Source organism: Ceratotherium simum, chromosome 28 (assembly GCF_057802395.1).
Source record: "Ceratotherium simum simum isolate JZ-2026a chromosome 28, ASM5780239v1, whole genome shotgun sequence".
In the NCBI taxonomy this organism is placed as follows: domain Eukaryota; kingdom Metazoa; phylum Chordata; class Mammalia; order Perissodactyla; family Rhinocerotidae; genus Ceratotherium; species Ceratotherium simum.
In genome coordinates this window covers 34,579,572-34,701,467 of record NC_141927.1, presented here as the reverse complement: position 1 = coordinate 34,701,467, position 121,896 = coordinate 34,579,572, and the positions used below count along the sequence as shown (strand labels likewise).

Here is a 121,896-nt window from a genome sequence, read left to right as displayed (position 1 = left end):
CCTCTTTTATCAAAAACTCTGTCTCTCCTTGACCACATTATCTATAGATGACCCTGAAAAGAATTGTCCTCCTGCCCTCTGAAGTCCCAGGCCACTACCCACCCCCAACACGCTCCTCGCCTTTAGCTGCAATACTTAAGCAAGCAGCTTAGACAGAGGGACGAGTTGCTCATTTCTGAGTTTCTCCCATGTATACATGTTATTAAACTTGGTATTATTTTCTCCTGCTAACCTGTCTTGTTAATTATTTGGCCAGCCATAAGAACCTTAAGGAAAAGGGCAGAGGGAGATTCTCTCTCTTCCCCTGACAGTTTTGGCGTAGTCGCCAGGAGCCATGTTGGCTGGCAAGTTGCCTTCTCTGGCTGGAAGACCTGCCTTCTCCCTGGACTACTGCAGATGATGAGATAAGGGAACGCCTGACGAAAGCCGGCAAAAGGTAAGACTTCTTACCACGTCAGCCTCCCGGAATCTCTATCTGCGGGGTCCGGCGGAAGGAAGTGGTGAGAATTTTTTCTCTTTCTAAATTTAGATTGGCAGGAGAAAATATTTGGGAAACTAGTTTCTTGTACTTTTAGTGACTCTTGGTTTAAATTTGGTAGAGTGCTCTTGGTTTTGATCTTGATCATTTTCCCTCCCAGATAGTCTCTGTCTTGTTCTGTGTCCTGAGAAAACTTGGCTTTGTGACCAGTGAGAATATTCTCCTTGGTCTCCACCATACGGAAGGTGCATTTACCGGGGTGCCCCTTGGTGGCCAGTTGAGAAGACTGGGGTTCCGAACTGTCTCTTTGTCCGGCTGTGCCAAGCTCTCAGGGGAGTTTGTCATAAAGGGACCAGTCCATAAGGGCTTTTGTCGTCTTAACCTTCATTGCTTGTTAGTGCTGGAAAAATCCCATTCCAGTATCGCCTGCCCGGTGTCACAGATTAGCGGGTCTGTGACTGGAGGCGTCCCACACTATTGTGGGAGACCGGAGACACCGTTTTCACTACACCATCCTTACCGCCTGTGCAACGAAGGTCTTTACTTTCTCTGAATATCTTTGGGAGTGAATTCTGTGGATCATGGGGGCTACATCATCTGCGCCCTCACCAGGGACGCCTCTTGCGTCCATGGTAAAGATTTATTCTAAGCGTGGAAAGTTACCTCCGGGTCTTTCCTTAAAAAGGCTTATTGGATCGAGTCACTATTGGAATAAATATACAAATGAAGATCCTACACGTCAATGGCCCGACGACAGATCCTTTGAATTGGGAAAACTTCTAAATTGGGGGGAAAAAAAATATATTTGAGAGCTCTCACACAATTGTTTAATTGGTACCTAAAAAAAGGCCAGAAAAAGGAAGGGAAAATTTTAAATAGCCTTAAGACCTTGACTCAGGTTACAATTGAATTGAGAACATGTAAAAGTGTAAGTGTTGATAACATTATAAAGGTTAGAATGTTTGAGCTAATTTTATATAAAGAGGTTACATCAACTTTGCCTGAGTATGTTTTAAAATGTCTGACTGGGAATGCTTCCCTTGTCCAAAATTAGAAGACCAACACCTATTGATAAAAATCTTAATGATAACTATGTTTAAAGGTATAAGAGGGCCGGCCCTGTGGCTTGGTGGTTAAGTGCGCTCGCTGCTATGCTGGCGGCCCGGGTTCGGATCCCGGGTGCGCATCGAGGCACCACTTCTCCGTTCATCCTGAGGCCGAGTCCCACATACAGCAACTAGAAGGATGTGCAGCTATGACACACAACTATCCACTGGGGCTTTGGGGGGAAAAAATAAAATAAATAAAATCTTTAAAAAAAAAATAAAGGTATAAGAGGTGATGAAATTTACATGAAATTTTGTAGAAAAAAACTGATGTTATTTCTATTACAGAACTGGTTAACAAAAATAGTAATTTAAATGATGGCTAATTTTATCTGAAGTCTTATGAAGTCTTGTAGGCAATCTAAATAATTATTGGGAATAAGTAACTAAATAGTTGTGAAAAAGATGAATGTTGGATGAACTTTACACAATAATTATGTGTTATGGTGGTTACAGCTTCCAAACTCTTTTTGGTGACTTAAAACTTTAGAGTTTTGCTAAATTTTATGATAAAAATTCACTGAGTATCATCATTTCCAAATAAGATATTAGACATTGATTGCTAAATGTACGTTTGTCTACTTTTGGCTTTTCATTACAGGAAACCTAAAAGGTGTTTTGGGTCTATTGATAAACACGTGTTTTATTAAAAGCTTGTACTATAAAGTAATATATTTCTAGAAGTTATGAAGTGTTTATAAATTTTCCAAGCCACAAGATACTAATGTAAAAGAAAGTTTATAATTGTTTACTTAGTTTTTACTTACAAATTAAGGTTTCTAAAGGTTAAAATTTCTAATTAGTATATGTGATCGAAGCTACTAAAAATTAAGAAAAATATGTCTGTGTACAAGGAAAGTAAGATGTATAAAGGTACAAAGAATGGAAATGTTTTGTTTGGTTGATTAAGAAAGATAAATTTGTCCTCAAGTACTAGGAGGGAAAAGAAAGACATGGGACAAATTCTGAATGTAAAAAGAAAGCTATAGAAGGTTTGTGGAAGAGGAATTCTGGAAAAGGAGTTTTTGCATGGTCAAGTTCGCTAAGATTGAAATGAATTTAATTAAGTAAATGAGTTTTAATAGCAGAAGTAAGCTGGTGCAAAATTAAAATTTCTCTTAAAAGGATAATTTGCTTAAACTTGATAAAGAGGTTACAAAAGATTTTTCTTTACCTTTGGGTAAGTCTACCTCAAAGACAAAAAAAAAAAAAAACTGTTAAAATAATTTCCTGTGTTCAAAAGACTGAGGTCTCTCTTAAGGCTTTTTGGACTGTTAATGCTCTGTTTGCTTTGACTTTTTATATTTTTGACAAGCTCCCCAAAATTCATATCTTAAATAAAGTCTTTTTTTTTACTTTTTTTCTTTGAGAATTTTCAAAGGGCCCTGAAACTTCTCAAAGAAATTTGCTCTCTTCCTATAAGGAGGAAGATACTAAACTCATTAGGCTTATTCAGTACGTTAAATTACATGGAAAGCATTGTCAGACAAGTTATGATAAGCCTGCTTAGGTGGTATTATGTGGGCAAACGTTATTGACATAGGTGTTTTAAAATTGTATAACATTACTGAAATTCTGATCTGTCCTGGTTATCAGTCATAATTCTGGTTATTATTATTTTAAAATGTTGTATGTCACAAAATTAACCAAATTTCTCTGTCAATTGCCATTTTGAGGTCTTGTTGTTTACAGACTTATTTCTTTGCTCTAATGCTTTTGCAAAATATGTTTCAACTTCAAGAAAAATTCATGGAAAGGACTCTGACAATTACACTGGAGTACAGGCTTCTGATAAACTTGCTGATCATAAAACTGAACTGGGTAAGAAATTACAGAAATCTGATGGAGAAACTGATGACTTCATGAAGCCACTAACAAAAAGATTGGGATCAAAAATGGATTACACAGGACTGAATGAACTGATAAGGATGATTATAATTTTTATGATTTTTCATTTGAAGTATTGCTGAATTTTTAATGTTTTGTTTTTTCAGATTTTTTTTTTTTTTCTTGTGAGGAGATCAGCCCTGTGCTAACATCCGCCAATCCTCCTCTTTTTTTTGCTGAGGAAGATTGGCCCTGGGCTAACATCTGTGCCCATCTTCCTCCACTTTATATGGGACGCCGCCACAGCATGGCTTGCCAAGCAGTGCGTCGGGGCACACCCGGGATCCGAACCGGCGAACCCCGGGCCGCCGTAGTGGAGTGCGCCCACTTAACCACTTGCACCACCGGGCCGGCCCCCTTTTTTTTCAGATTTAAGGAAAACTTTTTCTCTTTTCTCCTGAGCTAGCTATGACTTATAGCAATTTGGTAAATGATACTTTTGTAAGTAAAATTGAAATATTTATCTTTTTCTCTCTACCTGACCCCTCCAGGATTTGGAAACTCTTAATAAGTGAGTATTGTTGTTTTCATGGCAATATAGGTATTTGCATAAGTTCAGTAAGAATCTGTTCTCCTTATAACAGGACACAATTGGAAACACTGGTTATATTACCAAGGTTGTGACTGGAACATCATATTTGCGATATAACCATACAGCTTTTGAGGAATGAAGATTGGACTTTATGGAATAAAGCCACGTGGAAATATTGGCCTGGTACCTTATGTTCCAAGCAGCACTTACCAGGATAAGTAAAGAATGTCACTTATCTGGTACCTTCGAGGTACAAGGAACCTCAAAATATTTTGGGGGAACCTCAGAAGAGAGGAATTCACCCAAATCTGTAGGTATTACAGGCGAAGTCTGATGACAAAATCCTTGGCTTGGCTTTCCTGGCCTTGAGAGGCCTTTGAAGTTCAATGTGAGATTCCTTATAAAAAGTTCCAGCAAAGCAGATTTAAAAGAGCCTATGTGATCAACGGCTATTCTTGCTGTACTTATGTAAATAATTGGGCCCACTCTATTGGAACTAGACTTATTTTGCAAACTAGTTAGTTTTAATTTGGCTATCTTAATAAAAATGAGGGTGATTTTAGAGAGAAAAATTATATTTCAGTAAAAACTATAGTATACATTTGCGGATATTAGATCCTAGTTTTGTTAATTGTCTTTTGAGGTTTTTGTTTTATATCTGTTGACTGGACTGGATCCTGATTTCTTCTAGTCTCCTGAAATATCTGGCTACAGAGATCCAAACTAACGTTTTTGATTTTTTCCATCATTTTCATTTGGAATCACTGAAAACTGAACCTGCCCTTTTTCCTGAAGCCTTACAAAGTGAAGCCGATGGACTTGATATAAACTTAAGAGATTACCCGATGACATCATCAGAGACATTTTAACCGCAAAAGATACTTTGACGCTGACATCTAAAAATCTTCTTAACTGGCTGTCCTCTAAACTCAGAAACTGCTTTACAACTTGCTCCAACCATTAACCTTGTTTTTCTTTTGTTTACATAGAAATGCTTCTATTAAATACTTGATTACTTGCTTCCACAATATAGGCGTAACCTTGAGAGCCCACCTGCATCACCACCTTCCAAAAGGAACTTAATTGAACTGATCTATTATCAGGTCTAAGAAATGTGTTCAGTGAGATGAAACAATCTACCAACTCAGCTTCTGGACTATGAAACTTCTTTAAGTTTCAAAAAGACTGTGAAACTTTTAGTTTCAAAGGCGGGACTGTGGGAGATCAAGATTTGGCCACCCTGAAATATATCTCTTTACCTTGATTGTTTTCTCTGAGGGACATTTGACCTCCCCCACTAACTGCCTAAAGAATTTGACATGGTGGCTCCTTCCTGGAACAGATCTTCTATCATGATGGCTGTAAAGATAATGTAGGATAGAGGTTACAACAGGAAAGGCACCAAGCCTCTTTTATCAAAAACTCTGTCTCTCCCTGACCACATTATCTATAGATGACCCTGAAAAGAATTGTCCTCCTGCCCTCTGAAGTCCCAGGCCACTACCCACCCCCAACATGCTCCTCGCCTTTAGCTGCAATACTTAAGCAAGCAGCTTAGACAGAGGGACGAGTTGCTCATTTCTGAGTTTCTCCCATGTATACATGTTATTAAACTTGGTATTATTTTCTCCTGCTAACCTGTCTTGTTAATTATTTGGCCAGCCATAAGAACCTTAAGGAAAAAGGCAGAGGGAGATTCTCTCTCTTCCCCCGACATAACCATCCCCTGCCCCTGCCCCTTTGTATTTAACTTCTCCCTCCTTCTGCAGCCCCAGGCAATCACTCCTCTGTTTTCTGTCCCTATAGTTTATGTTGGCAACTAAAGCAAATTTTTCTTAAAATAGTGTACAGGTCAAATAAAATATCCGGAAGTTAAATTCAGCCCACTTGCCTTCAGTTTGCTCTTCTGGTTTAGGTTATTATGAAAGACAGAAAGCTCTAACTGTGTTCCCTGCCAAAATCCCTGGGCAAAGAGACCTAAAGTCTGGCTGACCTGCTGGAAATGGAGAGTGAAGGGCAAACTAGGGAACCATATATAATTTAATAGTTGAGTCATCTTTCATCACCCTGAAATTCGTGCAGTGACCACTACATGCCAGGTATGAGAGGCAACCATTGGCCCTGTTCTTCAGAGACAAACATGAGATTTTAAAAGGTTAAGCTGTATAACCAAGAGCACAGACTAGACTGCCTGATTTTGCATCCTGGTTTCTTAATAGCTTTCTGAACTTAGTCAAGCTGCTTACCCAGTGCCTCAAGTTCCTCATCTATAAGATAGGGATAATAATAGTACCAACTCCTCGGGTGGTTGATATAAGGATTAAACGAGTTAATACGTGTAAAGAGCTGGCACAGACGGAGTGCTCCGTGTCAGCTTTGATAATCTGCTGAATCCCCAACACTGTGCCAGACTCTTGGGAGAGATTCCATACCCTCAATGAATTTTTACTTACCGCCTCCTTTGTACAAAGAAGAAGGATACTTGTGAAATAATGGTGCCAACTCAGATTAAGGCATGAAGTGCTGGATTACATAAAATGCACTGCGAAGGGAGGTAATCCATAATTACCTCAAGCCCAACGAGTCAAACTTGCCTTAACGTTCTGCTGCCATCTCACAGTGGCCCCTTTGGAGGAGAACACTCCACCCTTTCCATATTAAATAAGCATATACCCTATAAGCAGTCCAGGGTTTGCTCTCATCTCCAGGCTGGCCACCCTTGAGAGATGGAAGAAAGTCTATACTTATTGAGAATCTACAAAGTACCAGGCTTTATGCTTTCCAATTTATTAAACATTTATTCAGTATCTATTAATTCTCCAGCACTGCGCTAAGTGCTGGGGATTCAAAAACTTGGAAAGGATCCAAGTCCTTATGGCATTTACAGGTCGTTATGGAGCCTACTGACACGTGAAAAAGGGAGAGCTGCATGTGTGGGGCAGGGGTATATGGGAAATCTCTGTACCTTCCTCTCAATTTTGCTGTGAACCTAAAACTGCTCTAAGAAAATAAAGTCTTAAAAAGATGTGTATGGGGGCTGGCCCCGTGGCGTAGTGGTTAGATGCGCGCGCTCCACTGCAGCAGCCTGGGGTTCAGATCCCGGGCGCGCACTGACACACCGCTTGTCAGGCCATGCTGTGGCGGCGTCCCATATAAAGTGGAGGAAGATGGGCACGGATGTTAGCCCAGGGCCAGTCTTCCTTAGCAAAAAGAGGAGGATTGGCAGATGTTAGCTCAGGGCTGACCTTCCTCACACACACACACACACACACAAAAAGAAGATGTGTATGTGTGTGTGTGGGGAAGGCAATAGTCTTATTGATACTACAATAAACATTTATCTAGAGGGCCCAAAGGAAAAAGTATTGAATCTTAATTAAAGAGTAGAGTGACTCACTGTTCGCAGATGACATGAGTCTACATATAGAAAAGCCTAAAGAATCCACCAGAAAACTATTAGAAATAATCAACAACTACAGCAAAGTTGTAGGGTACAAAATCAACTTACAAAAATCAGTTGTTTCTATACACTAATAATGAACTAGCAGAAAGAGAAGTCAAGAGTACAATCCCTAACAACATTGTACAACCAAAATTTCACAATGTTATAAATTATTAAGACAACAATAAAATAAATAAATAATAATAATTCACCACAGGGGGGAAAATACAATCCCATTTACAACCACAACAAAAAGAATAAAATATCTAGAAATAAATTTAACCAAGGAAGTGAAAGACCTATACACTGAAAACTATAAGACACTATTGAAAGAAATCAAAGAAGACATAAAGAAATGGAAAGCTATTCCATGCTCATGGATTGGAAGAATAAACACAGTTAAAATGTCCATATTCCCTAAAGCAATCTACAGATTCAATGCAATCCCAATCGGAATTCCAATGACATTCTTCATGGAAATAGAACAAAGAATCCTAAAATTTATATGGAACAACAGAAGACCCTGAAAAGCCACAACAATCCTGAGAAAAAGGAATAAAGCTGGAGGCATCACAATCCCTATCTTCAAAATATACTATAAAGCTATAGTAATCAAAACAGCATGATACTGGCACAAAAACAGACACATAGATCAATGGAACAGAATTGAAAGCCCAGAAATAAAATCACACATCTACAGATAGCTAATCTTCGGCAAAGGAGCCAAGAACATACAATGGAGAAAGGAAAGTCTCTTCCATAAATGGTGTTGGGAAAACTGGACAGCCACATGCAAAAGAATGAAAGTAGACCATTATCTTACACCATAGACAAAAATTAACTCAAAATGATTAAAGACTTGAATGTAAGACCTGAAACCATAAAACTCCTAGAAGAAAATATAGGCAGTACACTCTTTGACATCTTTTTGAATACCATATCTACTCAGGCAAGGGAAACAAAAGAAAAAATAGACAAATAGGACTACATCAGACTAAAAAGCTTCTGCAAGGCAAAGGAAACCATGAACAAAACGAAAACTGGGAGAAAATATTTGCAAATCATATATTCGACAAAGGGTTAATTTCCAAAATACATAAAGAACTCATACAATTCAACAACAACAAAAAAACCCGATCAAAAAATGGGCAGACGGGCCGGCCCCGTGGCTTAGCCGTTAAGTGCACGCGCTCCGCTGCTGGCGGCCCGGGTTCGGATCCTGGGCACACACTGATGCACCGCCTGTCCGGCCATGCTGAGGCCGCGTCCCACATACTGCAACTAGAAGGATGTGCAGCTATGACATACAACTATCTACTGGGGCTTTGGGGGAAAAAATAAAATTAAAAATAAATTAAAAAATGGGCAGAGGATGTGAACAGAGATTTTTCCAAAGAAGACATACAGATGGCCAACAGGCACATGAAAAGATGTTCAACATTACTAAGGTGATGAGACATCACCTTACACCTGTCAGAATGGCTATAATTAACAATACAAAAAATAACAAATGTTGGAGAGGATGTGGAGAAAAGGGAACCCTCATACACTGCTGGTGGGAATGCAAACTGGTGCAGCCACTGTGGAAAACAGTATGGAGATTTCTCAAAAAAATTAAAAATAGAAATACCATATAATTCAGCTATCCAACTACTGGGTATTTATCCAAAAAACATGAAGCTACAATACAAAGAGATTTATGCACCCCTATGTTCATTGCAGCATTATTCACGATAGCCAAAACGTGGAAGCAACCCAAGTTCCCATCAATGGATGAACGGATAAAGATGTGGTTTATATATACAATGGAATACTACTCAGCCATAAAAAAAGACAAAATCGTCCCATTTTGGACCTTATTATGTTAAGCAAAATAAGTGAGACAGAGAAAGACAAATACTGCATGATCTCACTCATATGTGAAAGATAAACACAGGGATAAAGAGAACAGATTAATGGTTACCAGAGAGGAAGGGGTGGGGGCGAAAGGGGTAAAGGGGCACATATGTATGGTGATGGATAAAAACTAGACAATTGGCAGTGAACACAATGCAGTCTATACAGAAACTGATAAATAATAATGTACACCTGAAATTACACAGTGTTATAAACCAATATGACCTCAATAAAATAATTGGAAAAAAAAAAGAGAAGAAAACAGGCTGTTGGGATTTTGATCGGGATTGCATTGGATCTGTAGATCACTTTGGGTAGTGTTGCAATCTTAACAACATTAAATCTTCCAATCCATGAAAAAAACTAAAAAATAAAAAAAACAGTGAGTGAGGTGGGGCCCAAAGGGAAGGCTTGGAGGGGAGATAATACTGGGAGCTGCCCTGAATGTAGAGAAGGTGCGCATGGGGCAGACTGTAGGCAGGCACCTCAGGTGTGTGCTGAGCATTGCTGGAGAAGAAAGCCAGGGTGAGAATTTGGAGGGTCCAGAGAATGGGCTAAGAAGTGTGGACTTCATCTTGTGGGCTCTTGATGTATTGTTACCTCATTTAAGCCTTATAACCACCCTGAGAGGATTACAAAAAGAAAAAGAAAATGTATCCCTATTTTACAGATCAGGAAGTTCAGACTGAGGAAGTGAGTGGCTCACAATCCTAAAGTAAGTGGTGGAACCAGGACTGGAAGTCTGAACACAAACCCTGTGCTTTCTCCACTCCAGTTCACAGTGTCCTGACACTACCAGTCCAGTAAACCAAAAGGTAAGTGGTGTTGCCCAGTGCTCACGTCCTCTGAGCCGGGGCCCAGGCAAGCTCAAGGTCCCCCTCCTCAACTCTCAGTCTCGGCCTCCTAGGAACCTGCAGAGGAATCTTCCCATGCCCACCCTTCATACTCTGACTTCTGCGTCTCTTTCCAGCCTTCATTTCCCACCACACCCTACAAACATTCCATGGCTGAACAACCCTCAGATCCTTTCTTCATGCTGTTGGCCATTTGCTCTACCTGAAACACCCACACCCTGTTCTCTCAAACCTGGCTAACTCCTGATGTACTTTCCACACTCACTCAGCTCAAACGTCACTTCCTCCCAGAAGCTTTCTATAACACTCCTCCTTCCCGCTGTGTAATTAGGTCTTCCATCCTCTGTACTTCCAAAACTCCTCATCTACTCTACAATTCTCCATACTGGGTCATATGGTTCATTTTTCCTCATAATTGTAGAGCTATACAGTGGTCACTCAATAAAGGACTGTTGAATGAATGAGTGGAGACCTCTTTTCTGCTCTAAAGCCCTGCTCCTTCCCCTGGCCCTGGGGCCCTCCTCTCCAGCACTCTGCACTGCCTGAGCCAGATCTCTGGTTATCTTCCTTCCTGGCCTGCTGACTCCATCTGGTCTCCACTCTTGGGGGCTCTGCCCTCATCAAAAAGTAAAGCCAGGGCCGGCTCTGTGGCTCAGCGGTTAAGTGCGCGCGCTCCGCTGCTGGCGGCCCGGGTTCGGATCCTGGGCGCGCACCGACGCACCGCTTCTCCAGCCATGCTGAGGCCGCGTCCCACGTACAGCAACTAGAAGGCTGTGCAACTATGACATACAACTATCTACTGGGGCTTTGGGGGAAAAATAAATAAATAAAATCTTTGAAAAAAAAAAAAAGCAAAGCCAGATACAGATGACTTCTAGAACCAGAGGACATTCCCACACCACTCTCCCCACCTTACTGCTCAGAGGGACAGTGAGAGTTAACTAGTCTTTCAGCCTGGAAAGGATGAAGAGAGAAAGAGAGCCTTGGCCCTGGGGGAGGTCACTAGCACCCCCTCCCTGAGTCAATGGCAGCCTCTGACATCAGCAACAGCTGTATGCCCCAGTCCTCCCCACACCACCACCTCCCCCTCACAATGGCCATAATTCTGCACCGGATGGCAACAGCAGGACCTTGAACATTATCTGCATGTCCTGTCCCACAATAACCCCCTCCCCATCACCTCCACTGAGGCACACATGTGCATGAGGGTGCACGTGTACCAAGTAGGGATGGGAGCTGGCCTCCAGCCTTCCCAGCACGCCCTCTGCACCTTCTCTTTTTTCTTGTGTGAGGAAGATCAGCCCTGAGCTAATATCTGATGCCAATCATCCTCTTTTTTTTTCTGAGGAAGACTGGCCCTGAGCTAACATCCATGCCCATCTTCTTCCACTTTATATGGGACACCGCCACAGCATGGCTCGACAAGCAGTGCGTTGGTGCGCGCCCGGGATCCGACCCGGTGAACCCTGGGCCACTGCAGTGGAGCGCACGCACTTACCCACTTGCACCACCGGGCTGGCCCCTGCACCTTCTCTTTCTATGTCTGTGAAAAGCAAAGGGCCCCCGGCATAGGCTGGAGCCTTCACCTTCCATGCTGTCTTCCCTAGGACTCTGCAGGGCTGGAAAGAAAGCCTACAGGCAGGTTTCCTAAGTCAAAGGACATACCTGCGCCCCCAGCAGCTTCCTCAGTTTGTCACCAATAGAGGAGCAAGAGCCTGCTCTGTGCCCTGCCCGGAGCTGAGTGCTGGGGTGCAGGGTGAGAGGGGAAGTGGACATGACATCTGCCTCAGGGAGAAACAGTCCCACAGAAGAAACAAGCAAACATACAAACTGATGACACAAATCAGGACGAGATGGGCCCTTCTAGTGGTACCGACATAAAGGTGTGAGTCAGAGGAACAAGCCATTCCAAAAGGTTGGGGTGCTCAATGGAGGCTTCAAGCAGAGGAGGGGGCCTCAGCTGGCCTCAAGGAATGGGCTGGGGGCCTCTAGGCAGCCACTGCTGAGAGAGGAGCCCAAGACAAGGGCCTCTCTGGGTTGCTGGACCCTTCCCACTGCTTCACCAGGGGTTGAAATGGGGGGTGTGGTACTCACCCTGTCCTATATGGGCTCCAGGCCCCCCACCTGGCTCTGAGCAGGTCCTGTCCCTTTCATCCTTTCTGGAGTGAGGGAGACAATGAGAGCCAGTGGGGACCTGCTACTGCTCCCCACTTGGTAGGCCTTCCCCTGCCTCCATGCAGTGTTGACAGGACACAGAACTCTCTCACACAGGAGACAGGCCCTGGGCCAGGGACAAATTTAGTGTGATTCTCTCTACCTCCAATAGTCTTGCCCAGTGAATCTGGCTTAAAAGCAACCTCAAGGTCAACCTTAAAGGGAAAAGATTTTGTCAGAGACCAGCATGCAGGCTGGAGGGGATCTCCCTCACTGGATCTGGGTGATAGTGTGGGAACTGCAGACCAGACTCAGCCGCCTCATCAGTCCCTGTTTAGAACACAGGGCGCCCAAAGTACAAAGACTGGAGTGAGCACCCCAATACCCTGTCTTTTCAACCTTCCAGCTCATGCCAAGCCCTGTAGTGCATCCTGCCCAGCTGAGGTTACTCAGGGAAATTGTGAGGAAGGGTGTGGGACGCAGCCAGGCCCAGGGCCCCTTTATGTCTCTGACCAGTTCTACCCTCTGCTTAAAGATCTTTCAGGACTCAGCCCTGAGGGATCACCTTTGCTCCAGCACAAACCCCTAAGAAGGGAACTGACTCCGAATAGGGCTTTGGTAAAGGCTGTTTATATAAATGGATGAGTAAAAAACTGAACAGAACAACTGAACACCAACCGTCTGGGGGCTGCAGAAGGAACCGTGTAAAGATGGACTGAAGGTCAGAGGACTTGTGTTGTTGTCTCAGCCCAGCCACTGACCAGCTGTTTGACCTTGAACCGGTCATCTCCACTCTGGACTTCAGGCTCCTCATCCAGGGGCTGGAGGGGCTCCACCAGCTCTGACTCGCTAAGTTCTCTTAGCAGACACCCTGGGCACTCCCAGGGCACTGCTTCTCAAAGCATAGTGTGCAGTTCACAGAACACCTGCACGGCAATCACCTGGGAATTTTTTTTAATGCAGGTTTCAGAGCCTCAATTCTAGACCTGGTAAACCTGGAGTTTCTTTTTTTTTTTTTTATTTTGGTGAGGAAGATCAGCCCTGAGCTAATATCTATGCCAATCCTCCTCCTTTTGCTGAGGAAGACCGGCCCTAGGCTAACATCCATGCCTATCTTCCTCCACTTTATATGGGATGCCGCCACAACACGGCTTGACAAGCGGTGCATCGGTGCATGCCCGGGATCCGAACCCGGGCCACCAGCAGCGGAGTGCGCGTACTTAACCACTACGCCATGGGGCCGGCCCCAAACCTGGAGTTTCTAAGGATCGGGGCTAGAAATCTGCATTTTAGGCATTACTCACGTGGTATTTGAGAACCACTGTCGGATGGTGCCTGCTTTCTTCTAAACTGCCTTGACCTCAGCTGCTGCTTTCTCTCCTTTCCATCTTCCCATGTCTGGCACCAACCTCCCCCCTCCCCTGCCACGTTTCCCACAAATGGCCAAAGCTGCAGTGAGGCAATCCCTCTATCCTTGACCCCTTCCTTTGTACAGTGAGTGATGGCTCTTTTATCTCTTGATGATGAAGCACAGCCTTCAGCTGGGGCATTTAAGACGCAGAACACACGGTTGCAGCCACAGCTGCAGGAGCCAGAGGCAGACCTTGACAGGCTCAGGAAGTCTGGAAGAAGCCACCCTCAAGAGCAGAGGCGGCAACAGCAACAGCAGCAGCACCACTCCATCTGCCCCCGCTGCCAGGAAACAATGCTCCTCGCGACGTTTAAGCTGTGTGCTGGCAGCTCCTACAGACATGTGCGCAACATGAAGGGTGAGTTCCCCGGGAAAGGGGGGTTCCGGGTGGTGGCCAGAAGCTCTCAGGCAATGAGGCTTAGTGGGGCAAGTACTGGACTGGGGGGCAGGCCACTTAGGTTCTCATCTCAGTTGTGCCTCTTACTGGGTGAGTCTGTGCAAGTGTCTTCCCTTCAGAACCTCAATTTTCCCACCTGAAGAATTGGGCTGGATACTAAAAAGTCTATGTCCCTTCTAGATTCTGTAATTTCTGGTCTCCTCTCCAGGGCTCCAATCTTTCTTAAACTATTCCTGACTCCCTTCCTCTAGGATTGGTACCAACGGTACTAGGAAAGTCCTAGCCAGTGGTAGAGGTAGGAGTAAGCCTTGACTCCAATAAGCAGTGTTGGCAAGCCTGAGACAGGGGCAGGGAAGAGAAGGGGAGAAGAAAAACAAAGGGGAGCCAGACAGCAGAAGAGCAAGGTAGTGAGAGAGTGGACGGAGCAGGGGGTCTTGTTATCACTGTAGAGTCAGGAGGTGGAAACATTACTGAAGGCCACTTTGGTAGAGCTGATCAGGACCCAAGGTCATTTGAGTCAGTTCCCTGTTGTCATTGAAGGATTCACAAACCAACCTAACCAAGTCCTTTCCAATTACAGTAGGTTGAATTAGCCCCGGCAGTGCGGCTGTTCTCACTAGATCAACAAGACTCACCTAGCTCAGACTCCGGGGGCACACTGAGCAGTTCCTCATGCAAAGGACCCTAGCTGCTGGCAGCTACACAGACCTCAGGGGATGGGTGTTTTTAATTCTCCTGTAGCAGGATTATTCTCGTTGTTTGAACAAACCTCTCCATTTCAAGAAGGAAACTTCAGCAGGCTCTGGTGCAGCCCCTGCCTCCAGGCAGGACCAGGCCTGGCCAGCCCAGATGAAAGGCAGATTCTGGCCCTGGAGGCACGTGGTGCATTGTAATGAGCACTGGACTGGGAGTTGACCTGGCTCTAGTTCAGGTCCCTACTAGGAATCTGTGTGTTCCTGAGTAAGCAGTTTCCTCATCTGTGACAAGATAAAGGGGTGGAATGGGCCATCTCTAAAGGGCTTTCTTGGCTCCTAAGCAAGTTTCCTCCCCTCCCGTCAGGGCTGAGGCACCAAGCTGTGCTGGCCATTGGCCAGGAGCTGAACCGGATGGCACTGGGGGGCCCGACCCCAAGTGGGTGGATCAACCAGGTTCGGCGTCAGAGCTCTCTGCTTGGTAAGTGCTGAGGCTTCTGGGCTTCTGCCAGTGGCAGGAGGCTCCCGGGGTGCAAACGCTGTGCATGTGGCTCAAGTTCCCTCCCCCACCCCACCCCACCCTGGCCTTTCTCACTCACTTTGAGGATGGGAATGGAGTCCCTCAAGGCGAGATCCCCTCCCTGTCACCTGCAGCTGTTGTGTCTAACTTGACCTGCAGGCTGGACCCTATGGCTTTGGTCTTGGCTCTTCAGAGGAAAGAGCAGATGCAGAGATCAAAAGGATAAAAGCTGGTGGGAGGCTTGGGGACCAGAAGGAAGCTGGGTCTCTCCTTGGCTGTGTATCCAGGTTCTCGGCTAGAAGACACTCTCTACAGCGACCAGGAGCTGGCCTATATCCAGCAGGGAGAGGAGGCCATGCAGAAGGCTCTGGGCATCCTCAGCAACCAGGAGGGCTGGAAGAAGGAGAACCAGCAGGTAAGGGTGAGTGTAGAGGAACTGCCATTCCTCACCGTTCCACTGCCATCCTCAAGGCCAGCTGTGGTCTCAGAATTCCTGCCTTGTGCAGTACTCACCCGGCAGCAAGTAGTTTTAACTCAAGAATTCTCCTTTCCCAAGAATATATTGTCAGATACTGCCCCCATCAAAGACATCTTGGAAACTCGCGTTTGAGAAACCTCCAAGCATTGTACACCTATTCAGCAGAAGCCATGCAATGGGGATTCCGCCTGCATTAGAGGCCTCATCACCCTGGGTCAGAAGTCCCAGTGTCAAGGTGCAGTGTCTGTGCTGTTCAGCCCACCTTATGGCTGATTTGCAGGGGTGATCCAGGCTCACCTGCAACAGGGCTGGACTAGAATACAGATGGCCCAAGGCCTTCTGGGGCTCTCTACTCCTGAGCACTGCACCTTCACTGGGAACCAGTAACAAGGCACATGTTAAAGGCCAGTGGCTCTATTGAGACTTTGGTGGCTTAATCTTCACCAAAAGCTTACATGCTGCCCATTGCCCAAAGTTTAGGTAAAACTTCTCCAAGTTCTCAGTTAACAGACTACTGGTTTGGGAGTCGAGAAATGTGGGGTCTAGGCCCAGCAATGCTCTTAGCTAAGGGTCTCTGGGCAAATCACTGACCTTCTCTGGTCCTACATCCTTCTTGTGTAAAACGAGGTATTGGACTAAAGAAGTCTTTTAAGATCCCATCCAACATTCTATGGATGTAATTAACTGCTTGTAGACCAGACTTTTCCCACTCCCAGGTTTGTCTCTCTCAGGATCTTTGAGCTTCTGAAGTCAAGTAAGTGCCTTTTCAGTTGGACCTACCCACACCCATCAACATTTACTCCCAAGAAAAGAGGGTCCAGGGAGCACACAGGTTACCTCTCAAGTCTTCACAGATGTCTGAGGCTTGTGACAGGAAAGATTACCTACTCCAAGTTTTTTTGTGTGTGTGAGGGAGATCAGCCCTGAGCTAACATCTGCCAATCCTCCTCTTTTGCTGAGGAAGACTGGCCCTGGGCTAACATCCGGCCGATCTTCCTCCACTTTATGTGGCTCGCCGCCACAGCATGGCCTGACATGCGGTGCGTCGGTGCGCGCCTGGGATCCGAACCCGGGCCCCCAGCAGCAGAGCACGTGCACATAACTGCTACACCACGGGGCCGGCCCCCTACCTACTCCATCTTAATCAGAAATAGTTCCAGGCTTCCTTATGCTTAGCTTAGAGTTCCTTTTGCTGTTCCCCTTCCTGCCTTGCCTGGCATTGTCTACATGCCCTAGGCCAGGAATATTTTTCTCTAACCTTTATCCTGGAGCTCCTTGCTCTCCCTGATAGGCAAATGGGGACAAAGTGCTGAGTAAAGTGGTTCCAGACGTGGGCAAGGTATTCCGGTTGGAGGTGGTGGTGGACCAGCCTGTGGAGAGGCTTTATGAAGAGCTTGTGGAACACATGGAGGCCATGGGAGAGTGGAACCCAAATGTCAAGGAGATCAAGGTGAGGCGAGTCCAGGTGTGGGTGGCAGGGACCCAAGGGCCCAGCCTGAAAAGGCGGGCCAAAGATGGGGCTGCAAGCCGTGGGTGGTGCCTTAGCCCCAACACTGGCTGAGCAGTGATTCTGGTTCCCTGTGGCCTGGTAGGTCCTGCAGAAGATTGGAAAGGATACAGTCATCACCCATGAGTTGGCTGCAGAATCAGCAGGAAACCTTGTGGGGCCCCGTGACTTTGTGAGTGTGCGCTGTGCCAAGCGCCGAGGCTCCACCTGTGTGTTGGCTGGCATGGCCACACATTTCGGGGAGATGCCTGAGCAGAAAGGTGTCATCAGGTAATACTGGCAGCAGGCTCAAGAGCTCCCTTTCCTAACACAGGCCTTTGGGCATGCACCCACCAAGTGTGTGATGAATCCCCAGCTCCAAGAAACCAATCCTTGGTCCCTACCCTCAGCTTCCTTCTACCAAGGAAGATTCTCATTTTCCATAGCAGGGGAGGGAGACAAGATTGGCCCTACTTATACTGGCCCAGTTTGTCCTGACCCTCCCAGAAAGTTTAAGAACCTTAATAATTTTCTAAAACAAGAGGTAGGGCTGAGGTTTAGCTGGTATGCTCAGGTACGACTCTACTGTTGATTAAAATATAATCCATACCACTTAGAACATAGCTGCTACCTGAGTTTCCCAGGGGCCCTAGCCACTACCTTGGACCCTTTCCCCACTCTCCCAGTCATCCAGCAACTAAAAGGCACCACAGGAAGCCTCCAGGTTCCAGCTCCAGCTCCATCCAGCATTTGTTCTAATGAGCTGGTAACCACACTAACTGTTAAATATCACCCTTGGCAAAGGATACTTCTCTGATGAGATTTGGAAAAGACAAGGTACTTGAGAAACGTGGCCAGTATAACTAGTCAGCATAAAAGAGAACTCTCAATTGTCCTCCTGACCCGACTACTTCTCTTAATTTGCCAGAGCCGAGCAGGGTCCCACTTGTATGGTGCTCCGTCCCCTGGATGGAAGTCCCTCAAAGACCAAACTCACTTGGCTGCTCAGCATTGACCTCAAGGTGAGGGGCATGGGAGGTAGCTCAGTGGGTAGGCAGTGGTGAGAAAAAGAGGCTCCTACCCCTCCCACATTATCCCACACAGAACAAGAAAAATCCTCTTCCATTTTGAGAGAATCAGACTGTTGGAGAGGAAAGAGACTTAAGTTAATGGTCTAATTGCTATTCCATCACCTCAAAAGACTGCAAATGGCTCCCTCTTACCTCTCATATCAAATTTCAACTCTGTAGTTATCGTTTTAGAAAGGAAACTTAGGCCCAAAAAGATAGGGTAACTAGCTCAGGGTCACACAGCTGGGAAGAGATGGCTGAAATTTGTCTTGACAACAGGGCAGTAATGCAGCCCTTGACCCTGGTCAACTGCAAGGTTGCACCTATAAACAGAGCCAGAAGACCAAGCCCTAGGCAGCCCGTAGTGTTTGTGATAGGGTACAGAGGTGTCTAGAGTGGAACATCACCCACAAGATGGCCAAATTCTTCTATCTTCTACTCTAGGGATGGCTGCCAAAGACTATCATCAACCAGGTCCTATCACAGACCCAGGTGGATTTTGCCAACCATCTGCGAAAGCGCCTGGAGTCCAGCCCTGCTCCTGAAGCCAGGTGTTAAAGACCAGCTTGCTGCTCCCAACTCTTCCTAGCTGCACTGGCTTGCAAGCTCATCAGGAAAATCCCTCCTAGAAGCCTGCAAGTCTGTTTAAGATCTTTATCTGAGGACAGTGCGATGAAGTGGTAGTGTATTTAGAGTATGATACTAGGACTCAGACTGGTAACATTTTAGTACCAAGAAAATGTGGACAAGGCTCTTAAAGAGAAAGAGCCTTCCAGCTTCTTCACTGATTAGCTGTGAAATGAAGGTTAAGGGTCCCAAAATATTTGTAAAACTTTTTCTGGGCCTAACGTCTACCTAAAAACATCTTAAAAATGCTACTAACTGATATAGGGTGCAGAGGGTGCGAAATACAAAGACTGGAACCTCACGCTTTATGGGCTCAAGAGCTCCATTCCCTGCAGGCAGTGTGTGTGGACATTCAGGGTCTTACAGAGGGGCTCCAGCAACCCTCTGCTCCTCCACCAAGTAGGAAGAGAACTGCACCAGAGAGTAAGCAACCCCCACAGTAGGTACCTGCCAGAAACTTAGTCCAGGTTTTCTTGACAAAAAAATACAAAACTAATTATTAGACTGGTTCCCCTACTTCTTCCATGAGCAACAGTCAGAATAAAGAATCATAATTAACACAAAAACTTCAGTCTGTACCTCTTTCAAAATTCTACTCCTAGGAAAAAAAAATCTATTCTAGTAAATTGCAACTTCATACTAAAGGAGTCCTGGGCAAAGATTTTAATTAGTTAAATAAACTAAATCCCCTAGCTCATTAAAAGGAAAAACTATTGAGGACTTATGTCATTCAATTATTTGGAATCTGTTACCAGAATCTTTCATAAAAATTTAATTTCCATGATAAGCACAAGCCTAAATCAGTTCTTGAGTTCTCTATAACTGTTAGCTGATTAATGGGCATTGAAAAATGAAGATTATGACTGAGGACTTTTATTTACCTAATTAAAAGGACAGTCCCAAATATGAGAGAATGAACGGTATTACTAAGATAAAATTAAACAAAAACAAATTTTATTATTTTCCCATTCGTGATTGTTTAGACCTAAAAATGGAACTGAGTCTTTAGTTCAGAGTTACTGCATCAGCTTTCAGCGTGGCTCGGGCTGCCAATTTCTCTGCTTTAACAGGTCAGCATTTTACTATTTTGAGAGGAGATGGCTAGAAGGGGTAATACAGTGTTAGCAAATTCCCTTTCCAAGATACAGAGAAATTTTGCTTAAAAATATAAATTGGGATGGGATTATTTTGCTAAAATGTATAACTAGGATGAAAAACCAACATTACCACTTGAAGCTTTTCCATTCTAGTTCTAATAGCATTGATGATTTATATCATTTGGAAACAGAGCTCTAGCTTATTTATTAAATTAGCAGTAGTGGGAATGCTCATATTTATTGAAGTATTGAAATTTTACAACTGATAGAGGTATTTATTATCATTATTTATTCTGATTGTTTCTTAGTCTATTTTTGGCATAGAAGAAACTGGTTATCTATCCAGGAGCTTCATAGTGAGAGAAGATAGCTGTAGTAGTATTTCTAGAACAGAATTATCATCCACTCCCAGCTAAGAGAAATGGTTACTTGTTTAAAGACGTATAAAGCAATATATACTCTGGTTTCTTTTTTTTTTTTTAATTTTATTTATTTATTTTTCCCCCCAAAGCCCCAGTAGATAGTTGTATGTCATAGCTGCACATCCTTCTAGTTGTGTATGTGGGACACGGCCTCAGCATGGCCAGAGAAGTGGTGCGTTGGTGTGCGCCGGGGATCTGAACCCGGGCCGCCGGCAGCGGAGCGCGAGCACTTAACCGCTAAGCCACGGGGCCGGCCCGATATACTCTGGTTTCAAAAGAGAACAGGCTGATAGCAAAGAAATGGGTTTTCAAAACACACTATGGTTTTGAGCTCGATTATAATTTGCCTTCTTCAAACTACACAACTGTCTTTGAGGTGACTGGGGAGATGTTGTCCCACTTATTTAATTTCACATTGGAACAAAATAAGTTGCCAGTGATGATCTGCCTAAAGAAACCATTTTATACAGGACTGTATGAAGAGTGGGTATTCTTTGAGCCCTTCAAATGAACCTTCTCAAAATACACACACACTTCGAATATGAAGTATAAAGAGGCAAAATCATTATTTCTGTAACTTCTGATTTATGAAAGCCAAATGTACAAAAACCTAATTTTATCATTCAAATGAAGAGTGGGTGTACAACTTACATATGTGGTAATTTATATTACAAAGAATTTACCTCCAGCTTCCTCTAAATAACACCACCCTCATTTTCTTAGAGTTCTTCAAACTCTGATGATCCAAAAGCTTTATAACCAAGTCTGCCCTTTAAGACCAGAAACGAATGAATAGGCGTCCAGGGGTGACAGGTAGAGACTTCAGCCTACGATCATACTGATTCTGTTAGATTTCCTGTTAAGAGATGTGGAATGGCCAAAACAAAGAACCTGGGTGATTCATTAAGAGACAAATATATTAGTCAAAGCTACTGTGTTAAGATACCAATAGTCACTTTAAATTTGGGAAATTTCTTAAACACACATAATATATGGTGATTCTTGGCAACATTTAACCTACCTCGAGGTGAACCACTCTACCTATTAACCTAGGCAGAAAGTTATATGCAGGGAAGTCTCTGGGGCGATCCTGGGAGGGCGGCATAGCCACTGATGTATTAAAAAGGGAGATACGGAAGCCACAAAGAGATCTCAAGGGAAGGCTCATTATCACATCCCAGTTTTGAGTATTCTGAAAACTGCCCTTTAATCATCAGCTATTACAAAGGAAGATAAGCAAGGCAGGAAAACAACCTGCACATATCAACATACATATTCAAAGGAAAAGCAGGAGGGAGACTCTTAAACTCCTGTTCACCTCCTTGAGAGTCCGATCTTCACAGGATAATGAGGGTGGTTGAGTTGGCTGGAGACAATGGAAGCAATAGGAGAGGGGTTGAGATATGAGTCAGAACTCTGTCTCTTTCCTCCAATGCTGGCTCCCTGTCCTCAGATTGCCCACATTTCTGACACTGTCACCAAGAAAGGTGACACCAACTGCAACCTGAAAGGGAAGCAAAGTGCCACACACACTTGAAGACAAGTTTTATTTGGGAAGAGTTTCTAATTGTTAAAGCTGCAAGGAAATTCCTTTCAAATTAGAACAGTTCTAGAGACCTAGTAGTTTCAGAGATCCCAGTGTTCAAAAGTATATTTCAAAATTAATAACAAAAACAAATCCACACCAAAGGAAAAAGCTTTTAGACTGGTTTGGAATGTACAGCCATTGATTTCAGTTGTTCTCAGAAACAGGCCCACCACTTTCTTAGAAATCAGGTGGGATGGACTCAACGCTCAAAGAAGGAAATGTCTTTAAATAAGTTAGCTACTTGGACAAGATTGTTTCACTCCTTAGAAAGTACAGTAAGGTAACAAGTCCCAGTTGGTGGGGTACGTGGTAAAGCACCAGTTTCACAAAGAGCTTATGGGATCCTAGGGTCAGCAGTTGTTGGCATATGGCACACAAAATAAAAGCAGTCACCAGGAGTGGGGAGAGTGTGGAAGGGCAGGGAGTCTGTTCCAGTCCCACCCAGCCTTTCAACTTGCTAACAGCAGAGGCTGTGTTCTACAGTATCTTCGGGAGAACATTTGCAACAGTTAAAAAACCACACCAATCCCCTCACCCCAGGATTATTCCCCAGAAAGTCCACATATGCAAAGAAAGAGGGACCTGGTCAGGGTTCCCATGGGGGACTCCGCCTCCCATCCACTTCTGTTTCCACATGATATAAGACATCAGCCAGAGTATGTTCTACCACAGCACCCCAGCCCATGTCACTCATCTGTGGGAGAAACAAGAAACAGAAATGAATGATTAGAATAACTACAGCGAGAAGTAACAAATATACTGAGGATGCATGGGGGACATTTGGAATGTTACTCACAGGGCGATAAGTGAGATCCTTTGGAGGATACTTGAAGCACGGTCCAAAGTTAATGGAAACCTGGGATAAATTCAATTCAAGCGCACATGAAAAAACAGAAGAAAATAGTAAAAAAGTTAATGTGACATGGGAAATTTTTCTCTTTAAATGTAGCTGTGATATTCAGGATATAACTGGAACAAATGATATATACTAATATTGTTAAAAGTCAACACTCTAATGTCCATCAAGAATTAGACAAATAAAATAGACTTGTGTTGATTTCTGTTTATAACCTAAAGGTTTCCTTATTTTACTTTGATGGTGGCTACTGACAGACGAAAAATACATGGAAACTTTTTTTTTTAATAAGTTAAAAAAAAAAATCTAACAGGCTGTAATGTAGTCCCCTTCATGCTGGATCATATTTTTTTAAAAAACCAGTATATAAGCAACAGTTACTAAGTAATGATGGTAGGTTATCATGACATATAACACCAAACTGATTTATGCAAGTATACACTTCATATCCTTTACACTGAATAATAACATTTACCACACAGTACGTTCAAAGGAGAAGTGTGGGGCACACTAATTGCACAATCTTTATCTATCAGAGCAAATACTTCCCACAACACCCAACTGTTTTTGGAACAAACAGTAACAGTAGGAACACATTCCTGTCTCACTCTAAGGCTCTTCAGATTTCTTTCTAGAACTCAGTTGATGCCCTTTTGTCATAACCATTCACCTGTTTCCCTCAAGTTCTGTTCACAGGATGAAGAGATGATACATACCGTGCAGCTCTTGTACAGTGAGATGGCTGGAAAGTAAACCCCCTCAAAAATATCTTTGTAAGCCACACCTTGATTGACACCATTTTTATAAAATATTATCTGAAACAAAAACCATGGTTTTACTTCAGAATTTAAAAGCAGAACAAACTACAAAAGAACTCACTTGGAGAAGGCTTTGGAAGTGCTACCACCATGCTGGTAGTAATGTATTCCAAGAATAGCATATAGCTTGTGTAATAACAACATCTTACATTTATATAACACTTTAGATTAAGAGCATCTTTACATGCACTATTCTAGCTGGTCTTCAGGTTTATTTGCTTTCTGAATTCCTATGCTACTTATACCAAACAGTTCTACTTTCTATTATCATTATATTGTATTTATAAAAAGTAATCTGGTCTTCCACTGATTCCTTGGAACTATAACCTTCTAAGCTTATTTATTTATTTGTCCTCTTCCCTTGCATCATGTTACTTCTGCATTTCTACTTTGAAAATCTCTTAGGATCTTCTGTCAAAATCTCTGAATCCTCACTTTCTTTGTCCTTTCTCTTGCAACTATCCTGAATATTCTCTCTTAACCACTATATATGGACTTTAGAAAAGGCTCCTTCTTTTGAAGTAACTTTCTCTGCCTCTTCTTCCTAGCAGAGGCTATATTTTTGGCTGTATCATCCATCCTTTCTGGCTGTATCATCCTCAGATCTATTAACTGTTACCTTTACTATTTTCTTCCTAAAAACAACTGGAACCCTAGTTTAGTTCTCCTACATTCGCTTCTATTACTGTCCCAGGTGGATTCACAGCATTTTTATGGAAAAATGTTTCCAGCTCAGAACTTTTCTCCATACCATCCCCTTCTATTTTTTGGCCCTTGTGGCTGGTCCAAATGTGCCAGTTCTTCTTTGTGCTATGTCCAACAATCCTGGAAAAGGGAGGTAAGGAAATTTCTAGAGGACACTGAATGAGCCATTATAGCTCCTGCTGCCTTCAGGTCACATAGCAAGGTCCCCTCCTCTCCTATTTCAGTGTTGCTCTCTCTGTACTTGATATCTCCTCTAATAAAGAATAAATATCTCTGACTTGCTTCCTCAATTGCTTGTAGATTTCCTTATTAGGCCCCAGTTTTTACCATTTTCTCTATAGAGTGTTCCTGAAAGAACCCTGGTCCTCTCTCTTGGTACCACAGAAAGACCTCAAACACAGAAGGCAGGAGAGGGAGCTTACTCTGCTGCCGGCTAGCTAAAAATCTCTTCATTCCCCTTTGGGCTTCATTCTTCTCACTTTTGTAATTAGGGGGTTGGTCCCAATCTTCAAGTTCTTCTAGTTCTGACATTTTTATGACCATGACTCACCTCACTATGGGGAGTCTGCTTTAGGCTCTTCTCTGCTTTATCCACAAAGTCTTTTTCCTCAAAATACAAATAACTCTTGAACTTTATCAAAGCCTTGAAAACCGAGAGAGAGAAAGAAAGGAAAAAAAAACATTGAAGCATCAGCTACATCATCATGGAAAAAAAAGACAGATTCACACAAATAGCACTGAGTCCTTGTGTTTTGCAACAGAAATTTAAAATCTTTACAGTTGGCTTTATTAGATTTTGAATAACTATGTGCTTCTTAAAAAGTACCAGATGGTACATGTTTATTAAACATTTTCAAAAGAGGCCTTTACTAAGACTATTTGTGAGGAAACACATACATATAAATACATATACACTCTCAACACAACAAAAACCCACAGAGGTGGGTAAACTTAATTCATAGATTTTTTTCCCTCAATAATCTCAGTGAAAGAAATGAAAAGTTTACTGAGCCTAAAATTCCCTATTCTATAAAAACATTTTGAGGGCCACTTCCTTCCCTCCTAGTCCTCTACCTGTTTCTCCTACAGGTGATCTCTGGGTCACCCCTTTCCTGATAGTTCCCAAGAGTCTGTTTAACCTTCCACTCCCAGATAAATATATGACATTAATTTTTTAAAATTTGAATTTCTTAGCACATACATATATTAAGCATGGTAAAAAAAAAAATCAAACGCTAGAGAAGAACATAAAGAGTATTTCTTCTCTCCTCTCACCATCTCTCTCAACACTCAGTTTCCCTTTGCAATCACTGTTCTGCGTCCTGGTACCCTTTTAGAAAGTCTAGGCATATATTAAATCTTCAAAATTGAAGAACACACACACAAAGAAAAAAACACAAACCAGACAAAAACACAAAGAAAGAAGCAGAAAAGGCATACAAATGATAGCACATTATACATTCTGTTTTACATCTTGAGCTTTTCACTCAACATTATACATTGGAGATCATTTTATATCAGCATATATGGAGCTTTTGAACAGATTCATAGTATTCTGCTGTATGAACATATTATTCCCAAATTGCTTATTCAAATTAAAAACAAATTTTTATAATACAAATGAAAAAGTAAATAATTTTAAAGACTCCTATAGTATCTTTTGACATAAGTGCAGACCTCTGTTTTTGGTAAAACCAGGCACTAATGTGGTGTACACTTAAGGGTTCTAGACGGCAGGAAGAGCAACGAGAGTCCACAGTGTGATGCAGCCAATAAGATGGGATCTTAGGCTGCTTTTTATCAGAACAGACTTGGAGGATCTACACTACCCAATGTAAAGACATACTCTAGAGCTACAATAATCGAGACAGTGTGGGACCGGCACAAGGGTCAACAAAGAAATCAGTGGAATAGAGAGCCCAGAAACAAACCTCTACTCACACAGTCATTTGATTTTCACAAAAGGCACCAAAGAAATGAGGAAAGTTTTCAAAAAATGGTGCTAGAATATTGGATATCTGTGTGGGGAAAAAAAAATTAACCTTGACCCCTACTTCACACCATACACAAAAATTAATTCAAGTGAATCAGGGACCTAAATATAAAAGCTAAAATGATAAGATTTTCAAAGGAAAACATGGGAGAATATCTTGATGATTTGGAGGTAGGCAAAGATTTATTAACCCATAAAAAGCACTATAACTGTCAAAGAAAAATTTTATAGCATTCATAAAAATTAAAAACTTCAGTTCATCAGAAGACACCATTAAGAAAATGAATAGATAAGTCACAGACTAGGAGAAAAATATTTTTTAAAAAGCCATTTCTAACAAAGGACTTTAATCCAGAATATATAAAGAACTATAACTCAATAAAAAGATAACCTAATTTTTTAAAAAGGCAAAATATTTGAACAGAAACTTCACAAAAGAAGATAGGTGAAGGGCCAATAAGCACATGAAAAACTGCTCAGTACCATCAGTTATCAAAGAAATGCTAATCTGAACCATAATGAGATACTACTACACCCCCACCAAAATGGCTAAAATTAAGTTGACAGACAGCAACAAATGTTGACAAGAACGTGGAGTAACTAAAATTCTCACATTGTTGGTGGGAATGGAAGAGTCTGGCAATTTCTTTTCTTTCCTTTTTTTTTTTTTTTGCTGAGGGAGATTTGCCCTGAGCTAATATCTGCTGCCAATCTTCCTCTTTTTGTATGTGAGCCGCTGACACAGCAAAGCCATTGACAGACGAGTGGTGTAGGTCCGTGCCCAGGAACCGAACCCAGGCCACCACAGTGGAACATGTCAAATTTAACCACTAGACTACCAGGGCTGGCCCTGACAGTTTCTTATAAAACTAAATATATAACTACTCTATGATCCAGTAATTCCATTTCTAGGTACTGACCCAAAAGAAATGAAAATATGTTTACAAAAAGATTTGTAGAGGAATGTTCATAGCAACTTTATTGCTTTATCCCAGACTTGAAACAGCGTGTCTATCAATAGGAAAATGGATAGTTATATGTCAATTATATGTCAATAAAGCTGGAAACAAAATGAAAATGGATAAACACACTGTGGTATATTCATACAATGGAATACTACTCTGCAGTAAAAAGGAATGAACTACAGGTATGTGCAACAACGTGGATGGATCTCAAAAGCATTACGCCAAACGATAAAAGCCAGATACGAAAAACTACATGTTGCATGCTTCCACCTATATTAGTCCAAGAACAAGCAAAACTAATGGAATAGAATTGTGATGGGGGGGCGGAATTCAAAACAGTGGTAGCCTCTATGGAGGTGTGAGTTGGGATTGACTGAGAAACAGTATGAGGGAACTTCCTGGGTAATAAGATTCTACATCTCAACAGTGGTTTGGATCAAACTCAAAACTCAGTGAATATACACTTAAAATCTGTAAATTTCATTTTATGTAAATTTTATATCAAAAGAAAAAATTGACAAAGGTTGAACTCCAGCTAATGATATGTATCCTGAAGTACTTGGGGGGTGGTGCGGGGGGGAGTGTACTGATGGCTGCAGTATTCTCTGAAGTGCATTAAAAAAAGATGAATGAATGGATGGGTGGGTGGAGGAATGAATGGATAACATGTTAATGGTAGAATCTAACTGATGGGCATCTGGACACTTTAAAATTCTTTCAACTTTGTTATCTCTGAAAATTTTTTCATAATGAAATGTTGGAAAAAACATGAATGGTGGTCAGCATCACAAGAGAAGACACAGGCCACAGGTGCAGGCACTGGCTGCCACAAGTCTCCAAACCCAGGACTTGCTTGGGAGGACAAACTCACCTTATCTTTGTAAGTATCGGGTAGTGACTTGGCTGTCTCTGTATCTTCAGGAAGATTGATATAAAATCCCAGGACGTCTCCCTGTCCATAGCCAGAAGAGTAGTGTTTGCCAATGGACTGGTGGAACTTGGTTCCCTTTTTGCTCCGCCAAGAATAGCTAAATTTATCATAACCTAAGGGAGCTTGAAGGTTACCTGTCCCAATAGAAAAATACACAGGAAATCAGAGGACTGCAAGCCAACTCTGGTTTGCAAAGGAAAAGATTCTACTCCTTTTTATTTGTATTTTTTTGGTTAATTTTGTAAAATTGTTAACAATTTCTCACAAGCAAAGAATTATAAAAATATTCCTAGGAATTGCAAACCACCTAAATCCTCAGGAGTTGAATTTTATGCCCACAATCCGATGAGCCCCAAAGTCATGAAGCTTAGCCAGATGCTCTATGCCTCTCCACCCACTGCAAAGTCCATGTTACAGCTCCAGCTTACCTAACGGCTGGGACCAACCCAGTCTGGCAGCAGTGTCCGGCGGCATCTCATCCACTGTGATTTCGAAGTACCAGGCACCTTTCCGTACCCCATGAGAAGCCCGAACCATGGAGTAGCCCTTCTCTCCAACCACGGTCAGCCGGTCATCAGAGATCTTTAACTGGGGAGCTGTGGTGATGGAGATTAAAACAAAGGCCTGCAACTTATCTGAGGTACTTGGAGACAACTGTCACAAAACCATGAGTCTCTTACACTCCAATAAAACAAAATAAAAAACAGAAAGATCAGGTCAGGAATTTAGTTCAGGAGTTTAAAAATCTCAACATAAGATACAGATGAAGAAGGAGAAAGAAAAAGGAAGAAAGCTATTAGGTAATCTAATTTTTATTAAATGTGATTATATTTAAGATGATAGGTTAAAATTAATTATACTGTTTATTCCCTAAAATACAATGAAACAATTGTAATGTGTTCGGGTTCCAGTATGAATAAACCATCCATTAAAAGACTTTTATTTTGAAGGAATTTCAGACTTTCAAAAATAGTCGAGTCCTCATACGCCCATCACTCAGCTTTCCGAAATGTTAACACCATTCATACCCATAATATAATCAGCAAAACCAGAAAATTAACATTGATACAATACTATTAACTAATCTATACATCATCTTCAAATTAAGCCAAATATCCAAATAATATCCTTTTTCTGTTCCAGGATCTAATCCAAGATCCCACATTTCATTTAGTTGTCATGTCTCCTTAGTCTCTTCCAATCTGGGACAGTTCCTCAAGTCTTTCATGACCTTGACATTTTGAAGAGTACTGGTCACTTCAGCTTATAGAATGTCTCTTAATGAGGTTTGTCTGATGTTTCCTCCTGGTTAAGTCTAGGTTATGCTTTTCTGTCAGGAACACCACTGAAGTAATGCTGTGCCTCTCAGTGTATCATATGACGTGACATCAAAATGATAACATGAAACTTGGATCACTTGTTTAGGGTGGTGCCGTCATTATAAAATTACTCCTTCATTATAAAATTACTATTTTCCCTTTGTAATTACTAAGTATTTTGTGGGGAGATAAAAAGGCTGGGCTGGCCTGGTGGCTTTGTGGTTAAGTTTGCGCACTCCGCTTCAGCAGCCCGGGGTTTGCAGGTTTGGATCCTGGGCACGGCCCTATGCACCACTTATCAAGCCATGCTGTGGCAGGCATCCCACATACAAAGTAGAGGAAGATGGGCACGGATGTTAGGCCATGGTCAATCTTCCTCAGCAAAAAGAGGATCAGCAATAGATGTTAGCTCAGGGCTAATCTTCCTCACCAAAAAACAGATATTTGAGACAATCAAGGAAATCTGATTATGGACTGAAATGAGATGATAGTAAGGAATTACCTATTTTGTTAAGTGTGATAAGAGCATTGTGGTTATAAAATAAAATAGCCACACTTTTTAGAAATACTTATTTTTTAGACTATATAGGGTGAGATTTACTTCTTGAAAATTCAGAAAAAAAAGAGAGACAAAGAAATAAAGGAACAGGTAAAGCAAACATGGCACAATCTTGATAATTGTTAAATCTGGGTAAAAAGTATATGCAGATTTATTGTATTCACCGCTCTACCTTTGTGTACTTTACTACAAGGCCATCATGTAAGATAAGGGGACAATCTGAACAAACTGGAACGCCTACTGTGACTTGGAAGTGAAGAAAAATGTGATGAAAGGGAGAATATTGCTAGGCTGTGTAGGTTGATTTTATCAATGTAGAAACATCTCCGATCCAACTGAAGACTTAACTGAGGAAAAAGCATCTGAGACAGTGTTTGTAACACTTTAGAAGTTGTCTGAATTCTACTGGAAGAAGCACAAAATTTAGATTAATTGGCTTTTACAAACGCATAAAGATATATGAACCCCTATGTTCACTACAGCATTATTCACAATAGCCAAGACTTGGAAACAACCTAAGTGCCCATCAACGGATGAATGGAAAAAGAAGATGTGGTATATATACACAATGGAATACTACTCAGCTATAAAAAAAGATAAAATCTTGCCATTTGTGACAACATAGATGGACCTTGAGGGTATTATGCTAAATGAAACAAGTCAGGTGCAGAGAGTCAAATACTGTATGATCTCACTCATAAGTAGAAGATAAAAGAAGAACAAACAAACACATAGATACACAGATTAGACTGGAGGTTACCAGAGGGGCAGCGGGGAGGGAGGAGAGTGAAAGAGGTGACTGGGTACATGTGTACGGTGATGGACAGTAATTAGTCTTTGGGCAGCGAATATGATGTAGTCTACACAAAAATCGAAATATAATGATGTACACCTGAAATTTACATAAATGTTATAAACCAATGTTACCTTAATAAAAACTAGCTTTTATAAAGGTCTTTAGATTTACAAAGTTCTTTCATAGGTAGATAGGTAGACAGACAGACAAACTCACTTCACCCTCACAACCACCATGTCCACTGTGCAGATGGAGAAGCAGATCATGTAGCTGTCGAGATCACACTGCACATCGAGATCACACTGCCACATTCAGTGGGAGAGGCTGACTGAAACTTTGGCCCTACACTCTTTCTGTTACACCACAATGGCTCTTGTGTTAGGCAGATACAAAGATCACCTCCTTAAAGTAAACGCATGTTGTTTAACAGAACTTTCTTAGGGATTTGGCAAATTTTACCTTCTCAAATACAAATACTTCTTTTACCCCTTCCTGAGCAATTCAGTCCTAAAGTCATTAGGTTGGGCTGAGCAAGTGTCCATGATAAAAATGGGATATTAAAGAGTTTACCTCCCCGCAAAATAGTTATTAATTAAAACAAGGGAAAAAGATGTAACTTTACAGTGGATAAACCTGGCAGATACCACCTTAGCCAAATGATCAAAGTGAACATCACCAGTAATGGGACCAGTTAAGATCATGTACCACCCGATAGGATACAATATGAAGAATACAGTATCATTTCTGTGATATTCCTGTCAAAGATGCATAACTTAAATCCAGTCATGAAGAACCAGACAAACCCAAACTGAGGAATGGTCTATAATATAACTGGCCTCTAATTTTCAAAAGTGTCAAGGTCATCAGAATCTAGTAAAGATGCTGAAACTGTTCCAGATTGAAGAAAACTTAAGAGACATGACAACTAAACGCAGCAAGTGATTCTCAACTGGATCCTTTGCTGTAAAGGACATTACTGGATCAACTGGAGAAATGTGAATAGGATCCAAGGATCGGATGGTAGTAGTTAGATGTTAATTTCTTGATTTTGATGGTTGTATACTGGTTCTATAAGAATGTGAAAGTTTAAAAACTATCCACTAATTCTTTGATATTCTTCCTTTCAAGAAGTGGAGCCTAATTTTCCTCCACTTGAGTGTGGGCTGAACTTAGTAACTCACTCTAACAAAGTTGTAGCAACTGTGTAACTTGAAAGGTAGGTCATAAACGGTACTCAAACTCTTTATTGCTCTCTCTTAGATCACTTGCTCTGGGAGAAATTAGCTCCATAGATGTGGACAAATAGCAGTCTTTGGCGAGGCCCACATAGTGGGATCCGATGGCTCACTCACTTGGAAACAGACCCTCCAGCCCCTGTCAAGTCTTCAGAGACAGTAGCCCCAGCTAAGAGCTTGATTGCAATCTCATGAGTTTTCCTGAGCCAGACCACACAGCTAAGCTGCTCCCAGATTCTCAACCCCCAGAAACTGTGGGAGATAATAAACATTTGTAGTTGTAGACTGCTAAGTTTTACGGTAATTCGTTATGCAGCACTAGATAACTAACACAAGGAGAACGTCCTTGTTTGTAAGAAATACACAATTTATTTTTTTATTTTTTGTGAGGAGATCAGCCCTGTGCTAACATCTGCCAATCCTCATCTTTTTTTTTTTTTTTTTTTTTTTTTTTTGCTGAGGAAGACTGGCCCTGGGCTAACATCCGTGCCCATCTTCCTCCACTTTATATGGGACGCCACCACAGCATGGCTTGCCAAGCAGTGCGTCAGTGCGTGCCCGGGATCTGAACCAGCGAACCCTGGGCCGCCGCAGTGGGCACTTAACCGCTTGCGCCACCGGGCCGGCCTCAGAAATACACAATTTAAAGTTCTCATAGGGGAGAAGGCACCATGGCAACTCACTCGCAAATGGTTCAGAAAAAAAAAGTTTTATACTGTTCTTACAACTTTTTTGTAAGTCTGAGAATAATTCAAAATAAGTTTGAATGATACACTATAGATTTATCGTTAATTTCTATAAGGTTCAGCATAAAGAGCAGGCAGCCACTGCTATCCTATATATTAAGTGCTAACAAGTTACTGTTAAGGGCCAGTGTTCTCACTTTTTTTTCCCCTCCAGAATTACGGCTACTATGTGTAGTGGAACAACAGTGACAAGTCTCACTTCTTAAACCCTGAAGTCACTTATTTGGCCCTTCCCTACTATCAAAGTATGCTTGTCACTAATAGGAGTCAAACAAATCCAGGTACAATGGACATTGCACCATGGGATTACAGTACTTCGCTTCCAAATAATGAGCATCAATACAAGTGTTAGAGTTTTTAGCATTAAACCAAGAAATAATGGGCTTCCAAATGTAATACACATATGGACCAGTTTAGATCCAATTCAAAGAAACAACTGAAAGAGGCATATTTTAAGGAACCTTGGAAATGTGAATATAGACTGAGTATCAGATAATCGAGCAATTATTATTCACCTTAGGTATGATAACGGCATAGGGGTTATGTTTTTAAAAATCCTTGTTAGAGATAAATATTGAGGTATTTATGGGTGAAATAATATGCAATCTGGAATTTGCATTAATACTCCAGAAAAACAACAACAAAAATTCATGAGGTACACTTGTCTAAAAGTAGTTTATTTAAATCCCCTTTCACATTCTAAAGGATAATGAATGCTATCTTGTTAATAATTGAATAAATTATGTCATTAAAAGAACTACTATTCATCAAAAAGACTTTTGCATGACCAAAAAAAAAGTCATAAACAAAGTCAAAAGACAACTGAGAAACTGGGAGAAAATATTCACAACATATACCACAGACAAGGGGCTAATATCTCTAATATATAAAGGGACAAGGGACCAAAATCCTGACAGAAAAACGGGAAATAAAAACACACAAACAGGGCCGGTTCCGTGGCTTAGCGGTTAAGTGCGCGCGCTCTGCTGCTGGCGGCCCGGGTTCGGATCCCGGGCGCGTACCGACACACCGCTTCTCCGGCCATGCTGAGGCTGCGTCCCACATACAGCAACTAGAAGGATGTGCAGCTATGACATACAACTATCTACTGGGGTTTTGGGGGAAAAAAATAAATAAAAAGTTAAAAAAAAAAAAAAAACACACAGATAATTCACAGGAACCCAAAATGGCATGCAAACACTAACAAATGAACCTAACTGTATTATAAATGAAAAACATAACCAGACTGAAGGAGGTAGGAAAGAAAAGAACTAATCTGAGTTAACAGGATCCTGCCAGACTAAAGACAAAAACAACTATACATAAATGCTGTCGTCTAGTTAGTGAATGATCCTCACAGGGGTTGGCAATTCTGAACTACTTTATGTGCACATTAGAAATGAAAAATAAGAAAATACATGGTAGATAATTATAGTCAGGTTTCTCATTGTTGGAGAAAAAAGTTACAAATAAGGAAAGGTGTGGTGTCTGATTGGAATCCAAGGTATCAGTGTAAACTCAGTATAGCCATGTACATATGTGTCAGTTAGTATACATACATACATCTCCTACCTTTGTCCAATGATGGAGTCTAGAAGCCACACCCAGTAACAGTAATAGTGACCATACCTAACACTTAGATCTTAATTTCTAAACACCATTTTCCAATCAAAGGAAGCAGGCTCCACAGAGAAGTAGCTGGTATTTGGCCTGGGGCATGGAAAATACAAGATGAGCCTGGAACATCTTGTGATGCCAGAAAATAAGGAAGTACTAAAAAAAAAAAAAAATGGGGCTTATCGAAAGAACACAGGAACCAACCTGAAGAAGCTAATGGCCTAATGGCCAAAGCTGGAATAATTTGAGCAACAAAACAAATTATACCCTACAGAATAAATATCTATGAGTCCACCCTGATATAAATAATCAATTAAACAATAAATGGAGAAGGGAAAGAAAGAAAAGAAATCATCAGGCAAACATTGCATCAATAATTGCTGCAGACAAGATCCACTGATGGATGCTAAAATTAGTGAACAAAACTTTACAGAGAAATAGGATATCTGCATAGCCTCGAAGTATCCTTCTCCAAGACATTTATTAACTACAAACGAAATACAGTAAGAAAGCCAGCAGAAACTACCTTGGCCAAATGATTGTGGTTAACATAACCAGTAATAAGACATACTGACATCATGAACCCCATGAGATGATGCAATGAGAAGGGCTCATTTCTGTGGTGTTCTTATAAAAAATGCATAACCTCAGTCTAATCATGAGGAAAAAGTCAGACAAACCCTGAGGAATATTCAACACAATAACTGATTAATACCCTTAAAAAGTGTCATGGTTATGAAAGACAAGCGATGACTGAAGAAGTGTTAAAAACTACAAGACTAAGAAGAAATAACTAAATGCAACGTGAGCTCCTAAAAAAGAGGCATTAGTGGAAAAACTGGTGAAATTTAAATAAAGCCTTCAATTTTATTAATAGCATTTATCAATATTAATTTCCTGGTTTGATAATTGTACTATGGTTGTGTAAGATGTTACCATTAGGAGAAGCTTGATGAGAGAGATATGGAAACTATTATTTTCGCAACTTTACCGGTCAATTTAAATTAGTTCAAAATAGAAAGTTTTAAAGAACCATATATATAAAAATGGCTAGAGCTTATAGGAAGAGACAAAGAAGGAAATTATTTCTTGCACATTCTGACCGACTCTAGTTAGACATGGGGGATGGGGGAGTGGCAAGAGTGATAATAGACTGACATATATATCTAATTCTAGATTGGACAAAGCTGATGACAGTAGTTCAAAGTAACACCGGGTCCAACATGAACATTAACACCATACATACCTCGATCATGTAAGGCTAACAAAACCCGTTCATACAAGCAGGCTCTGTAGAGGTCTCCAGGAATAGGCTTTCCTGCCCAGCAGTCAAGTTCAAGCTTCTCAGGATCAGGGGCATGGGGATCAGGCTCAGCGAGAATATACCGATAGCCATCTTTATTAAACGGGTGTTCCAACGGGTAGCCATGTGGGGGAAGGCGCTGAGCAGAAAACAAAGGGTCACTGCAGAAAGGAAAAGATAAAATCAAGAAACTAAAACCCCTCTAGCTCAACTGCCTTCAATTCTGTAAGAAAGGCCTCTGATTTATTAGATTTTGGCTGGAACACAGTCAGGTTCACAACTGCTTTTCATTACTCTAATAGGTCACCCTGCCCTCTGCAGGCAAAAAAGGATAAATTACTTTAGTCTGTAGCGATTTCTATGAAACAGAGCCAGTACATCATTGGGAAGAAGGGAGAAGAGGAACAAGGATGATTTCCTTTAGTATATTTATTATTATAACACATGAACAGAAACTCAGGGATATGAGCACTTACTGTCTGTTGCCCGTCTAAATAAGAAATGCCCTGGATATCATCACCTCAGTATTGAACAAAGGGAAGGGAAGAGGTCCGAGAGGGGAGAGGTGGAAAGTTTAAGTACAAGACTTAATGCTCAGTGTTGGTTTCACTCCCTCTCCCCCATCTATCCTCTCTCAAGATGCCTTCAGAGAACTTTACTCCCCAGGTGAATCCCCACAGGGTGCTGCCCCAGGGCTGTGTTATGTAGTAACAAGTTTGTAAAACAGGACACCTAGCCAGAGATTATTTTACCCCTCAAAGCACTCAAGATTTGAGAAAAATGAACAGGCTTTATAACCTCTGACACCTGAGCTACTGAAGAGTAGGGCTCTTTTCCCTCTGAGACTTTGCCAGCACCAAAGAAACCTCTAACAGTGGTAAGTGGGGGTGGGTGTTCTGCCCACCTCCGGGCCTTCTTGGTGGTCCCTGTGGTCCCTCCATCCTGCTGTTTGCGCTTAGCTCCTCTTCCTTTTCCACTGCTTCCTGCTGCAATTCCCCCTTTGAAGAGAAGGCAGATCACTTTCAATGAGCTATGATGGAAGCACCATGTGGATACTGAAATTCCATAGGGACTAACACTCCCAAAGTGCATTTGTGTAACACCACAGGAGGATTTCCTTCCTGAAAGCATATTGGATTTCACCCCGGTTCTGAATGAGTCTGTTGAGTGTCTCACAGCCCAGAACACTGGGTTCTGGCAGTAAGCTCAAATGAACCTCACCCTGATTTCTATGTTACATTTTCAAACTTCCTTTCTCAATGAACTGCAATCAGTACACTTTCTGAGGATGTGACACAAATGCATTTTCATTCATTCAGATTCCAAACATCCACAGCTACAAACAATTGCATGGATAAAGATTTTTTTCCACCCAAATCAATACACACCCATCAAGAGAGAATATCCTCACTATGAGTAGATGTTCATTTGCTTGAACGACACATGATATATTCCATAAACATAGTAAAGGCACAATATCTGCTAAAGCACTGAACTTGAATATCCAACAAGACAACAGTACATCAAACATGGAAAACAAAAACAGAAGTACTGAAAAGGTGTTTCTCTCCAGTGCTGTTAGGTATCCACTGTGGTTGTGCATGACACAAGTAGGAAAGAAGTCTTTAAATTTAGTAGGCAATTTTTGCAACAATGATCAAGATCATGCCAACGCATAAAATTCAGGTTAGACTAACCTGGCTTGTGAAATTAACAGCAAATATCAATAGACAGTTTATATATGTTACACACAAAAAAATTTAGTTACATGCTAAGGCCACAAGGAATACAACCTTGTGTATTTCTGATATAAGTACTTTGAAATTTTTGTCCAGTTCTGTCATTGCTCTCAATTAGTTTTTTTGTCTTCCAGAAAATGTCCCTGAACTGCAGGAAAACACCTTTATGTAAACAACTGCATAGAGTATTGTATCTTAATTTGGGGCAAGCCTGAAAATTATCAGCAGTTCTGCTGCAATAAAAAGGATCAAGACGTTGAGGGCAGGTCACATTCCACATAGACAGGACCAGATTTATACAGGACTTCCTTTTATGAGCACATCAGGTGTTATTCCTATTTCTCATAAAAGGTTTAACGTTTAACTGTTACAATATCAATACCTCTAGTTTGAGTTACTTAATCAAAAAACTATTAAGTTTTTATTGTCATTTATATTTTAATCATTTTAAGAGAGACGTTTTAGATCCACCTTGAGTAAAACAAGGAATACTAAGGGGACTCCTGGTCCTGTTAGGCAGAATATGACAACGTACAAGCTTTGAATTACTAACATTAAACTGGAACTACTGTTTCATAATAAGTGCTACTGCCACCATTTTCACAGTGCTTTAAAATTTTAATTTAGTTTCAGCTTCTACCACAACTCAGCAAAAAGCATTTTCCAAACCACAAAATACTTAAGTCTGAGAGGCTGAAAGAAGACAGAGGAGGCATTCACCTCCAAAAGAGGCTCCACCTGTAAGAACAGAAGTGGCACCATGTATTTGTCAAATTTTAACAATTAAAAGGGGAAAAAATGGTGTAAAAAGATAAACAATACACTTGGCTATTTCCAACCCATCTCAGAATATTAATAACAGTGTATCATATTTGAAAATCATTTCAAACAGGAAATGATTACATATTTAAGATGCTATGACTCCAAAAGACAAGTTAATGATGCCATGTGTTAGATGAATAGCTAGCTACCTCCCAGCTACCCCAACTCTCATTAGTTTACCATTAGTAGTGAAGGGCATTCCCACTATTAGAAGGGTTACCAATAGAAAAACATGCTACAGCGGGTGATCAATACAGAAATGCTGTCATGTGAATAAGCTGAAGTTTCAGGGCAAGAAAAATTAGAAGATGAGTACAGGAAGTTTGTTAAATAACAGCTGAATTAAGGGAAACAAGTGGAAAGCAAGTGAATTCTAAATTAAGTTTTAGTTATGAGGATATATATAGGCAGTCTAATATAAACACAGTAAATCTGACCTTAAAGTTGTACTTTCTTTTACACTAAATTTGTTTCACTTAAGACCAAACTGTGGTGTAAAGTGACAAAAAAGTTTTCCTCCACTAACATCTATCAAATCCTTGGCTAGCTCCTAAAAATGGAGTTTTGGACTTTAAAGCATCTTAGTAAATATCCAGTTAAGAGTCAACCCAAAGAATGCCCAATTCTAGGCACACTTGGATTCAACAGCTTACAAATATTTCATCAATGAGACACTGAAACACTTACCATTTAGATTCCCACTGGTAGACACAACACTGCTTTGTTTTTGATTGTCATAAGCAGGACCAATGTTACTAAGATCCTAAAAGGAAAAATACTCAATTATAAAGAGAGGCTATATAATCAAACCAATCTGGCAATGCTCAAAAAAACCAGGATAAACGGGAATTGAAACCGGCAATCCTAAAGAGTCTGAAACTTGCAAGGGTCCCAAACGTGGATGCTTCAGGGATTAGCAAGTAACGTGTGTGAGGCAGGCCAAGTATAAGGATCAAAGTGGTTTAAGAATGACGATGAATGACAATCAACCAGTGGTGGGGGTGATGGACGGGCCAATGGCAAACTGGAGTACCCAAGCTCCATTTCCTCAGCTTCCTGTGGGAATTCAGGTCACGTACTCAGATGTTCTCATTTTACAAGACATAAATCTGAATTTCCATGTGAAATCTTGAATTTTCAATGATGGCAAATCAAACATTTTAAGGTACAGCTGAAAGATCTGACCTCCTGAGATGCCAAATGTGACTCTGCCATTGAACAAAGAGGGGAAATTTTCTTTTTTTTTTTTTTTTTTTTTTTTTTATTTATTTTATTTTTTCCCCCCAAAGCCCCAGTAGATAGTTGTATGTCATAGCTGCACATCCTTCTAGTTGCTGTATGTGGGACTCGGCCTCAGGATGGACGGAGAAGTGGTGCCTCGATGCGCACCCGGGATCCGAACCCGGGCCACCAGCATCGCAGCGCGCGCACTTAACCACCAAGCCACAGGGCCGGCCCAGAGGGGAAATTTTCTTATTCCTGTTATGCTAGATGCACAACACAAACTCTTCTTCAAAACAAATTTTTCTTTGCAATAACAAATATTTTTAATAGCAGAATTTGAGATGGAAAGAAAATCAGAAACAACTTGGAATGGCATATTTGTGTTACAAGGGAGGAAACTAAAGCTAAAAAAGATAAAAATGATACGCGTAAAGTTATAATATTTTGGGGAAGAGCGAGAACTAAAACAAGTCTCCTGGTTTAAGGTGAGTGTTCTTTCTTTCTATATGTAGCAAATAACCGTTTACTGGGAGCTCACCATGTTATGGGCATGTAATGGCCGTATGTTACATGGAGCAAACACACAAATGTAAACAAAATCTGATTCTCTGTCCCCAAGTGGCTTAAAATGAAAGGAGAATATAAAGCATATTAATGTACCTGATCCAGAAGTCCAAATTTGGGGTAATCTTCTTCTGGGTCCTTACTCCCTGGATCAGGGTGTTCCTTTACCAAGAATACATCTCTTTCTTTACTCTAAAAGGAAACAGTATTTTAGTATTACTGGAAATTTTATACTTAAAAGAAGTACTGAATGGATGATCAATCACCAACTCTTAATTCCTAGGTGTAATCTCCAAAAAGACAGTATTGTTTTTTCCCTTTGATTAGAATATTAATACATGACCATCAAAAAATCCAAACAGGGAAACTTAAGAAAGAGAGAGCCAAAGTCCTCCTAACCCTCCACCTCCCAGAGATAAGCACTGTGAACAACTTGCTGTTGACTTTTCCCCAGGTGCTCTCTTTAATTCTAAGGACAACAATGTTTAGAACAGTGTTATTTGGTTTTTTTTTCAAATCAAATTAAAAAAATCGTCTCCAATTTCAATACAAAATTATACTTGCAAAAGTGCAGTGGACAAAGGTTTCAGTGTCATATATAAAACTACTACAGATGATGTTCACTTAAGACACAAGGTGCAACTTACTAATTTTGAGCGTGAAAACTGTTAAAATTCACAATTAGCTACATTTCACTCTCCAAGATTTAATACTAAGTTTTTCTCATTTTCTTAGTCATCACATTATTTCAGTGAGACTAAACAGAATTTAATTCTTACACAGAATGCTGGTTTTCTAAATGTCAAGTCTAATCAATTTTAGTTTACTTACCATCGTTTTAACAATGTTATTTGGCCAAGTCATTTTTCCAGGTCTCTGTCTGGTCGTCATGCACTCCCAGTGTTTATCAATAAAGGGTATGATATCCTAATTTTTCAAACGAAATATATTAAGGCTTTTATAGTTGCTTTCAAAGTTATGCTCACAAAAAGGGAAAGAAAACTGCAGCATTTTCAAAGACCTTGTCAGAATCAAGAGAAAATCCATGTTTAGTCTTTTAATGACTGAATACGTAATTGCATGCAAACAACACATTGCAGGGAATTTCAAACAAGTATATAAAAAATCTTAGCCACAAACGGCTTACAATCCAGCTGCAGGAAAAAGATCTGCCCCATTCTTTTTTTTTTTTAATAATTTTATTTATTTTTTTTTTTTCCCCCAAAGCCCCAGCAGATAGTTGTATGTCATAGCTGCACATCCTTCTAGTTGCTGTATGTGGGACATGGCCTCAGCATGGCTGGAGAAGTGGTGCGTCGGTGCGCGCCCGGGATCCGAACCCGGGCCGCCAGCAGCAGAGTGCGCGCACTTAACCGCTAAGCCACGGGGCCACCTGTTCTCTTAGTTGCATCTGGAAGATGACCCCCAAGTTATTCTCTCTCCTGAGCTCCTGTTTGTACCTGCTGGAGACATCGCCATCTGGACATCCCACAAGCACTTCAGATCTCTTATGACTAAAGCTGAACTCTGTATCTCACCTCACAAATCTGCTCTGTAGACTTCTATTCTTGCTCTTAATACTTAGAATCACCCATCACCCAGAATCATAAGCTAGACACCATGGAGTCATCCCTTGATTCTTCTTGTACAACCTCCACATCTATATGATCACCAAATGAATTTTAAAGTTTAATAAATTTCTCACCAATCAGGCCTCCAATTCTAATTCTCTAATTAGAATTCCTCTAATTCTCACCAATTACGGTCCTCGTCAGTTCTTGCTTGCATGACTAAAACAATGTCTGAGCGTGACCTGGCATCAACTTTCCCCATTCTAGACCATTCTTGCACAGTTCACCAGAGTTAGTTCTATGAAAACCAAATCTTTACTAAAAGGAACCAGGGTTGACTCAGAGAAAGTTCAAGGGCAGCCTGGAATATTTTGTTGTTCCAGAAAGTAAGGAAGAGTTGAAAAACTGATAGGGACATATCAGAAAGTTTCAGGAGTCAGCCTGGACGGGGCTACACTGGTCAAATCTCAGCATCAGAAATCCAATAATGGACTATAAAAATCCACAAATCCACAGTGATACTTAAAAAAAAAAGGAAGAAAGGATGGCGGGAAGGGAAAACTCTACAGAAAATTGCAACCAATGAATGTATTCTGTTTTACAACGACCACTCTATTAACCGATGCAGGCTAGGATAATCAGTGGTTGCTAACACCACTGCTTGAAAGGATTACGAGAACAAGACATTCACACAATCTCAATGTATTGTGCCACATATTACATAATAATTACAAAGAAGAAAGGTCTTTTTTTTTTTTTTTTTTTTTTTTTTTTTTTTAAAGATTTTATTTATTTATTTTTTCCCCCCAAAGCCCCGAGTGAAAGTTGTGGGTCACAGCTGCACATCCTTCTAGTTGCTGTATGTGGGACGCGGCCTCAGCATGGCCGGAGAAGCAGCGCGTCGGTGCGAGCCCGGGATCCGAACCCGGGTCGCCAGCAGTGGAGCGCGCTCACTTAACCACCAAGCCACGGGGCCGGCCCAGAAAGGTCTCTTTACAATGGAGAAATCTGGTAGATACCTCTCCTTTACCCAGTCAAATTTAGGATCACTAACAACAAAACAAACCAATATCTTATGCCTCCTGATGTGATACATGCAAAAATACACATCACCTACATAATAGTCTGGCCAAAAATGTTTAACCTGAACCTAATGAGGAGGAAACAATCAGATAAATGCAAATCAAAGAGCATCATGCCAAACACATGTCTAGGCTCTTCGAAAATATTTTTTTCCTTCAAAATTTTAAATGTCATAGCAGACCAAAAAAAAACAAAGTAAAATAAGTAAAAGAACTGTTCAAGATTAGAGACAAAAGACACACTACACGTAAATGTAATGTGTGATCCTTGACTGGATTCTAGATGGAGGAAAAAGCTATGAAGGATATTAAGACAATGATATTGAGAACATGTATATATATATATATATATATATATATATACACACACACACACACACACACACACTATATGTAAAAAACATAAACTGTATATATTAAATAGTTGTATCACATCAACATTAAATTTTTTGAGTATGATCATCATATTGTGGTTATGGGAGAATATTGGGTAAAGTACAATATCTGCAATTTAGTCTCTCATAGCTTAGGGGGAAAATATAGATATGGGGAGATAAAGCAAAATACTAACAAGTGGTAAATCTAGGTAAAGAATAAATAGATGTTCATTGTACTATTTGAATTTTTCTGTATGTTTGGAAAATTCAAAATAATAATTTGGGAAAAAAATAAACTAAGAGAAAAGAAACAATTCTAATCACAGCACACCTCTATTTAAAGCACTTTATTTTTTGCTGAGGAAGATTAGCCCTGAGCTAACACCTGTTGCCAATCTTTCTCATTTTTTTTTTTGCTTGAGGAAGATTAGCCCTGAGCTAACACCTGTGCCAATTTTCCTCTACTTTATATGTGGGTCGCCACCACAGCGTGGCTGACAAGTAGTGTAGGTCTGGGCCTGGGATCTGAACCTGCCAACCTGGGCTGCAAAAGCAGAATGTGCCAAACTTAACCACTACACCACAGGGCCAGCCCCGAAAGTACTTTTAATGCAGGAAGAAAAGCAGGAAAGGGGATCCTCTGCTGACTCCTCCAGCTTACAAGATTAAGTCCTAACCTCTCTGTTTAGTAGAAAAGGCCCTTGCCAGTCTGACCCTGACTAAATCGATCTCACTACACATCCTCTACCAGTGTCTTTCAAACTGTAGCTCACAATCAATTAGAAGGTTATAAAATCAATTTTGTAGATCAAAACTAGCCTTGACTAGAACAGAAAATATCAGAGTGCAGAGGGAAAAGATCAGAGGGTAAGCAGTGTTTAGTGAAACTTTTGTTTTAAATGAAAATGGGTAGATATGAATATATATACTAGGCCACAATATAAATTCCATCATTTTAAAATTTACTTAATTTTCATACTTCTTACCATGAAATCACAGTAGGAAAGACTCATGGATGGCCCAGTCATCTAATTTTGAGTCCTGACTTTAGTCACGTAGTTTTCCAGTTTAATAATAAAGGATAATTCTTTTTTTTATTTTATTTATTTATTTTTAATTTTTCCCCCAAAGCCCCAGTGGATAGTTGTATGTCATAGCTGCACATCCTTCTAGTTGCTGTATGTGGGACGCGGCCTCAGCATGGCCAGAGAAGCGGTGCGTCACTGCACGCCCGGGATCCGAACCCGGGCCGCCAGCAGCAGAGCCCGCGCACTTCACCGCTAAGCCACGGGGCCGGCCCAAGGATAATTCTTTTTAATAAAAGGCATGTATAAACTGACGCCTTTACCCCCGACAAAATCTACGATAGGCATCTATAAAAACTGCTAAACCAGGCTGAGACGGTTCACCTCAAGATCTGATTATTAACTGTGAGATGGACAGTTGTTTGCTTCCATAAAGCCAACTAAAGCTATTTAAGGATTCATCCTACTAATAGCCAACTGACACAATGTGCATACACTAGGAAGTTAGTAAATTATATGAAAAAAAGAACAAAGTGACCACTGAACCTACAGTCATATACTCCTAAAAATTGGGGGGAAAGTACTTATTGTTAAAGAAAGGATTTAGAAGTTCCACCTGATTCTTTGGCATAACTGTATTAACATTAATTCCATCTCTACCTTATCTTTGGAGAACATGGTTTTTGGATGTTCATCCTGTGTTCGGGACTGCCACGTTAGGTTGGCCAAAGCACTAAGGCACATTTCCTTCAAGTCTATCAAAAACAAAGAGGAAAAAAAAAAGTTATCTATAGTATTATATCCCTATTATCAAAACAATAGTCAACTAGATAGTCCACAAATTAACAACTACAGCAGCGAAAAGTAGAGTCATCATTTGATCTGAAATGGACAATAGCAATTACTGAGAGCTAAAGCCCAACGTAACTTCTACCAGCTACCAGATCCTGACTCTGCTAAGCCCAAGTTCCTTTTCCTTTTCAGCTAACCAGAGTACGATCCTTCTGCAGTACTCCAGAGTTTGTTCTTACTTGCTTGCTTCCGGAGGAAATAGGTATTCCCACTATGATGGCACACATTACAGTGAAAACTGTAGTTGGTCATGAAAGGTAGGCAGGATCTGTAGAAGAGCCAAATTATACACATTAGTGAACTGCTGAACACATACTTCTTTATGAGAAGTAAATCTACAGGGACTTTGCCCCTCTGTGAAAGTTAGATAATCATGTTAATATATTAATATACTCTTAAAACTTAAAAAGGTCACCAAAACCAAAACTGGGCTCATACCTTTATAAATAGCTGGATTTTCCTGTCACAAATATTTAATAAGACCTTGTCCACTACAGTGGATAATTCAGCATCTGGCATCTTGTCCAGGCTAGATTAGTGCAGTTGTTGAGCACCTAAAAAGAGCATGCCAGGCCATACTCTTTATGGAAGAGCATGGAAGAAGACACAGCAGTCTCTTTCAATATCTTTATATTTAAATATTTGTATTTGAATTATATTTAAATATCTTTAAATATGTCTTTAAAGTGCCGATAACATTGTTGGAAAGGGCAGAGAGAAGGTATGAAAAAATTAATTTAAAATATAAATAATTATTCAAGAAGACAACACAAGTCACAAAACATTACTTGCCTCATTACCAAATGAATCCTACAGACGATAATTAGTCTGTAAGAGTTAAAGGATCCAAGTAGTAACTTCAGATTTAAGAGTTGGGAAAGATTTTTCGAGGATGTAAATTATGAACTGGATTTGCAAAGATGAGTTGGTTTTCTTTTCCACAAGAGAACTATGTGTAGAGGTGAGAAAGCTCAACTAGGGGGCAGAGGGGCAAAGTGGTGTAAACAAGTTTGCCTAGGAGAGAAGATTTGTCAGGCATATGGTAAAAAATAAGGCTTGAAAGGCAGGAAGTACAAGAAGGCCTTACATGCCAGATGGAATTGGATTTTTTCTGTGGGTAACAGGAACTCCTTGAAGGAAAAGAGACATGGTTAAAATGATAAGTTTAGCGACAAGATGGGGCTGAAGGGGGGAAGAGATTAGAAAAAGCGATGTATATAAGAGCCTTTTGTAACAGTTCCCACAGAACGTAAAAAAAGCCACACCTAGATTGATATTAATACAACGGAAAGGAGAAGAAGTGCATAAGAAGAAAAAAAACTGGTAAAGCTTGGTGACTGATTAGATGGGAGGGTGGTAGGAAGTGAAAGGAGTTCTAATCTCTAAGACTGCTTGTACCATGAAGAGGAAATCTCCTAAGAGGTGAGTTCCAGGCAAGAAAAGACTTGTCCGTTTGAAGGCAGAGAGGAAGAAGCCAGTGGAGGGAGAGACTAAATATGGCAGGGACCAAGGACATAACTGAGGAACTGAGGCATTAGAGAAGGGAAGTGTGGTGGTGAGTGTACTGGATGACTGGAAAAGTATAAGGAGCACTTAGTTTTGAAAAGAAGTAAGTGACAGAAAAATAAAAGACCAGTTTAAGTTGGAAGAGAAGAAATCAAAATAAAGGCAGGTTTATTTTGGACTCTGCTGGAACTAGCTAAAGGTATCCTCAAAGAGAAGGTTCCTAAGTATGTGTCTATGGCCACCACTCAAGAAATTAAGGAACATTCTGGTGAATGTTAAGACTGAGTTTCCTTACCTTAACTTCTCTCTAGAACCCCTTCTGTTAAACAGCCTGTTGTGGTAAACTTACTTATAGGAGGCAAAGCCTCATACCAGAGATAGGTAAGTATATAGTTATTATTTCATTCAAACGCAGTTGGGTGTTTAAAGCAGCCTTTTTCATACCCTGCTAGCTCACTTCCTCTATCTCAGATGTAACAGAAAATCTGTCCCATCTAGCTGGGCTTTAGGTGTAACTTCTCAAATTCAGGTACAAACTGCTCTCTACCAAAACTCTGGACTGTGGTTTGATTCTTCCCTGGACTGCTCCAAGTTATCTCTCTGGGAAATTTCCCTTCCTAGGCCCTGTCCATCGAAACAAATTCTCCTTGGCCAAAGTGGCCCAGGATATTAAGTCTTTTCTAAGTGACCAGCTTTGCTTAGCTTATTTTCCCTACAGATCTTTCTACCAAGATCAATTCTTTCTTCCTGATCCTTCAGTATTTTTCTTTCTTTTTTAAACATTCTATCCTTGGTCACCAGTCACGTTAATTGGAACATTAGCATTTCTAAAACCCACTTTATCTTTTTAACTAGAAAGCATACAACAAATTATACTGGAAGGTATTTCTTCATAACCCCACCCAAGGGGGATTAATTTCAGAATTAATAATGCAGCATTATTTTGAGATAGTCTTATCTAAATTTATTTGTATATTATGGACCATAAAGAACACCACAGAGAGACAGCAGTAGTTATTCCCACAGACAGTGAGTCAGTAACACTCACTTGCTAGCTGTTGACCGACTCCCTAAAATAAGGAAAGAAGTCTTTCATTCTCAATCAATCATAAAATGATTTTAATTCACTAGAAGAGGTAAAGAATTGGAAATAGGTTTTGCTGAGGAGAGAACTCAGGATACCTAAAGGGAGTGAGTTAGAAGCCAAAAGGAAAAAAAGGATAGCTCAAGCATAAAGAGGCACTAGCCATTTCAAATTTTAAACAACACACTTTGTCCACCATATACACCAACACTTTCCCCAAAACCCACAACACCCAATACAAGATTTAAATGATACTGTCTTAAATTTGTTTATACAATGCTTTGTAACTGCACGTTTTTGTCTCCCAACCAGGTTGTAAGCTCAAAAACAGGGATAATACCTATCATTGTACCTATTAGGGCTGTGCTCTCAGTAGGTAGAAAACACGCGCAGGCTATTAAAACAATTTCTGACTCAACATCCTACTACTCACTGAATACAGGTTGAGAGACATAGGAAATACTATGCATTTATATTTGTGTATAAACTATCCAACTGTTGAACAGGTTGAAATCTATTTTACAGAGTGATTCTTACAAAGACTATAAAAAATACTCACGAGGTATCTATGCCAAAGGTGTCTGCTGTGAACCATTTTGTACATATCCCACACTGCAGCTCTACCTCTCCCAACTGTCGGCCGTTCTCTTCATCCACAGAGCCCGTCTGAGTGTCCATCACCTCTGAAGTATCCCCAGCACCTTCCTGTGAGCATGGAGCAGTTAGAGAATCAAGTCAGTTGTTGGCAGTGCCCTTGAATAGATTCCAACTACCAGCAACCCTGTGTACAACAGAGTGGAACCCTGCCCGGTCTTTTTGCACCATCCTCTGACCTTCCAGCACTATATCAGACAATGCTCTGCTGCTATTCACAGAGTTTTCAGTAAGTTGACCTGACTGTGTTTCTGACTCGCTTAAAAAACAAACTCTATTGTGCCTTGCAAATGTCCAAAAAGAAATACTTACTAGTGTATCTTTTCCATTAGAGGATTCTGTCTCCAAACCACCACTTACATCAACGGAGTTTGCATCCCTGTAAGATAATGAAAGCACTCAAGTCAGAATTTTCAAGAGACAAATCTCAAAACGCTTATTCCCAAAAATGATGATCAAAGTACAGCTGAACTTCACACTCCTACGGCTTTTTCAGCCAAGCCTGTTCTCCGCCTGGATGCCCGGGGTCAGGAAGAATGTGGCCAAGTCAGACGCAGGCCCATGGGGCAGAGGGAAGGCTGGCTAATCAGCCCTTATAGATAAGTCTATCTGGGATGGAACTGGTGCTGGGGGAGGTTCGCAGAGACGCAGCTCTCCCACTCTGTTTTCATATGAGCCGTTACTTCTCTCAGTCTGAATATGCAAAGTGGTTTCTTCTCCGAGATATTTGAGGAGTGTCTGCAACAAGAGCGAGCTACCAGTCCCCTACCGGGGTGCAAGGGCCGGAGATAGGACAAGAACCTTGGCGCTCACAGACCGGGAAAGGTGCGGAAAGGGGCGTGACCTGAGACACAGTTCAGAGACGACGGGCCAAGCGGCGGGCGGGGCTAAAGTCCCGGAGCGGGCAGGGCGGGCCGTTGGCCTCAGGGCCCAGGTTCGGAAGGGGCGGGCAGAAGGGCTCCGGAGCCGCAGGATTGCAAGGGGGGTGGCCCTCCCTCCCCGTGTTCTCCTCAGGCCGCAGGACGTCCTACCCGCTTTCGGCCTCTCCGCAACCGGGCTCTGCTGCTGGAGCAGCAGATGTTCCCTCTCCGGCCGGAGCGGCTGCTACCGCTACCACCGGCTTCGGCTCTCCTTCCTCCGCCGCTGTTGCATTTGCGGCCGCCGCGGGGCTGGGTCCTGTACCCACTCCGGGTCCGGGTCCGGTTCCCGCCGCCGCCATCACTGCCGCCTCCCAGACTTCTCGCGAGAATACTATCTCCGTCTCGCGCGAGTTGCTGACTTGCTCTGTAACCTTCAAATAGTAAAGGCCCTGTGGTGGGTCCACCGCCGCCTGAGGAAGGCACGCTCCAGGCCCACTTTAAGGGCGGGCCGGCAGGCAGGCAGAAGCGGGCGGGGCCTCGGGGGTTAGATTGCCACAGGCAAAGCAAGGTGAAGGCGAAGGCGAAGGCGACTTGGTTATTAGTTGGATTTCCCCAGGACTCACTTCATTCCATGGGTGGATGCTGCGCATTTTCGTGGCCAAATCATCGTGCAGAGCAGGCGCCTTGAGAGCGGCGGCTGTCTACGGGCTTTGGACGCTGTGATGTGCTTTGCAAACGTTTGGCTCTGTTAAGTGTGGGAAACGCCTTCCAGAAAGACGAGCACTCCCTGCCCCATCCCAGAAGTAGTAGTTTGTTATACTGCCCTAGTGATCTGCCACTTCGAGCACGTGTCTAAGTGGCCCCTAGAGATGGGGGCCTCGACTGTCTGAATGCGGAGCCTCAGCTATGCAGGCAAGAGCCGGGGAAGGGATGAGGATGGAGTATCCAGGCAGAAGAGGTAAGAAGCAAGGTGGGTTCTAGAAGCTGCAAGCCGCTTACTGTTGTGAGAGGAGGAAAATGAAGCCCCAGAGTTAGGAAGCCAGGTGCTGGGCTTAATTTAGTCAAGTTTGGTCCTTAGAGAAAGTAGCAGGTATGGACTAAAGGTAAGAACTAGAAGAATCAAGGGCAATGTTGGTAGGTGAAATCATTGGAGTGAGTGGAATCTTTCAGAGCCATGGTCTTCAAACTCAAGAATACAAATCCTTAGAACTATTCCGGCCAGAACAGTTTTCAGGAACTCAGTGTTTACATTCTAATTCCTAAAAAGTTGCCTAAAGATACACCTTTTCTCCTACTTTACAAAAGAAAGGCATACCCCTTTGCAATCCTGAATCTAAACTTACTATGATGGGGCCGGCCCCGTGGCTTAGCGGTTAAGTGTGCGTGCTCCGCTGCTGGTGACCTGGGTTCGGATCCCGGGCGCACACTGAGGCACCGCTTCTCTGGCCATGCTGAGGCCGCGTCCCGCATACAGCAACTAGAAGGATGTGCAGCTATGACATACAACTATCTACTGGGGCTTTGAGGGGGAAATAAATAAATAAATAAAATCTTTAAACTTACTATGATGTATTGCCCCAGGGTGTATAAACCTCTGGGACACCAGACACTAGAACAGTTGGAAATATGATTTCCCAATTGGTTCCCAATTGTTTTCAACAAAATTGAAGGAGGATCTAATTGAGTTACCAGCTGATAGATTACTTAGAAAATTGTTGGTGCTAAATGCTAAGAGGTTTAAGAAGAAACAGGATATTTGCACAGACTAAATATCTCCTCTAAAATAATTATTAGTCATAGTGGCGGTTTTAACATATGACCACAAGATCTTTGATACTCCTTCCTCCAGGAGGTAAAGCTTGAATCCTCCCTCCCCTCGTGTGTGTGTGTGTGGGGGGGTGCGGGGTGGGGTTGGGGGGAGCCCCGGGGGTGGGGCTGGACTTAGTGACTTGCTTCTAAACAACAGAATGTGGGAAAAGAACAATAATTTTTACAGTGGAGAAACTGGCAGACACCACCATAACCAAGTGGTCAAGGTTAACATCACCAATAATGTCATGTTGATATCATTTATCCCGATATGATGCAATAAGAAGGCTACTTCATCTCTGTGGAATTCTTTCCAAAAATCCGTAACCCCAGTCTAATCAAGAGAAAACATCAGCCAAATCTAAACTGAGACATTCTAGAAAATATGCTTCAAAACTGTCCACATCATGAAAAACAAGGAAAGACTGAGAAACTCATAGATTAGAGGACACCAAGGGGACATGACAACTAAATGCAGTGTGGTATCCTGGAACAGAAAATGGACATTAGTGGGAAAACTGAAATCTGTAAAGTCTGTAGTTAAAATAATAGTATTACAGCAATGTTAATTTCTTAGTTTTGATCAATGTACTATGCTTTAAGATGTTAACATTAGGGGAAGATGGGTTAAGGGTGTATGGGGGAACTCTTTGAACTATCTTTGTGACTCTTCTGTAAATCTAAAATTAATTTAAAGTTTAAAAAAATAATTGTTGATGGTAGATCATGTGATTTGGCATGGAATTTTGAAGGAGTTCAAAGAATTGAGTTCAAGTGATTCAATAAATCCTAGATGGGAATCTGCTTATTTATGTAAACAGATTGTCAGTTCTTAAACCTATAAAAATGAGAAATAGGAATAGAATTGATGCTAAACTTGTCTCATTCTAGCAATAGTGATATTCATTCATGGACACATGGATTAATTGAAAAAATAAATTCTCAGTCTCATTAAGAGTTGCATCTCCAATAAAATTTTAATTTTTTATGTTTATCAAAATGAATAATATATTTATTTGATCAGTTGTGTGTTAATAATTGATAATGCAATCAAGAAGAAATATTTTAACACTAGAGCCTTATGGTCACAGGAAGTTTTAAGAAAATTTCAACTTTTATATGTATTTCTACTGCAGAGAAGTATTATAGACTTTCTAGTGTAAAAATAGATATATACACAAGTCTATTGCCTATGTATTGTGTATATATGTATATATATTACATTTTATGTTATGAGGGAAGAGGAATGGAATTCTGAGTTTAAAGAGAAAACGAGGGCCGGCCCCGTGGCTTGGCGGTTAAGTGCGCGCGCTCTGCTGCTTGGCGGCCCGGGTTCAGATCCTGGGCGCACACAGACACGCCGCTTCTCCGGCCATGCTGAGGCCGCGTCCCACATGCAGCAACTAGAAATATGTGCAGCTATGACATACAACTATCTACTGGGGCTTTGGGGGTAAAAAATAAATAAATAAATATAAATTAAAAGAGAAAATGAGATAATATAAAATTTCCAACTATGAAAGAAAGCTTGTTCATGTATTTTTTGAATGGATGATGGCAGATACCAAATCACTACAGTGGAAATCTTTTTTTTAGTTTTATTTAACAATGTTACTGTTTACAATCCACTGGAAATCCTCTGCAGCTAATTAAACTTACAGTGATAAACTTATGCAAACAAAATTTTGAAGACCACTAATTTAGAACGATGTCTTTCAAGTGTTTTGACCACAACTCACATAAGAAATACATTTTGCAATGTGACTCAGTATACACATTATTTACAATTGAAATAAAAGATTCATGAAACAATCTGCACTTTATTATATATTATATATTTTATATCACATATATGTTATATATATTTTATTTATTTTCTTTCTTTCTTTCTTTATTTATTTATTTATTTTATTTTTTTCCCCCAAAGCCCCAGTAGATAGTTGTATGTCATAGCTGCACATCCTTATATATATATTTTAAATGCCAGCAGTGACACACTAAATGGATTTGAGGACCTCAGCAATTTGAAAAACACTGATGTAGCATTTTTTTCAAAGGGTAGTGATCTGGGAATTGAACCTTGGGCAGCACCTACATTTTATTTATTTTTGTTTTGTTTCGTTTTTTGTTTGTTTTGCTGAGGAAGATTGGCCCTGAGCTAACATCTGTGCCAATCTTCCTCTATTTTTTGTGTTGCTGACACAGCGTGGCCACTGATGAGTGCTGTAGATCTGTGCCCAGGATCCGAACCCGAAAACCCGGGCTGCCAAAGCAGAGCGTGACAAACCCAACCACTCTGCCACAGGCTTGCCCGCACCTACAATTTAAATGAAAGTCGTGAATGATTTCAGTAGAGTCGGAGAGTGGTGGAAGCAGAATCCACACTGCAATGGATTGAGAAGTGAGTGGAGGGATGGAAGTAGAAATAGCTGTGTAGACAAATCTTTTCAGTTTTTTCCTGAGGCATTTTTTTTCTATCAAGAAATGTGGACATTTGCTAAATTTGCTTGTTTGTTGCATGATCCTCTGCATTGTGTCGGTGTGTTTGAAATAATGCCTAAACAAACGTTTGGCCCTGAAGAAGGGAGAACAATTGGATGGTTAACTGGAAGGGAATATAGGTTGGGGAATAGGCTGATAAAACAGTTTTTTCATCAGTAGGGAGCCAGAGGCTGAAAATACAAGAGAGATGGTGGTTGATGGAGCAGCTTTCTAAAGAAAGTGAGTCAACTGGCAGAGATAGAGAAGTTAGACTTGATGCCAAGGAGGGAATCCAGTCATCTCCTGAGACTGAGAGAAAGAAGGATGGAATAAGGATGTCCTTGGTAATTATTAAGGGGAACAGGAGACCAAGGGAAGGTATTGGTGGCTGGCACTGAAGCCTGGCTGACCTCTGAGACTGCACATCTGTTGTGGCTCCAATTGTATCTTCCGTGCTTCCCTCCAACAGCACTAAGCTACATGAGTTGAATAGTGAAGGTGAATGGAAACTTGCATCTGAGTTTTCAGGTTTGCCCGGCAGGTAAAAGGAAGAGCCAGGATAAAAGGCAGTCAAAGATAACAGTGAGAAAGCAGTTCAGAGGATTAACCATGGCCCCTGAGAAGGCAGAGGGACAGGAAAAACTGGAGGAATTCAGCGCCCAGAAGTCTGGATGAGAAGGCAGGAACTAGAATGGTGAGGGGTTGAGGTAAAAGAAGAGAATATTTGAGTTTTAAGATTTTAGGAGAATTCCCTGCCTCTTCCCCATAGCCAGCTCACCTGAGGGTAAAAGTGGGTGAGGCTAAGATGGAACCTGATCTAATTCCTGGGATTGGAAAGCAAAGCATCCACCAAACTGAGCGCTTTCTCAAGGTTGATTGAAATCACTAACAGAGCACCGGGTTGGAAGTTTAGGATGGACAAACAGGAGAAACACAGTTTTAGAAGCTCTCTGCCCCCAGCTGGGGGGTAAATTACTTACCTCTGATCCTCAAATACAGTATTCAAAATGCTCACAAATACCCTTCCTGAGTGGTGGGATTATAAAGACTGCTTCTTATTCTTTTCTCTGTGTTTTCCAAGTGCACATGCGTTGCTCAAATCAGAGGTAAATAAAGGCTTTAAAAAAAAGAAAGTGTTTTTTGTCTCCTGCCTCACTTTTCTCCACCGTGTCTCAGAATTGTCCCTTCTCAGTTCTGCTGCCTCCCACCAGCCTGTTTGAAGTTTTATCACCTCACTAGGATTACCACAATTGAATCTTCCCATTCCAGGTTTTCCTACTCCCGTCCATCCTGGCCAGTCCTTCCCCACCTCTGCATCACTTCATCTTTCCTGAGGAAGCTACTTACTGCGTTTCAGAGAAAACTCAGACTCAGTTCAGTGTCCAAGAGCACCCAGCAAATGATCTCCCAGTCCTGTTGGAACTCACCGTTCTCAGCATACCCCACCCCATCCTAAGCTCTCTAGGTTTGGTCCTACTTCCCTGCTTTTGCTCTGCTTTTCCCCATCTGGATTGCCCCTTGCTCCTTCTTCTCATATCCATGTGCATTACATCAAGACCCAAGTCAAAGTTATTTCCTTCAGAAACCTTGCTTCACACAGTTTTTATGATTCACTAGCCAGCCCTGGTGGTCTAGTGGTTAAGATTCCATGCTCTCACCACTGCGGCCAGGGTTCATTTCCTGGTCGGGGAACCACACCACCCATCTGTATGGTTGACATACTGGGATGGCTGTGTGTTGCTATGATGCTGAAAGCTATGCCACCAGTATTTCAAATATCAGCAGGGTCACCCATGGTGGACAGGTTTCAGTGGGTCTTACAGACTAGGAAGAAGGACCTGGCCACCCACTTCCAAACAAATTGGCCATGAAAACCCTATGAATAACAGTGGAGTATTGTCTGATGTAGCCTGAAATTCTTGCATTTCTGACAAGCTCCCAGGAGACGCCTCAGATGCTAGTCTGAGGATGCACTTTGAGTAGCAGGGAGTAGAGTATTTCTACTATTTTTGTGTGTGTGTATGAGGACGATCAGCTCTGAGCTAACATCCATGCCAATCCTCCTCTTTTTGCTGAGGAAGACTGGCCCTGGGCTAACATCTGTGTCCATCTTCCTCTACTTTATATGTGATGCTGCCACAGCATGGATGGCCTGACAAGCGGTGCATCGGTGCATGCCCGGGATCTGAACCCGGGCCGCCAGCAGCGGAGCTCTCACACTTAACTGCTACACCACGGGGCCGGCCCCAGAGTATTTCTAATTCTATTTCACCTCCACACTAGCTGCTCTGATGTGCTCTCTTTCAACAGGGCTTTGTGTAATGCTCACAATAACTAACCCTGCTTAGCTAATAGCTAATGTAGCAGAATAATTCTGAAATAATAATGAATTTCTCCTCTTTCTTTTTCCCTCTTTAGTCTTCTTCCCACACTTCTCCCTCTCCCTTCGCACATAGTGCTTAACCCTGGCTATACATTAGAATCACCTGGGGAGCTTTACAAACAAACAAAAAAGACAATGCCCCTTGGCCAACACAACCAGACTCTGTAAAGGAGGGATCCAGGTAGTGATAGCTTCAAAAAAGCTCCCCATGTGGTGTAATGTGCAGCCAGGGTTGCACTGTGTTTCATTACCTCAAGGAGAGAGAGGGCAGAGTGACAAAGAAATAGTCTATTATCTCTGTTCGTCAGAGGAACAGAAAGAACTCTTAACATAGCTAAAATATTTGGGATAAATGCTTTTACTCCCATGCCAAGAGATTACCCAGGAGATGAGAAAGGGATGGGCCATGACTGTGTAGGAAATCTGGATAGACTGGGACTTAGCCTGGCAGAGATTTCGGTGCCCTGGTGTGGCACAGATGAGGGGGATGACTCCAGTTTCCTCTAACCTGGCCCAGAAGTAGCAGAAGGAAGACCCACGTGGCTCCATAGCTGAATCCTGAGTGGGGCAAGGGAAGGCTCAGTGGATGCCTAAGTGGATGGGTACCATTAAGGACCAGCTGTCCCTACCCTGACACCTGAATCCCTGTCCCCAAAGACTTAGACACAAACTCCTGTGAAGAGAGAGGAGCCTCAAATTAAGCTTAGATATACTGCCCTCAATAAAACAAAGTTCAAGAGAACTTTATGTTGGATTATAAAAAGAAATGTAAAAAGAATAAAAAGATAAATTATGTCGGATTTTAAAAAGATAACTATATTTTTTGTCAACTTGAGTCGTGGACCAAGATTTGCATCCATTATACTGGCAAAGATTAAAGTGTTAGCCCTTCGGAAATCTTGTATTTGTACTTTAAACAGAGGATTCTTGACTACAGGAGGCCTTTGGTACCCAAGGGAGAGAACTTGTATAGAAACAAGCATGTCCCAGGGCTGGCCTAGTGGCACAGCAGTGCGGCAGCCCGGGGTTTGCAGGTTCGGATCCCCTGCGCGCACCAACGCACCGCTTGTCAAGCCATGCTGTGGCGGCGTCCTATATAAAGTAGAGGAAGATGGCACAGATGTTAGCTCAGGGCCAGTCTTCCTCAGCAAAAAGAGGAGGATTGGCATCGGATGTTAGCTCAGGGCTGATCTTCCTAAAAAAAAAGAAACAAGCATGTCCCATCCCTGTACCAGCCCAAAGGCTTCTGGGCCCTTTCCTCAAAAAGAGCAGTGGGTCAGATGCCCAGGGCCCCTCCTAGGGCCCACAACTCCTCCCACCCCCACACCCCCATGGTTTTTATCATCTATAAAGCAAAAAAAAAAAAAAAAAACCACTTTGTCTTTGTTGTAACTGTCAAAAAGATGAAGATAATTGTGGTGGTTCATCTCAATGAAGCATTCATTTAGTCTCTGCCTGGGCTCCTGGTCCTTAATCTCTAGTGCTTATAAATTGAGTTGACTAAACACTCTAATTACTTCCAGTAACCACATATCTAAACTAAACACATTAAAAAAGAGTTCTATTTTTCCTTTTATTAGAAAAAGGGAAGCTCCATGTGGGTGGGGATTTTGTCTGTTTTGTCGTAGCCCAGACACCTAGAACAGTACCCAGCACAGAGAAAGCGCTCAAGAAATACTTGTTGAGGGGGCTGGCCTGGTGGCGCAAGCGGTTAAGCGCACGGGACCTGCTGTGGTGGCCCGGGGTTCGCCGGTTCGGATCCCAGGCGCGCACCGACGTCCCGCTTGGCAAGCCATGCTGTGGCAGCATCCCATATAAAGTGGAGGAAGATGGGCGTGGATGTTAGCCCAGGGCCAGTCTTCCTCAGCAAAAAGAGGAGGATTGGCAGATGTTAGCTCAGGGCCGATTTTCCTCACACACACACAAAAAGAAATACTTGTTCAATGAATGGAACTGCATCTCTCTCCTGTGAATGAGGCTTGTCCCACTATGAGGCCAAAGATGCCATCAACCCCACTGGGGAAAGCAGCCCAGAGAGTTCAGCAAGGGGATCCTCTGGAGTCTAAAGAGTTTGGAAACAAGTTTTCTTTGCCTGCCCAAGGGCACAGGGGCACCAACTGGCCGGTTTTCCCCTCTGGCCCTTGTAGTAGAGGTAGGCTTGCTGTAATAGGCTTGGACTAGTAAAGCTGGTATCCTCAAATTCTGTAGCTCAACAGTTCTGTAGCTCAACAGTTCCAAGACTAGAAGCATCAGTATCATCTGGGAAATTATTAGAAATGCAAATTCTGAGGCTCCACTCCAGACCTACTGAATCAGAGACTCTGCGGTCCAGCCCAGCAATCTGTGTTTTAACTAGCCCTCCATGTTGCTGATGCTCTCTCAAGTTGAGAATCGCTGATGTAGCAGGATGATGGGCAGGAGGATGAGCTAGAGGAGGGACAAGCATTGGAAGCTCAGGGCCCATTTTGAGTGCTAAGGGAGTAGGCATCCGAGCAAGGAGATGCATCCTGTTCTCTGGCAGTTCCTCAGCGAGCTTGTGATGAAGACTGTTTAGAATGCATGGGTCAGGCCATGGTAAGTTTCTCTGGTGAGAGCCCCTATGGAGTTTTGGAGGCCAGAAAGGTGGGCAGGGAGAGAGTGAGGTTAAATTTCCCCCCCGTTCTAGCATATTCAAGTTCTGACCAGGATGCGGTAGATGGTTGTTCTGTTGGAATTGCAGGGGTAAGGCATAGTGAGGAGCTCAAAGCATAAACGAAGCCATGTAGTACAAGAAACTCAAATATCTGGGAAAGGTCAAGAGGACAGCAGTTATCGGAGGAGACTTGAAGTAGGGGAAATCTGAGAGTGAGCGTGCCTCATTTAGGTGTAGATAGACTGCCAGGAATAAACAATGTGATGACCTCCTTTCTTTTCCTTCCTTGACAAAACGAAGGTTCTGACTGAACCGTAAATGTTTTTTTTTTTAATAATTTTTTAATTTATTTTTATTTTTTCCCCCAAAGCCCCAGTAGATAGTTGTATGTCATAGTTGCACATCCTTCTAGTTGCTGTATGTGGGACGCGGCCTCAGCATGGCCGGAGAAGTGGTGCGTCGGTGTGCGCCCGGGATCCGAACCCCGGGCCGCCAGCAGCGGAGCGCGGGCTCTTAACCGCTAAGCCACCGGGCCGGCCCTGAACCGTAAATGTTAATGTAGTTACTCCTTCAGGGATTTAAGTTTTCATGATGCAGACCCAAGAGCCAGGGCCCTGGCTACACCCCACACTGGATCCAAATACCCATCTGGTCACACACATTTTGTGTAGCACCTTTGTGAGTGCTACACACAACAGGTCAGCTGTGTCAGGATCCACAGCTCTCCCTTTGGGCTGGTAATGTTCTCCTGTTTGCAATGGCCCATCCTCAACCCTGGAGGAGCATGAAGGAAGATGCCAAGTCCGAGGTAAGGAAGAAAGACTGGAGTCTTCAGGAGTGAGAGAGGAGGCAGTGACTGAAGGTTCTTGTTGGAGGTGCTAAATAGGATATTCTGTCAACGGAGGGACTATCCACGCACGATTGAGTGGCATTTCCAATTATATCTTGACTACATCAAAGAATGGTGGTGCTGTCTTGTTCCTCTGTGGTTTGAGATCTCCCGAACATAGGGCTGAGTAGGTGGAGGTGATGAACCACAGGGCACACACACTAGAAGATGCCCACACAAAAAAGTCTCTTTTGCCTCTTGGGCAGTAAGATGGCCCCTTGCACTGCAAAAGGCTGATCTGGTTTAGATGCCATCTATGGAGGAAAGGAGAGAGGAAGTCATGCTTCTTTTCCCCCAAATCCGACTGGTACCACTGGCATAATTTGTCAGTGAATTGAGTAAGAGCATGGCAAAGTTCATCAGGCTTACAGAGTATTTGGGTGTCAATGCCACTATGTGGGACATCAGAGCTTTCTTGTATGCTGTAAATATCACTTGTCTGAGTTAAGAGGCTAAGCTGGGGCGCTAGGAAACACAGGTGTGGATGGGCTTCTTGGTGGTCCCTGAAGGGCTCGGAAACTGAAACTGTCCCAAGAGTTGGGGGACTACTGTAGTGATATCCTTCATTCCAATGCAAATCTGAACCTATCCTATGGAGGCTGAGGAAAGGGTTTTTAACAGACTAGAGTCGTGACTGTCCTTTTGGAAGGCAGTCTTGCTTCTCCCATGTTAGGGTGAAGAGACTAGGTTTAAATGCAACCTAATGGCGGAAGCTTGAGTTGAGAAGCCACACACGAGTCAATTCTGTTCCTAGGCAGGTGGAGCCACTGGCTATTGCTGGCCAGTGGTGAGTTGCGGGTCAGAGGGCAGTATGGCCGCATGTGTGGCTGTTTGGCTTGAGGGAGGGGGTAGGGTTGTAACTAGCTTGTCCCAGACAGGGTCTGAACAGCATGGGAGTGTCTATCACTGGTTCTGCCCCCAGTACACCTCTGGTCATCCTGCCTGGAAAACCGCTCCCTCAGTATTCTTCTCAGAGAATGAGGGTCCGGTTGCATAATCTTGAAAGAGGTAATGTGGAGAAGTGTGCTTAAGTCTAGAATACATGTGACACCCTTCACTTTTCTTCACATACCCGAATGGAATGAACTGTTTCTGAGATGTACGCTTCCTTCCTTGTTTTAATGAACTCGTCCAGCAGGAGGCAGCACTAAGTTGAGTGTTGTAACTGGAAACTAAAAAACTTTCATTCCTCTGGAGAACCTGAGTAAGGAACGAACCACACCTCACAGGTCTTCCTTTAAAAACTGGCTTCCTGTGGGGCAAGGAGGGATTCACCTCCACTTCGGCCATGGGCCTCCTCTCTCCCACTCTCCCTGCAGGATACATTCAAGTCAGACCCTTTGGAAGGTGTAAAGTCAAGAACACCTAATCTTGGGCCGGCCCTGTGGCTTGGTGGTTAAGTGCGCGCGCTGCGATGCTGGTGGCCCGGGTTCGGATCCCGGGTGCGCATCGAGGCACCACTTCTCCGTTCATCCTGAGGCCGAGTCCCACATACAGCAACTAGAAGGATGTGCAGCTACGACACACAACTATCCACTGGGGCTTTGGGGGGAAAAAATAAAATAAATAAAATCTTTAAAAAAAAAAAAAAAAAAAAAAAAGAAAACCTAATCTTTAGGGGTCGTACTTCTCCCCAATTAATCTGCAGTTTCCTTACCTTCTCATGCTCATTCAACCTGCTGCAGATGAGGAGGGAGGCTTTGTTCTAGTTATTTCCGGAGACCGAGGTGTCTACTGCCTGTCACTGGGGGCTGACTCTTCACGCAAGATTAATTGTCCCACAACAAGGGGCATGTGTCCTCTGCTTAGGGGGTGGGGAGGGTCGGCCACGCTAAATTCTGCACCTTATTTTGATGAGACCAGGTTTGTGATTTCAGCAATGAACGCTGAATGCACAAAACAAGAATCACACATGGCCTCAATCCCCAAAGGTATGTTACATCCATTAGGTCTGCTCCTGGGAGGCAGGGCTCAACTTTGCCCACTGCTCTATCTCCAGTGCCTAAAACAGTGCCTGCACATTGGCACACAGTAGGCGCTCGGTAAGTAGCCCTGCATAAATGAGAAAATGCCATGAATCTTCTTTCCTTCCTTTGTTTTCATCCCCACCCCACTAATTCTAAGCAACCGATTGAGCATCTGACGACTTCCTGGCTCTACTGTCCTTCACCTGATTTATTTTAACAGTCTGTCACTGCCTTGTTCTAATACCTCCAGGCAACATCCTAGTTGCCCACAGCTCAAGTCTGAACAGCTCAGACTTCAGTTCCAACCAATGTGGTATAAATAGCACGGGCTCTGGAGCTGGACAGATAGAAGTAGGAATCCTAATTCTGACACGCACCAGCCATGGGCACGTGTAAACTGGGAATAAAAACACCCACCTTATGTTATTGAAACCATAAATTAGATTGTAGTAAAGATCCAGACATACAGAAGGCATGCAAACAATGCTGTTTTTTCCCTTCTAATAATGGAATCCTATGCTATTTCAATTTACCTTGTGCTACCCCACACACTTCAGCCGCATGTAATGTCCTTGCACACACCATGTTGATTCCAGACACCACGCCTTTGCTCATGTGGTTTCCTCCACACTCTTCGACTGCTCCTGTCCTGCTGACCTGTCACCCTCTCACTCTGCTTATTTGCGCTTAATCATGCATCCTTGCACTATTTAATTTTTTTCCTTAGGTGTTTGTCTCTTGAAATTCTCTTGTATTGCCTCGAGGGCTAGCATCATGCTGGGTATGGATAAGTTTAGCAAAGGCTTGTTAAACCAGAATGAGGTTGGATTTAGCTGGAAAAGACCACTTGCTGGGTCTTTTGATGAATCCCGCTGTTCCTGCAGTACTGGTCTTCAGACCATGGAATTTCTGGGTTGGCCGGATGTCCTAGGGCCTTTGTGTGAGTCGTTTCAAAGGTGAATGTCACACTAGAGGGTGCCAGTAGAAAGATGGCCTCCATTGGCACCTCAGGCTGGCTACCTGGGAATTGGCGAGATGCCCACAGCTGTGCCAACAGCAGCGTGGAGGGTGGAAAATCACTGGCAGTTCAGGTCCCTACACTCTACCCGTGCTCACTGGGAACATTCCCCAAGGTTCTGTTTTCGGCCTTCTGTTTACTCTGTGCAACTCCTAAACCAGCATTCCTTACTGACCTTTCCTGGGTCACCCAGACTGGAAACTTCCATGACACTTCCCTTTCCACCTCACAAGTGCTGTCAAGCTTCCTTGCCCAGTGTAGCCTATTCCCATCTCCACTGCCCTGGGTCAGCCTCTTCATTCATGTATGGAAAACCCAACAGCTTTGACATTCCTCCTGCTAAATTGTTCTCCTGGCCCCTGTACCTTAGGCCATTCGTGACCCAGGAAGGCCTTCCCTGAATTAAAATCCTGCTAGTCCTATCAAGTCCCTCCTCTTCTGTGAAGGCTTCTCAGATTCCCTTAACTCACGGCAGCGACACTGCCTCCACGCATTGGACAGAAACATCAGTATTGCTTTAGGACACTTCTGGGTGTCTTTTTACTATTCATAGCACCTCTCATCTCCAGATCAGGTTGCAACCTCCTTGGGAACACACACCATAGCCTAAACACTTCTTTGTATTTCCTGGTTCATAGCATGTGGCATCCGTCCCACTGTTGTCACTGGGCTCCCCAACTGCAAAAACAGTGCTTTTGGTGATGCCAGAGGGTGGGCAGGCCAAACTATGATGGTCTCCTAGAGTATCTCTACAAAAGCTTTGAGACCTGGTACATTGGGATGTTAAATTGCACCACAGCAGCCTCATCTCCCCAGATTTTAACTTCCTTGAGGACAAGGACTGTCACAGATCTTTGTCACTCCACAGCACCCAGCCAGAATGATGCTCAAGAAATACCTGGGTTTTCTGGAGGATACTTTTGCTCGATGGGAAAGGTGCACAACTTGGAACCATTTTTATTGTGGTCCCTGAACTACTAGAGAAGACTTTTTTTTTTCACTGAGGAAGATTTGCCCTGAGCTAACATTTGTGCCAGTCTTCCTCTATTTTGTATATGGGTTGCCGCCACAGCATGGCCACCTCCGAGTGGTGTAGGTCCGTACCCGGGAACCAAACCTGGGCCACTGAAGCGGAACATGCTGAACTTAACCACTAGGCCATGGGGCCAGCCCCAAGAAGCCAATTTTTTTACCCTGTGTCTTGGACCCTGAGATGTAGGACCAAGAAGGGGAATGGATCTGATCATGTAGACTTGTAAGCAAGCCCTCTGGTTGGATGTCAGGAGGGAAGAGAGTGAGATGCTCTTACTGAAAAGCTAAGGGTTTGGGAAGGCTGCTCCGATCTCTCATTTGATCCTAGTTAAAGCTTTAGTTGTTGTCTTTGCTCTGGCTGTGGCCCCTCCGTAGTCTCACTTTCCATTCATACAAGAGGGGATGCTGCATGCCTGGAGTCAACATGCCACTATGGCTGGGTCCTTCCACACACCATCACCATGCACATGGATTCCAGCTGCCTTCACATTCCTTGTAAAGGGAGGGGACTCCAACTCAGCTATAGAAAAAGCCAGGCAAGGTACTTGGCCACTAACATCTGCTGCTCCCCAGATGGCAGATTGTCAAGTGCTATGTGCCCAGAGCTTGTAAAGTCCAAGTCAGCTACTGCCTCTTGGTCAAAGGCCATCCATCCCCCAGCATATCCTCTGATGAGAAACCCCTGTTGCTTCTCAGCAAAGACCTCTGCCTGGCATTCAAGGCTCTTAGAAATCTGGCCCTTTTTTGGCCATTTATAAAAGCCATTCCCACGCACACAAATTGCCTGCTCTGGCCAAAGTGGGCAACTTGGTGTCCTGGCCTCGTACATCCTGGTTCCCCAAGACCACCTGACCTTGTGAACACTGGGCGCCTGCCTACCCCCTAGCCCACTCATTCTCAGGACCTAGCTGTAGCATTACCTCCATGAAGCCTCCGCTTGCCTGGACCACTCACTGGTAACCATCCTATACAATCTCTTTTTTGCTACCTTTTCTCAGGGGCAAATCTTACGTTTCAATGAGATCCTCAAGGCACAGAGCTTGTCTCATGTTTGTCTCCCCCATGACAGCTCACACAAAGGGATCACTTGACAAACATCAGGGGCACATGGATCAAAGAGACTCTACATTGGCCAAGGCTCAGTCTCTTCCTTTTGACTCTCGCAGGGAATGGGCCCCGGAGCGAAGGTAACTGGGTCACTTGACAGGCTTGGGGTGGTGTGGGGGACAAAGCCCAGAAGAGAGGTGGCACCCACCACTGAAACACAAGAGATGGGAGTAGCCAAGCTCAAACCCAGTCCCATCTGTCACTCACTAGTGTGCGATTTTAACTTCTCTGAGCCAGTCTTCTGAGCTGTACAATGAGGATCACACTTGCTCTACTTACCTTATAGGTTCGGTGTGAGAATCAAATGAGACAATATATGGGAAAGTGCCTGATAAGCACCATACAGAGAGTAGTTGGGGTTAGTTATCCATATAGAGTTGAAAAGAGCTCAGACAGGGGCCAACTCTTGGCCCTAGGGCGAAGGTGGCTTTTATTTCCTCTCTTGGGGAAGGAGGGGGAGGGGAGCTTTCCCATGCACACCAACCTAAGGAAGGGGTGGGTGCGCCCCCAGAGGATGGGGCTGGAAGAGGCAGACGATCATTCGGAAGGGCTCCTGTGTCCACGTCCTGGCCCTGGGCTGCAGGGTGTGCTCCCAGGAATCACTCCCCTCGGGTGGCAGCTCCTGCATGAATGAGGCACATGGAGGTATCTGCTGGTGTTCTCGAAGAGGAAGGGGGAGGAGGTGCCCTGAGTGAGGGAGCAGAGGGCTGGGGTGGCCGACCCCACACCCAATGCCTGCCCAGGATGATAACTTTCATGAGGCCTGGCTGGTGTGACTCTTCTCCCGAGAAGGGCCAGAGGGGCCCAGAGGCATTGCTCAAACAGATGGCTGGTCTTCTAAATGTCCATCTCAAACTGTGACTCTTCACCTAGGGAAAGAAGAAATAGAAGGCCAGGTGAGCAATGGGCAAATGGTAGGGCTGACATTTTAAAGGCCAGGGAAAGGCATTATTTTTTTATTCTGTCATTCCTACAAAAAGAGCAGGGGCCAGGTTTATGCTGCCAAGGAGATTTGAGGGAGGACTACACTAGGAATTCCTGGAAACACAGGCCTGAAGGGTCCATGTCCAGCTGTGCTCTCTTCCCCAATCCCAAAGCAAGAGCAGAGACCACGTCTCCCCATGGAAGAGGGGACAGTCCTGAATTTTGTATAATTTTAATAAGAGTGAATGGTTGGTTACTTGTGATTTGAAATAAATTCAACTTCATAGAAAAATATTCCTTAAACATAAAACTTTTTTGAGCATGTGTCCCAACGTTTGGTTTAGAAAATGGTACCATAACCTACTAGGCATACATCCGATTGCCCACGGAATGGCCTGCCCCTGTGGTAAAGCAGTTATTTGAGTAATTCAGCCACTCACTGCCCTCACCCAACCCTTTCCTCTAAAATTTCCAAAGAATTCATGCTGCAGCAGCCTGTTTCTTTTTAACAGAACTGCCTCACTCACGATCTCCTGGGCAAGGCTGCTCCAGGGTTCTATATAGCAAGATGCCTGCTCTGGCCTCCACAGGGAAACAACTGGTCCACAGTGGCTCCAAGGGCAGGAGCCTTGGATTCTTATATCCAGATAAGCAAAATGAAAAATTATCTCCCTCCCTCATCACCACACCCCAACACAACTGCATGGAACTTCTAGGCCATTATTGTGGGGTAAGAGCTGTCCACCTGGGGCACCACTGAGCCAACCTGCACCTGTTATGGGCCAGAGCAGCTCTAGAAACCGGGAGGGAAGAGGGCGTGCAAGTAGGGACAAAGGGCAGCCTTCAGGTGGTGGCAACTCAACAATTTCAGGTGTTGACCACCTCCATCCTCCACTTCTAGTCTTTGGTTTGAGGCAAACAGTGGGGTTGGGAGGCACCCGCCATGAAACCAACCACATGAATCTATCCATCCTTCTCTCCATCCTTTAACAAATGGCAGGTAACCATGCTGTCTAGCACTGTCCTTCATCTTGCTCTCTGTGTGTGCCTGAATCCACCTCCCTCCCTCCCATTCCTCTCCAAGTCTGAAAGGCAAGGCCACTGTTCCCTGTCTTGGGCTGTGGGATTCCCAAGATAATTATGAATCATGTCCACAGGCCCTGGATATATGGATTCTGCTGCCGTCAGCAGAGCCAGCCCAGCCCCAGGTCTCAGCTGCTTCCTGTCTGGGCTTGGTGAACTGCCTTCCGGGTGAAGGGTCAGCAGGTTCCAGGCTGACTCAGGTTGTCTGCAAGTGCTTAAACTGCATCCTTCCGCCGAGGGGGAGCTCAGATCAGACACTCTGCCCAGCCAGTCACGAGGCCACAAAGAGTGCATTCACACATCTCTGTTGGGTGGCTGTTCCGATGACTTGGGGGGGTGGGGCACGACACCAGGAAGGACCTAGCTACCCCATGTCAAACCTGCATAAACAACTGGTTGCATTATTTCTACCTGTTTTCATCAAGAATCCACTAGTGGATCAACACCCTGACAGAAGGCATCCTGGATGCCCTTTTGATCCTGTAGACATGTAATTTCCTAGAGGGCAGGTACACTGTGTCTTTCATAAGTCGTTTCCTGCACATGAACATCATGGGTGTGTTCCAAGTGTTGCAGATATGTGGTAATGCTTCAGGGACAATTATATAAAAGGCCACACTTAGGAAAGGTGCTGTGTGGAGCTCCTTTCACTTCAAACAAGCCACTGCTAATTAGATTACCTGATGAGGCTAAACTGCCTTTTCTGGGGTTCTTGGGCTCCTTGCATGGGGAAAGTTGGTACCAATGAAAGTTCTATCCCCACTGCCCATCCCTACCTCCACACTCTGGACTCTGAGCTGCTCTACAGGGTGGGGCAGTCACCATCATCCTCCTCCCTGGAATTCTCCCTAGTGGATGGGACCTATGGCCTCATACATTCCCTTCCCAAGGGAGAGCCTGGCCAAGCCCGACCACTCACCGCCCGCCGGCTTATCTTCTGGGCTGTTGCGCAGGTGGTTCTGGCTGGCTTCTGTGGGGGGCTCATCACTGGCAGGGCTGGTGACCCCAGGAATGGTGGGCAGGTCCTTCGGGGGTGTTTTGGTCACAGGTGAGTTCCGACACTCCATCAGGAACTTCCGGTCGTAGATGATCCTGGTACCTGGAAGGGGGCAGGGACACTGGTAAAGCCACCCAGAACCCCCTGCCTGCTCGTTTTTCCACTTCTTTGAGGGGTGGCTGCAGCAAAGGCAGCAGGTTTTCCTGTAAAAGCTGGACCAAGGAGAAGTGTGGCTTACTCAGGTGCCTGGCTGCAGCGCGGGACTCTGCTGTCTCCAACCCACCCTGACTCCCCTTCACACAGGGCACTCCAATGGAAGAAGGGACCCGCTGGCCACCAGACTGCACCCTTTCTCCCCTCAGAGCTCTGTGCATCCTGTGCTCTCTCCTTAAGGCCCACCAACTCACTTACCGAATCTGCTCGGCATTACTACTCGTGACAATCATACCTGACAGCGGAGAAAGTGCGTTTTTTATTCATTTTTCAATTCCCTCCTTGCAGTACCCCGGTGGGATATCCAGGATCTTTAACTCCATTTTATAAATGAGCAAACAGAAAATTAAGTGATTCCCCCACCTAATGAAAATGAGAATTTTCCTGCCTGGGCTTCATGGAGAGGAGTGACACATGGGCTCTACCTGCCCCACAAAAGGCTCTTTTGCTCAGCCCATCTTCCCTGGGGCACCCTGTGCACAGTCTGCCCATCTGCTCTGATGTGTCACCACACTTCAGAGTTTGTACAAGGTCTGCATTTCATCCATTTTCTTTCTCTTCTCCTTCTACAAGTGTCCCCCTAGGCTGAGGAGCATGTCTTTTATGGAATTATTCACTATCCTTAAACCACACCCAGGACTCATCCCACAAGGGCAGTTGCCTGAGTGACACCTTAAAAAGGAGTGTTTTCTAAAGTACAGGTCCCCGTCCCAAGATCCTTGTGGGAGACCCACCTGATTCATCAAGCGACAGTGAACAGTGAGAAGGTTATTCGAGTTTGGTCCATTTAATCTCGATTACCTCTAAAGCACCAGTACAGTATTAGTAATATATCTTTAACACCTCACAAACATTTCCTGATTGCTCCCTTTTCAACGAAGAGCAGGCCTCAGGCTCAAAGCCTTCAGCAGGCAATGGAATCTAGCTAGAATTTAAAAACTGTCTTGTTGTCACTATATTTCTTTTTATAGTTACCTTCTATTTATGGCAAGTGAATCTGGTTTTCCATATATAGTCGTGATATCGTTTCCTTTTAATATATAATTTAATATGATAATAGAATAAATATGTTATATATTATATATTATGTAATATATATTCAATAAAATATAATAAAAACAAAACTTAAAAGGTACGGTGATACAAAGAGAAATATTAAATATATGTACAAGTAGAATGCAAAGTACAATAAAAACTGCAGATGGAATATGAATGACCCGAGTTTAGAAACCATGATTTAAAGACTTCAGGAACACCCTTCCTTATCAATAACCCTGAAATACCTCCCTCACTTAAAAGCTATGATGAGCGACATTCCAACAGCTGAGATTCAGTTCTCGATGTTAAGCACTGGTCCCTCGGTTAAACCCTGGCAAGGAGAGGAATCCATGCGCGTCTCTGAGTCTCAGTCTCAGTTAATGAGGTTGGGCTCCTCATGCTGCGGAGGAACTGGGATGCTGAAGGGCAGAGCAATGGTGAGGGATACCTAAAGATGAACTTGGCCTACTTGCACGTATTGTCCCAGCCTGATTGGCCTAATCTAGGCGGCCACCCAGCCTTACTCTCCTTGTCTGAGAGGCAATAATATTAAGGTTGAGGGGCTGCTCATCATCACTGGGTGGGCTAAAGTTTCTGAGGGGCAACGTGTAAAGCAAAGAACACAGAACCAGGGCTGCACTTTAGGCTCTGCTACCAACCAGTTGTGTGACCCTGTGTACATCACCCTCTGTGCCCACCTGTCCCCACTTGGGCCTCGGTTTCCTCCTCTGTAACATGAAGGGCTGTGTTACAGCCTGAATGCCTAGGAGTCCAGTGCATTACAAATGGACGACAACGGTGCCCTCTCCTTGAAGGGGGATGTCCTGGCTTCAGAGGTGGGACCACTTTTCTCTGTTTCTTAATCCTCAAGGATTGGCAAGAGACCCTTTTTCCTTGCCTCCCCCCAACTTTGCTTTTCTGTTGGTTTGTTCACCAAAGAGTAGGGAACTGACCCCATTGGAGTGGAACTTAAGAGCTGGAGAGTCAATAGTCTCAAAAAGAACTCGGGGGTCAGCATCTTCTGGGGAAGTTCTTTAAATAAAGGTCACTAGCCCCCACAGATTTTCTTTTAATTGCGATAAAATACACATAACATGCAGTTTGCCAACTTAACCATTTTAAGTTCAGTAGTGTTAAGTACATTCATATCGTTGAGCAACCAATCTCCAGAACTCTTTTCATCTTACAGAACTGAAACTCTATACCCATTAAACAACTTCCCAATCCCACCCTCCAGCCCCTGGCAACCACCATTCTACTTTCTGTCTCTATGAATTGAACTGCTCTAGGTACCTCATATATGTGGAATCATACAGTATTTGTCTTTTTGTGACAGGTTTATTTCACTTAGCCTAATGTCCTCAAGGTTCATTCATGTTGTTGTACCAGGTGTCAGAATTTCCTTCCTTTTTAAGGCTGAATAATATTCCATTGTATGGATATACCACATTTTGTTTATCTACAGATATTTGGGTTGCTCCCACCTTTTGGCTATTGTGAATAATAGTGCTATGAACACGGGTGTGCAAATATCTCTTTGAGACCCTGCTTTCAATTCTTTAGGGTATACACCTAGAAGTGGCCCCTGTGATTTTTAAATCCTTAATTACACTTGAAAGAGAAAAAGAAAACAGCCTCTGTGCCTTTTGTCCTATGGCAAAAATAAAATAAAAATCTTCATTTGAGCTAATAAAATCCATAAATTAAATGCCAGCAGAGGTGGCACCTCAGACACCTACCATCAGGGTATTTCAGCTGGGGAGGGAGGCCACCAGGAGTAAAGAATGGTGTTTAGAAAGGTGGCCGACAAGGCGCCCAGCCCAGGAGGGGAGGGGACCACAAAGCCACCTCTGATTCATTTGGGGCCAGTGAAGAACAGGAGCTGGCGATCAACATGGTGGAAATGTTTCCTACAGACGTTGCTTTGACTTTTAACCATTTCTTTTTCCATCCCTTATGGGACCCACCACTACACAGCTTCAGTTAACAGTGGTCTTCAGGAAATTCCCTAAGCCTCCCACAGATGAGGCAAACAACAAAACACACACAGCCTCATATTGTCAAAAATAGGAACCCTTGGCTGAAAACACTGCTGCGGTCTCCTGGAGCTGGGGACTTGGCCTGCATACTGGGACAGGAAATGGAACCATAGGGGGATGCAAAGGTCCCCGAAAGGCACTGAGCAGCAGTGGCTGGAGGTGCTGGTCAGGTGTGTTCTTCTGGAGTATGTGGATGTCACACCAGGCGGTCTCCACACAACACTCTAGCGGAGGGCCTACTTCTTCTCTCTATATTAGGGAAAATGACCCCACTCCACTAGGTTTCACAAACAAGAGCATGAAGAGCTTTTGAAGATCTAGCAGCTTCAAGATGGCAGAGCCAACACATTTTTCCTGCTGCTTCTCTCAAAAGTCATGCAAAATACCAAGAACAAGAAATAGAAGCACATACTTGAACTTGGATGCCAGTGGGACTCAAACTGTTCCCCAATCACAATATATGAAGACAGAAAGTGAAGGGAGGAATGGAACCCCAGGAGGCAGAGGAGACAGGGAAATTAAATTGAAGGTGGCTTCCTGAATGGTAAGCCTCACACCCCTTCCCCTGCCCTGCTTCAGAACAAAGAGTAAAGACAAAGATCTATAGAAAATGACTTTGGAAGGGGGGTCCCCAATGAAAAAACCAACTAGCCATCAGATAGAGCTCACTTGTCTCTGGACCTCACAAGGGGCTTCTAGTCAGTTCTTAGGTACCTCACTCTTTTTCTTTTTTTTTTTTAAATTTTATTTATTTATTTATTTTTCCCCCAAAGCCCCAGTAGATAGTTGTATGTCATAGTTGCACATCCTTCTAGTTGCTGTATGTGGGACACGGCCTCAGCATGGCCGGAGAAGTGGTGTGTCAGTCCACGACCGGGATCCGAACCCGGGCCGCCAGCAGCGGAGTGTGCGCACTTAACCGCTAAGCCACGGGGCTGGCCCTGGGTACCTCACTCTTAAATACAGTCATGCATTGCTTAACAACGGGGATACGTTCTGAAAAATGCATCGTTACGTGCTTTCATCGTTGTGTGAACATCATAGAGTGTACGAAGGGGAACAAATTTGCCAACCCAAAATGTCTCTTTAACATGAGGATTATTTTAGGCTGATTATTTTTAAGAAACAAAAGACTCAGAAAGTTTTCCTTGTTACCTCTCATTTAACTGCCTAAAAGAATGCAGATAAGAAAATCTATCTCAGAGAGCGAGCTCTCACCTTAGCGTAACATGAACTAGGTGACAGACAGGGAAGAACCTAGAAAAGCCTGTTTGTTGGGCTCCCCTCTGTGTTCTTCTGTTTCTGTGTGGCCAAATACTTGCTCCTTTTCACCTCCCTGTGAATTGCTTTCCCTCCCTTTGAAGTCCCTGACTCTGCCCACCCCCAACATCTTCTTTTGTCTTTAGCTGAGGATGGGATTTAAGGTGAGGGCTTTGGCCATTTTGGTGAGTTACTCAGTTTTCCTAGGTTTCTCCCATGTATACATGTTATTAAATTTTTATTTGTTTTTCTCCTGTTAATCTGTCTCATGTCAATTTAATTCTTAGACCAGTGAGAAGAACCTAGACGGGTAGTGGAAAATTTCTTTCTCCCCTACAGTACTTACACAAACCTAGATGGTATAGCCTATTACACACCTAGGCTACATGGTACTAATCTTATGGGACCACTGTTGAATATACAGTCTGTCCTTGACTGAAACATCGTTATGTGCCACGTGACTGTATAAACAACCAAATGTCTCCACGTATTTCTGAGAAAATCTTACAACATTTAAGAAGAGATCCAAACAAACCAACAGGAAGAAACATCATTAAGGGAGCAGAAGACTTTAAAGAACAGAAAGACAGAAAGATGAAAAAGAGGCAAAAAGATAACAAATTAGAGATCCAGTGTTGGATAATAGGAAGTCAAGAAAGAGGGAAAAGAGAAACTGGTAAAAAAAAAATTTACTTAAATAGAAAAAAAGAAAGAACTTTCCTAAATTGAAAGAGATGAGTCTTAAAACACCCTTTGAGTATCTAGTGCAATGAATTAAAAACACCAACTCAACTTTCATTTCACAATACTGAGGATAAAGAGAAAATCCTAAAATCTTCCAGAAAGGAGGAGAAAAACAACAGGTGCACACAAGGATTGGGAATAAGAATCGCATAAAATTTTCCAACAGCAACGTTGGAAGCCTGAAGACAGTGAGTGGGTCAAAGCCTTCACAATCCTGAGGGAAAATTCATTTCGACCTAAGTTTTTTTTTTTTTGATTCTTTTTTTTGGTGAGGAAGATCAGCCCTGAGCTAACATCCGATGCCAATCCTCCTCTTTTTACTGAGTAAGATTGGCCCTGGGCTAACATCCGTGCCCATCCTCCTCCACTTTATATGGGATAGCACAACACACAGCATGGCTTGACAAGTGGTGCATCGGTGCTCCTGGGATCCAAACCTGCGAACCCCAGGCTGCCCAAAAGCAGCGCATGCACTTAACCGCTACGCCACCGGGCCGGTCCCTCGACCTAGTTTTATACCTGGACAAATGCTAATCAAGTAAAAGTAGAATAGAGACATTTTCAGAAAGTTACAGGAGGATGTATTCTGCCAAAATTTTTCTAGAGAAAGATGAGGGGTTTCAGGGAATCCCACGTCAACGGCTGCGTGGCAGGTCCAGAGCAGCCAAACCACATTAGTTCAGGATAAAGGGGAAAAATGGGCTGATTAATCCAGAAGTCTGACTTTGTGTGTAAAATCATACTAAGAGGCATTTTAGAGATGCTGGAAGGTATGGGAAGACTTGAATGAAAACTAAAGCACATTTTAAAATGAAGCAATTATTAACTCTATTTTTTTTAAAGTTGTAAAAACAATGGAAATGCTATTATTGTAAACTGCTTGGCTCATCAAGAGTCATAGTAATAAAAATAATATGTTTTTTAAAATTTCTGCTATAATTATATTGGCAGAATGGGAAGAGAGGAGGAGTATACACATGCTAATAAATTCTCACCTCTCAAAAAAAACAGTCAATAGATAAAATCAAGAAAAAATTATGGGCCTGCCCCGTGGCTTAGCGGTTAAGTGCGTGCACTCCTCTACTGGTGGCCTGGGTTCGGATCCCCAGCGCGCACTGATGCACCGCTTCTCCGGCCATGCTGAGGCCGCATCCCACATACAGCAACTAGAAGGATGTGTAACTGTGACATACAACTATCTACTGGGGCTTTGGGGAAAAAAAAAGGAGGAGGATTGGCAATGGATGTTAGCTCAGAGCCAGTCTTCCTCAGCAAAAAGACGAAGATTAGCATGGATGTTAGCTCAGGGCTGATCTTCCTCACAAAAAAAAAAAAAGAAGAAGAAAGAAAGATAAAAGAAAAAATTAGAAATATGGAGGTAAATTCCCAAAGAAAGAGGTGAAAAATGTTGTTAGTTGGTTCTGAAGGGTGAGATGGAGGTGGGAGAGGCAAGAGGTTGTTTTGTTAGAAGCCTTTTAGTACTTTTGAGTTTCAACTATTTACATATATAAACTATTTACGTACTATAACTTTTAAATACTTTTATTATAGAAAAAATCAAGCACATAAAAAAGTAGACAGAATAAGAATATATATATAAAACTGATTTTTTTTGAACTGAGGGACAAGTTCAATCAATTATGGATCAGCCCTACAATGCAATGCTGTGCAGCTGCTGTACCACCTGGAATACAAAGTGTCCACTGTCCACCATATATTGCATAAGAAAGAGGCACAGACTGTATGTATGTTGTGTTTGGTTACCTCTGGGGGGTGAGATAAGGAGTAAGGGGAAGAAAACATCTTTTACACTGGGTATGTGTGTGTGTGTGTGTGTGTGTGTGTGTGTGTGTGTGTGAGGAAGATCGGCCCTGAGCTGACATCTGATGCCAATCCTCCTCTTTTTGCTGAGGAAGACTGGCCCTGGGCTAACATCCATGCCCATCTTCCTCTACTTTATATGGGACACGGCCACAGCACGGCTTCCCAAGCGGTGCGTGTGTGCGCGCCCAGGATCCGAACTGGCGAACCCTGGACCGCTGAAGCAGAGCGCGTGCACCTAACAGCTGCGCCACCAGGCCGGCCGCTGGGTATGTATATATTTTTATACAAAATTCTAATAAGGATATAGGGACATTAAGCAAACAAATAAATAAGGATATAGGATCAGAATCTCCTCTTCTAGTAAGTCGAGTTAGAACTGCCTTGGCTGGAACCAGGAAGCCCCCTCAAAAGCCTCGGGGGCTCTCTGCTGGGCTGGAGAAGTCGGGGGAGCTCACCCCTCCAGCATCTCTCTGGGCTGAGGTCCACGCTCGATTTTCACTCCCAGCAACTGTATTCAGGGATAGGGACTATGTGACCCAGGGACAGGTGCTAACCCTCACCTACACACCTTCCAACCTTGCTCAGTCCTACGCCCTGAAAGTAGGTGTGCTGGTCTCATGTATTCCCTCACTGAGCCCTTTGTACCAGCACTGTGCTAGGTGCAGGGGTATGAGAAACAGTTAGATATATTAACAGCTCCCTGATCTCAGACTCACACAGTTCTGTAGGAGGAGAAACACCTGTCAACAAACAATTACAGTCGTGTGTAAGGTCTAACAACAGAGGCATGTGTGGGGACCACAGAGGCACAGGGGAGAGATCTACCCTGTGTGTACTGGTGGGGACAGATACCAAGCCCCCCATCGGCCCTATCTTCCTGCTGCCAGGCAGTCTGACCCTAAACCCCTGGGCCAGAGAGACATCCATGTCACCCCAATTCTGCCTGCCCCCAAGGTGGGGGGTCCATGGGGGAGGTGGGCTGAGGATGACGCAGACTGGAGAAACTGAGGGTGCAGAGCAGGGGGTGGGGGGGACAACGACAGAGGTGGATCCTCCCACGCTTCAAACCATCTGTGTAGCTGGGATCCTGTTCAAGGATCCCAGGGGAGATAGAGTTCAAGATTCGGTCCTGAGCTACCTGTGGAGAAGAACCGAGGCTGTTTCCTATCCGAAAGCCTTTTTAAATGCAACACCATAAAAACACGTGTGGGGGAAATGTGCCTTCAGCGGCCGTAGGAGTTCCCCACCCTGTGGAGAGAGGGGGCGGGAACATTATGCTGGGATGAATACTTGATACTTTTCCCACAGCCTCCTGGTTGGAAATCCAGCTCTCCCATCTGCTAGCTCTGACGACTCTGAGCAAGTGACTACTAAATCTCTCTGTGCCTCAACTGCTTCTTCTGTAGAACGGGATAATGATGACAGCGCCAGCTTCCCAGGGTTATTGTGTGGATTAGAATTGCGGCTGACACAAAGAAGCTGCACAAACAAATCCTAGCTACTATCATGACCAGTGTGGCTTCAGGTGACATATTTTACCATTTATTCAGTCCTGTCCACACCAGGGATCCATTATATGGCAATTATACGGTCATAGCTGGGACAAATCAGAGGGGAGGTAAGCAACCCTGAAAAGAGATGAGGGGGAGATGGAGGGGGGTAAAGGGCATCCTCCACCCTTTTTTGGCCCACAGAAACAGGCTTCAAGAACCACCATGAGCTCTGGCATGCTTGGTAACCAGTGTTGTTTGGGACTTTAAACTCCTGATGTTCACCAAATACAAGAACGGTACTTTTTCTCAAGGCATGCTTCGTGGTGGACAGTTTGCTAGAATGTGTAAAGCAACGTAGACATTCCCTTAGGGTCTGGTTTCCACATCTGTAAACAAGGCCAGTGTACTAGGCTCATTCAATCTATTTTTAAAGCACCAACCATGCGCCAGGCTTTATAGGTAATCTCTAGGGTCTGTTCCAGCTCTGATACGCTACCATTTATTTTTAGGATCTCCTTGTTGGCAGGTGCTTAATGTGGTGCAAATAGCATGGGGCTTGGACGCAGAAGTTCTGGGCTCCAACCTGGGCTCGCCATGTACCAGCCCTCCAACTCTGAGTCGCAGCTTCATTCCTCAGCTCTAAGAGGAGGGTAATAACAAAATCCACACCTCACAGGAGTTTCATGAAGATTAAATCTCCATCTGTCATCACTGCCTGCCTGTGGGCCAGACACTGCACTCACAGCCTGAAATGCCAGGTCTCAGTGTTCCCCAAAGCCCCCCACGAGGAAGATACATCATCCTCAACTCGCAGACAGGAAACCGAGGCTCAGAAAGGCTGTTCCCTCACAGCCACCCAGAGGCAGACCAAGCCTTTCTTAACTCCAGTCCTAAACAGCAACCTCTGTTTAAAACTAGCAAGGCAGACCGGGCACCTCAGCCAGCATTGGCAACTGGAAAAATTCCAGGGGTCTTCCAATTTTTACTATTCTTCTGAGTGTCTGGCCAGAACAGGATGTTCCCCGAGAGAGAGAGGGCTGCCTTGATTTCTTCTCCATCTTCCCATAGTACCCACACTCAAGTTCAAAAGCCTGCTGGATACGACTCCTGTAAACTGAGACAAGTGCATCCCTCGCTCTCCCCTGGGCCTCCCCTGGCAGCAGCATTCTTCCCCTGAGCGGGACGTGAGGCCTAGCAAGAGTACAAGAACAGAATTCCTAGAACTGCTGTTCCCATTCCAGGGAAAGGGAGCACATTTCACAACAGGGTCAGGGGGAGGTCTGAATGCCTGTGCTCAGATGCAAGCCAGCAGCCTGTGAACAAAATCCTCTGGACGATTTTAAATTCAGCTCTCACCAGCAGCTCTGTGTCAACCTGGAGGGACACACACAGACGTGCCAGCGTCTCCTTCCCCCCCTCCCCGCTACACACCAGGCGGGAACTATGTGTGTCTGGGTGGCTTTTCTTGCTGGATAGTCTCTTTAGCAAGCAGAGCTGACTTGTCAGGAAGAAAAATCTTGGTGAAAGCAGCAGAGCATTCTCAGTTTAAGATTTTTCTTCACTTCTGGCCCCACCAGCTCTGCAAAGAGAACCAAGATCCAGATGTTTCTCAGGGGCTAGGAATCCTATGAAGCTTCTTGAATACCAAAGGGGGGCGATCAGCAAGCGGCAAAAGGCCCTTCTGGCCAGTCCCTCCCTTGAGGCCCTGACGTATGAAGGAATAGGCCAGTTTACTTGAAAATTAAGCAGGAGGGACAAGGCGTTTAGAGACATTCAGAACAAAATAGCTGAAATAATTACTCTAATGGCTGGCCAAGCTCCTTCCTCTTCCCTTACTTCCCCACAAACACTTCAAAATGTACCTGTGCAGGGGGCCGGCCCTGTGGCTTAGCGGTTAAGTGCGCGCGCTCCGCTGCTGGTGGCCCGGGTTTGGATCCCAGCCACGCACCAACGCACCGCTTGTCTGGCAATGCTGAGGCAGTGTCCCACATACAGCAACTAGCAGGATGTGCAAATATGACATACAGCTATCTACTGGGGCTTTGGGGAGAAAAAGGGAAAAAAAGGAGGAGGATTGGCAATAGATTTTAGCTCAGGGCTGGTCTTCCTCAGCAGAAAAAAAAGGAGGATTGGCATGGATGTTAGCTCAGGGCTGATCTTCCTCACAAAAAAAAAACATAAAATGATTTTAAAAATGTACCTGTGCAAAGCAGGGTGCAGCTACACCTGAAATTCATTACCAACAGGGGTGCCCTTCTGAAATGCCTCCTGGTACACAGCAATAATTGCTGTCCAGCTGGAAAGGGGAGGGGCCCTGTTGTGAGCTGAACTGTGCCCTCCCTTCCCCCAAATTCATGTGTTGAAGTCCCAACCCCCAGTACCTAAGAAGGGGACTATATTTGGAGATAAGGTCTTTAAAGAGGCCATTAAGTTAAAATGAGGCCGTTAGAGTGGGGCCCTAATCCCGTATGCTTGTGTCCTTATGAGAAAAGAGAGCAAGACACCAAGAGCACACAGAGGGACAGCCCCATGAAGAGGCAGCCAGAGGACTGCCAGCTGCAAGCCCAGGACAGGGGCCTCAGGAGAAACCAACCCCGCCAGCACTTTGATCTTGGACTTCCAGCCTCCAGAACTGTTGAGAAAATAAATTTCTGTTGTTTAAGCCATATAGTATATGTGTTTAAGCCATGAGGTATATTGTTACGGCAGCCCTAGCAAATTCATGTAGGCCCGCTTTCTCCTTTTCTTCTGAAGAGGAGGAGAGAAAAATCTGTTTACACACACTCTCTTTAAGGCAAGAGATCTAGTTCTTAACCTCCACACTGTGCGTCACCAGGAAACCAAAGGGAGTTCTGAACCCACTGCACCTCCTGGTATTCTCACTCCTTTTGGACTCAGAAATTTGATTCCATTCCATGGCCAGTACTCCATTAAATCAAGGATGTTCATATGGGAGCCAGGCAGCGCTGGGCAGGTGGGCTCCTCTGAAGGGTGTTTCCCAAGCTCAGCTGCCTGAAGAGAAGGAGGAGGTAGGCTGGGTGGTGGTTAGTAAGGGAAGGCAGGACACAAAGCAGAATATATTCCCAGTGGCCTGGCATCATGGCCCTCTGTATGGTTTGCTTTGTGGAGCTGGGCCTCAGGCCTTGAAAATGGGGCATGGGACCTATGATTCAGTGTTTTTAGGAAGGTGTCCTGTTCTTAAACCATCAGTCAACTAACAGGCTGTGACTCCGGTCTGCTTCTACACTGGCCCTGGCTCTGCTACCCACACAGCAGGATGGGCAGATAAGTTCCCTCAAAGGACCATTCTTGGAGGCTTGGCCCTCGTGGAGGATTGTCTGAAAACGTGGCCCCCATAACTCCTCCCAACCCTGTTCACACATGAGGCTTCTCTCATTCAAAGGCAGTTATTTCTCCCTCTCTTTGAATCTGGGTTAGCCCTTGGCTTGCTTTGATCAATAGAACACTGCGGAAGTGACGTTACATGACTTCCGAGCCTAGGCCTTCAGAGGCCTTGAGAACTGCCATGTAAATGAGCTCAGGTTAGACTCCTGAACGGCATGAGACCAAGAGGATAGAGAGAGCTCTAGCCTTCCAGGTGATGCCAGCAATGCCCAGACGTGGGTAAGGCCAACGTGGACCTGCTAGCCCAGGGGAATCCAGCTGCCAACTGTATGTAGCCAGATGAGTGAGCTCAGGCAAGGTCATCAAAGAATGCCCAACCAGCCCAAAGAATGGAGAGAAATAACAGATTGGTGGTGTTGTTGAAGTTACTAAGTTTGAGGATGGCTCGTTATACAGCAATAGCTAACTGATACAGCCATTTGCATCAAGACAATTATCTCTGGGCAGCTGGTGAGCCCTGATACTCTGGGCCTAGTGTCTGAGCTCCCTCAGAGAACTTTCATGGACACAGACATTGGATTACAAGGCACCTTTTGTTGCCCACGTCCTTGAGTATCCAAATGCCACGGGTAGATGTCACCTAGTCCTGCCAAGTCAGTGATGCTGGCTGCAAACAAGTAAATAAGGAGCGTCAATCCCAGTGTCTGAGACCCTGGCCCCAATACTGACTTGTTCAGTATATGAAAAAGTCATTTCCTTCCACTTGCTGCTCAATACACATTGGGAAAAATACTATCAGTAGTGCTGTTATCGGTAATACTGGGATAGGTGGGAAAGTTCAGAGAAAGTTAGTTTCCGTACCTGGGACATTCCAAGATAAACAATTACACCCTGCAACTGAAAGGACAGAAAAGGAAAATTTAAATGTTATCATTAAGCCAGCTCAGACTCAGGCTTGGTGGTAAAGAGCTAGATTACCCTGAGAATGCCTTCATTCCAGGATTCTTTTCAACCCTTCACCTTCCAAACCCCAGACCCGGCACTCCGTGGTGATGACACAGAGATGAGTAAGACTGCTCCGAAAGGACTTCCTGTCTAACCTAGAGGACAAGCATGTAAACAAACACACGTGATCCATTTGTCATGAATCGCAATAGAGGAAGAACCCTGGCACGGATCTAAGAAAGACCAGAAAGTAACAGGTTTTTCGTTTGTTTGAACACACAAGAATCTATGTGTACTAGTGTACATTTTTCATTAAAAACATTCACCTTGGGAAGCAATTCTTTTTTCAAAACTGCTGCCCCTTCCTAACTCCTGGACTGACACCAAATAAAGACCCATACAAGAAAATGTCACACTACTTTATACCAACAGATAAATATGATACCACACTGCCCACACTTTCACCAAATTTGGTGATGAAGGACTTTTTTGCTTTCAGAAAAAAAAAAATCTAACTCCTCTTTCAAATAACAAGGCCCTGTCACCTTTGAGGATATTGAAAAAAATATGTAAGCCATTAAAGGAGGTTAAAATCTAACAGCTGTGTCCACATTGTCAGAATGTAAGGCCTACCAGGCTGACTACTTGGAGTGGGCAATTCTTACCTGAGTATTTTACAAGTTCTACTGGTTATGGGGGGTAGGGCAAGTGTCTGTCTAATTGTTTCATTCTATAAATACAACTTTGATGCTTATAATTCTATTTCAGGTGTGCCTTCATCTTCCTAACTAGCAATCCAAGCCCTTGAGGTCAGACTGTCTTCCAATTCTAGATGTGATGAATGCCTTAAAAACAGGGAGGCTCGTGGGCATCAGAAGGAGTTTGGGGTGCTCTACACCAGGACCCCCGTCAAAGTCTTTAATGAGGGACATAGTATAAAATGTTCTAAATGCTTTCAAAGGAAGCTCAGGTCACTGTGAAAAGAGGCCCATTATGTTTCCCTCACTGCCTTACTGTTCAAGTTCTTTCAATCTGACTTAATAATGTGACAACTTCCACCCCTGTGTGCCTAAGGCCTTGGGACACTGGCTGTGCTCCGGCTTCAGTGTCCAACCCACTGTCCCTCTTCCCAGCACCATCTGTTCCATAGCCAAAGACTTCGGAACTGCTCCAAGATAAGCTTCCTGGGCACAGACTTTGTTTGTCTAACCAAACAGGGTGCCATGAACACCTGCAGCCCTACCTGCTTGCCTCCGATTAACCTTCTCCAGGTGCAGGTCTTAGGTATGACTACCACCCAAGCAACCCCTGTAGGCTTTGGGGTCAAACATCCAAGATGGAATTGGGAACACAGAGGTTGGTGGGGACAGAGAGAGGAAGGTTTCTGACCCCTTTAAAGGTTCTGCTAGTTTATGGTTACTGGAGATATTCAAGACTCCATGGACTCAAATATTCAAACCCAAAACTCCCTTCAGCAAATTTCTCTTAGAACACCTAACTTCTGGGGCCGGCCCCGTGGCTTAGCGGTTAAGTGCGTGCGCTCCGCTGCTGGCGGCCCGGGTTCGGATCCCGGGCACGCACCGACGCACCGCTTCTCCGGCCATGCTGAGGCTGCATCCCACATACAGCAACTAGAAGGATCTGCAGTTATGACATACAACTATCTACTGGGGCTCTGGGGGAAAAAAAATAAATAAATACAATTATTTAAAAAAAAATTCCATTAATTCCTGAGTACTCAGAGTGTGGTACTTAGGCCAATCACTGGGAGCTACTTAGAAATGCAGATTCTCGGGCCCTACCCCCAAGACCTACAGAATCAGAATCTGCATTTAAATGAGGTCACCAGGTAATTCATACGCACACTGAGGACTGAGAGACAGCACTCAGAGACTGGAGCAGAAGGACGCCAGGAACAACCTTTTCTCATTAGGTCCAGTGGCTCCACTCTGGCAAAGGGGTGGGGTAAACTGGGCTTTGGAGGAAGATTTCTCGCCTTGGCTACCTGAGGCAGACCAGGTTTGCTAACGGAGGCAGCGGCAAGCCAGGATTCTCCGGGTTACAGACTGTGAGCTGTGCCTGCCCCGCTGGACACCCCAGAAAAGAAAGAGCTGGCTTTAGGCTCTTGGCACTGCTCTTTCTTCCGGTTGGCCTCAGCCCCCTGGCTTTGCTTCCAATCTGATCCGTCCCCATCTAGCAACAACGGGTGCAAAAAAGGGCTAACTTGAGCATTCAGGCCTGCCTTAGTGCCCGCTCTGCACAGATCAAGCAGAGAGTCACATCACTCGAAGGAACCCTAAAATGGTCAGGAAAGGTCCTGAAAGACACATCATGACACAGAGAAAGCAGAACAGCGTGGACTACAAAAGGCCCAGCAGGGAAAGAGAACGAGTCAAAAGGGGCAAGAAGAGTCACTGGGAACTTCTCCTTGGATCGTTTTGTTGTTGTTGTTGAGGAAGATTCGCTTTGAGCTAACATCTGTGCCAATCTTCCTCTATTTTTTGTATATATAGGACGCCGCCACAGCATGGCTGAGGAGCGGTGTAGGTCCGTGCTTGGGATCTGAACTCATGAACCCGGCCGCCAAAGCAGTGCACGCTGAACTTCACCACTATGCCACAGGGCTGGCCCCCTTGGATCATTTTTAATAGAAGAGAGAGCATTTTTCCCCTCAATGCTTGGCTGCTATTTCTTGTTCAATCTGGGAAAACAATGTAACGTTGGACAATGGACACGTGTTTTCAAGCTCTGGGGCCTCAGTGCCATGTTCTGTAGAATAAGGCAGCACAGCCCCATTTGAGGAAAGCATCCTAGGAGCCTGTTTGGAAAACAAGGATTTTTGAGAGATGCACTAACATTCTGCCTCTAGACTGTTTCCAAACTTTTAAATCTACAGATCTCAGACTTGAGCTGCAACATCCAACTGGATTTCCAGCCTCCAGCCAGCCCTGCTCTCTTCAGACTGGCCAGCCCCCACCTTCCAGATAGACATGAGCCAATTTCTTAGTCTATCCTGTTGCTACTGTCTCTCCTGACTAATAAGGATTTTGTTCAATCCAAGCTCTGTCAGCAACCAAGGACCTCAGTTCAGTCCTGAACAGGTTTTTCCTCCAATTACAACCCAAAGTTTTACATAATGTCTTCCTGTCCCTATATCATTTACTTGTGCCTCTAAAATGTGTAAATGTTTGTAGACAGAATTTTTACCTCCCCTAGAGTTTCTAATTGTTACATTCTATGTCTAATATAACTTTACATTTCAAAAATCTCGTCATAAGACCAGCATACACATATGCTATTTAATGGTGAAATTTAATAAAGTACAATAAAACGTGAAAAACTGCATACTCTCCCCCTCCCCTCCCTCCTTCCCCCTCAAAAAAAAGGCAGCACGGTTGGACGAGAACATCTAAGATCCCTAACAGTCCTAACGTTCTATGCTTTGGATCAAATAGCCCAAGACCTCGCAGCTGGCTGCGCTCGCTGGCGGTGGGACAGCTGCCTGAGAAAACAAGCGTGTGGCCCCCGACGCTGGCAGATGAGGCTGCGCCCCGCCCGCGTCCGCCCGTACCCCTGCCTCTCAGCGGAGCGCCAGGATCGGCGGCGTTTCTCGAGTAGTAGCCCGGGCAGGAGCAGTGGAGGAGGGTGTAGGGGAGGAGAAAAGGGCAAAAGGGGGTGGGGGCAGCGTTAGTATGGGAGGGAAGTGGTGAGCCACGAGGATTTCATCATGCAAACCGGCGGGCAGGTTTCATCAGCGCCTGTGCGCCTGGGCTCCCGGGCTGGGAGGGAATGCCTGGCTCCCCGAGGACAGCCTGAGGCTGGCCCCTACCCGTGCCAGCTCAGCTTCCTCTTCCTCATCCAATCTCAGAGAGGTCACACGGTCCCCCTCCCCCCGAACAGAAGAACGTGTCTTTCGGCACAGTGCTGCCCGCGGCCCCAGGTCCCTCTGTGGAGATCCCATATGCGTAAATGGGCAATCTGCCACAGAAACCGGCTGCAGCAGGCGACCACTCTCAGCCCAAAACCTGTCAGGGGGTGCGTGCCCAACGCAAAACAGGGGGGGCCTCGGGAAGGAAAAAGGACTCTGCAAGAATCATTTATCCCAAAAGAGAACGCCCATCCCATCCCTAAAAACCCCAGGCCAGGCCCCTCTTTGATCTGTGGGCCGCCCTGACCCCACCCTATTCCGCCCCAGAACTGTCCCCAACACCCACAAGGGGCAGCACATCTCAGCATGTGGCAGTCCTAATATCTGTTAGGGTGGAGGACGCTCAGCTGTCTCTCCCAGAAGGAGGAAATTTAACGGGGCAGTTTGCAGCCCCGGTTCTGGAGGACGCACTCAGAGGGCAGGCAATGGGAGGCGGCCACCCGCTCGCTCCGTGACCCTCGCTGCCTCCTTGATGCCCCTTCCCAGTCACCGCGCCCCCAGAGCCTGGCCGCCCCGTCCAATTGGCGATTCCCGATCCCTCCCGCTCTGCCCGCTCCGTCCTCCCACAGCCCGCACCCGAGCCCGCGCCTACCTCCCGGGGTGGTGCTGAAGAGCGTGCCGCCGGGGGTGGTGCTGTAGTCCCCAGGCGGCAGCTGCACGCCGTCGCCGAGGACCACCCGGCGAGTGGCGGGGATGGCCCGGCTTGGGGTCTGGCTGCAACTGCTGCCCCGGGACATGGTCACCGCGCGCCGCGCCCGCAGCCGGAGCGTGTCCCTGCCGCGGCTCCCGCCCCGCTCCTCCCAGCTCCAGCCCGCCCCGCCCAAGCCCTCCCCTTCCGCTTCTTGGGCTCGACGCCCCCTGGGATTTGTAGTTCCCGCCGCGGCTGTCCCACCCAGGTCCACGCAGCTGTTGCTCGTGGGTTCCTCCGCACCCCTGGGTCGGAGGGCCCCTACTGAGGGTCTCCTGCCCGCGGGTGCCAGCGCCACCCCCCCATTGCTTGTCCCTTTCGCTCCCGGCTCCCTCCCGGCCACGCTGGCAGGGGCGGGGTGAGGTGGGGGGTCGGGAGGCCGGCCTAGGTTAATGCCTCGCTGGGCTGGGGAGCGTCCAGGGCTGTGCGGCGATCCTAGCCGACCTGGCCCACTCTGGGAAGACCTAGTTTCTACATTAGGACATCAGGGTGGATGGTCCCCTCAACCCTCCCTGTTCCGTTCTTCCCTATTCATTCCTCAGATGAAAAGGCGGGGATTGGTTGGTCTTTCACCCCCTCATCGGTTTATTGAACACTCACGATGCGGCAGGCTTTGAAGAACAGGCGAAGAACGCACCTTCCACGCCTTCGGAGAGAGTGGGGAGGACACGCGGACAAGCCACCCAGTTGGGTGATAAGGGCTAACCCTAGAGCCGAGGTGGAGGTGGGGTTGGGGGAGGGGTAAGACTCGGTCAAAGAAGGTTCCTTGTAGTCCTTTGAGTTGGGTCCAACGCCCCCCACGCTGCCTGACTGTTTAGTAGGCACTCCTTGAATGAATGAAGGGACAAATGAATGACTGAACGAATCTTCAAGGAGATCACCGAGTGGAGAGAGAAAAAATGCAGGGAGGATGGAAAATCCGGGTCGGGTGAGAGAACAATGCGGCCACATCTTGGAAGGGGGAGGAGAGAGGAGAACAGTTTAAAAGGGAAATTGGGGCCAGATTGTGAGAGGTCGTTTGTTATTATTTTTTAAAGCTCAGTGGTCAAACAAGGGGTTTGTTTTGTTTTGTTTTTTTGAGGGAGATTGACCCTGTGCTAACATCTGTTGCCAATCTTCCTCTTTCTTTTTTCTCCCCAAAGCCCCATTACATAGTTGTGTATCACAGTTGTGGAGTTGTAGCTCTTCTATGTGGGATGCCGCCTCAGCATGGCTTGATGAGCGGTGAGTAGGTCCATGCCCAGAATCTGAACCCATGAACCCTGGCCGCCAAAGCAGAACTCGAGAACATAGCTGCTGTGCCACTGGGCCCACCCCTCTGAAGGGTCTTGTAAATCATGCCAGGGTGTTCAGACTTTGTCCTACAAGGGTAGGAGATACTAGAGATCTTTTAAGCTGGGGAGTGACGCAGTTAGAGTTGTTTTTTAGAAAAATAACCGGTAGCAGTGGAGTTTGAGAATGGACTGCAGGAGGGTGAGGCCCGAGGCAGGAAGACTGGTCAGGTTCCGTCACTCCTGAGCTAAACTCTAGGCCTGCACTGTCTGGTATGGTAGCCACTGGCCACATGTGCCTATTGAGCACTTGAAATGTGGCTGGTCCACATTTATAAATGTAAAATACACACTGGATTTCAAAGACTTAGTACGAAAAAAATAATGTAAACTATCTCAATAATTTGTTTTATATTGATTACATGTTGAAATAGTATTTTGAATACATTGGGTTAAGTAAAATCTATTATTAAAATTAATTTCACCTATTTCTTTTTACTTTTTTTGGTGGGATTATAAGAAACTTTTGTATATATATATATGTGGCTCGTAATATATTTCTATTGGATAGCGTTGCTCTAGAATGAGGTGGTATGAAAGCAATCCTAAAGTTCTCAGAAACTTCCTCCGAGAAAACTATGGAATCATCAAATTTTAGCTCTGCCCGTAGAATCATCAAACTTTAGCTCTGCCCAGGTACATTATAGGTCATCCAGGGCAATATTCACATTCATCTTATTTAAAAAAAACCAAAAACTAAAAACAGAGGCTCAGAGGGCCGGCCCTGTGGCTTGGTGGTTAAGTGCGCGCGCTGCGATGCTGGCGGCCCGGGTTCGGATCCCGGGTGCGCATCGAGGCACCACTTCTCTGTCCATCCTGAGGCCGAGTCCCACATACAGCAACTAGAAGGGTGTGCAGCTGTGACATACAACTATCTACTGGGGCTTTGGGGGCAAAAAATAAATAAAATCTTTAAAAAAAAAAAAAATAAAAACAGAGGCTCAGAGAGGAGTAGGGGTTTGCCCAAGATCACAGAGCTGTGAAACGCCTGAGGCAGGCCTAGAACCCAGTTGTGCCTCCCTTCCAGGCCAGCCCTTTTCTCACTACACTAGAAAACAAAGTGGCTCATCCTTGTCCCTTGGGAAGAACTGTTTTGAAAGGGGTAAGGGGCCTGCTTAGAAAGCTCAACACTTGCCATGACCTCTGAACGTAGGGCTGATGAGGGAAGTCTTAAGGGTTGCAGAGGAGCCAAAGGGCTGGGGGCTGTCTAGACCTGGGGCCCCTCATGGATATAGGAGGAACACTAGCCTGGGCAGAGGGATGTGGGTTCTAGCCCTAGTGCTGCCACTAAATAGCTGTTCAGTCTTGGACAAGTCTCTTTCCCTTTCTGGACCTCTGTTTCAGCGTCTGTCAGACGAGGGGGGTAGATTTGAAGATCTCTGAGGACCTCAACATTGACAATTTATGTCTTTGACGAACTCACTGCTAAAGTGTTTCCTGCCCAGCCATTTCGCCAACATGGTGATTTCACCCTCTTTGTAGAGCAGGGACTCCTTCATGTCAAGTCTTGTCATGGAGCATACAGCTCCTACAGGGCAGGGACCATGTGTTGATTCATTCTGACTCTTAACAGCACCTACCCTAGAGAGGCCATTGATAATATTTTTGGGTGCTGCTGCTGCCGAAAGCCGAACTAGTTCATTTCTCTCTTCCTTCGAGGCTCTTTTAAATCTATTAGCTCATATCTGTTCTAGCATTCTCGCTAAAGGTCAAAAGAAGAAGCAGGGGCGGTCCCATTGGCATAGTGGGTTACTTTGCATGCTCTGCTTCAGTGGCTCAGGGTTCATGGGTTCAGATCCTGGGTGCAGACCTACACACCACTCATCAGCCATGCTGTGGTGGCATCCCACCTACAAAATAGAGGAAGATTGGCACAGATGTTAGCTCAGGGCCAATCTTCCTCACCAAAAAAAAAACAAAAAGCAGAATGAGCCAAAGAATGTTTTCTAGAAGAAAGATAAGGAGGGGGATACAGGGTGGGGAACAGTTTCCATCTTATCTTGCTCTACATGACCTGTAGGCAGGGAGGGACAGGGACTGATTTTATCATTTTAAGTAAGTGGAATCTTTCTGGGTAGCCAACCAAGCACATAAGCCTTCCGGTATGAAATGCTTTGTGAGCAAATAATACTAATGGAAATTAAGAACAGCCCTGAGCAGGCACGGGCCCTCTTGGTGCTCGTCTCAACACAGCTCTACTGAGCTGGAAGAGTGTGGGGAACGAGAGCCAAGAGAGGGTCCCCAGGAGTGGCTGCCTGGGGAGGAAGTAGCAGGAGCCACAAGAGGGAGAAATGCTTCCAGGTTCACTGAGTCACCCTACAGGAGAGGCTGACTTCCAAAGCCCCTCGGGCTGGGGAGGGTTCAGGGAGTCAGTGGAAGAGAAGGCACCTGGTGTGTTTGTTTGTTTTTTTGTGTGTGTATGTTTTAATCCATTCCTAATGTTATTTGATGCTGAAAAGGTTCCCCTTCACCATTGGGAGGCCTTCACATCAGCTAGCACGCCCTGTTATTATGGCCTTTGGAGGTCCTGTGCTTTCTTGTACAACAGGGATTCTGGCTCCTTTTCTATACTTCCCTCCCCAGATGTAGATCCAGCCTTTTTTCAGGGGGCTCTGATTTCCACCCCAGAGTCACAGCCTCACTGCATGCAGTTGTGTTCTCCTTCGATGACTGGCACAGAGGCCCAGTCCTTCTGGTGGGAAATGCTTTGTGAGGTTTACCAATAATATCAATGGGAATGAAGACCAGCCCTGAGTAGGCCTGGAGGGGCCTGGTGGGCTTGGTGAGTGGCTCCATGGTCCTTGTCTATCCTGACCCTGGTTAGTGTGCTTGTCGCCTTGTACTCGCTCTCTCCTGTTTTGTCGTCTTGCATAGCCCTGCTTGCAAACCCAAGCCGTTAGCTGATGAACACTTCCACGCTGTGTCTTCAGGCTCCCCATCATTCAGCCCCTTCGTGCTCATCCGCCGTGACACCATGACTCTCAGCTTTGCCTCCCATAAACTCAATGGGAAAGCTGTTTCTCACAGTAAGAGCTATTTCTTTTCAACGATGGTCTATTATCCTCTAGTGAGTGGAGAATCTGCCTATTTTCTTTAACATGTCTTTCTTTTGGTGTCTTTCGGCCCCCTTCACCCATTTCGCCCTCCTCCCATCCCCGACCTCTGGCAGCCACCAATCTGTTCTCTGTATCTATGACCTTGTTTTTTGTTTTTTTTTTTAATGTGTCTTTTTTAAACGGTTGGATCTGGATCTGGGGCAGGAAGTATAGGAACCCCTTATCGTCCAAGAAATCACAGGAGCCTCTAAGGAGCACACAGTGGGCCGGCTCGGTGATGTAGTGGTTAAGTTTGCGTGCTCCACTTTGGTGGCCTGGGGTTCACAGGTTTGGATCCCGGGTGCGGACCTATGCACCACTTATCAAGCCATGCTCTGGCAGATGTCCCACATATAAAGTAGAGGAAGATGGGCACAGATGTTAGCTCAGGGCCAGTCTTCCTCAGCAAAAAAAAAAAGAGGGGGATTGGCAACAGATATTAGCTCAGGGCTAACCTTCTTCAGAAAAAGGAAAAAAAGAGCACACGGGCCATACCCACAGAACACATGAGCTAATGTGAAGGGCTTCCAATGGTGAATTTGATGTTTTAGTATGCTTCCCTGGGCTCAAGGGTTTACAAAAAATTTTAGTTGCTCAGAGCAGGGTCTGTAGTCTTAACCTGGACCTCAAGAGCAGGTTTTTAGGCTTAATTCCTCGTGAATCCTCATGAATTACCTTCTTCTCATTGTGGAGACAACACAGTGGTGCTGGAGAGTGGAGGGGGTGGCCACCAGGGGATTGGCCTGTGTGTCCCTCCCACGGATGGCTCTGGGTGTGCCCACCTGAGATGCGGCCACCCAGGCTCAGATGGGGTTGTGTGCTGGCCAGGAGCGCTGAGACACCAAGGAGAGCCTTTGGGGGCAACTGAAGAACGGTGGACTGCAGTCACTAGGGGCTAGCAGGAGACCAGCTACACGGACCTCAGCAGCCTTCAGGGGTGGTCCGTCAGGGTCACTCAAACAGGGTAGTTTGAGGAAGTGTAATAAAGAGGCGATTTACAAAGGTGTGGGCGGGAGGTGGGGAAACCGTAGTACCTGGAGCAGACGGGGCCTGCAGGAGCATGAGAGCCCGAGAGTGTAGAAGTTGTCATCTTCTGTCCTGCTGGGCACAGGGAGGGAGCTAGGAAGTAGAAGCTGACACCTCGCTGGCCTCCTGCCCTCAGCTCTCCAGCCTGGCTCCCCGGTGGCCTAATCCAGCTGAGGACAAAGGACAAGGGAGCCCTTTGATGCTGCCCTATAGACCAGCCTCCTGGGACACGGAGCAGGGCAGAAAAGGGGAGAGAGTGGATCTCAAGGGGCAACAAAAGATTCCAGCACTGTGGAGTAGAGGAAAAGTCAAGAGAGGGGTGTGTGGAACAGTTCAGAGCAAATCCTGCTCCTGAGCAAATGTCTGTGCACCTGTGTGCGTGTGCACAAGGAGTGAGTTGAGCCTCATAACACACTCTTCTGGCTTTGAGGTGACTGGTGTCCACAATCCCCTTTTGCACAAGATGAGGAGTCAAGGTCCTCAGTCTCCAAATGTTCTTCCCCACCCCCAAATACCACTTCCACTCACAGCCTAATGCCTAATATTCTCCCATTTCACCTTTTTTCTTTGAGCTAAAGGTTCTGCTAACTGTAATGTCCTTGGCATTCATGACACTACAAGTAAGGAAGAAGGAAAATGAACACTTCCTGAGTTCCTGCTCTGCTTGCACTGTGTGCAAGAGATTTGACATTGACGAAATCAATAAATCGCACCACAACCCGTATAGAACAAGTATTATTATCTGCATCTGACACGTGAGGAAAATGAGGCGTGGGGATGTGGGGTGAGCCTCCCTGTGCTCAAAGCCCACATTTAAATATCTTTATAACAAGTTTAGTCCAAAGCGCATACACTTCACCACTGCCCCACTGATTCCCAAACTTCGGAGTGCTTCAAATTAGCTGAGGAGATTGTGAAATAGGTAGAATCTTTATCTGAGAGCAAGTTTTGTGTGTGTGTGTGTGTGTGTGTGTGTGTGTGTGTGAGGAAGATCGGCCCTGAGCTAACATTTGCCAATCCCCCTCTTTTTCCTGAGGAAGACTGGCCCTGGGCTAACATCCATGCCCATCTTCCTCTACTTTGTATGGGATGCTGCCACAGCATGGCTTGACAAGCGGTGTGTCTGTGCACACTTGGGATCCGAACCAGTGAACCGCGGGCCGCCACAGCGGAGCGTGTGCACTTAACAGTTTGTGCCACCGGGCCGGCGTCTGAGAGGAAGTTTTAATGTGAAGAGAGGGGAAAGCTATCCCAAACAAGAGGAAAGGATACAATGGAGGGAAGGATGGTGTCTTAGTTGGTTTGGGCTGCTATAACAAAATACTAGACTGGGCAGCTTCAACTACAGACATTGATGTCTCAGTTCTGGAGGCTGGGAAGTCCAAGATCAAAGTGCTGGCAGATTGGGTTCTGATGAGGCCCCTCTTCCTGGCTTGCAGATGGCTGCCTTCTCACTGTGTCCTCAGATAGTGGAGAGAGAGGGTTCTGGCCTCTCCTTTAAGGACAGCAATCCCATCATGGGGCTCCATCCTCATGACCTCCTCTAAACCTAATTACCTCCCAAAGGCCCCACCTCCAAACACCACCCCATTGGGGGTTACCATTATGTGTGAATTTGGGAGTGGACACAAACATTCAGTCCATAACAGATGGGAGCCTTTTTTTTTTTTTTTTTTTTTTTTTTTAAAGATTTTATTTATTCATTTTTTTCCCCCCAAAGCCCCAGTAGATAGTTGTACGTCATAGGTCCGCATCCTTCTAGTTGCTGTACGTGGGACTCGGCCCCGGGTTGGACGGAGAAGTGGTGCCTCGGGGCGCGCCCGGGATCCGAACCCGGGCCGCCAGCATCAGAGCGCGCGCACTTAACCGCTAAGCCACGGAGCCGGCCCCAGATGGGAGCCTTGAAGACTTTTGCTTAGGGTGGGTCCACTCTGCTCTTCTGGTTGGTGACAGTGCCCTCCCCCACCTCCCAGGAAGGGCTCCAGTGTAACTGCCTTCTCTTTCCCTTCCCCTGACTCCAACTGAACCTCGACATTCAGTCTTCTAGACTCACTGGATCCCACAGAAAGCAATGCTCTCAGTGGTGACATATTGGAACTCAAAGTTGATGGTATAGTGTTAATCCCGTGCATGTTGTAGACAAAACGTCCTGGGTTCAAAATCCACTTATGATCTATGTGACTTTTGCCAATCACTCTGAAATTCAATTTTCTCATCTGTGAAACAGAGGGAACACTATCTACCTATGTACAACTTACAGCACAATGTTTGGGACCATGGCAGACTTATGGTGAACATAAAGAGTTGTCTAGAAGCCCGCCTCCTGATTCCCAGGCCTGGGCATCTGCCTGTGACTCTCCATTTCCTTTATCTGAGGGGCTAAATGTGACATTTATTAAGTGTGCCAGCGTGCTAGGGGCCTTGCACTGTCCATAGATAGCCTGCGATCCTAACCTCTGGGTCAGAGAGTTGGCTGGTACACATGAGAACACAGACGGACAAATAAAAAGGAAAGAAAGACATAGGGGTGGGATGGGAAGGGAGATAGCTGGGATTTACTCTTCTGAAGCCAGCCCAGAGCGTGGGAAGTGCCAGGAGATCCCTAAGATTCTCCCACTGGGAAGAGCGATTTACCCATGGCTAGTCCCCGCTGTTAGCTGCTGGGCTGGAGCGCCCTCTAGTGGTCCTCCCACTGAGCCTGTAGGTTTTGCCTTGTAAGTTTTTCTTTTTATTTATTTATTTTTATAATTTTATTTATTTATTTTTTCCCCCAAAGCCCCAGTAGATAGTTGTATGCCATAGCTGCACATTCTTCCAGTCGCTGTACATGGGACGCGGCCTCAGCATGGCCGGAGAAGCAGCGCGTCGGTGCGCGCCCGGGATCCGAACCTGGGCCGCCAGCAGGGGAGCGCTGTGCACTTAACCGCTAAGCCACGGGGCCGGCCCTCTTCTTTTTAATAAGACCAGTTCGTTTGAAAGTCCCTCCATCCTTTGGTTCCCTCAGCAGATTTCTTTCTTTCTTTTTTGTTTTTTTTGCTGAGGAAGACCGGCCCTGAGCTAACATCTATTGTCAATCCTCCTCCTTTTTTCCCCTTTTTCTCTCCAAATCCCCAGTAGACAGTTGTATGTCATAGTTGCACAGCCTTCTAGTTGCTGTATGTGGGATGCCGCCTCAGCATGGCTGGACGAGTGGTGCATCTGTGCGCGCCCGGATCAAACCCCGGGCCGCCAGTATCAGAGCCTGCGCACTTAACTGCTAAGCCACAGGGCCGGCCCCCCCTCAGCAAATTTTTACTGAGAGCATTCTTCGCCGGGGGATATTCTAGGCAGTGAACAAAACAAACCAAATGCCTGCAATGTTCTTTCTCTAAACTAACTCTATACCTGGTTAGTAATTTCCATTTGGATCCCTGAAGCCTATTATTTATGCCTTTTTAAAAAATTATTTTTTATTACTTTTTTCATTTGTATTGCAAAAAGTGAATTTTTTAAAACTAGCATGGATACAGCCCAAATAAAATGAAACCAGAGCATCATGTAAATAGTGGTGCAAGTTTGAGGAGCGAGGTTTTTATCTCAATTTTAAGTGACTTGCCATTGCATCTTAGTGCTTCTTTCCTTTGTTATAAATGATGCTTCTCATTTTCATATGCTTTTCAGGTTTGTTCATGAGTGCATTTATAGGAGTTCCTCTAGTTCTGCACTGTCCAATACAATAGCCACTAGTCACATATAACTATTTAAATTTGAATTAATTAAAATTAAATAAGATTAAAAATTTAATTAATTCAATTAAATTTCCTTAGTTGCATTACTCACATTTCCAGTGCTTAGTACCCACATATGACTAATGGCTCTCTCGTTGAACAGTGCAGATATATAATATTGCCATCGCAGAAGGTTCTGCTGGACAACATTGTAAGCACTGATGGGGATCCAGCCATGGAAAAGTCACATTATGTTACTGTGGAGGTGTAATCCAGCCAACTCCTTTCTTCTGCCTTCGTACCTGCAGTTTGGAAAGTGGCCTCTGGCTGGTACCATAAGGAAAACAGGGTGTATGAGCCAGAAGACCTAACTTCTTACTGTGTGCTGACCCTGTTGGGAAAGGCACCCACCTTCTCTGTTCTCCTTTGGCCCAGTCTCTCATCCAAGTGTGCATCAGACCAACAGAGGGAGCTGGTTCCCAGGTTGATCAGCTCTGTGGTTGCTTTTTCCTTGGGAGATTTTGGCCGCCAATACTTTGCCTCTCTGCTCCTTTCATCTTGGATTGCTAGTTCTGCTCTTGACCTCTGCCTTTTCTGGATCTAACTTTGGGCTAGAAGGGACGTGTGGAATCTTCTCATTGAGGGCTTATACATAGGGAAGTATTTGATCTCCTGCTATGAGAGAGCGAATGGGCAATGAATGCGAGAGTGTCTGAAAGGTTGAAAGTCTCCACTTCCTGATTCACTACCATTTACTTAGCAGCAAAGAAAGCTGCACCGAGCATCCTGAACCAGAGGCTTTTCCCATCTCTGCTGCTAACTAGCTCTGTGACTTTGGACAAGTCATTTCTCTCACCCCCAAGTCTCAGTTTCTTCATATGTGGTGAGGGATGTGAAACTTGATGATTTCCAAGGTCTTCCACAAGTCTAGATTCTATAACTCGGCCAAAGCCTTTGTGACTCTGGTGGACAGAGAAGTTATGATCAAGATAAAACAGATTCTCTCCCCAAAGAGAAATCTGCAGGCTCAGATGGTTTCACTGGAGAATTCTTTCAAACACCTAAAGAAGAATAAACACCAATTTTATACAACCTCTTCCAGAAAATAAAGGAGGCGGGAACACTTCCCAACTCATTTTATGAGGCCAGTATTATCTTGATACCAAAACCAGACAAAAAGAGTACTAAAAAAAGAAAACTATGAACCAATATCTCTCATGAACTTAGATCACTGTCTTTCTCAAAATCCTCAATAAAATATCAAATTGAATCCATCATTATAAAACAATTATGAATGTAAAATGAATTACATATCATGACAAAGTAGGATTTATTCCAGATATATAGTCTGATTCAATATTCAAAAGTCCACATGGCAAGTGGTCAATAAAGTTTAGATTTTTTTTTAAAAATATTCACCTTTTCAACAGGCTAAAGAAGAAAAAATCATATAATCTTCTCAATTGGTGCAGAAAAAGCATTTGACAAAATCCAATATCCATTCGTGATTAAAAAAACTCTCAGCAAGTTAGGAATAGAGGGGAACTATCTCAAATTGATGAAGAGTGTGAACAAAAAGCTTACAGCCAGCATCATAGTTGATGGTGAAAGACTGAATGCTTTCTCCCTAAGGCTGGGAACAAGGCAAAGATGTCTGCTCTCACCATGCTTATTCAGCATAGTACTGGAAGTTCTAGCCACTGCAATGAGGAAAGAAAAAGAAATAAAAGGCATATGGAGTGGAAAAGAAGAAATAAAACTATCCCTTTTTGCAGATGACATGATTGTCTATAAAGAAAATCCCAAAGAATCTACCAAAAAACCTCCTAAAACTGCTATGTGAGTTCTGCAGGGTTGCAAGATACAAGATCAACACGCAAAAATCAATTGCATTTCTTTCTTTCTTTCTTTTTTTTGTGAGGAAGATCAGCCCTGAGCTAACATCCATGCTAATCCTCCTCTTTTTGCTGAGGAAGACCGACTCTCAGCTAACATCTATTGCCAATCCTCCTCCCTTTTTTCCCTTTTTCTCCCCAAAGCCCCAGTAGATAGTTGTATGTCATAGTTGCACATCCTTCTAGTTGCTGTATGTGGGACGCAGCCTCAGCATGGCCGGAGAAGCGGTGTGTCGGTGTGCGCCCGGGATCCGAACCTGGGCTGCCAGTAGCGGAGCGCGTGCACTTAACCGCTAAGCCACGGGGCCGGTCCTGCATTTCTATATATTAACAATGTTGGGAGAGAGGGAGAGTCTCCCTCTGCCCTTTTCCTTAAGGTTCTTATGGCTGGCCAAATAATTATCAAGACAGGTTAGCAGAAGAAAATAATACCAAGTTTAATAACATGTATACATGGGAGAAAACAGGGACACTGCGTTTCTCAACACAATAGCAGAATTCTCGTCTTAAATACCATGTTCAGCCAATGACAAAGGAGGATGTTGGGGGTGGGGGGAGTCAGTTACAGGAGATTACCACTAAAGCACAGTAAATAAGAGTAAGGTTATTATGCAGATTTAAGGCCTCACCTTTTACATTGGTAAGTTTCTAGAAATGAGGTCATCCCCCCCTTCCCAATACAGAGAGGGAGATACCTTTACAAATGGAGATTTCCCTTATAAATGTAAATATTTGTCTGGCAACTCCTTGCAGGGCCATCCAGAGAATGTGGCCAGAGAGACAGAACTTCTGATAAGATGGGCTTGTTGGTGCCTTTCCTATTGTAACATCCATTTTACATTATATTACAGCCTTCAGATAGAAGATCTGTTCCAGGAAGGAGTTACTATGTCAAATTCTTTAGGCAGTTAGTGGGGGAGGTCAAATGTCCTCAGAGAAAACAACCAAGGTAAAGAGATAGATTTCAGGGTGGCCAAATCTTGATCTCCCACAACAACAAACGGGTAGAACTGTAATTTATTTATTTATTTTAAATAAACCTTGCTTTTTTTTTTTTTTTTACCTTTTTAATTTTTTTGGAAGATTGGCCCTGAGCTAACATCTGTTGCCAATCTTCCTCCTTTTTTTTTTTTTTTCCTTTTTTCTCCCCAAAGTCCCAGTAGATAGTTGTATGTCATAGTTGTACATCCTTCTAGTTGCTGATGCCACCTCAGCATGGCTTGATGAGTGGTGCATAGGTCTGCTCCCAGGATGCGAACCAGTGAACCCCGGGCCTCTGAAGTGGAGCGCGTGAACTTAACTGCTATGCCACCAGGCCGGCACCTAGAACTATAATTTAAAACACTATACCATTTATAATTGTTCCAAAGAAAATGAAATACCTAGGTATAAATTTAACAAAACATGCACAGGATCTGTATGATGAAAATTATAAAATGCAGGTAAAATAAATCAAAGAAGATTTAAATAGATGGAGCGATATACTGTAGTTATGGATTGGAAAACTCAACATAGTAAAGAAGTCAATTCTCCCCAAATTCATCTATAGGTTTAGTATAATTCCTATCAAAATCCCAGTAAGGTATTTTGTAGACATGGATAAGCTTATTCTAAACATTAGAAGGAAAAGTACAGGCCCCAGAATAACTAAAACAATCTTGGGGGAAAAACAAAGGAATAAACTGGGAGGAATTACTCTAACCTATATAAGGTAAAACAGATCCTGTAGGAGACAAGGATGAAAGACAAGGAGGATCAAACCCTGGCCAGCCCTTCCTGAGAGAATAAGAGGGATTTTCAGGAGGCTTCCTCTCATCTGGTAGCCGGAGCATCGATGATAATGGAGGCACTGGAAGGCCATAGGGGACACAGGAAGTCCTGTGTCCCAGGGAAAATTCCTCATCCTCTTTGAGCTCCTTCATGAATGGCAGAGACTTCAGGAGTCTTGCCCCCAGGCCCAGCCCCCACCCCCTCCCTGACCGCCACCTCAGGTTCATGTGACAGCTCTCTCTAGCCGTGAGTTCCCTCTTTGCTTCTGGAACATGCGGATTTCCCTTCCTTTTCTTTTGACCTTGGTTCTGTATATATTGAGTGTGTGTGTGTGAGTGTGTGTGTGTGTTATGGTTTATCCATCATGTTTATATATTTGTAGGGTCAGGGGACCTGTTTCCATTAGCCCAATCCTACATATTTATAGGAACCGCCTCTCCTCTGAGGAATTTATGTAATGAATAACTTCTGGGATATCCACAATATGTCTTGTGGTAAATATAAAGTCATCCCAGGATGCAGAGCGCACACACTTAACTGCTACGCAACCGGGCCGGCCCCAAGAAAGAGTTTTTAAACATTCATTTTTACAAAAAAAGGGTTTTGATTAACTGAACATTTTTTTTTTAAGATTTTATTTATTTATTTTTCCCCCCAAAGCCCCAGTAGATAGTTGTATGTCATAGCTGCACATCCCTCTAGTTGCTGTATGTGGGACGCGGCCTCAGCATGGCCGGAGAAGCGGTGCATTGGTGTGCGCCTGGGATCCGAACCCGGGCCGCCAGCAGCGGAGCGCCCGCACTTAACCGCTAAGCCACGGGGCCGGCCCTTAACTGAACATTCTATTACATGCTGATTAATTACGGTCAGTCTTCCATCACTTCAAACTTGACATTTCTTGTTGCAAAGAGACATCTTTGGTTTGAAGATTTTTCACTCGTGTTCTTCCTTCTCCAGGTAAAATCCTTTCTCTCTGCAGGGCTATAACCTACACCTCTAATCATAAACTTCTTCTATACACATCTTTGCCCCCTTAACCATCAGGAAACAATTCAAAATCCAAAACTCACCTCCTCCAAAAAGTCTTCCTGGATTAGCTCCTATACTTAACTCGCCCCTGCATGTACCCTACTTGAATTGCATCAAATTATTTTGCCTTTGATAACATGAGAGTTGGTATTTCTATTTTTCAGACAGGTGTTCAATAATCTACAGTAACATGGGACTTGGTGAGGGCATTATTGTATCTTCTACCTTTTTGCATATCTCACCAGGCCCAAGAAGGTGTTCTGTACCCACTGGGCATTTGGTTATTTTGCAGACAGAACAGACTGAGATGAGTATTCTTGTCCTACTCTTCTCAGGGCCTCCTGGTCCCCACCAGGCATCTTGTCTCCAGAAGCCATGAACACCCCAAGATCTCAGCACCAGAGGCTCATCTTCTCCCGGCATCAGCTGCTGAGCCCATTACTCAGAGCTGGGCAGCAAGAGCCTCTTGTATAGTGATGACATCAGGACATCCCTCCTTCTCCCAGCCAAGCTCTGCTTTGGAGCCAGTGAGGCGACCAGGCCCCCCATCCTGCTGGCATTTCCTCTTCTGGTACTCAGTGGCTCATTAAGGGGTGGAGGGCTTGGGTGGGGGCCAGGAGAAATGGGAACAGTGGCTGGAATGGAAGGCAGATGCCAGTGACCCTTTGGTCTCCAGGCTGGAGGCATTTGTGGAGAGGCAGCATTTCATGTTTATATTGGGGAGGTGGAAGAGGTCATGGCAGGATTACACTGGAGGGACTTCCTTCTTGCAGCCTATAGAAAGGGCTGCAGACACTAGAAATGGCTAAAAAGACAATTCCCTAGTCTATGGGGTGCGGGGTTCCCCATTCCATGGGCCCCATTGTATTTCCCTGGTGGTCATAGATGGTGTCTGAGTACTCTCCCTGCAAGCTTGGGAATTCCCTACTCCCACCACACTATCCTGGAATTCCTTCCTGGCTACTGGTGCTGCTGCCTTTGGTCTTAAAGGGCATCATGACATCGGAATCACTTTTTATTCTGGGAGTAGATGTGAGCCCGGGTGTGTGAATGGAAAGTAAGGTAAGCCAAACCAAGCAAAGAAGCTCAAGTAAGAAAAGAGCCCTAAATGATGCTTAATTGGTCAAGCAAGACCTGGGTGGATATGGTTGCTGCCATAGCCCAGCACAGCATGGTCTTCCCTCTGCCTGGGTTTTCCACGGCTCTCACTCCCGGTTGCCCTACAATGTCCCTGGTCTGTGCCTCCAGGGTACCTCCACAGCTCCCACAGTTTGGGCAGCTTAGCCAGAGGCGCCTAGAGAAAGCTCCCAGTCAGTGTCCAAGCAGTTGCTGGCGTTGAAGTTGGCTTCCCCGCTACCCTTCACTTGCCAGCTTTCTCACAGCCCTCACATAGGGCTCCAGAGAGGCAGGGGCCAGCTCATATCTGGATTTACCACTCCCTTTCCACTCCCAGGCCTTGTCATTCACCCTCGGAGATGCTGAGGGAACAGAGAGGAGGGATGGTCCCTGGAGGAGACCTCCCCAATACGACAGAGGTTGGACACACATGTCTGCGGGCATGAAATTTGGGAAGTAGTGGGGACAGGCAGTGGGGCTGTCAGGAGGGAGGTTTCTGCTTCTTGCCCTCTTTTTTTTTAAGGTTCTTAGGACACTGGGGAAAATGAGAGGAAGGGCACAGACGAGAAGGAGGGGGTTTGGAAGCAAGTCAGAAAAGAGAAACTACCCATCTGACTTGCTGCATTCCTAAGGTTGGACTCATTCTAGTCTGCTCCCAATAGTAAACTACAGATGCAAGGCATCACTGGCTGCCTCAAAGACTGCAGATAGACTGTTCAAATATGGGGCTCTCAGAGGTCCTGGCTCCATGGCCCTAAGGAACTTGGGCAAACTTGACTCATACAGAACCCAGAAATTCCCCAAGAGGCCCCCAGTTGACCTAGATTTCCCTGGAGAGCTGGTGAACCCCAAACAGGTTCCCCACTGGTCCACAATGAATTTGGCATATAAATACCAATGTAGCTGTAAAAGGTTTAACATTCTGTAAACAACACTGGTTGAATTAGCAGGTTATTCTGGTGGGTCCAGATGAGCCTCGGGAACCTCCAAGCCTTACAAGGCTCTTTGGTGTCAAACTCCGCCTTTCCCTCCACTTCTGTGGTGTGACAGCAGCCATAAGTCTGAGTGTGGCTATGTTCCAATCAAACTTTATGTAGGGACACTTAAATTTGAATTTCATATAATTTTCATGTGTCAGGAAATACTTCTCTTCTTTTTTTCTTTTTTTTGCTGAGAAAGATTAGCCCTGAACTAACATCTGTGCCAATCTTCCTCTATTTTATATGGGGGTCACTGCCACAGCATGGCTGACGAATGGTGTAGGTCCACACCCGGGGTCCAAACCCGCAAACCCGGGCTGCTGAAGCAGTGTGGCGCTGAACTTAGCCACTAGGCCATGGAGCTGGCCCACTTCTCTTCATTTGATTTTTTTTTTTTATTGTGGTAAAAACACCTAATGTGAAATCTATCCTCTTAACAAATTTTAAGTTTACCATACATTATTGTTCACTATGGGTCTTTGGATTGTTTTTTAACTCTTTAAAAATGTGAAAACTATTCTTAGCTCTCAGGTCCTACAAAAATGGATGGTGGCCCAGAATTGACCCATGGGCTGTAGTTTGCCAGCCTCTGGTCCAGAAAGCATGAGCAAGGGCAGCCAGCTTTGAAGATTCTGTTTCAGCATTAACAACGAAGGAGCAAGGACAACAAAATCTGTGCTTTGTGAACCCGAGGGCCCCTAGAGAAGAATCCTAATCATTTCTTCTTTTTTTTTTTTTTAAGATTTTATTTATTTGTTTTTTTCCCCCCAAAGCCCCAGGCGATAGTTGTATGTCATAGCTGCACATCCTTCTAGTTGCTGTATGTGGGACGCGGCCTCAGCATGGCCGGAGAAGTGGTGCGTCGGTGCACGCCCGGGATCTGAACCCGGGCCGCCAGCAGCAGAGCGCGCGCACTTCACTGCTAAGCCACGGGGCTGGCCCCACCTAATCATTTCTGTTATTTCTCTCTCTGTCAATAAACCTCAATTTTTTGGTTCCATATAAAAACAGTCAATGAAGTTTCACTTTTGTATAAGAAAACAGTGTAAGTGAACCAACAATTTTATTACAGGCAGAGCAGCACCAAGACAACAGACACTGGGGACCACAGCCTTGAAGCTGCTCAAGGATAGAGTCGGGGTCCTCTTGCTTTGCAGAATGCAGTTCCTCAATCTGTCATGGTGCTCACTGAGGCAGGCAGATGTGTCCTTGTTCAGGAAGAGGACCTGCATCTCGGTCTTCCTACCTCTGCCAGGTCTTTAGGAAGGTATAGAACTGGAGGAATCCTCTTGTATACTCAACCCCATTGCATCTGCCCCGTGCAGGCACTGGTGGTCTCCAATATGGCGCCATGAGCCTTGAGCTCCTTTTGGTGCACATGTTTCCTGACCTTAGCTCCTCGATTCCTTTTCTTTTTTCTTTGAGGAGATCAGCCCATCTGTTGCTGTCAGAGAAGCAAATTTGAAATGGAAATCTCTCTTTATTTTTTCTACCATAATTTGATGATTCCTCACCTCCCACTGGTTTCAGAGGGCTGGAAACCTCAAAACAGACCAACTAAGCTGGTCAGTGCCTTGAGCAGCTTTGCATTCCTGGGTTCAGTTCCACATCAAAGATATTATTAGGAGTCTCTTTGGAAATTGTTGGCTGGTCACCACTCAGCTGCTTGGATCTCCAGCATTTCCCTGGACACTGAGCATTGCTCTTGTACCCATGCAGAGAATCCTAGCTGGCAACAGGGTGGGATTGGGCCCACGAGTGCCAAGGGCCTGAGCTCCCTGCAACTCTGTTAGATGCCCTTCCACACTGAGGAGCAGGTATTCTTGTGGTCAGGAGCCTTGTATCTCAGTTCAGTTTGTTTGTTTTCTTAAGGTTTTTCCAGGCAAGCCCAGAACAACTCTAACACAGCCACCATACACCCCCCCCCCAATAAAAAACAAAAAACAAAAACCTCATGCCTCTGGATCACGGCTTATGCTGTTCCAGGCTGTACCCTCTGCCTAGAATGCCCTCCTTCCTTTTGTGGGGCTAACAGCATCACTTCACAAAGAAATTCTTCTCTTACCCCCACCCCCTCTCTCAGCAGAGCTAATGCCCTCCTCTCTGCTCCCTCTGCATATCTCAACTTGCTCTTCTCTCATACCTAGCACAAGCCCTTCATCAGCCACATTACAAGGTGAAAATCCACCTTAATCTAGTCATAGCTACCTTGAAGCTAGACAGAAAAGGCCACAACGATTAGGAGAGCACTTGAAATAGGTTTTCCGTCCCCTAGCCTCAATGATGAACTTCTCTACAGGTGTACCGTGGGCCTTAAAGGAGTAGCTACAAACACTTTGAGACCAGTATGATCAGGATGACGCTTAAAACCCTAGCTTCCATACCATTTTAGTTATAATATCCTGTCAGCAGACACAAAAATAATTTTTGAATTATTGATAGATAAATAAAATTATTAAAAAATATTATTTATATGTATCTCATTCTTCTAAGGTCTCAATTTTTGTGCCTGTCCTGTAATGAAGTAACATGTGGAGCACCTAGAACAGTGGGTAGCATATAGTAAGCAGTCGGTAACTGTTAGCTATCTTAAAATGTACACACAGAAGTTTATTTTTTACATATACACTCACAGAGAGAGGATTGATGCGCAACATTTTTTTTTAACTGAGGGATCAACATGAAAAACCGTTTTTGACGTTCTGGGCTGTCAGCTCCTGGCGGGGCAGGAAGCACATCTCCACTGTCTTTTAGAGCCTAAGCACACAGAGCGCGTGGAAACGCCCTGAGCTGAACGTGACCTGAGCTTCCCGCGCTGTGTACGCCGCCTGGTAAGTTTATGCGGAAGGCGAACGTGGGTCACAGTGAACAGAGGCTTTAGAAACAGACGGCTTTCGGAGTGCGGAAGAGTAAACCCGACTCGTGCGGTCCCTTCCGCGGGGGAAGAAGGAGAAGAGCTAAGCGGGCGTGCTTTCTGTCAGCAGCGCGGGGCTGGCGGGAAGCCGCATTTTCTGTTCCTCCGGGGATCCTGCTGTCTGTCCGCCCAGGCTCCCGGGCTGCTCTGCTGCACCGCCCGCATCCTGACGTCCGTAAAGCTGTTGGGCTGTAAATAAAAATCTTTTCCTTTCATCTCAGGTGTAACAACTAATAATTGGGAGTTTTGTTTTCACTTTTTATTATGGAACATTTCAAACACACACTAAAGTAGAGAGAATAGTATTTCCCCTCCCATGTAGCCATCACCCAGCTTCCAGAAGGATCAATACATGGCCAATCTTGTTTCATCTATACATCCACTGGATGGAATCCCACTGATCCTGTAATTTCCTCTGTGTGTATACAGGCTATATGACTTAAAGAAAAGGGCTTTGTATTAAAAAGAACATCATCATAACATCATCACACCTGAAAAAATCAACAATAACTCTTAATATCATCAAATATCCTGTCAGTGTTCAAATTTCTTGGACTGTCTCATGTTTTATTCAGTTTTTTTTTTAGATAGTTTTTTTTTTTTTTTTGGTGAGGAAGATCAGCCCTGAGCTAACATCCATGCCAATCCTCCTCTTTTTGCTGAGGAAGACTGGTCCTGAGCTAACATCTGTGCCCATCTTCCTCCACTTTATGTGGGACACTGCCACAGCATGGCCTGACAAGCGGTGTGTCAGTGCACACCCTGGATCTGACCCCGGGCCACCAACAGTGGAGCACACGCACTTAACCGCTATGCCGCAAGGCTGGACCCTTATATCTAAGGGTAGTATCATCATCTTAACAGTGTTAAGTCTTCCAATCCAGGAACACTAGACGTTTTTCCATTTATTTAGGGCTTCCTTAATTTCTTTCAGCAATGTTTTATAGTTTTCAGCATACAAGTCTTTTGCCTCCTTGGTTAAATTTATCCCTAAATTTTTTTGTTTTTTGATGCTATTGTAAATGGAATTATTTTCTCGTTTCCTTTTTGGATTGTTCAGTGGTAGTGTATAGAAATGCAACTGATTTTTGTGTGTTGATTTTGTATTATACAACTTTGCTGAATTTGTTTATTAGCTCTAATAATTTTTTTGTGGATTCTTTAGGGTTTTCTACATATAAGATCACACCATCTGTGCATAGAGATAGTTTTACCTTTCCACTTCTGGTGTCTTTTATTTCTTTTTCTTGCCTAATTGCTCTGGCTAGTACTTGTAGTAATATGTTGAATAGAAGTGGCAAAAATGGACAGCCTTGTCTTGTTCCTGATCTTAGGGGAAAGGCTTTCAGTCTTTTACTATTTAGTCTGATGTTTTTCACATATTGTGTGAAGAACATGTTATCGTGTTGAGGAAGTTCCCTTCTATTTCTAGGATATTAAGTGTTTTTATTATGAAAAGGTGTTGGATTTTGTCAATATCAAACTTTTTCTGCATCAATTGAGATGATCATGTGTGGTTTTTCCCCCTTCATTCTATTAATGTCTATTAATATTCTATTACATTGGGGCCAGCCCCGTGGCTTAGCGGTTAAGTGCGCGCGCTCCGCTACTGGCGACCTGGGTTCGGATCCTGGGCGTACATCGACACACCACTTCTCCGGCCATGCTGAGGCTGCGTCCCACATACAGCAACTAGAAGGATGTGCAACTATGACATACAACTATCTACTGGGGCTTTGGGGAAAAAGAAAGGAGGAGGATCGGCAATAGATGTTAGCTCAGAGCCAATCTTCCTCAGCAAAAAGAGGAGGATTAGCATGAATGTTAGCTCAGGGCTGATCTTCCTCACACACACACACAAAAAATTTCTATTACATTGATTTCATATGTTGCATTCCTGGGATAAATCTCACCTGGTCATGGTGTATAATCCTTTCAATATGCTTTGAAATTTGGTTTGCTAGTACTTTGTTGAGGATTTTTGCATCTCTATTCACAATGAACATTGGTCTATAGTTTTCTTTTCGTGTAGTATCTGTCTGGCTTTGGTATCAGGGTAATGCTGGCCTCATAGGATGAATTAGGAACTGTTCCCTCCTCCTCAAAATTTTGGAAGTTTGTGTAGGATTGGGATTAATTCTTCTTTAAATGTTTGGTAGAATTCACCAGTGAAGCTATGTGTTTTTTTTCTTTGTTCGGAGGTGTTGATTACTGATTCAATCTCCTTACTTGTTATACGTGTGTTCAGATTTTGTATTTCTTCTTGAGTCAGTTTTGGTAGGAATTTGTGTTTCTAGGAATTTGCCCATTGCATCTAGATTATCCATTTTGTTGGTGTACAGTTGTTCATATTATTCTTTTACAATCCTTTTTATTTCTGTAAAGTTGGTAATGTCCTTTCTTTCATTTCTGATTTTAGTAATTTGAGTCTTCTCTTCTTTTTTCTTAGCCAAGGTGCCATGCATTTTATTGCATTACATTGGGAGGCATGTAAAATCTGACTGTCTCTCTTTTGGTGATATTAAAATTGATCAGTGGGGTTTGGGTGTTGTCAGCCTGATCCATTCATTGTAAAACTCTCCTTCAGCTTTCACCTAATGGTTTTAGCAGCTTTTGACGATCACTGCCTACATCCATTATTTCATGGGGTGATGCTGAAGTTTTAAAGAAGAACATATTTTTTTTGATGAGGAAGATTGGCCCTGAGCTAACGTCTGTTGCCAATCTCCCTCTTTTTGCCCAAGGAAGATTATTGCTGAGCTAACATCTGTGCCAATCTTCCTCTATTTTTTGCACGTGGGACACCGCCACAGCATGGCTTGATGAGTGGTGTGTAGGCCCGCACCCAGGATCCAAACCTGCGAACCCCGGGCCGCTGAAGCAGGGCACACGAACTTAACCACTGTGCCACCAGGCCAGCCCCAAAAAGAACATATTTTAATGAACTCAAATATGCCAAGACAGAATGAAAGATGTATTTTCAATGTCCAGCTTTCTAGTTCTGAAGCTCATGTGGTAGAAAAGAAACACATCCAAGAGTCAAGAGCCTGAGGACCAGCCACGTGCTGTAAGATCTTAGGTAAATCACTTGCCTCTAAGCTTTGATCTGCAAAAGTAGAGCACTGAACGAGATGATCTGTCAAGCACCCAATAGCTCTGACTCTCCCTGGAGGTCTATTATTCTAACTTAACATGCAATCACAGCTATGACTGGTCATCCCAGCTTTCAGGACACCTAGTCTTTAGCTCCTCCCCCTCATTTTACCAAAAATGTTCCTTGTTTCAGTTTCATGCAAGAATCCAAGTCCAATCCATTTCATGTCAATGGTTATGCTTATCACATGAGACATCACCCCAGACAAGCTGCTCAGAGGGACCAACCCTCCTCTTTAGCAAAGGGCTCATTCCTCCAAACACTGCCCATACTTTGGCCATGCAGAAGGAAATTTCTCCCATTGTCTCCAAGAGCATCTAGTGTCCACACATGCTCTACCCTTGGGCAGACTCTTCTCAGGAAAGGATCTTGTAAAGTCATTCACCCTAAGGTGTAACTGACCAAAAGACTTTCCCTTTCAGAGGTCTTTTCATATTAATAAGAGATAAAATCTTCTGTAAAAAGCATGTATTTATAATGACGGGATTTTAAGGAGAATTTTTTTTCTTGGAGGAAGGCATCTTTCTATCTCCCTCAAATCACATGCTATATCATCCTTAAAACAGCAGGCCAGACGATAGTTCTAACAGCGTTTCTTTACCCATTGTTCTTCCTGGTGTGCTACAGCCTCTTTGAAGCTGCACTGGAGAAAGACCCCCTCGGCAATGTCTCCAGAGGGGGCTCCTCACGGTCCTCTTAGGCTGGTGAATCAAGTGAGAAAACTACCCTTGGAGAGGGTGATAGTGGATGTGGGTTCTGGGGCAAGTCAAGTGGGGAAAGAGAGAGTTCAAGGAAGACTATGGTGGGATATCTGGCCTTGGGGATGAGAAACCTTTTCAGCAGGAAGGTATTACCTTTTGTCAAATTTAAAATGAGAGGTGAGAACCAAAATGTAATGAGTATCAAGTAAGTGTGACTGTAACTAGGAGTGAATGGATGAAGGAAGGCATCCAGGATTGAGGCTGAGAATGGTGAATAAATGCCAGTGGGCCCTTTTCCAAGGTGCCTGGCATATTCAACAAGGTAGGCAAAGCAACTTAAAGAAGCCACGCCAATCTGGGACCTCGACACTTTCATTTATGCCAGTCTTGGGATGACATTTTTCCTTTTCTGTGCCTTTCCAAGCCCTAATCATTTGTTAACACTCAACTCCAATTCCCAGCCTCATGAAATTTTTTTCTGATCACCCTCATCTGGAAGTGATTTCTTCTTCCTCAGAATCCAGCTATCACTGATGCTCACGTGCCTCCTTCTGCCCTTGTCATTGGTGGTTATTTTCTTGTGTTAAAGTCTTGCCTTCTGGAGTGGAATCTTTTCGAAGGTAGTCGTCATGTCTGAGAGCTTGGTGTCTCCCAGCACCTAGCCTGGTACCCGCCACATGGCTGTGTGCACTCAGTGCTGACAGATGAATGAGTAGTTGGCGCAATAGGGCAGGCATTCTTTCTCAGCCATCCTCTTCCAAAATAAGGACTCTCCTGAGGAGTTTCCCTGGGATGAATGACAATGAAACGTGGAGAGCTGGCTAGCCAGTGACTTGTTCCCTCTGAGCAAACAAGGCTGGGGCTGGGTTTAATTTAGGCTGCTCTGCCTTTCATGCTGTAAAAGGACTTTCCCATGACAGACTCGAGACCTGAAGTTCTGTGCTGTTAGCACCACTACTGGGAGATGAGTGGTGAGAGATGCAGCCTAGTGTGCCGGCCTCTGACCTGGTTCTGCTTCTGCGCTGGTCTTGGAGCTTTTTGCAGCCTTGTGGTTTGGCATTTCATTCTCAGCTCAACAGATGGAGCGTGTCCCTGTGGAGGACACGCTCTGGGCTTTGGTGTGGGGTGTGGGCTTGCGTCTATGAGCAGGTGGACTTAGGCTGGGTGCACATGACTAGTCACATGAATGTGATGACTCTCTTGGGGGGTGAACATCTGAGTCTCTGAGTTTCTGTTGATTGTGTGGACGCATCTATAAGTTTGTGTGACTCTGACAGTGGGGCGTACTTATCTGCATGTGTGTGTGTGTCATGTACAGGTTACACTTGGTCCATCTGTGTGTGTGTCTATACGTGAGAGCTCTCCCATCTGAGTTTCTGCCTTGCTGGGATGTATATCAGTGTTTCTCAGCTTCGAATATATCTGGCCATCCAAAGTCAACGTAAGCAGCTCTCCAACTTTTTTTTTTTTTTTTTTTTTTTTTTTTTGTGAGGAGGACCAACCCTGAGCTAACATCCAATGCCAATCCTCCTCTTTTTTGCTGAGGAAGACTGGCCCTGGGCTAACATCCATGCCCATCTTCCTCCACTTTATATGGGACGCCGCCACAGCATGGCTTAACAAGCGGTGCGTCGGTGCGCACCCGGGATCCGAACCGGCGAACCCCGGGCCGCCGCAGCGGAACGTGTGCACTTAACCGCTTGCGCCACCGGGCTGGCCCGCAGCTCTCCAACTTGTTCCCAAGAACAGTGGCTCCTTCTTGTCCCCAGACTCTAACCTTGGCACCCCATGAAACAGATTCCAACTGATTCATTGGCTCCTTCTCCTTCCTGAGAGAGGGATGAAGGAATGGAGGAAGCCCACACTGCCCCTAGCAAGTATTCTTTTCCTTCGGGATGCCATTTCTTCCTGGTACTCTGTGGTCCTGATAGGGCCCTAGGAGCCACAGGAGCCCTGGGCCTTGTGTGTCCATGGCATCATTTGGAATATTTTAATGGGGTCCAGATGCCAAAAAAGGAAGACCCTTTTCAGAAATTCAGGGCTGTCTTCAACTGCCCCCACCTCCCAGGAGAGAGCTGACATTCTCAGCACTATTTACATTCTTTTCCTCCTCGCCTCCCATTCCCCACCCCTTCCAGGACCTCCTCACTTCGGGCTTGCAGATAAACGGTGCCCTATACACAAAGCCGTCCTTCCTGCTCTGGGGAAGCCCAGCCCCACCCTGACTTGCCACAGCTCAGAATTCTACCCTTCTTCCACCCATTCTACTTCTACACCCTCCTTCACTACTGGAGTAACCCTTTCGTCTCCTTCAGGGGGTCAGGGAGAAATCCACATTCTGGGAAGCAGAGGAGGTCAATGTTAATGACTTGTTTCCAGGTTCCAACCCTCCCTGGAGCAGAGGAGGTCAATGTTAATGACTTGTTTCCAGGTTCCAACCCTCCCTGCACCTCCATCTCCCTACCTTCCACTCCGAACCCCTCTTCAGCAGAGAAGCTAGAAGAAGCTGTCAGCTAAGACCAAAAGAGAACATATCCAGGCTGGAGACCCAGGAGCACTGGCTTCTCTTCCCAGCTTCATTACTCCATTTCCTTTGTCATCCTGAACAGTCTCCTCACTACATCTTATTTATTTATTTATTTATTTTTTGGTGAGGAAGATCAGCCCTGAGCTAACATCCATGCCAATCCTCCTCTTTTTGCTGAGGAAGACCAGCCCTGAGCTAACATCTATTGCCAATCCTCCTCCTTTTTTCCCTTTTTCGCGCCAAAGCCCCAGTAGATAGTTGTATGTCATAGCTGCACATCCTTCTAGTTGCTGTATGTGGGACGCCACCTCAGCATGGCCGGACAAGTGGTGCATCGGTGTGTGCCCAGGATCTGAACCCAGGCTGCCAGTAGTGGAGCGCGCGCACTTAACCGCTAAGCCACAGGGCTGGCCCCTCCTCACTACATCTTAATAGCACAGTTTGTAAAAGAGACATGATCATCCCAGCCTCCTTTTGCTCCCAATATCTTGCAGAGCATCCATGAAGTAACATTTTCACAGGAGCCCAGGACTGCTGGGAACAAGCTCAGGCATGAGAAAGGCAGGATGTGTGACCCAGGATTAGGGGGACAGACGGTTAAATTGCGACTATCTCACTACCAGTGGGAAAGGGCCTGTCTGCTCATGGGTGGCTAGGTAAAAGGTCCAGCAGGCTCTCCTTGAAGATGTCACCTCGGCGTCCCCAAGAGATGCCTTTCCCTGCTTTCTTTCCCTTCTCCATCATGGGATACAGCCACCCTACCCAATGTCTATGCCTGAAGCTGCCTGCTGCAGCACTGGCAGGACTGCTTTGGGGGAACAAAGTGAAACCCAGCTCCCTCTGTGGGGCTGGGAGTCCCTGACCCGGGGGCAGGGGCTGGGTCCCAGTCACCTCTCTATCAACACACCCAGTGTGGGGACTGGCACAGAGAAAATTGTGCCGAGTGGTGACTGAGAGGCTGGAAGCCCTAGGCTGCCACACCCCTACCAGCAAGGTCCTCTTGTGATGACGGGCTGAATGGCAGGCCTGAGGATGTCTCCTCCTCCTCCTCCTGTTTCCCATTGATCATGAAAGGGGAAGACAGTTCATCCCAACTAGAAGCAAAATGCCTTGCCTTCTCTTGGGATTAAAAAAAAAAGGCATTTTTCCCATCCATGACTTCTTCAAAAACAGGAAACACTTCCCTCTTCCCCCCCGCCACAGCCTCTCTGCTGGCATCTGGACCTTGACTACTCCCAGACTGGCTTCTTTCCTGATGGGCTTTTGGCCTTGGATGGCCTCTTTCAGATAAGAGATTGCGGGGCTTGGCTTCCTTCCTCTTTCCAGGCAGGAAAGCTCCTCACTCCTCTCTTAATTGGAGGGGTCTGAACATTTGAGGTATTGGTTCTCTGTTGGAAGAGAAACCAGCCTCGTTGTTTTGCTCTCTTTCCTTGCAAGCACCAGCCACCCTTTCCTCAGTACCTGCTTCCCCCGGGCAAGTGTGGGGGATGTGAGAGAAGGGGCCGGAGCATGTTCAGCTTGAGTACCAGCCTCTTTTGAGCCAGGTAGGCTCTAGCCTTGCTTGAGCTTTCCTTCCCAGGGAAGAGTAGGGGAGGAGACCATGGATCTAGCCAGCATGGCTGATCTGCCTCTTCTGTGCTGCCTCCTTCTCCGGATCAAAGATGGGGCTGCAAAGAAATCAGCCAAAGCAGTCTCCAGGGGGGACTCAAAAGGTGATGACAGGGACTTATCTGTGGGTTGGTGGGCACATTCTCCTGCTCTGTCTCTCCCACACTGGCTTGATCTCTCCCCGACCTCCCTGGGAGAGGGTGCCTTACTGAACCCCAAGAAATTCTTGTCTGGGCTCCAGGTGGGATGTGTGACCTTTCCCAGCCCCTGGGGAGCAGCTTCTCCAATGGTCAAGGATTTTAATGATTATTCAAAGAGATTAGAACAAGGATTTCTCTTCCTACTTCAGGAGTGAAAGAAATATTTCCTGGTCCCTTCTTCCACTGATAACTGGGCACTAAGAGAAAAGGTACTGCTATAAAACCCTAACTGTCCCCCCATCTCTGCCTGCATAAGGCTCTTGTCCCTGGCCAGCCCATAGGCACCAGAGGACCTTTTGTTTCCCAGGAATGGAGGCCCCTTCTCTGCCTCCCCTTCGAGCTCCTTTCCTTGGGAAACATCAGATGTGTGTAGAGTTTGCCAGGCCATGTTAGAGAAGACAAGCAAAGTCTTAGGTTGGGGGCTTCTTTTTAGCTCTGGCGGCCCCTAGAGGACAGACTGAAAGGTGGCACCGGCCATAGCCTGGCTGGGAACAAGGGGAGATGATCTGGAAAAGGAGCCAGTTCCTAGGATGCCTGAGCCCATGCTAGGAATGGGCCTTTACTGTGTGATCATGGCCAAGCCTCAGTTTCCTCTCTGGACTTCAGCTTTTTAATTCTGTAAAATGTTGGTGTTGAATTTGATCTTGAAGACCCCTTTTAGCTCTTAATCTATGCCACCACCATCCTATCCCCCAGGGCTAATTGTGACAAAAAGAGAAACAGCAAACACCAAACCAGCTATTCAGTGGCCACACATACACACAGCATTTCAAAAACGGAATAGTTGGTCACAGTAGGCTCTGGAGAAGAGAGCCAGGGTATACAGAGGGGAAAACTTCCACCTAGTGTTTGCTCCCTTCCCAGGACTTTGAAGCAAGAGGGAAAGATTATGAACTGTAAAATATAACACCTCTCATACGTGTAGTCTTGGATGAGGTACAAGGCTGGCTCACCTGAACTCCCCTGGGCTTCTTCCTACCCTGTCACATAAACACACACACAGACACACACATACGTGCACCCAGGTATGATGCACAGAGGACAAACCATAAGCTGTAATTCCCCTGCTATTAGAGCTTCTACCCATCGGGCGGCTGCTATCTCTTCTGGTTCTCCCGACCACATATTCTAAATCACAGACCATCACAGACCATCACAGACCATCACAGACTGCTGTGCCCTCTGACACAACAAGATAACTTGCATCCTCAGAGCCCACAACACATAAACAGCAGCCTTGGGGCCTGACCTCAGTCGATTCAGAGGCCCACATTCACTGCCTGCTTCCAAGGGCACAGAACAACGGTCATGTGGGGGCCCAAGGCCAAGGTAATGCTCTCTGGGCAACATATACTTCTATCCAGAGTTGGATGACCTCTACAGACCAGGCAGCACTAGTTCCTCTGGGGCCAGTCCTTACGAAAACCTCCCAGAGCAGCAGTTCATTTGCCTCCAACCCCTGGCTAGCCATCAAAAATGATGACAAGGGGGCCGGTCCCGTGGCTTAGCGGTTAAGTGCGCGCACTCCGCTGCTGGCAGCCCAGGTTCGGATCCCGGGTGCACACTGATGCACCGCTTCTCCGGCCATGCTAAGGCCGCGTCCCACATACAGCAACTAGAAGGATGTGCAGCTATGACATACAACTATCTACTGGGGCTCTGGGGGGAAAAAATAAATGAATAAAATAAAAAAAAAATGATAGCAAGAGTGTAAATGGGTACATCGCCTGGGGAGGGTAATTTGGCAATGTCTTTTAAATTTACAAATGTATATGCCTCATGATATAGCAATTCTATTTGTAGAATTATTCTACACATATACTTACACACATGTGAAATGACATGTGTACAAGTTATTTATTGCGACATCATCTATTAGTAAAGTTTGGAAAAAATTAGATGTCCATTAGTCCAATTGGTTTCATAGATTATGGTATATCCATTCAACGGAATACTAAAAATGGGACACTTTTGTGTACTGGTGTGGAAGAATCACAGATATATATATTGTTAAGTTAAAATAAGCAAGGTGCAGAAGAGTGAGTATATTTTACTACTATTTGTGTAGAAAAGACAGGACAAAAACAGGTATTTGTATTGACTTGCTTATATATAAAATATTACTGGAGGAAAAACAAGAGACTAATGGTGGTTGCTGTTAGGGAGTTGAAGACCAGGACGAAGGCAACTTTCTATTACATGCGTTTTGTATATTTTGATGGTTGAGTAATGTGAATGCATTACTTTTTCAAAAGATTAAATTAAAAAACACAAAAGCATGCAAAAAAGAGAATAATCCCATATACCAAAGTGGGGAAAGAGGGAGCCCTTCTGCCTGTCAGTTGCTGGGGCACAGGGAGGCCAGACTGGGGAGGAGAAGAGCAATGGGCTGGAGCACAGGAGGAAGCACACCAGGTGCCTCGGCATTGCTCTGCTCGCTGCTCATAAAAGCCTTCACTAACACGGCCTGCAATTCCTCTTCTCACAGTCTCCTTTAGTTATTGGCCTAATCATTTCCCAAACTCATGTGGTTTGGGAAATCTTTTCTTTTTTGAAAATGTAAACATTTTTACACACTTCCTCAGTGTAATGAGGTCACCCCCTAAAGCAACAACATCTTTTGAAGTTGCTTGACTTCCTGGTACCCATGTACCTTCCCCCACGAACTCTGATGTCCTGGAAAAAAATTGCTGAATGGCATATATTTGTTTCAGAGATTACTCTTTGAGAATCTTATGACATTCCTTTGAGATAACTGGCAACACTCTGGGGTGTTGCAAAACCCAACTTGAGAGTGACAGCCATGACAATCAGCAAGAAGCCACAGCCAAGATGGAGGCCAAGTAGGGCCTGTACCACTCGGACATGACTAGCGGTGGGGGGCAAAGGCTGAGTCTCTCCACCTCCACCCACTGGGCATTTCTATGGATCCAAAGGCCTGCTTGGAGTACTGCATGGGCATGGAAGACATTTGCTTGGGAACCACTGACCATCTCTGCTCATGAGTGAGCTGCTGGGTCCCTGGGAGACAAAAGTGGTTCTTTTTCCTTAGGGATAATTTTAGGTCCTCCCTTCCCCTCCAGTCTTTCTAACTCCCAACCCCTGGCTCAGCCTCCCAGAGGGATTGCTTAGACCAGTGACTATACAGTGTTATTTTGAGATATAGAGCTGTTCAAAAGAGACACGCTAGAGCATGGCCCTGGAGGCATTTTCCAAGATAATTCTTTCCCCTTTTATCTCATTGTTTCAGAGGAGGAAGCAAGACAGCTCCAGGATCAGGTTCTGATAGGACTTAACAAAGGTATCCTATCTTCCTGCCCCTCAACTTTAACTCAGGGACTTAGTTTCCAGCCTCACCTCCCGGCATCCAGTTTGAGAGGAACTGGCTTAGAGATTGGGAGAGCTTGGCTGCCACAACCAGCCTTAAGTCTGGGTGAGGGAAAGGGAAGGAGACTCTGGGCTTCTTCAGATAAAGAGAACTTCTGGTGGGACTGAATGAGAGACTTCAAGAGGCATTAAAATACCAGGCCTATCGTTCTACACACTTGAAGATGCAACACGTGAATTCCTTAACTCAATGTCTTCTAATTTTTAAAAGTTCATGAATAAAATCGTCAAGGAAGTAGACTGAACATTTTACCATTGGGAGGGTGGTGATGGAAAATTTGTGGATAGCTGGGGGCAACGGTGGACAGGCCTCAACCTCAAACCCACTTATCCATTGTTAATATGTCTTTACAACAGAAGAATTTTAAGAAAAGGGTCCCATCTAGAAGTTTTCTAGGTGGAAAGATGTGTGGAGGGGACAATGTGAAGTGGGGAAGATGGAGAAATTGAAACTTTCAGCATCCCAGAGTGCATGAGGCCAAACTGAAATTCAAATGAGCAGGCAATGATGAAGACTCACAAAAGTGGCAAATTTCTCCAGTAACTGAAAAGGAAAACAACAACAACAACAGATCATAAAACTCTAGGGGCAGGGAGGGTAAGTGGAATAGACGAAGGGAAAGGGGACAAATCGCACTGGAATGAGGTCTTGGGAGAACAGAGAAGAGGCTGGCTGCCCTCTGTTACTTAACCCGTAATGTCTTAGGGGAGGACACCCAAGCAGTAGCGGCTACGTGCATCGTTTTGCCTGCCTTGGGAGGGGTACCTTTTCCTCTGACAGGTAAGGGGAGGTCCTCCACTACCCTTCCCCTAGCGTTGTTGCTGGATCTTCCGGGGAACATGGTGCAGAGCTACAGGAGCGCAGTGCCGAGGGACGCTGTGCTGAGTGTGGAGGTGGTCACAGTGGGAGTGAGCACACTGTGGAAGAGAAGTTAGGGCGTCGTTACTCCAGATGTGGCTAAAAGAAAAGTCAGACATCCATCTCGCTTCCCGCCCATCCTCCAATTCCCCTTCTGACGCCAAGCGTCCAGTCCAGACTACCGGCCGCTGCCCCTTTAAGGGCCGCCACTCCCCCCCACCCCCCAGCCCGAAGCGGTGGCACCCAGGGGATGGGGGGGAGGCTTAGCGTTCTCACCCGCCGGTCGGTCAACTAGGGAAGATGGCCCAGGCTGAGGGAATCGCTCCCCCGCCCCACTACCTCCTCCCCTGAGCCGGGGGAACTGGGAGACCCCTTTCCCTCTTTCTCCCCAGCCCCACGCGCGACGCGGGAATGACTCCGTGGCCTCAGGGGAACAGCTCTCTGGCCTCGTGGCCGGGGACCCCCACCCTGGCGCCCAATACTGCCAACACCAGTGGGCTGCCAGGGATGCCGTGGGCGGCGGCACTGGCGGGGGCGCTGTTGGTGCTGGCCACTGTGGGAGGCAACCTGCTGGTAATCGTGGCCATCGCCCGGACGCCGAGACTCCAGACCATGACCAACGTGTTTGTGACTTCGCTGGCCGCGGCCGACCTGGTGGTGGGACTCCTGGTAGTGCCTCCGGGGGCCACCTTGGCGCTGACTGGCCACTGGCCCCTGGGCGCCACTGGTTGCGAGCTGTGGACTTCGGTGGACGTGCTGTGCGTGACGGCCAGCATCGAAACCCTGTGCGCCCTGGCCGTGGACCGCTACCTGGCCGTGACCAACCCGCTGCGCTACGGCTCACTGGTCACCAAACGCCGCGCCCGGGCAGCCGTGGTCCTGGTGTGGGTCGTGTCCGCCGCGGTGTCGTTTGCGCCCATCATGAGCAAGTGGTGGCGCGTGGGGGCCGACGCCGAGGCGCAGCGTTGCCACTCCAATCCGAGCTGCTGCGCCTTCGCCTCCAACATCCCCTACGCGCTGCTCTCCTCCTCCGTCTCCTTCTACCTTCCGCTTCTTGTGATGCTCTTCGTCTACGCTCGAGTTTTCGTCGTGGCTACGCGCCAGCTATGCTTGCTGCGCCGGGAGCTGGGCCGCTTCCCGCCGGAGGAGTCTCCGCCGGCTCGGTCTCGCTCTCTGTCCTCCGCCCCAGCGGGGCCGAGCGCTGCGCCCGCCGGGGTGCCCTCCTACGGCCGGCGGCCCGCGCGCCTTCTGCCTCTCCGGGAACACCGGGCCCTGCGCACCTTGGGTCTCATCGTGGGCACCTTCACTCTCTGCTGGTTGCCCTTCTTTGTGGCCAACGTGGTGCGCGCCCTCGGGGGCCCCTCCCTAGTTCCCAACCCGGCCTTCCTCGCCCTTAACTGGCTGGGCTATGCCAACTCTGCCTTCAACCCGCTCATCTATTGCCGCAGCCCGGACTTTCGCAGCGCCTTCCGCCGCCTGCTGTGCCGCTGCGGCCGCTGCTGGCCCGAGGAGCACCTCGCCGCCGCCTCCCGGCCCCACGACCCCTCTGGCGCCCCTGCGGCCCTGACCAGCCCCGCGGAGTCCAGGCAGTGCCCACCGCTTGACGGGTAGGTAATCGGGGTCAGGAAGCATTCGGGGTCTCCTCTGGTCAATTTTTGAGCTTGGGGTTCGGTAGGAGAAGGTGGGGCTGTCTGTATTGAGAGAAGGGAGGGCACGAAGTAAAGAACCAAAATGGAACCCGCATTTCCTTGACCGCATCTGACCCACTCTGCCCTGGGGTTGAAGCGAAAGAGGAGGCGAGTTGTTCTTCCCACCGCCGGAAAGTGCTGCGGCGCCCGAGCCTCTGGCCCTCCTGCCTGGTCAGCCCTAGTTTGGGTTTTCTAGCTTAGTTCTCTGGCCGCCCAGATTTCTTGCACCACTTGGCTGGCTTTGACTTGCACAGAAGACTAGAGGCTCTCCCAAGCCCTCAGCCTCAGCTCTGCTGTCTTGGAAAGGTTTGATTGCTGTGAAGGTGAGAATCCATTTAAGTATCAAGGATAAAGGGGAATGAGGAACCTGTGAGCGCAATTCTTCCCTGGTAGGAACAGAGCTGGTTGGAGCTGAAGGTGGGTTTTTTGTGGCTGGGTGGAGCCCGGATGCTTTTGTGTAATTACTTATGCTTTCCAGGGTCCCTGACCTCCTCCCCTACCCTGTAGTGCCCCTGTTCCCACCCTGTGCCCCCTCACCCCAAGATATGTTATCTCCATTTTTCAGAGCTTCCTGGGGAATTTCTTAGGCCTTGAAGGACAAGAAACAACACTCCGTTGATCCAGAACCTTCGGAAAGCCTCTGGCCTCTGTTCAGAATGAGCCCTGTGGAGTTTCCCTGCTGGAAAACTCTGCGGTCCAGAACCTGATGACTGGGCCATGGGATGGGGGGGGCCCAACTGGGGAGGGGGAGTCCTTACCAAGTGGGTTTTCACCATCCTCTCTCTCTTTCTGGGAGAAGTTTTCTAAACCCCATCCCTGAACTTCACCACTACCTCAGCAGCCAGAGTGTCCAGTCGCTTGTGCTCAGCTGCCCCTGGAGCAGCCGGGCTAGCTTTGGTGGGATACCCATCACCTTGCTCACTGGTGTGCTGTATGCTTAGGGCAAAGAGAGCACCCCTTGTTCCATTCCTTCTGCTGCCCAGCCCTGATGAACCACTCAATGTTCTTGAGGCCTGGTGGCCCAAGCTGAGAGCAGGAAGCTAGAAAAAGTCAAGGTTTGGGGTTTTGTCCCTGGCTCCCTCACTAAGGCTCTCTGAGGGCCAGCCTCCCTCACTTTAGGCACGGAACAGCTCTGATCTACCTCACAGCAGTGTTGGAAGGACTTCTTTAGGATTTGGGGGGCTCTGGGGTTCACAGGAAGGTGAACCATTAGAATGGACCCCTTCTTTTCCTTTTAAAATCAAATTAATAAATATTACTGAATGCAGTTCATCCATTGCCCTCTTTTCTCTCCATTTGTTTTCTTTTCATAATCCACTTACTCCCTTCATAGAGCTGGCTTTTGACAGAGGTAATAAATTAGGACTAATCCTTGTCCCTTTCTTCCTAATCCTCATGAAACAAAAAATGAAACGTCTGTTTGTGCAAAGGGGAGCAAGCTTGAGTCTTTGACACTTCTGCCTCCACACCCTTTCCAAAACTTCTGGAATCCAGTTGCAAAGCCATGCTACCCCTAGGACTTGAGTGGAGTGTCCTTAGGAGGATTGGGTTTGCTGTGCCCAGGATCAGGGCATAGGGAGCAGATGTCAGCTCTCATGCTATAAGCCAGTGGCGGATTCCTAAGATCCTGTTGCCATCAGGAACCAGATTTGTTCACTGCTGTATGTGTGTGTGTCTGGAGGCACAGACCATTGTTTGTGTTGGGCAAGTGTCTGGGGTTATAAATATATTCTGATATTTCCCATCCTTTCCATAACCTCTACCTTCCCACTCCCTTTCCTGGGCTTCAGAAATCTATATCATCCTCTTGAAGTAAACTGGAGTTACGAGTTTGAGCCAGTTGATAATTTTTTTCCATATTCCAATTTTTATGAACCTTATCAGGCAGTTTCCTATGGAAAGAAAATCTCTATGGAAATCACTGGGTCATTTTGCGAGCTTTTATTTAAACTCCATGAGCAGAGACCATTGTCTGGGCTGATTTACAGGAGAGCCAGTAAATCATAAAAGTTTAATGTACTGGACGACAGCAGTATACAATGCATTGGCTAGGTGCAGGGGCTCCAGAGTTATAAAACTGCATTCTGCCCTGAGGATAAGCTCGGTGGATTTCCACATATGGGTGTTCCCTGTGAATTGGACCTGGCTTATGCTGCTCTCTTTTCTCCAGGAGCCCAGATTTTATTTCTTAGGATGTTTGCATACCAAAGATGACTTTCTCCTTTTCAATCCAGAGCAGTGTGAGATCTCTGGTGTCTGAGGTGTGGAAGGTTTCTTGGCAAGGACTCACCTTTTGAACCCTTAGTGGAGAAGGAAGTCTTGCTTTAGCCTGGGGATAAGTCGCAGGGCCTCCTCTCCCTATCTCTGGACATCTTCCCAACATCACTGAGGAAAGTTGCCCAGTCAGTCCTAGGCAGGGGAGAAGGATGATTTTTCTTGGGGGGGGTGGGGGGCTCTGGCTTGTCAAATTGTCCTTGAACACTATCCAGGAGCTCATACTGCTTGAGTCTTGCTCCACATGCACCCATGTGTCAGCTGTCAGACTCCTTTGGAGTGTTTAGACTTGCACTGGGGCTGTGGACTCCATCTGCAAATTGTCATCAGTGCATCTGACAGATGGAGAGGCAGCCGCTCTGGTCATTTCTCCAGCAACTTGTGGCCAGGTGTCAGGCCGAGGGAGATTTACATCCCCGGATGGGGAGCAGGCTGCTTTGGCTAGCACAAGGCCTGAGCACTTGAACTGTGGAAGACAAACAACCATCCTCTGAACCTAGAGATGTGAAGACTTACAGACCAATGAGAATGAAAGAGCCCGTGGAACCCCTGGCCTTGCCAGAGTCTGTTAGCAGGAGCTGGGCATGGGGCAGAAATGACAGGGAGAACGGGGCTGAGTTGGAGGAGAGGGAATGAGGAGTGACTGGGCTTTCCAGACATGATGCCCCTTCTGCGTCAGGTGGAATTGCTAAGGAGCAGGCAGAATTAGGACAAGGAGGAGGTTGATAGACCTTCCTAGGACTCTCCCACGGTAGATTCTTCTGGGGAATGGTGGTAAGTGCAGGCTGTCATCCTCATGGGCAGTCACGGGGCTATAATTCCACACCAGCTTCATTCCTCAACCCTCATAGAGCAGGAGCAGCTTCTCCCGCTCGTCTGGGGGCACAGGTGAAGGCCATGGAAATGGTGCTCCTTTATGTTCCATCCTAAAAGGGAAAGATCCAGGCTCCCTCTCGGGCCTCTTGGCGGAGCATGTCTGTGTTTGTGTGTCTGTCCAGAGAAGTGGGAGCCTGCGATGAGGAGTACTGCTAATGCTCTCCCCCACCCCCATGCAAAAAGCCCTGGATATAGTCTGCCTTAGGCCAGTTAGGGAGCAGTTGAGGCTTCACGCATGCAGCTCAGTTTAGTTAGCAAAGGCCATCTACTCTTTCACAGCTCATCCTATTATGAGATTAAGGAAAATCGAAACGCTTTCCTCATCTATAAAGTAAGTGGAGAATAAACCTTTCTCTCCTCTCTTGCCTTTAGAAGGGGAATGAGGGTGACGGGGATGGCTGGCTCTCATAAAGCCAGGTAAAGTCCTAGACTGAGTTTCGCAGCTTCAGTCTTTGCTCCACCCAAGGCGTAAATGGTGCTAGCCCCCCCTGATGGCGATGTGAGGTACAACAGTTATGGACTTCGCGATGTGGTCTGTTGACTAGACAGACCCGCAGTAAGAACTGCAGTTTTCATAAGG

The 121,896-nt window shown here is 45.1% G+C and overlaps 4 protein-coding genes across 9 annotated transcripts; 2 read left to right on the top strand and 2 right to left on the bottom strand.

Annotated features, from left to right (window-relative positions):
* The first annotated feature begins 211 nt into the window (after window positions 1–211).
* On the top strand, window positions 212–20,597 carry STAR (steroidogenic acute regulatory protein). 5 transcript variants are annotated; one of them, XM_087418512.1, is made up of 10 exons: window positions 212–500; window positions 10,012–10,156; window positions 12,885–13,070; window positions 13,879–14,118; window positions 15,217–15,330; window positions 15,657–15,790; window positions 17,139–17,297; window positions 17,440–17,624; window positions 18,262–18,355; window positions 18,848–20,597. In XM_087418512.1, the coding sequence occupies exons 4-10, from the start codon at window positions 14,055–14,057 to the stop codon at window positions 18,959–18,961; spliced, it is 864 nt and encodes a 287-aa protein (XP_087274638.1). In that variant the 5' UTR covers window positions 212–500; window positions 10,012–10,156; window positions 12,885–13,070; window positions 13,879–14,054; the 3' UTR covers window positions 18,962–20,597. The 5 variants fall into 5 exon arrangements, with proteins under 5 accessions (XP_087274638.1, XP_087274637.1, XP_087274639.1 ...); XM_087418511.1 differs by lacking the exon at window positions 12,885–13,070 and having other exon boundaries at window positions 212–436; XM_087418513.1 differs by lacking the exon at window positions 12,885–13,070 and having other exon boundaries at window positions 13,884–14,118.
* Window positions 20,598–21,730: 1,133 nt separating this feature from the next.
* ASH2L (ASH2 like, histone lysine methyltransferase complex subunit) lies at window positions 21,731–49,714 on the bottom strand. Of its 2 annotated transcripts, none has more exons than XM_087418507.1 (17): window positions 49,512–49,714; window positions 48,793–48,859; window positions 48,386–48,531; window positions 45,416–45,504; window positions 45,045–45,139; window positions 41,161–41,256; window positions 40,426–40,521; window positions 39,229–39,304; window positions 36,885–36,978; window positions 35,924–36,141; window positions 28,834–29,001; window positions 28,346–28,539; window positions 25,067–25,159; window positions 23,710–23,808; window positions 22,934–22,993; window positions 22,720–22,831; window positions 21,731–22,053 (listed from the first exon to the last, which is right to left on the bottom strand). In XM_087418507.1, exons 1-16 carry the CDS (start codon window positions 49,697–49,699, stop codon window positions 22,724–22,726), a joined length of 1,887 nt encoding a protein of 628 aa, XP_087274633.1. In that variant the 5' UTR covers window positions 49,700–49,714; the 3' UTR covers window positions 21,731–22,053; window positions 22,720–22,723. The 2 variants fall into 2 exon arrangements, with proteins under 2 accessions (XP_087274633.1, XP_087274634.1); XM_087418508.1 differs by lacking the exon at window positions 49,512–49,714 and adding an exon at window positions 49,250–49,268.
* A 15,348-nt stretch (window positions 49,715–65,062) lies between these two features.
* On the bottom strand, window positions 65,063–85,266 carry EIF4EBP1 (eukaryotic translation initiation factor 4E binding protein 1). The gene is made up of 3 exons (XM_004428858.3): window positions 85,084–85,266; window positions 67,585–67,764; window positions 65,063–65,527 (listed from the first exon to the last, which is right to left on the bottom strand). The coding sequence occupies exons 1-3, from the start codon at window positions 85,226–85,228 to the stop codon at window positions 65,496–65,498; spliced, it is 357 nt and encodes a 118-aa protein (XP_004428915.1). The 5' UTR covers window positions 85,229–85,266; the 3' UTR covers window positions 65,063–65,495.
* Window positions 85,267–116,843: 31,577 nt separating this feature from the next.
* Window positions 116,844–118,890, top strand: ADRB3 (adrenoceptor beta 3). Its single transcript, XM_014786369.2, has 2 exons — window positions 116,844–118,085; window positions 118,732–118,890. Exons 1-2 carry the CDS (start codon window positions 116,890–116,892, stop codon window positions 118,751–118,753), a joined length of 1,218 nt encoding a protein of 405 aa, XP_014641855.2. The 5' UTR covers window positions 116,844–116,889; the 3' UTR covers window positions 118,754–118,890.
* Window positions 118,891–121,896: the final 3,006 nt, after the last annotated feature.

Excerpts from the sequence above, each read along its gene's own strand:
- ASH2L (XM_087418507.1), bottom strand. The coding sequence starts at position 49,699 with ATGGCGGCGGCGGGAACCGGACCCGGACCCGGAGTGGGTACAGGACCC. Across the intron at positions 48,860-49,511 it reads TGCGGAGAGGCCGAAAGCGG|GGATGCAAACTCCGTTGATG; the intron begins GTAGGACGTCCT and ends ATTATCTTACAG. Across the intron at positions 39,305-40,425 it reads AATTTGGACTTCTGGATCAG|GATCTTAGTAACATTGGTCC; the intron begins GTACATTAATAT and ends TTTTCCTTTTAG.
- ADRB3 (XM_014786369.2), top strand. The coding sequence starts at position 116,890 with ATGACTCCGTGGCCTCAGGGGAACAGCTCTCTGGCCTCGTGGCCGGGG. Across the intron at positions 118,086-118,731 it reads CAGTGCCCACCGCTTGACGG|AGCTTCCTGGGGAATTTCTT; the intron begins GTAGGTAATCGG and ends TCCATTTTTCAG.
- EIF4EBP1 (XM_004428858.3), bottom strand. The coding sequence starts at position 85,228 with ATGTCCCGGGGCAGCAGTTGCAGCCAGACCCCAAGCCGGGCCATCCCC. Across the intron at positions 67,765-85,083 it reads CTTCAGCACCACCCCGGGAG|GTACCAGGATCATCTACGAC; the intron begins GTAGGCGCGGGC and ends GCCCCCTTCCAG. Across the intron at positions 65,528-67,584 it reads AGAAGATAAGCCGGCGGGCG|GTGAAGAGTCACAGTTTGAG; the intron begins GTGAGTGGTCGG and ends TTCTTTCCCTAG.
- STAR (XM_087418511.1), top strand. The coding sequence starts at position 14,055 with ATGCTCCTCGCGACGTTTAAGCTGTGTGCTGGCAGCTCCTACAGACAT. Across the intron at positions 14,119-15,216 it reads ACATGTGCGCAACATGAAGG|GGCTGAGGCACCAAGCTGTG; the intron begins GTGAGTTCCCCG and ends CCCTCCCGTCAG. Across the intron at positions 18,356-18,847 it reads TGCTCAGCATTGACCTCAAG|GGATGGCTGCCAAAGACTAT; the intron begins GTGAGGGGCATG and ends CTTCTACTCTAG.